The sequence below is a fragment of the Salmo trutta genome, chromosome 1 (assembly GCF_901001165.1).
Source record: "Salmo trutta chromosome 1, fSalTru1.1, whole genome shotgun sequence".
In the NCBI taxonomy this organism is placed as follows: Eukaryota; Metazoa; Chordata; class Actinopteri; order Salmoniformes; family Salmonidae; genus Salmo; species Salmo trutta.
In genome coordinates, this window is record NC_042957.1 from 37077481 (window position 1) to 37182727 (window position 105247).

Below are 105247 nucleotides of genomic sequence, written 5' to 3' on the forward strand. Positions count from 1 at the left end.
TATGTCTTTAATTTCCATTTAAGTCACTAGACATCTATGAGGCAACAAAAAGTACCTCTCTCACAGAGCATCATCTAGTGGTTGTGATTATCCATACTGTCTGGTTCTGGAATGTGTTTCGAGCCCTGGAGACTACTTGGTAAAATTACACATTTGTTGGATGCCAAGAAAGTTGCAATAAACAGAAACTGACCATAGAATCTAGGGTCAACCTGATACTATTTGGATCAATGTCACATATTACAAGCAGGGTTGGGTTTACCAGCAATTCAGTTTTCAATTCAGTGGAATTCACCCCAACCCCTTACCCTGGTTACCAGATTTTCCCCTCTTGTTTTGGTGACGCTGACGTGATTGTGTTTCCAGATCTTTCCGGACTCCCACGAACGTTTCCCCAAGCTGTCCAAACGGCTTCCCTCCATCTTGGTGGAGCCCACTGAGAGCGGTGAAGTGGAGAGTGGCGAGCTCCGCTGGCCCCCCAATGACCTTAGTTACCCTGATGAAGACCCCGGAGAGGCCCAGGCAGCAGGTGAGAACCACTTAAACCCATTTCCAGCCAAGAGAAGTGAGAACCAAAAGGGCATTCCAGGGGACTTAATAATAGAATCTGTTTATTTTTCCCAGAGCCAACTTCAAACAAAAGAGAGGGACTACAGAACTCTTACTTTCTATGCTACTAAAGTTTAGAATTCTTTTTAACTATTCAATAGTATTGTGGGATGTGATTTGGAATAGCGGGTAAAGACTAGGAGCGTGTAGGTTATAGTCTGGGGTGGAGCCTGTAAGCAAAATGTAGCTATACAAATTGAATGTATTTAACTGTGTGTGTGTGTGTGTGTGTGTGTGTGTGTGTGTGTTGGTGGCAGGCGAGGATAATCCAGCAGAGGTACAGCAATGATGGGAGGAGTTTAAAACGGACTCTCACAGTGCTGGCACCATTCCAGCCACACACTGAGTGTCTCCATGATGGACAGAAGCAAGGAGGGGGGGTTGTCAGGCTAAGCCCGTAATCAACTAGAACTGCCAACTTGTTGGTAGACAACACTTGGTGGGGCTGAGCCCTGTACGATTGTCTTAAATAGCTCATAGGTGCCAAACTCCAGTGAGTAGCTTGTTACTGTAGATTCATTTGTTGCTTGTTTTACTTTTTTAGGTTTCACAAACAACATGTACAACAACAACATGTACACCCCATTCTGAGTTTGTTTAGCTGTGATCTTTAGATACAGTATGCAAAATAAAGATATGAACAGTTCTGTATATACAATTTGTATGCATCTGGCTGCATTAGACCAAAGTCTGTAACACAGTACTCTTATGAAAACTATATGTACTGTACACTGTAGATCAGGGGTTGGTACTGGTCAGAACAGACAATTGGAAAATAACAATTTTTCAAGGAACAGAAACAACCAGGAACAAAAGTGTCCTGGAACAGAACCATTATTTTTAAATCTTGTTTTCAAATCTTGAAAACCGGTAAATAATCGTATTTCTTGTTACAAAAATATCTTATGTTGAGCATATACATTACAGTAAAAGTTTTAGAACACCTACTCATTCAAGGGTTTTTTCTATATTTTTACAATTTTCTACATTGTAGAATAATAGTGAAGACATCAAAACTATGAAATAAACATATGGAATCATATGTGCTTCCCTGTGGCTCAGTTGGTAGAGCATTGTGTGCAACACCAGGGTTGTGGGTTCGATTCCCACGGGGGGCCAGTACAAAAAAAAATGCATGAAATGAAAGTATGTATTCACTACTGTAAGTCGCTCTGGATAAGAGCGTCTGTGTAAGGGCTGCGTGAGAGAGAGACCAAGGTGCAGCGGAGTTAGTGTTTCATCATAAAAGGTTTTAATGAATCAACGAACCTATACAAAGAAACCAAAAAAACGACTTGCAACAGTTCTGTAAGGAACACACTAAACAGAAAACAATTACCACAAACCCAAGGAAAAACATGCTCCATATGTGTGACTCCCATCAGCAACATGAGCTTCAGCTGTGCCTGATTGGGAGCCACACACACGGCCCAATACAAAAACATAGAAAAAGAACATAGAACGCCCACCCAATGTAACACCCTGGCCTAACCAAAAATAAAGAACAAAAACCCCTCTCTGTGGCCAGGGCGTTAGTCTGCTAATGACTAAAATGTAAATATAGTCACCAAAAAAGTGTTTAACTTCATTGGGATAGGGGGCAGCATTGGGAAGTTTGGATGAAAAGCGTGCCCAGAGTAAATTGCCTGTTACTCAGGCCCAGAAGCTAGGATATGCATAGATTTGGATAGAAACACAAAAGTTTCCAAAACTGTTAAAATAATGTCTGTGATTATAACATAACTCATATGGCAGGCAAACACCTGAGACAAATCCACCAGGAAGTGGGAAATCTGAGGTTTGTAGTTTTTTTTAAGTGATTGCCTATCCAATATCCTGTGTCTGTGAGGTCAGATTGCACTTCCTAAGGCTTCCAGTAGATGTCAACAGTCTTTAGAAGTTGTTTCAGGCTTGTATTGTGAAAGGGGATCGAATAAGAGCTGTTTCAACAAGTGTCAAGCTGAAAGACATTAGTTTAGTCTCGCACGTGAGCGCGACGATCGTTGTCTTTCCTTTCTAATGACAACGGAATTGTCCGGTGGGAATATTATTGAAGATTATGATAAAACATCCTAAAGATTGATTATATACATCGTTTGACATGTTTCTACTAACGTTAATGGAACTGTTTTGACTTTTCTTCTGGACATTGTGGTCGCGCTTTGTGCATTTGTATTACTTGACTAAACGCGCAAACAAAAAGGAGGTATTTGGACATAAAGATTAACTTTATCGAACAAAACAAACATTTATTGTCAAACATGAAGACCTGGGAGTGCCATCAGATGAAGATCAAAGGTAAGTGATTAATTTTAACGCTATTTCTGACTTTTGTGACACCTCTCCTTTGGTTGGAAAATGGCTATATGGTTTTCTGTGGCTAGGCGCTGACCTAACATAATCGCATGGTGTGCTTTCGCCGTAAAGCCCTTTTTGAAATCGGACACTGTGGCTGGATTAACAAGACGTTTATCTTTAAAATGGTGTGTAATACTTGTATGTTTGAGGAATTTTAATTATGAGATTTCTGTTGTTTGAATTTGGCGCCCTGCAATTCACTGGCTGTTGGCGAGGTGGGACACTAGCGTCCTGAAACGATCCAGAAAGGTTAACAAATCAAAATATATTTGAGATTCTTCAAATAGCCCACCCTTCGCCTTGATGACAACCTTGCACACTCTTGGCATCTCTCAACCAGCTTTATGAGGTAGTCACCTGGAATGCATTTCAATTAACAGGTGTGCTTCTTAAAGTTAATTTGTGGAATTTCTTTCCTTCTTAACCTGTCTGGGCTAGGGGGCAGTATTTTCACGGCCGGATGAAAAAACGTACCCAATTTAAACAGGTTACTAGAATATGCATATTATTTTGGATAGAAAACACTGAAGTTTCTAAAACTGTTTGAATGGGTCTGTGAGTATAACAGAACACATTTTGCAGGCAAAACCTGAGAAATATTCAAGCAGGAAGTGGAAAGTCTGAGAATTGTAGTTCTTTTGATCTCTATCGAAGCTACAGTGTCTGTGGGGGACATTGCACTTCTAAGGCTTCCATTGGCTGTCTAAAGCCTTCAGAAAATGTTTGAGGCTTCTCCTGTCCTGGGCAGAGTATAGGAGCTCAGTTACTGAGTGGTCTGCCTGGCAACAAGGGATTGGATATGCGCGGTCACGCCGTTCCTTCTTTTTCTTCTTGAATGAATATGCTATTGTCCGGTTGGAATATTATCGCAATTCTACGTTAAAAATACCATAAAGATTGATTTTAAACAGTGTTTGACATGCTTCTAAGTACGGTAATTGACATTTTGAGTTTTCGTTCCGCGCTCGCGCGTTATGCCTTTGGATAAGTGATCTGTACGCACGAACAAAATAGGATGGTATTTGTACATAAATATGGATTATTTGGAACAAAAACAACATTTCTTGTGGAAGGAGCAGTCCTGGGAGTGCATTCTGACGAAGATCAGCAAAGGTAAGAGAATATTTCTAATACTAATTCTGAGTTTAGGTTGCCCCGAACTTGGCGGGTGTCTGAATAGCTCACCGTGATGGCTGAGCTATGTACCTCAGAATATTGAAAAAATGTGCTTCTCTCCGTAAAGCTATTTTAAAATCTGACACAGCGGTTGCATCCAAGTCTATATATAATTCTTTAAATAATTGTTATATATTTGGTCAACGTTTATGATGAGTATTTTTGTAAATTGATGTGCACATTCACCGGACGTTTTGGTGGGAATACATTTTCTGAACATCACGCGCCAATGTAAAATGCTGTTTTTGGATATAAATATGAACTTAATCGAACAAAACATACATGTATTGTAGTAACATAATGTCCTAGGAGTGTCATCTGATGAAGATCGTCAAAGGTTAGTGCTTCATTTAGCTGTGTTTTGGGTTTTATTGACACATGTCCTTGCTTGGAAAATGGCTGTGTGATTATTTTTGTCTATGTACTCTCCTAATATAATCTAATGTTTTGCTTTTTGCTGTAAAGCCTTTTTGACATTGGGACAATGTGGTTACATCAAGGAGAAGTGTATTTTTAAATGGTGTAAAATAGTTGTATGTTTTGAGAAAGTTGAATTATGACATGTTGTTTTGAATTTGCCGCCCTGATATTTCACTGGCTGGTGTCCCGCAGGTGGGACGCTAGCCCATTGAATTTAATTGCGTTTGAGAAAATCAGTTGTGTTGTGACAAGGTAGGGGAGGTATACAGAAGATAGCCCTATTTGGTAAAAGACCAAGAGCTCAAGAAGCAGAGAAATGACAGTCCATCATTACTTCAATACTGAAGTCAGTCAATACGGAACATTTCAAGAACTTTGAAAGTTTCTTCAAGTGCAGTCCGCAAAAACCAAGCGCTATCATGAAACTGGCTCTCTCTCATGAGGACCGACACAGGAATGGAAGACCCTGAGTTACCTCTGCTGCAGAGGAGAAGTGCATTAGAGTTACCAGCCTCAGATATTGCAACCCAAATAAATGCTTCAGAGTTCAAGTAACAGACAAATCTCAACATCAACTGTTCAGCGGAGACTGTGTGAATCAGGCCTTCATGGTCGAATTTCCTGCAAAGAACTACTACTAAAGTACACCAATAAGAAGGTACAATGCTTGGGCCAAGAAACACAAACAAAGGACATTAGACTGGTGGAAATCTGTCCTTTGGTCTGCAGTCCAAATTGGAGATTTTTGGTTCCAACTGCGGTGTCTTTGTGAGACGAGGTGTGGGTGAACGGATGATTTCCGCATTGTATATTCCCCACCGTAAAATATGCTGGAGGAGGTGTTATGGTTTGGGGTGCTTTGCTGGTGACACTGGTAGTGATTTATTAGAATTCAGGCACACTTAACCACTTGGCTATCACAGCATTCTGCAGCGATATGCCATCCCATCTGGTTTGCGCTTAGTGTACTATCATTTTGACAATGGACCCAACACACCTCCAGGCTGTGCAAGGGCTATTTTACCCAAGAAGGAGAGTGATGGAGTGCTGCATCAGATGACCTGGCCTCCACAATCTCCTGACCTCAACCAAATTGAGATGGTTTGGGATGAGTTGGACTGCAGAGTGAAGGAAAAGCAGCCAATAAGTGCTCAGCATAGTGGGAACTCCTTCAAGACTGTTGGGAAAAGCATTCCAGGTGAAGCTGGTTCAGAGAATCCCAACAGGGTGCAAAGCTGTCATCAAGGTGGCTATTTTAAGAATCTCAATATAAAATATATTTTGATTTGTTTAACCCTTTTTTGGTTACTACATGAGTCCATAATGTGTTATTTCATAGTTTTGAAGTCTTCATTATTATTGTACAATGTAGAAAATTGTAAAATAAAGAAAAATCCTTGAATGAGTAGCTGTTCTAAAATGTTTTGACCGGTAGTGTAATTCTGTAATTCAGTGAACTTATGATGGTACTGTAGTATAGCCTAAACACACTCTAATTAACATCATGTCATAAGGTTAGCGCTTCAAACCATGCACCCTCCATGTCCACCCCCCTCTCTCTCTCTCTCCTCCCCACCTGTGAAATCTCAGATGCAACATCTCTAACCAATTAAACATATAAACAGTAGCTTACACATTCCATAGCAATCTGCTCTATCCGTGCTGATTGGTAGAGTAAAATAATGAGCTAAATATAAAAACTATGTTGATTTCACAGGTTCAAAAAATTCTACGAAAGGGAATTATATGAACCGTTACTTTTGGGGGTTCTAACCCGGTTCAGAACCTTTATAATGCTAGTTGGAACACTGGAATGGAACAAAAAAAATATGGTTTCTGTTCATACAATTGGAAAATAATTTTGGTTCCAACCCTGTTGTAGATAAACTATTTTATACAGTGAGTTTTGGGAGAGGAGAATTCATCATGAGGAATATGGCTATCTTACATTAAACTGTATAGCTGTCAATTACGGCTTCTGCTCATATGCATGTTATTATCTATAAGCACTTATTACAATGTTTTTTCTTCTTTCAACCATAGGCTTTGAAGGATCATCGTAGTTAATATTTTACATAGTCCTTGATTGAAAAGATGTGCTAACTGAAAAAAACATAAACTTTCAGGTTTTTCTAATTTGTCCTTTCATCTATTGCCCAATTTCAATGCATGTTTGGGTTTGTTTTATTCACTAAACTTTGATAGTTGGAGTCTCTGATACTATAGCTAAATAAAAAAGTCACATCCTTCGACAAACAGGTCTTGCTTACGTCCTTTTGAATATACTGCTCAAAAAAATAAAGGGAACACTTAAACAACACATCCTAGATCTGAATGAAAGAAATAATCTTATTAAATACTTTTTTCTTTACATAGTTGAATGTGCTGACAACAAAATCACACAAAAATAATCAATGGAAAGCCAATTTATCAACCCATGGAGGTCTGGATTTGGAGTCAGCACTCAAATTAAAGTGGAAAACCACACTACAGGCTGATCCAACTTTGATGTAATGTCCTTAAACAAGTCAAAATGAGGCTCAGTAGTGTGTGTGGCCTCCACGTGCCTGTATGACCTCCCTACAACGCCTGGGCATGCTCCTGATGAGGTGGCGGATGGTCTCCTGAGGGATCTCCTCCCAGACCTGGACTAAAGCATCCGCCAACCTCCTGGACAGTCTGTGGTGCAACGTGGCGTTGGTGATGGAGCGAGACATGATGTCCCAGATGTGCTCAATTGGATCCAGGTCTGGGGAACGGGCGAGCCAGTCCATAGCATCAATGCCTTCCTCTTGCAGGAACTGCTGACACACTCCAGCCACATGAGGTCTAGCATTGGTCTTGCATTAGGAGGAACCCAGGGCCAACCGCACCAGCATATGGTCTCACAAGGGGTCTGAGGATCTCATCTCGGTACCTAATGGCAGTCAGGCTACCTCTGGCGAGCAAATGGAGGGCTGTGCGGCCCCCAAAGAAATGCCACCCCACACCATGACTGACCCACCGCCAAACCGGTCATGCTGGAGGATGTTGCAGGCAGCAGAACGTTCTCCACGGCGTCTCCAGATTCTGTCACGTCTGTCACATGTGCTCAGTGTGAACCTGCTTTCATCTGTGAAGCGCACAGGGAGCCAGTGGCGAATTTGCCAATCTTGGTGTTCTCTGGCAAATGCCAAACGTCCTGCATGGTGTTGGGCTGTAAGCACAACCCCCACCTGTGGACGTCGGGCCCTCATACCACCCTCATGGAGTCTGTTTCTGACCGTTTGAGCAGACATAGGCACATTTGTGGCCTGCTGGAGGTCATTTTGCAGGGCTCTGGCAGTGCTCCTCCTGCTCCTCCTTGCACAAAGGCGGAGGTAGCGGTCCTGCTGCTGGGTTGTTGCCCTCCTACGGCCTCCTCCACGTCTCCTGATGTACTGGCCTGTCTCCTGGTAGCGCCTCCATGCTCTGGACACTACGCTGACAGACACAGCAAACCTTCTTGCCACAGCTCGCATTGATGTGCCATCCTGGATGAGCTGCACTACCTGAGCCACTTGTGTGGGTTGTAGACTCCGTCTCATACTACCACTAGAGTGAAAGCACCGCCAGCATTCAAAAGTGACCAAAACATCAGCCAGGAAGCATAGGAACTGAGAAGTGGTCTGTGGTCACCACCTGCAGAACCACTCCTTTATTGGGGGTGTCTTGCTAATTCCTATAATTTCCACCTGTTGTCTATTCCATTTGCACAACAGCATGTGAAATTTATTGTCAATCAGTGTTGCTTCCTAAGTGGAGCAGTTTGATTTCACATTAGTGTGATTGACTTGGAGTTACATTGTGTTGTTTAAGTGTTCCCTTTATTTTTTGAGCAGCGTATATTTGAGATTCTTCAAATAGCCACCCTTTGTCTTGACAATTTTGCACACTCTTAGCATTCTCTCAACCAGCTTCATGAGGTAGTCACCTGGCATGCATTCAGTTAACAGGTGCGCCTTGTTAAAAGCAAGGCTGTTCTTGTTATAGCAAGAACAGCTCAAATAAACAAAGAGAAAAGACAGTCCATCATTACTTTAAGACATGAAGGTCAAGAACTTTGAAAGTTCCTTCAAGTGCAGTCGCAAAACCATCAAGCGCCATGATGAAACTGGCTCTCACGAGGACCGCCACAGGAATGGAAGACCCAGAGTTACCTTTGCTGCAGAGGATAAGTTCATTAGAGTTAGCAGTTCCCCGAAATTGCAGCCAAAATAAATGCTTCAAAGAGTTCAAGTAACAGACACATCTCAACATCAACTGCTCAAAGAAGACTGTTTAAATCAGGCCTTCATTGTTGAATTGCTGCAAAGAAACCACTACTAAAGGACACCAATAATAAGAAGAGACTTGCTTGGGCCAATAAACACGAGCAATGGACATTAGACTGATGGAAAAAAGTTGTTTGGTCTGGAGTCCAATGGAGATTTTTGGTTCTACCGCCATGTCTTTATGAGACGCGGTGTGGGTGAACGGATGTGTATTTCCCACTGTAAAGCATGGAGGGGGAGGTGTTATGGTGTGGGGGAGCTTTGCTGGTGACACTCTCTGTGATTTATTTAGAATTCAAGGCACACAACCAGCCTGGCTACCACAGCATTCTGCAGCGATACACCATCCCATCTGGTTTGGGCTTATTGGGACTATCATGAGTTTTTCAACAGGACAATGACCCAACAAACCTCCAGGCTGTGTAAGGGCTATTTTACCAAGGAGAGTGATGGAGTGCTGCATCAGATGACCTGGCCTCCACAATCCCCCGACCACAACCAAATTGAGATGACAGTGAAGAAAAAGCAGCCAACAGTGCTCAGCATATGTGGAAACTCCTTCAAGACTGTTGGAAGAATATTCCAGCTGAAGCTGGTTGAGAGAATGCCAAGAGTGTGCAAAGCTGTCATCAAGGCAAAGGGTGGCTATTTGAAGAATCTCAAATATATTTTGATTTGTTTAACACTTTTTTTGGTTACGACATGATTCCATATGTGTTATTTCATAGTTTTGATGTCTTCACTATTATTCTACAATGTAGAAAATAGTAAAATTAAGAAAAAAAACAATGAGTAGGTGTTTTAAAACTTTTGACCGGTAGTGTAGGTCAAAATTATTGACACCCCTGTTTTCAATACCTCACCTTGCAAGGATAATGACACAAATCCTTTTTCTAAAATGTTTTATGTGTTTATGAACACTTTGGAGGGTTCTTAGACCATTCCTCCATATAGAATCCTTCCAGATTCTTGATATCATTTGTTTGCGCTTATGGACAGAATTGAAACCCGGGTTTTCAATGGGTTTCAATTCTGGAGACTGAGATGGCCATTGCAAAATGTTGATTTCGTAGCCAATTAACTATTTCTTTGTGGATTTTGATGTGTGCTTGGGGTTATTGTGTTGCTGGAAGATCCACTTGCAGCCAAGTTTCAGCCTCTTGGCAGAGGCAAGCAGGTTTTTGGCTAAAATGTTCTGATACTGGGTAATGTTCAGGACCAACGGAAGCAAAATAGCCCCATAACATAGAAAATCCACCACCATATTGTACAGCAGGTATGGGTTCTTTTCTGCTCATGCATTGTCATTAACGCCAAACCCATTACTGGTTTTGTGTGGCCAAAGAGCTTTATTTTCATGTAACCCAACAAATGCAAACGCCGGAAGTTTGCTAAACAGTATTGGCACGTGGATTGGAACCAGTGCATTGGGTCAGATGACATGAAAATAGAGCTCTTCGGCCACGCATACCAGTGGTGGGTTTGTAGTCGAATTGAGAATCCATGAACCAAAAAATTATATGGGGTGGGGAGGGGGGTGTTGGGGGGTGCCATGTGAGAGTCATTTAAGATACTCTTCAAACCCTGCTGGTCATCTATGAACATCTTGAAGAACAATCTGGCCTTGTACTATTGTAATCTCCACCCGGCACAGCCAGAAGAGGACTGTTCACCCCTCAGAGCCTGGTTCCTCTCTTTCTAAGGAGTTTTTCCTAGCCACCGTACTACTACTAATGCATTGCTTGCTTTTTTTTTAAATAAGAAAATTATTATTTTTTATAAGAAGAACTTTGACTGGCTGAGCGGGAGTTGCCCTCCCGTAGAGCTGGGAGAGCCAAGAGACCAGAGGTGGCGGAACAGGCTGCTCGGGTTGGGATGTAGGGTATGAACATAGTCTGAAGGGGCAGTTTCCCTTGCTGCCCGTAAGCAAGCACCAGGGTCTTGAAGAGGATGTGAGCATGGACTGTAGAGTGTGAGAACTTAGGAAGGTTGAACACCAGGTGGACTACGGCATTCTGGATAAGTTGCAGGGGTTGATGGCACAAGTGGGGAGCCCAGCCACAAAGAGCTGCAGTAGTCTAGATGGCAGATGACAAGTGCCTGAATTAGGACCTGCACTGTGAAGAAAGGTCATACTCTACAGGTGTTGTAGAGCATGAATTTGCAGGAGTGAGTTACTGATTTGTTGTTTGCAGAGAATGACAGGATGTTGTCCAGGGTCACGCCAAGGTTCTTTGCACTCTGGGAGGGCTTAGCCCCATCAGTTCAAACTTGGGCCCCGTCCGATGTTCTTTATAAAAATAGCAAAAAAGTTCAAATGATTGAGTGACAGGTTGGCGCAAAACAAATCTGTATCTCCTCTGCGCTGTGTCAGCACAATGGACAGAGCGCGCTGCGGTGTGTGTGTAGGAGGGTGGCTATGGAAAGCCACTTGGTGGTATCAATCCTTTGGGTTTCCATAAAAAGCTGGAATAAATGCTTCTCATCTCTGTGGTAAGTGAATAATGTGATACGCCTCCCTCTGTACTCTGGTGAGGAGGTCGTGTTGGAGGCCGAACTGTCTCCTTCCTGCTCCTCTGCTGTTCCTATTGGGGGCGCACTGCAAGAGTGTCTGCCCTATTATGGGGTGTGTGAGGTTTTTATCCCGACTAACACTGAGTTGATTATGAGCGAGCTCTCTCCGGAGCCTGGAGAGGAGAGGGTGTGCTCTGACCCTTTCTCTGGGCTTGGAGAGAAAATAACTGCACCGCAAAATGTTCCTGGGTGTGGCACAGAAGTTGTGTCACTGCTGGGGGGTCTACGTCCTGACAATGTTTTGAGATTACTGCTTATGTGTGAGGAACGTGTCTCAAGCATAATGTAAAATGTAGAGACCAGAATCAGTGGGAGGGGTGTCTAGCGAAGATAAGCAATATGCACATCTCTCTCCACTGACTCTCACCAATTCGTTAGCACTATTCGTTTCATTGTGTAAAATGTTTATCAATACCCCGTGAGAAATATATTCGTCAGTGATGTTACTGTTAATCCCAACATAGTCCCACATTAATATTACAATGTTTGGTGAAATATACAGTTGAAGTCGGAAGTTTACATACCATCTATATTGAGGTATATATCACACAACATTAAATATGACGGAGAAACCATATACATGCTCTCCAAACAAAGACAATGAAGAAATTGACAGTAAACGGGTAAATGAATAATTGTTGAGGCAGTTTGTGAGCTCTCCAAACAATGTTTCCACTTGGAGAATGGTATGAATGGACAGTTGAAGTTGGAAGTTTACATACACATAGGTTGGAGTCATTAAAACTCGTTTTTCATCCACTCCACAAATTTCTTGTTAACAAACTATAGTTTTGGCAAGACGGTTAGGACATCTACTTTGTGCATGACACGTAATTTTTCCAACAATTGTTTACAGATAGATTATTTCAGAACGTGGTACCTTCAGGCATTTGGAAATTGCTCCCAAGGATGAACCAGAATTGTGGAGGTCTCCAATTCTTTTTCTGAGGTCTTGGCTGATTTCTTTTCATTTTCCCATGATGTCAAGCAAAGAGGCACTGAGTTTGAAGGTAAGCCTTGAAATACATCCACAGGTACACCTCAAATTGACTCAAATTATGTAAATTAGCTTCTATATCAGAAGCTTCTAAAGCCATGACATCATTTTCTGGAATTTTCCAAGCTGTTTAAAGGCACAGTCAACTTAGTGTATGTAAACTTCTGAACCACCGGAATTGTGATACAGTGAATTATAAGTGAAATAATATGTCTGTAAAAAAAATTGGAAAAATGACTTGTGTCATGCACAAAGTAGATGTCCTAACCGACTTGCCAAAGCTATAGTTTGTTAACAGAAATTTGTGGAGTGGTTGAAAAACAAGTTTTAATGACTCCAACCTATGTGTATGTAAACTCCCGACTTCAACTGTAATATAGAGTTGAAGTCATAAGTTTACATACACCTTAGCCAAATACATTTAAACTCAGATTTTCACAATTCCTGATATTTAATAAAACAATCCCTGTCTTAGGTCAGTTAGGATCACCACTTTATTTTAAGAATGTGAAATGTCAGAATAATAGTAGAGAAAATGATTTATTTCAGCTTTTATTTCTTTCATCACATTCCCAGTGGGTCAGAAGTTTACATACACTCAATTGGTATTTGGTAGCATTGCCTTTAAATTGTTTAATTAACTTGGGTCAAATGTTTTGGGTAGCCTTCCACAAGCTTTCCACAATAAGTTGGGTGAACTTTGGCCCATTCCTCCTGACAGAGCTGGTGTAAATGAGTCAGGTTGTAGGCCTCCTTGCTCCCACACGCTTTTTCAGTTCTTCCCAGAAATCTTCTATAGGATTGAGGTCAGGGCTTTGTAATGGCCACTCCAATACCTTGACTTTGTTGTCCTTAAGCCATTTGCCACAACTTTAAATGTATGCTTGGGGTCATTGTCCATTTGGAAGACCCGTTTGCGACCAAGCTTTAACTTTCTGACTGATGTCTTGAGATGTTGTTTCAATATATCCACATTATTTTCCTCCCTCATGATTCCATCTATTTTGTTAAGTGCACCAGTCCCTCCTGCAGCAAAGCACCACCACAACATGATGCTGCCACCCCCCCGTGCTTCACAGTTGGGATGGTGTTCTTCGGCTTGCAAGGCTCCCCCTTTTCCTCCAAACATAATAATGGTCATTATGGCCAAACAGTTCTATTTTTGTTTCATCAGACCAGAGGACATTTCTCCAAAAAGTACGATCTTTGTCCCCAAGTGCAGTTACAAACGGTAGTCTGGCTTTTTGAATGGCGGTTTGGAGCAGTGGCTTCTTCCTTGCTGAGCAGCCTTTCAGGTTATGTCGATATAGGACTCGTTTTACTGTGGACATAACTTTTGTACCCGTTTCCTCCAGCATCTTCACAAGGTCCTTTTGCTGTTGTTCTGGGATTGATTTGCACTTTTCGCACCAAAGTATGTTCATCTCTAGAGAACGCGTCTCCTTCCTGAGCGGTATGACGGCTGCGTGGTCCCCATGGTGTTTATACTTGCATACTATTGTTTGTACAGATTTTTTTTCTGAGGTCTTGGCTGATTTTTGATTTTCCCATGATGTCAAGCAAAGAGGCACTGAGTTTGAAGGTAGGCACTGAGTTTGAAGGTAGGCCTTGAAATACATACACAGGTACACCTCCAATTGACTCAAATGATGTCAATTAGCCTATCAGAAGCTTCTAAAGCCATGACATTTTCTGGAATTTTCCAAGCTGTTTAAAGGCACAGTCAACTTAGTGTATGTAAACTTCTGACCCACTGGAATTGTGATTAAGTGAAATAATCTGTCTGTAAACAATTGTGTCAAATTACTTGTGTCATGCACAAAGTAGATGTAGTAACCGACTTGCCAAAACTATAGTTTTGCCAAAACTAGAGTGGTTGAAAAATGAGTTTGAATGACTCCAACCTAAGTGTATGTAAACTTCCGACTTCAACTGTACTTCCTTCTTAAATACTTAATTCTCTAGTAAAGTCTTATTCATTTTCCAGTAACCTTTACTAACTTTTTTGGTTGACAAACCATGCATATTTATCTTTATTGAAATCCCTTTGTGGTCGGTTAAAATCAATGGTTCAATTGAGACTGTATCAACCTTGTCAGATTCAGATATCAGCCAGAAATCAATACGGGATTGTATAGATATATCTTTGGTACTCCATGTAAACATAATCTTATCTGGGTTCTTATGTCTCCAAATATCTAGAACACCTAACCTTAGACATATATTCCTTATCTCAAACAGAATTGCTATCCTTAGGAGGCCATCTATCTAGATCATCATGTAATACTGTATTAAAATCTCCACCCTATATTACTTTTGCCAATGGAAATTTAGACAATTTTATTTTCCTCTCGATGTCTCTAAATAAAATACAGTTACTTGACTTGTTATTGGTAGCATAAGTATTTACAACAATGAATTGAATATGGATGACATCTACCAATAGCATAATCCAAATCCCTGCATTATCTGCTTCATGTCTCAGTATATGACTCTTTAAATTGCCTTTTAAATAGCGACACCTGCTGACCGATTGGTACCAAATAAAAGCCAAATATCATTCACCCTTGCCACTTCCAAAACGCAGTATCTGTGGAACAGGCATGAGTTTTTTTAATTAAATAAAAGTCGGCACTCTTACAATACAAAAATAAATATTTCCTTTTCAAAATATGACGGATAACCCTGGCATTAATAGATAATACAGAAATTAACATTTTACTATCACAGTGACTATATGAAGAATATTAAACTTTTATACGTTCACATGAACCGGGTTCTCACAAAATGAAACGTTCGTACTAGTTGCAAATAAAAACAGTCATTTGCACCACACGGGTGGTAGACCTAAAGTATACATATTTTTATACAATTGCAAATAACATTGCGCCATAGACTGGTAAAACGAATAGCCATCAAGCTAACATAAAGTGTCAGTGCACATTTCCCTGCCATAGCTTTAAAAATAAAAGCTTGGCTCACACAAATAATGCTTTTTCCTCAAGAAATAAAACGTTTTATTAGTTGCAAATAAAAATCAGTCCTGCACAACTCACTTGGTAAATCCAGTAGTCATCAAGCTAGGCGTCAGCGCGAATTTCCCTTCCATTAACAAAAGCCTTGGCTCCCGCAAAGTATGCACTTTCCCCCTCTTTCCTTGCTCTCTCCATCATTGATTCCGAGCTTCTTCGTCGAATGCTGTCATGTCCTCCTTGAACCTCAGGTTCTTGTTCTTTAAATAGTAATTTTTCTTTGCACTTTTCCATGTCAGATATCTCGCTGTCCTGGAGATTAATCTCAGGTCGTGGTGGACCGAGGTAAAGGCAGTTTCAGGTTGGATATTCAACGGATATTCGCGCTTTCCAACCACTTGAGCCACAGACTCCAAATAAGTGTCATGATGTTGGAAAGAATGTACACAACATTGCACAGGTCTTATTTTCACGATTTGGACCGTAATTCGCTTTGCAAAGCCAATAAACGTGGAAATGAGAGCAGCATTTTGTATTCCTAGTTGAATTAGCTAGGGAGTGTAAACAAAGTACAAACTTTTTTACCATTTGCTTTTCAATAGCTCCTTGGTCATGTGACCTACTGACTTCAAACAAGGTTCAGAATGTCTCCTGACTGCCCTGCAAATGTCCGTCACTTTTGCTTTGATGTTCTCGTCAGATCTTTCTGCGATTCCATAAATTTTAAAATTCCATCTCCGACTATACCGGTCAGTCTCGTTTTCCTTTGACTCCATTTCAGTGAGTTTCTTCTCCTGCTTTGCAACCTGAGTTTTAAATGTTGCGTTCTGCTGCTTCAGAGTATTTACTTCCTCAGCAATGAAATCAATCGCTTTCTTCAGGTTAACGATGCTGACAGTGTTCTTTTTCCCCAAGTCCATGACGTCATCTGCGCTCTTTGATTTTAGCCGTGAGGATGCGGACAATGTTGTCCTGTAGCTGGCTCAGTGATGGTTCACTTCTCAGCTTCTTTGGAAGTTGCTCCTTGGTTGGGGTATTCGGGTATGAATCACCCCCCCCCCCTTTTTTTACACTGAAACATTTCGATAGCAAGCTTGATCGTTGGAAATCGCCCAAACAAATATTTCAATGACTTGATTAATTACAAAATTATAAAAAATAGCTACATTGTATATCATGCAACTGCAGCCTAAAAGTATAAACTTTATGAGAAAACCCTAGAAATGTTACGCCCTCTCATGCCGCCCTCCTCTTTGTCTATACCAGATAAACAGATATTTCACCGGATGTATAAATGTGAGACATCCGGTTGGCGTTTCCGCTCACTATCAAATATGGTAGGGAGAGGAAGCCTAAGTGGCTGGTAGTGGGAGAAGATTGAGCTAGATGGAATTTGGCCGATGTTCTGCAAATTTTCTCATAAATGAAACATTTCATCTCCATACAGTTTTTTGTTTGCTATAGATTCTAGTTTTGGAAACAGAGTGCACAAAGTTTGGTAGACTTGACTTACCTAATTGTTTATGGAAATTACTTTTTTAGGACGAGTGCACTAGATAGTGGGCGTTTTCCTAATGAACGTCATGCATATTCAGTAAGGCACAAATGGTTTTCATCCTCTTCTTGGTGGTCACAGTAGCTAGCTGTCCCAAGTAGATTTTTTTGCTGGCTAGCAAATTCACACACACACAAAAAAACGTACTTGGCTTAAATAGCTAGAGATCGATTTCTTTGCAAGTTTTCCCACTACAAGTACTATTTTTGTGAATCAACTTTTTTTTAACGATAAGAAACATATGTCGTCAATAAATAACTTGTTTACTGTAAAATGGAAGGGAGGAAAATCCCTTTTCCAGTTTCCAACAGACGTTGAAAGGTATGTAATAAATAATAAGAAGATGCATTTGGAGTAATTATTGCATGGTGAGGCATACATCGTTGACTGTGTAATCAGTTGTGTGCTGTATCCATGACTACCCTTCGAATCAATCACAAGCATGGCTCGCTAACATTAGTTTGCCAATGTGCCCAGCCATATTACAAGGGTATGCTGCACAATCAATAGAAGCCATCGTTTGTGACACTGGGTCATTGCAAAGTAATTTATCGAGTTGTAGAACACCATTAAGTACCTCTTAAATTATGGTAGATGTCTGTAAAACATTATATAGGCAACTACTTATGTTCTGTTCCTCTATGATCAGATTAAGTAAGAATACCACAAAATATAGTCTGCTATAATTATATGCAGCTTCAGAAAATAGACAAAACCCAAAAGGTTGTACATTTATTAAATGTATATTAACATGGTGAACATATAGACACCATGAAAGTAGAGCATTTGATCACAACCTGGAAGAACACATTGTGCATGCATCCCCTCAATAGGAAAATGGTTCAAGACATACATACACCATAAAAGGGGAGTCATCCATTCCGTTTGTCCCAGGGATCATCAACTAGATCCAGGCGCATGCCAATGTTTTCTTGCGCAGATGGTTTGGGGGCAGGAATGTAATTACAAATAATTTGTAGACTGGGCATCTTCCAGTCAATTTGCAAACAAATATTTTATTGAAAGATTTATATTTCAGACCTTGCTTACATGTGTATATGATCAGGTGTCTCTTATGCATGGGAATACATTAATAGATTCTTAAATAAAAATCACTTGGAGCTGATTTCCTGGTGTTTTCCAGTTTTACGTACAACAATAAAAATATATATATTTTAAATTGCCTCTCAACTTTGGGGGCCAAATAAAACCACCCATGTGCCAAATTCGGCCAGCGAGTTGAGGGAACAGTGTTTTGTTTTCACTGTCACTCAGACTGACGTCCACCTGGTAATGGTTCTGTTCAAAACAAAATGATTGTAAAATAATGTTTGTTCCAACACCTGGTTCTAGCTCTTTTGAGGTGTAACAATGCAGTACTGTAGAGAGTATATTCATTCATACAAACGCTGTTCGTCCGTGCTCATCTATGTTCTAGCTGTTTCTAGCTCTTCGAGTAAACAAATAACTTACATCCTGTTCACTGATGTGCGGTCCTGAATGATTAACGTTAGCTAGCTAAACTAGCTAGTTACTCTGCTATTTTTCTGACACGTGCAGAATCGGATTTATTGCGCTACAGTAACGTTAGCTAGCTAACTAGCTGGGAAATAGATAATATTGTATTTACTGAGCTAGCTACTATTTCTCTCTTCTTGCCCATGTGAAATTATATAATGTATTAGGAGAAGAGTAAAGGGTTAGCTATTAATAACTTCACTCAATTATATTTTACCAATAGTTTTAAGTATTGATTCGAAAATGAAAATGACAACTGTTAACTCGTCCTCAGCTAGTTTCTTGCATGTGCGGAGCCCAGCAAATTACCCTTACTGTTCCTCAGCATGTTACCGGAAAATAGCTAGCCAAACAGTTAACGCCACTACAAAACGTTTTAATATATCACTTATAACATTAAACTATATATTTGCAACTAACTTTTCTATCTTGGTGGTGCTATAAAAAGCTCAACAACGAATAGTTACTTAACGTTTGATACATCAAATCAAGTGTTGAAGTCAAACGTCTGCATCTCATTTTGAACCAAATTTGAATATGATGACGGTATTTTTATTGACGTCACTAAGCCATCTGACTGACATCTGATAGACTAATAAACGTGACGTTGAAAATGTATTTTTATTGAACCTTTATTTAACTAGGCAAGTCAGTTAAGAGCAAATTCTTATTTACATTGACGGCCTAGGAACAGTAGGTTAACTGCCTTGTTCAGGGGCAGAACGACAGATGTTTTACCTTGTCAGCTCGGGGATATTCGATCAAGCAACTAGATCCTGCCTCCCCAAAAATCCATGTCGACACTTGATCCTACCTACTTGGCTCACTTTTCATTTTAAATTAACAACAAATCAATACAGGAAGTACATGTGGGAACACAAGTATATATAAATAATATACAAAGGGCAATTGGACCTTAAGGGACATACATACACTTATTATTCTAACAGCTTTTTTGTTAGTAGAGTATATAATTTCCTTAAAATACAGTTCAATTTCTTTTGTAAGGTAAGAAAATGTGGTGTTTTGTTTGTAAATTTACATTTGTGAATATGACATTTGGCCAAAAGAATAATGACATTAATTACATAAAAATGTTTCAGCTTATTTTTATCGTAGGTAAAAAATCCAAGCAGTACATCTCTCCACAATAGTGTAAGATCTTCATAAATGTGTTCAATTATAATTCTACTGATGTCTTGCCACAGTTTTCTTACATGAATACAAACTCCTTCATATAGTGGTTGGCAGGATAATATTTATGAATAATTTTAAAGGAAACATCCTTAACTTTGTTAACAAGTAGGTATGTGTGTGGCAACATCCAAACTTTTTTCCAACAGATATTATCAATAAACCATTCCAATAAGGCATGACATAAGGTATAGATACAAACCTTGTTTCAGCAGGATGTTGTATCACTCTGTTGTTGAATGGACCAAAAGAGAAACAAATCTTTCCTACTGATGAGTCAACAGGCTCAATGGAAGGTAGGTTCTGAGGGTCAGGTCTTGACACGTTCCTGAATAATAAAGCAACACCTGAGGGAATGGCATCTAAACCAATTGCAAAATCTTTAGGTGTTACAAGGACCTTGTAAAGTGATAAGAATTCCTTATACCTAAGTAAAAAACCCTCTGCATTTACCAGTTGGCTCACCAATAGGATATTATTTCAGAACCAATATTCTAAAAACAAAGAAGTATTTTTATACAATATATCCCGATTATTCCATATATAATATCTGTGTGGAGAAAAGTTCTGCTTATAAATTAAGGACCATGACAAGAAAACCTGCCGATGAAAAGCAGAAAGTTTCACTGGAACTTTGTCAATATTATAATTGCAACCAAAATGAAGTTAAGGCCACCAAAAGTAGAGAAGACATGATGAGGAATAAAATTCCACATAGAAGTGGGTCTTCTTAGGAATTGTTTTATCCAATTGATCTTAAAAGTATTATTTAAGATAGTAAAGTCCAGAAAATTCAGCCCACCATTCTCATAAGTGTTCATTACAACAGTTTTCCTTATGTAATGGGTACGGTTTCTCCACAGAAAGTTGAAAAGCATCTGGTCTATCTCCTTGCTTATTTTACCGTCAAGATATAAAGATAGAGCGCCATATGTTAGTCTAGAGATACCTTCAGCCTTGGTTATTAGGACTCTTCCTTTTAAAGATATGTCCTTCTGTAGCCATTGATTTTGTCACAGTATCTAACGAAGGTGGCGCCCCTCCTCGGTCGGGCGGCGCTCGCCGGTCGTCGTCGCCGGCCTATTAGCTGCCACCGATCGTTGTTTCTGTGTCTGTTGGTTTTGTCTGTCTATCCCGCACCTGTTTTGTGTTTGTCATTAGTGGGGGGTTATTTAATGTGTATTTTCAGTTGGGGTTCTCGTGCGGGATTGTTCATTTGTTCACGAAGGACAGTTGTATTGTATCCGATTAAGAAGTCATTATATTGCCGGGCTGCGCCCCGCGCGCTGTTTGTTTTTTCAGTGCGCTTCTTTGTTTTTATTGAGAAAAGTGTTTTCTCCTGGTGGACTTCGCCACACGCCCTGTGCCCAACGGCTATTACGACTGGTATTTCTTATTAAAACTCAGTTGCTCCGGCCCTCTGTCTCCTGCTCCTGATTTCACATATCTACTGGTCCTAGACGCTCGTGACAGAATCCCGCACCTTAAAATGGAATCAGCAGGAGCAGAAGCGCCGTCCATGGCTGAGCAGGTCTCTCAACACGCCAGCCTCCTCCACCGCCTAGGCTCGGCCATGGACCAGGTGTTGGCCCGGTTGGAGAATTGGGAGAGAGGTGCTTCCCCAGCTGGACCCGCTCCGGTCCCTCACCCTGCGCCCCTACACACACCCCCTGAAGCGGGCGCCGGTGGTATCCGGATTACTCCTCCCCGGGAGTTCGATGGGACGGCCGCTGGGTGCAAGGGGTTCTTGCTCCAATTGGAACTCTACCTGGCGACCGTCCGCCCCCCCCTCCGACGAAGAGAGGGTGAGCGTCCTCGTCTCCTGTCTCACGGGTCGAGCCCTAGAATGGGCCAATGCGGTCTGGGATGGCCCAGACTCGGCTCGGGGCGACTACCCTGAGTTCACCCGCCGCTTCCGGGCGGTTTTCGATCATCCCCCGGAGGGCAGGGCGGCGGGTGAGCGGTTATTCCATTTGAGACAGGAGACGAGGAGCGCTCAGGATTTCGCCCTGGAATTCCGGACTCTCGCCGCTGGATCGGGGTGGAACGAGCGGGCCTTGATAGACCACTATAGGTGTAGCCTTCGCGAGGACGTCCGCCGGGAGCTGGCCTGTAGGGACAACGCCTCCACCCTCGACCAACTGGTGGACTTGTCCATTAGACTGGACAACCTGCTGGCTTCCCGGGGACGTTCCAGTCGGGGCCTGTTCGTTCCGCCTCCCAGTCCCCCCGCTCCACAGCCCATGGAGATAGGGGGGGCTGCGTCGAGGAGGACCGGAGGGGGGGGTCTCTCCTGCACCCGATGTGGACGCAGAGGACACACTGTGGACCGGTGCTGGAGTGGTCCCCCCGGGAGTTCGGAGGGCAGGCAGAGCACTCCTTCGAAACCCCAGGTGAGTCCGCACCAGCCACACCCAGAGCCCCCTGTCGACCACATGTACACCTCGGTTTGTTTTCCAGATTTTTCCCCTCACTTCCAGTATAAGGCACTAGTCGATTCAGGTGCAGCTGGGAGTTTTATGGACCTTGGGTTAGCGAAGAGGTTAGGGATTCCCCTGGTTCAGCTGGACCACCCCTTCCCCGTGCACGCCTTAGATAGTCGACCGCTAGGGTCAGGCCAGGTAGGGGAGGTCACAGTGCCACTGGTGATGCAGACGTGGGGGGGTCATGAGGAGCGTATCAGCCTGTTCCTCATTGACTCCCCAGCGTTTCCGGTGGTACTGGGAATCCCCTGGCTGGCTACGCACAACCCTCAGATTTCGTGGAGACAGAGGGCTCTTACGGGGTGGTCGAGGGAGTGCTCAGGTAGGTGCATAGGAGTTTCCATCGGTGCGACTACGGTGGAGAGTCCAGACCAAGTCTCCACCGTGCACATTCCCTCACTGTTGAAAGGGGGGCCGGTGCGGCTACGATGGTCAGCAGAGGCGAACGGAGCCTTCCTTCGTCTGAAGGCTCTGTTTACCAACGCACCTGTCCTGGCGCATCCGGACCCCTCTTTGCCATTCATAGTGGAGGTGGACGCGTCCGAGGCTGGGGTAGGAGCTGTGCTATCGCAGCGCTCGGGCGTTCCTCCGAAGCTCCGCCCATGTGCCTTCTTTTCTAAGAAGCTGAGCCCGGCGGAGCGCAACTATGATGTGGGGGACCGGGAGCTGTTAGCTGTGGTCAGGGCTTTGACGGTGTGGAGACATTGGCTTCAGGGGGCACGTCACCCTTTTCTCATCTGGACCGACCACCGTAACCTGGAGTATATCTGGGCAGCGAGGAGGCTTAATCCCCGTCAGGCAAGGTGGGCCATGTTTTTTACGAGGTTTAACTTCACTCTCTCGTACATTCCAGGTTCCCGGAACCGGAAGGCTGACGCACTGTCGCGTCTCTACGACACCGAGGAGCGGACCATCGATCCTACTCCCATACTTCCCGCCTCCTGTCTGGTGGCGCCGGTGGTATGGGAGGTGGATGCGGACATCGAGCGGGCGGGTCGGTCAGAACCCACTCCACCGCAGTGTCCCGTGGGCCTGAAATACGTTCCGCTTGGTGTTCGCGATCGACTGATCCGATGGTCCCACACTCTACCCTCCTCGGGTCATCCTGGGGTGGAACGGACAGTGCGGGGCCTGAAGGGAAGGTACTGGTGGCCCACCTTGGCTGAGGATGTTCGGCGTTATGTCTCTTCCTGTTCGGTGTGCGCTCAGTGCAAGGCTCCTAGGCACCTGCATCGAGGGAAATTACAGCCCCTCCCTGTTCCGCAACGACCTTGGTCTCACCTCTCGGTGGATTTCCTCACGGATCTCCCGCCGTCCCAGGGGAATACAGCGATCCTGGTCGTTGTGGACAGGTTCTCTAAGTCCTGCCGTCTGCTCCCTTTGCCCGGTCTTCCTACGGCCCTGCAGACCGCGGAGGCCCTGTTCACCCATGTCTTCCGGCACTATGGGGTGCCCGAGGACATCGTTTCTGATCGGGGTCCCCAGTTCACGTCCAGGGTGTGGAGATCGTTTATGGAGAGGCTGGGGGTCTCGGTCAGCCTGACCTCGGGTTTCCACCCCGAGAGTAATGGGCAGGTAGAACGCATCAACCAGGAGGTGGGCAGGTTTCTGCGGTCATATTGCCAGGACCGGCCAGGGGAGTGGGCGCAGTTCGTGCCATGGGCCGAGATGGCCCAGAACTCTCAGCGCCACTCCTCTACCAACCTGTCACCCTTCCAGGTGGTCTTGGGATATCTGCCGGTCCTGGTGCCATGGCAACAGAGCCAGACGGAGGCTCCTGCGGTGGAGGCATGGGTGGAGCGCTCTCAAGAGACCTGGAATGGTGTCCAGGAGTGCCTAAGGAGAGCTGTGGAACGACACAAAGAGAGCGCTGACCGCCACCGCAGTGACGCCCCCGTGTATAATCAGGGGGACAGAGTCTGGCTCTCGACGCGGAACCTGCCCCTCCGCCTGCCCTGCCGGAAGCTGGGTCCGCGGTTTGTGGGGCCGTTCAAAGTCCTGAGGAGGATAAACGAGGTGTGTTACAGGTTACAACTCCCTACATATTACCGCATTAACCCCTCGTTTCATGTGTCTCTCCTCAGGCCGGTGGTAGCTGGTCCACTACAGGACGATGAGGTGCTGGAGGTCCCCCCGCCCCCCCTGGACATCGGGGGGGCCCCGGCGTACACAGTCCGAACCATCCTGGACTCCCGACGTCGGGTAGGGGGCCTGCAGTACCTCGTGGACTGGGAGGGGTACGGTCCGGAGGAGAGGTGCTGGGTTCCGGCGGCGGACATTCTAGATCCACCGATGCTACAAGAATTCCACCGTCGGCGCCTCGCCCTCCGGGCCGTCCCCGAGGCCGGCGTCGGCGCGCGGCTGGAGCCGCGCGTCAGGGGAGGGGTACTGTCACAGTATCTAACGAAGGTGGCGCCCCTCCTCGGTCGGGCGGCGCTCGCCGGTCGTCGTTGCCGGCCTATTAGCTGCCACCGATCGTTGTTTCTGTGTCTGTTGGTTTTGTCTGTCTATCCCGCACCTGTTTTGTGTTTGTCATTAGTGGGGGGTTATTTAATGTGTATTTTCAGTTGGGGTTCTCGTGCGGGATTGTTCATTTGTTCACGAAGGACAGTTGTATTGTATCCGATTAAGAAGTCATTATATTGCCGGGCTGCGCCCCGCGCGCTGTTTGTTTTTTCAGTGCGCTTCTTTGTTTTTATTGAGAAAAGTGTTTTCTCCTGGCGGACTTCGCCACACGCCCTGTGCCCAACGGCTATTACGACTGGTATTTCTTATTAAAACTCAGTTGCTCCGGCCCTCTGTCTCCTGCTCCTGATTTCACATATCTACTGGTCCTAGACGCTCGTGACAGATTTAGCTTCTTCTGTTTTTTTTAATAAGAGGGTTAAAATTTAGTAAGCCTCTAGACTTCTGATCCTTTGTAATGGTTATGCCTAAATATGTAAATTATTATTTTACTGGAATACCATAATATGAAGGTGCCACAAATCTTTGACAGCCATGAGTTCACATTTATTAAAGTTAAGATATAGACCAGACGCTTTGGAAAAGGATTGTATCACATTGATCGATATGGGATTTGGTTAGCGTCTTTCAGAAAAAGTGTAGTATCGTCAGCCAGCTGGCTTATAATAATTTCTTTACCGGCTATGGAAATACCTTGTACAGGACTATTATTTAAAGAATTTCTAAGACGTTGGGTGATTAATAAAAACAGGTACGGAGAGATAGGACAACCTTGCCTAATTCCTCTCTTTAACTCAAATCTAGGTGAGGTGCCATATTTCAATTTGATAGAGCTGTTACCATTTGTATAGAGAGTCTTAAGGCCTTACAGAAAAAATCCCCAAAGCCAAGTCTCTCAAGGGAGTGGAAGAGGAACTGATGCTCTACTGTGTCAAGTGCTTTATAAAAATCTAAAAATAATATGAAGCTATCCTCGGTTATTAGGTCTGAGTAGTCTAGTATGTCTAATACTAGTCTGATATTGTTAGAAATATGTCTGTTCCTCATAAAGCCAGACTGTGTTTCATCAATGATTGCATCCAGGACTTCTTTAATTATTTTTGCAAGTAGTAAGGCTAATATCTTATAGTCATTATTAAGAAGACATTGGACGCCAGTTATTGATGCGCAGCACTTCCTTTTAACCTCTCTGGCGCATGTGGGACGAACTCGTCCCACCTACGTAACAGCCACTGAAATCCAGTGGCGCGATTTTTGAATCGTTAGAAATACTATTACTTCAATTTCTCAAACATATGACTATTTTACAGCTATTTAAAGACAAGAATCTCGTTAATCTAACCCCACTGTCCGATTTCAAAAAGGCTTTACAACGAAAGCAAAACATCAGATTATGTCAGCAGAGTGCCCAGCCAGAAATAATCAGACACCCATTTTTCAAGCTAGCATATCATGTCACATAAACCCAAACCACAGCTAAATGCAGCACTAACCTTTTATGATCTTCATCAGATGACACACCTAGGACATTGTGTTATACAATACATGCATGTCTGTTCAATCAAGTTCATATTTATATCAAAAAACAGCTTTTTACATTAGCATGTGACGTTCAGAAAAAGCATAACCCCCGCAAACTTCCGGGGAATTTACTAACAGTTTGCTAAATTACTCACGATAAACGTTCACAAAAAGCATAACAATTATTTTAAGAATTATAGATACATTACTCCTCTATGCACTCGATATGTCCGATTTTAAAATAGCTTTTCGGATGAAGCACATTTTGCAATAATCTAAGTACATAGCCCGGCATCACAGGACTAGCTATTTAGACACCCACCCAGGTCAGCCTCCACCAAAATCACATTTCCTATAAGAAAAATGTTCTTACCTTGCTTGTTCTTCGTCAGAATACACTGCCAGGACTTCTACTTCAATAACAAATGTTGGTTTGGTCCCAAATAATCCATCGTTATATCCAAACAGCAACGTTTTGTTCGTGAGTTCTAGACACTATCAGAATGCAACATCACGGTCTTGCGCATGGCGCATTGGCGTGACAAAAAATGTCTAAATATTCCATTACCGTACTTCGAAGCATGTCAACCGCTGTTTAAAACCAATTTTTATGCCATTTATCTCATAGAAAAGCGATAATATTCCGACCGGGAATATGCATTGAGTCTAAACAGCCGAATTAAATTTCTCCTCAGGAGCGAATCGTGCACGCGCCTCATTCAAAGGTCCTCTGATCCGCCACTTACCAAAGGCGATAATGTGTTTCAGCCTGAGGCTGCCTCGTCAACCTCCAGGTATTTCCCGGGTTCTGAGAGCCTATCGGAGCCCTGGGAATTGTCACGTTACAGCTAAGATCCTTACTTTTCAATAAACAGATGCAAGACGCACGACTCCTTGTCAGACAGGGTACTTCCTGCATGAAACCTTGTCAGGTTTTTGCCTGCCATAGGAGTTCTGTTATACTCACAGACACCATTCAAACAGTTTTAGAAAATTCAGAGTGTTTTCTATCCAAACCTGAACAATAATATGCATATTCTTCTGAGTTGGTGTAGGAGGCAGTTAAAAATGGGCACATATTTTTTCCAAAATTCTCAATACTGCCCCCTATCCCAAACAGGTTTTAAGGCTTATGTATCAGTGTTATTAACCCCTGACTCATTGTAGGAGGGAGAACATTGTTTTTAATACTCTCTAAAAAGACTTCCTATTGGAAGGGAGCTACTTGTTCAGAAAATAATTTGTAAAATTCTGATGTAATTCCACCTGGTGATTTATTGTTCTTTAGATGTTTGATAGACTCTATAATCTCTTCAACTTTGATGGGTTCATCACACTGTTTAGATTCTATTTCACTGATAGAGTGAACATTATGCAGTGAGTCATAAAACATATCTGTGGATTCCTGACAGTACGTAGAGCTATACAATTTTCTGTAAACATTTCTACAGTATTTAGCGATTCATTTTTGGTCATCTGTAATAACACCATCAATGTTTAACTTATGGATAGTGTTATTTGTACATTGAAATTTCTCAAGTCTAAAGAAATAGAAATAGGGTGAATTTCGTTGTCCCTCCTCAATACATTTTTTCCTAGATCTAATAAAGGCTCCTTCAGCTTTTAATCTATATATATTATCCCGTTTATTTTGTAACTCAATCAGTTTCATCTTCTCCTCCCCTGAGAGGCCGGCTGGGGACCTCTGAGAAAGGGAAGTTATCTTAATAATGATCACCTTTTCCTCCTCAGCTCTTCTGGTCTTAGCAACATTAATACCATATTTTCTAAGTTATTTGGACACCTCAAATTTAAAGAGTTCCCAATTCTTGCAATAAGATTTTTCTTCACAAGCCCTTTCCCAAAAGTGTGAAAGCAGATCTTTAACTCAAACTTAACTATATCATTATTTAATAACGAGCTATTTAGCTTCCAGTAGGATGCTCTACCAAGGTTAGTATCAGGGGTAAATATTTTGATATCAATGTAAATGGCCCTATGGTCTGTGAGGGGAGTAGTACAAATATTTGAGTAACACACTCACTATCGATACATTTGGATATAAGCCAAAAATCTATTCTGGATTGTCTGGAACCTGTTTTGTTACTCCAAGTGAATGATATGTCGGCTCGGAAATCTCTCTCTCCATATAAGATCAAACTTTTCCATAAAAAGTATTAAACCCAAATTCTGATTGGTTGGCCTTTCAAGTAGACAACCAGCCATGCCTACTTGGCCCACTTGCCTCCCGTCGGAAACGACATGATGTGGTCTATGTTAGTAGAACATGTTTACCCATACTTTAAGGAGCCGCTAATGTCGCTAAAGTTCGCTGATTTGATGACGTCGTCAAAATGGGCGGGAATAGTGGCGGAGCTCGTGTAGATTGACAGCACATTATTGTGGCGTTGCAAGCACCTATGTGAGAACGTTCTGGAGGTGAGTCCAAGCAAGTTTTAAAATCAAGTTGGCTAGCTAGATTACAGATTTCTATTAATCTGCAAATGTTCAAACGTAACAGAGCAGATCAACTTGAATCCTTTTTAGGTAGCTAACGTTAATACTGTTGCCAGCTTTTCTATGCATATTCGTTGCTAGCTATTATTACTACAGTACTGATGTCAGCTTTCGCTGTCATTTTATAAGTTCTAGTACTTGTTTGATTGTTCGTTACAGATACCCCATTTTTGGGCGTCTCGAGTTTTCTTTGTGGGCTCCCCCCCCATCGTAAAGTCGGACTACTCTTTCGGCACCGTTGCAGTGCGGCTCGGTCTCCACTACAACATTACTGCTCATCCTCACAACACTTTATTGCGTCTCTGCCTGGGCGACCAGCGGTGTGTTTATGTCTTTGTTTTGCGAAAACGGTGAGTACCCGGACGAAAGGAGCGACGGATGGGAAAGGTATTTTAACCTCACTTATACTTTAATCCCTACTGCTCTGTGTCAGTACGTATTTAATTTATTTCAAACCTGTTTGTATAGTGAATGCGCCTCCTATGTGGACCAAAGATGGCGTCTTTCTCCCCCGCGCACTGCTTCACTGTATGACGCACTCTGCAGCACATTGCTCATTGCACAATTGAGGCCTGGTGTGTTTTTATGTCAAACCCAATTATCGGCTACATTACATGTGTGATGATTTATAGTGATGTGTTAGCTATATTGACAATTAATGTTTTCGTAGCAATGGTGCAATTAACATGTGCTGGTTGTCTTAATTTATTTTTAGTCCACTGTGCTTTTGGATGATTTATATGCAATATGTTTCTGGAATTCTCCTGTGCATTTGCCACATGTTTAGTGTTACATAGGTAGGAAGCTGCAATGGCATACCTGACCACATTACACCACTGTATGTGGACTAGTTATTACTCTGCAAATGTGATCTTGTACATTGTGGTGACTGTCAACCTGCCAAGGGACTTTAATGATTATTGGTCTGATTTGACAATTAGGCCTATTCGTACTTCTCAAGTTTAGAAATGAAGTAATGAGTCTTTCAGTAATAACCAGTATAATGGGATACAACAAATGTAAATGCATGTGCACTGCCATTTAGCAGGTGACATAAGTGACCTTATGCAAGGGTGGGAAGCCCATAGGGCCTAGGGACTCGTGTCTTGTGCCAGTCTGACACGAGAAAGCAATGTCCAATCATACTTTATACTAACATTCATTCTTTCCTGTAATGCCTTCCATCGATTTTAAGTCTTCCCCTCTCTTCTCAGAGCTGTTGCGCAGCTGTTGGAACCTGTGTGCGGGGAACTTAGCCTACAAGCGCGGCACTTGCAGCCTCAGTGGCAAGACCTTTTTCATGTCCGAGCCCGAACCCTCTTCCAGTCGTTTATGTCATCCCCTCTTCGCCAGACAGAGGATACCAAAAATTTTCAGTCCAAGATCTTCCTGTCGTACTGATAAAGCCCGCGGCCAGCCATCATGTCTGTTAACGTCAACCGCAGCGTGTTGGACCAGTTCTACCGCTACAAGATGCCCCGTATAATCGCCAAGGTGAGTACGGGTTGTGGTTGTCTGGAGTCAGTCATCCCCCTCATATTTAGGATTTGGGGGTCAGGATCTGATCCTAGACCTGTGGTTATGGGGAACCTTTACCTTGAACAGTGTGGTGGTCATCATGAGGGGTTGTTCAGTGTCCAGAGCTCAACTAGTGTCGGGGGGCCGAGGGATGTCCCAATGGTCACAGAGCTTCATTCCCTTGTCTCTTCCTCATTGAGCACTGAAATGCATTGAAGTCACTATGGCGGAGACCTAACCAATCCATTTAATTGCTCAAGGGAAGGCCATGTATAGCCTGAGGGGAAACTTGTTCTTGAAACAACACTGAAATAAATGTTCCCTCTGAAAGACTTTACAAGAAATACTTTCCACTCAAAGATGCTTAGATTTAATGTGATTTTTCTCAAATGTTGTACTTAAATGAAAGTGAACCCCCTCTGCCTTTGGGCGTTCGTCTTGCACATGAGGAGCATCTTAGTTGGCACATTGAGTGGAAAGGTATTTACGCTGTTAGAATGTGACCACTGTGAAACAGTTTGAAAGATGTCCCCCCCCCATCCTCCAGGTGGAAGGCAAGGGGAATGGGATAAAGACTGTCATAGTCAACATGACCGACGTTGCCAAGTCTCTGAATAGGCCTCCCACGTGTGAGTATACCCCCTTCCCCAGCTCAGTGCCTGTTGGGCACTGGTCTGACCCACTAAATTGGCATCCATTTCACAAGGTTGTGATTGTGAACAGTTTGGAATATTTGTCAGTACTTGTAAATTGCGCTCTTTCCCTGGCCTCTCCATTGTGCCCAGTCACCTGTAAAGATAGTATGAAAGGGGACTTCACACTCAAATCATAGTTGGATGTTTTCAGGCCTCAAGTAGTCTGACAAGATGAGTCCACATTAGTTGTGTAGATTGGGCTCAAAGTGAATGCCTCAACTCAAAGTGAATCAAATTATATGGCACTTTTGCATTCATTTTGGATTGTGGCATGTAGCCTGATCTACAACACTGATGGCATGGGAGCAGGAATCATCTTGATGTGGTGGACCCCCTTTTGTCTTTAGGAAAGGTGAAGAGCCTATTGGCTATGAATATTAGAAGAACATATAACCCACTCTCCAAAACCTATGATGCGGATAGGAAGGCTTTAAACATAGCTAAACTCAAACGATGTCTTTCTCGTTCTCCCTGTCCAGATCCCACCAAATTTTTTGGTTGTGAGTTGGGTGCTCAGACCCAGTTTGACGCCAAAAACGACCGCTTCATCGTCAATGGGTCCCACGAGGCGAACAAGCTGCAGGACATGCTGGACGGATTCATCCGCAAGTTTGTGCTGTGTCCTGAGTGCGACAATCCCGAAACCGACCTGGTAAATATGCAGGACTGGCTTTGGGACAAGTCTCTGAATGTCCTTGAATGGACCAGCTAGAGCCTGGACCTGAACCTGATCGAACATCTCTGGAGAGACTTAAAAATAGCTGTGTGGTAACGCTCCCCATCCAACTTGACAGAGCTTGAGAGGATCCGCAGAGAAGAATGGGAGAAACTATCCAAATACAGGTGTGCCAAGCTTGTACCGTCATACCAAGAAGACTTGAGGCTGTAATCACTGCCAAAGGTACTTCAACAAAGTACTGAGTAAAGGGTCTGAATATTTATGTAAATGTGATATTCCAGTTTTACATTTTATTTCTAAAAAACTATTTTTGCTTTGTCATTATGGGGTATTGTGTGTAGATTGGAGAAAAATGATTTTATCCAGTTTAGAACTAGCCTGTCACATAACAAAATGTGGAAAAAGTAAAGGGATCTGAATACTTTCCGAATGCACTGTATAATTATGTCTTTAATTTCCCATTTAAGTCACTAGACATCTATGAGGCAACAAAAAGTACCTCTCTCACAGAGCATCATCTAGTGGTTGTGATTATCCATACTGTCTGGTTCTGGAATGTGTTTCGAGCCCTTGGAGACTACTTGGTAAATTACACATTTGTTGGATGCCAAGAAAGTTGCATAAACAGAAAACTGACCATAGAATCTAGGGTCAACCTGATACTATTTGATCAATGTCACATATTACAAGCAGGGTTGGGTTTACCAGCAATTCAGTTTTCAATTCAGTGGAATTCACCCCAACCCTTACCCTGGTTACCAGATTTTCCCCTCTTGTTTTGGTGACGCTGACGTGATTGTGTTTCCAGATCTTTCCGGACTCCCACGAACGTTTCCCCAAGCTGTCCAAACGGCTTCCCTCCATCTTGGTGGAGCCCACTGAGAGCGGTGAAGTGGAGAGTGGCGAGCTCCGCTGGCCCCCCAATGACCTTAGTTACCCTGATGAAGACCCCGGAGAGGCCCAGGCAGCAGGTGAGAACCACTTAAACCCATTTCCAGCCAAGAGAAGTGAGAACCAAAAGGGCATTCCAGGGGACTTAATAATAGAATCTGTTTATTTTTCCCAGAGCAAACTTCAAACAAAAGAGAGGGACTACAGAACTCTTACTTTCTATGCCTACTAAAGTTTAGAATTCTTTTTAACTATTCAATAGTATTGTGGGATGTGATTTGGAATAGCGGTAAAGACTAGGAGCGTGTAGGTTATAGTCTGGGGTGGAGCCTGTAAGCAAAATGTAGCTATACAAATTGAATGTATTTAACTGTGTGTGTGTGTGTGTGTGTGTGTGTGTGTGTGTGTTGGTGGCAGGCGAGGATAATCCAGCAGAGGTACAGCAATGATGGGAGGAGTTTAAAACGGACTCTCACAGTGCTGGCACCATTCCAGCCACACACTGAGTGTCTCCATGATGGACAGAAGCAAGGAGGGGGGTGTTCAGGCTAAGCCCGTAATCAACTAGAACTGCCAACTTGTTGGTAGACAACACTTGGTGGGGCTGAGCCCTGTACGATTGTCTTAAATAGCTCATAGGTGCCAAACTCCAGTGAGTAGCTTGTTACTGTAGATTCATTTGTTGCTTGTTTTACTTTTTTAGGTTTCACAAACAACATGTACAACAACAACATGTACACCCCATTCTGAGTTTGTTTAGCTGTGATCTTTAGATACAGTATGCAAAATAAAGATATGAACAGTTCTGTATATACAATTTGTATGCATCTGGCTGCATTAGACCAAAGTCTGTAACACAGTACTCTTATGAAAACTATATGTACTGTACACTGTAGATCAGGGGTTGGTACTGGTCAGAACAGACAATTGGAAAATAACAATTTTTCAAGGAACAGAAACAACCAGGAACAAAAGTGTCCTGGAACAGAACCATTATTTTTAAATCTTGTTTTCAAATCTTGAAAACCGGTAAATAATCGTATTTCTTTGTTACAAAAATATCTTATGTTGAGCATATACATTACCAGTAAAAAGTTTTAGAACACCTACTCATTCAAGGGTTTTTCTATATTTTTACAATTTTCTACATTGTAGAATAATAGTGAAGACATCAAAACTATGAAATAACACATATGGAATCATATGTGCTTCCCTGTGGCTCAGTTGGTAGAGCATTGTGTGCAACACCAGGGTTGTGGGTTCGATTCCCACGGGGGGCCAGTACAAAAAAAAATGCATGAAATGAAATGTATGTATTCACTACTGTAAGTCGCTCTGGATAAGAGCGTCTGTGTAAGGGCTGTCGTGAGAGAGAGACCAAGGTGCAGCGGAGTTAGTGTTCATCATAAAAGGTTTTAATGAATCAACGAACACTATACAAAAGAAACCAAAAAAACGACTTGCAACAGTTCTGTAAGGAACACACTAAACAGAAAACAATTACCCACAAAACCCAAAGGAAAAACATGCTCCATATGTGTGACTCCCAATCAGCAACAATGAGCTTCAGCTGTGCCTGATTGGGAGCCACACACACGGCCCAATACAAAAACATAGAAAAAGGAACATAGAACGCCCACCCAATGTAACACCCTGGCCTAACCAAAATAAAGAACAAAAACCCCTCTCTGTGGCCAGGGCGTTAGTCTGCTAAATGACTAAAATGTAAAATATAGTCACCAAAAAAGTGTTTAACTTCATTGGGATAGGGGGCAGCATTGGGAAGTTTGGATGAAAAGCGTGCCCAGAGTAAATTGCCTGTTACTCAGGCCCAGAAGCTAGGATATGCATAGATTTGGATAGAAAACACAAAAGTTTCCAAAACTGTTAAAATAATGTCTGTGATTATAACATAACTCATATGGCAGGCAAACACCTGAGACAAATCCAACCAGGAAGTGGGAAATCTGAGGTTTGTAGTTTTTTTTAAGTGATTGCCTATCCAATATCCTGTGTCTGTGAGGTCAGATTGCACTTCCTAAGGCTTCCAGTAGATGTCAACAGTCTTTAGAAGTTGTTTCAGGCTTGTATTGTGAAAGGGGATCGAATAAGAGCTGTTTCAACAAGTGGTCAAGCTGAAAGACATTAGTTTAGTCTCGCACGTGAGCGCGACGATCGTTGTCTTTCCTTTCTAATGACAACGGAATTGTCCGGTGGGAATATTATTGAAGATTTATGATAAAAACATCCTAAAGATTGATTATATACATCGTTTGACATGTTTCTACTAACGTTAATGGAACTGTTTTGACTTTTCTTCTGGACATTGTGGTCGCGCTTTGTGCATTTGTATTACTTGACTAAACGCGCAAACAAAAAGGAGGTATTTGGACATAAAGATTAACTTTATCGAACAAAACAAACATTTATTGTCAAACATGAAGACCTGGGAGTGCCATCAGATGAAGATCAAAGGTAAGTGATTAATTTTAACGCTATTTCTGACTTTTGTGACACCTCTCCTTGGTTGGAAAATGGCTATATGGTTTTCTGTGGCTAGGCGCTGACCTAACATAATCGCATGGTGTGCTTTCGCCGTAAAGCCTTTTTGAAATCGGACACTGTGGCTGGATTAACAAGACGTTTATCTTTAAAATGGTGTGTAATACTTGTATGTTTGAGGAATTTTAATTATGAGATTTCTGTTGTTTGAATTTGGCGCCCTGCAATTTCACTGGCTGTTGGCGAGGTGGGACACTAGCGTCCTGAACGATCCCAGAAAGGTTAACAAATCAAAATATATTTGAGATTCTTCAAATAGCCACCCTTCGCCTTGATGACAACCTTGCACACTCTTGGCATTCTCTCAACCAGCTTTATGAGGTAGTCACCTGGAATGCATTTCAATTAACAGGTGTGCCTTCTTAAAAGTTAATTTGTGGAATTTCTTTCCTTCTTAACCTGTCTGGGCTAGGGGGCAGTATTTTCACGGCCGGATGAAAAACGTACCCAATTTAAACAGGTTACTAGAATATGCATATTATTTTGGATAGAAAACACTGAAGTTTCTAAAACTGTTTGAATGGTGTCTGTGAGTATAACAGAACACATTTTGCAGGCAAAAACCTGAGAAATATTCAAGCAGGAAGTGGAAAGTCTGAGAATTGTAGTTCTTTTGATTCTCTATCGAAGCTACAGTGTCTGTGGGGGACATTGCACTTCCTAAGGCTTCCATTGGCTGTCTAAAGCCTTCAGAAAATGGTTTGAGCATTCTCCTGTCACTGGGCAGAGTATAGGAGCTCAGTTACTGAGTGGTCTGCCTGGCAACAAAGGGATTGGATATGCGCGGTCACGCCGTTCCTTCTTTTTCTTCTTGAATGAATATGCTATTGTCCGGTTGGAATATTATCGCAATTCTACGTTAAAAATACCATAAAGATTGATTTTAAACAGTGTTTGACATGCTTCTAAGTACGGTAATTGAACATTTTGAGTTTTCGTTCCGCGCTCGCGCGTTATGCCTTTGGATAAGTGATCTGTACGCACGAACAAAATAGGAGGTATTTGTACATAAATATGGATTATTTGGAACAAAAACAACATTTCTTGTGGAAGGAGCAGTCCTGGGAGTGCATTCTGACGAAGATCAGCAAAGGTAAGAGAATATTTCTAATACTAATTCTGAGTTTAGGTTGCCCCGAACTTGGCGGGTGTCTGAATAGCTCACCGTGATGGCTGAGCTATGTACTCAGAATATTGAAAAATGTGCTTTCTCCGTAAAGCTATTTTAAAATCTGACACAGCGGTTGCATCCAAGTCTATATATAATTCTTTAAATAATTGTTATATATTTTGTCAACGTTTATGATGAGTATTTTTGTAAATTGATGTGCACATTCACCGGACGTTTTGGTGGGAATACATTTTCTGAACATCACGCGCCAATGTAAAATGCTGTTTTTGGATATAAATATGAACTTAATCGAACAAAACATACATGTATTGTATAACATAATGTCCTAGGAGTGTCATCTGATGAAGATCGTCAAAGGTTAGTGCTTCATTTAGCTGTGTTTTGGGTTTTATTGACACATGTCCTTGCTTGGAAAATGGCTGTGTGATTATTTTTGTCTATGTACTCTCCTAATATAATCTAATGTTTTGCTTTTGCTGTAAAGCCTTTTTGAAATTGGACAATGTGGTTACATCAAGGAGAAGTGTATTTTTAAAATGGTGTAAAATAGTTGTATGTTTGAGAAAGTTGAATTATGACATGTTGTTTTTGAATTTGCCGCCCTGATATTTCACTGGCTGTGTCCCGCAGGTGGGACGCTAGCCCATTGAAGTTAATGCGTTTGAGAAAATCAGTTGTGTTGTGACAAGGTAGGGGAGGTATACAGAAGATAGCCCTATTTGGTAAAAGACCAAGAGCTCAAAGAAGCAGAGAAATGACAGTCCATCATTACTTCAATACATGAAGGTCAGTCAATACGGAACATTTCAAGAACTTTGAAAGTTTCTTCAAGTGCAGTCGCAAAAACCAAGCGCTATCATGAAACTGGCTCTCTCTCATGAGGACCGACACAGGAATGGAAGACCCTGAGTTACCTCTGCTGCAGAGGAGAAGTGCATTAGAGTTACCAGCCTCAGATATTGCAACCCAAATAAATGCTTCAGAGTTCAAGTAACAGACAAATCTCAACATCAACTGTTCAGCGGAGACTGTGTGAATCAGGCCTTCATGGTCGAATTTCTGCAAAGAACTACTACTAAAGTACACCAATAAGAAGGTACATGCTTGGGCCAAGAAACACAAACAAAGGACATTAGACTGGTGGAAATCTGTCCTTTGGTCTGCAGTCCAAATTGGAGATTTTTGGTTCCAACTGCGGTGTCTTTGTGAGACGAGGTGTGGGTGAACGGATGATTTCCGCATTGTATATTCCCCACCGTAAAATATGCTGGAGGAGGTGTTATGGTTTGGGGGTGCTTTGCTGGTGACACTGGTAGTGATTTATTTAGAATTCAAGGCACACTTAACCAACTTGGCTATCACAGCATTCTGCAGCGATATGCCATCCCATCTGGTTTGCGCTTAGTGTGACTATCATTTGACAATGACCCAACACACCTCCAGGCTGTGCAAGGGCTATTTTACCAAGAAGGAGAGTGATGGAGTGCTGCATCAGATGACCTGGCCTCCACAATCTCCTGACCTCAACCAAATTGAGATGGTTTGGGATGAGTTGGACTGCAGAGTGAAGGAAAAGCAGCCAATAAGTGCTCAGCATATGTGGGAACTCCTTCAAGACTGTTGGAAAAGCATTCCAGGTGAAGCTGGTTCAGAGAATCCCAACAGGGTGCAAAGCTGTCATCAAGGTGGCTATTTTAAGAATCTCAAATATAAAATATATTTTGATTTGTTTAACCCTTTTTTTGGTTACTACATGATTCCATATGTGTTATTTCATAGTTTTGAAGTCTTCATTATTATTGTACAATGTAGAAAATTGTAAAAATAAAGAAAAATCCTTGAATGAGTAGCTGTTCTAAAATGTTTTGACCGGTAGTGTAATTCTGTAATTCAGTGAACTTATGATGGTACTGTAGTAATAGCCTAAACACACTCTAATTAACATCATGTCATAAGGTTTAGCGCTTCAAACCATGCACCCTCCATGTCCACCCCCCTCTCTCTCTCTCTCTCCCCACCTGTGAAATCTCAGATGCAACATCTCTAACCAATTAAACATATAAACAAGTAGCTTACACATTCCATAGCAATCTGCTCTATCCGTGCTGATTGGTAGAGTAAAATAATGAGCTAAATATAAAAACTATGTTGATTTCACAGGTTCAAAAAATTCTACGAAAGGGAATTATATGAACCGTTACTTTTTGGGGGTTCTAACCGGTTCAGAACCTTTATAATGCTAGTTGGAACACTGGAATGGAACAAAAAAAATATGGTTTCTGTTCAGAACAATTGGAAAATAATTTTGGTTCCAACCCCTGTTGTAGATAAACTATTTTATACAGTGAGTTTGGGAGAGGAGAATTCATCATGAGGAATATGGCTATCTTACATTAAACTGTATAGCTGTCAATTACGGCTTCTGCTCATATGCATGTTATTATCTATAAGCACTTATTACAATGTTTTTTCTTCTTTCAAACCATAGGCTTTGAAGGATCATCGTAGTTAATATTTTACATAGTCCTTGATTGAAAAGATGTGCTAACTGAAAAAACATAACTTTCAGGTTTTTCTAATTTGTCTTTCATCTATTGCCCAATTTCAATGCATGTTTGGGTTTGTTTTTATTCACTAAACTTTTGATAGTTTGGAGTCTCTGATACTATAGCTAAATAAAAAAGTCACATCCTTCGACAAACAGGTCTTGCTTACGTCCTTTTGAATATACTGCTCAAAAAAATAAAGGGAACACTTAAACAACACATCCTAGATCTGAATGAAAGAAATAATCTTATTAAATACTTTTTTCTTTACATAGTTGAATGTGCTGACAACAAAATCACACAAAAATAATCAATGGAAATCCAATTTATCAACCCATGGAGGTCTGGATTTGGAGTCGCACTCAAAATTAAAGTGGAAAACCACACTACAGGCTGATCCAACTTTGATGTAATGTCCTTAAAACAAGTCAAAATGAGGCTCAGTAGTGTGTGTGGCCTCCACGTGCCTGTATGACCTCCCTACAACGCCTGGGCATGCTCCTGATGAGGTGGCGGATGGTCTCCTGAGGGATCTCCTCCCAGACCTGGACTAAAGCATCCGCCAACTCCTGGACAGTCTGTGGTGCAACGTGGCGTTGGTGGATGGAGCGAGACATGATGTCCCAGATGTGCTCAATTGGATCCAGGTCTGGGGAACGGGCGAGCCAGTCCATAGCATCAATGCCTTCCTCTTGCAGGAACTGCTGACACACTCCAGCCACATGAGGTCTAGCATTGTCTTGCATTAGGAGGAACCCAGGGCCAACCGCACCAGCATATGGTCTCACAAGGGGTCTGAGGATCTCATCTCGGTACCTAATGGCAGTCAGGCTACCTCTGGCGAGCACATGGAGGGCTGTGCGGCCCCCAAAAGAAATGCCACCCCACACCATGACTGACCCACCGCCAAACCGGTCATGCTGGAGGATGTTGCAGGCAGCAGAACGTTCTCCACGGCGTCTCCAGATTCTGTCACGTCTGTCACATGTGCTCAGTGTGAACCTGCTTTCATCTGTGAAGCGCACAGGGAGCCAGTGGCGAATTTGCCAATCTTGGTGTTCTCTGGCAAATGCCAAACGTCCTGCATGGTGTTGGGCTGTAAGCACAACCCCCACCTGTGGACGTCGGGCCCTCATACCACCCTCATGGAGTCTGTTTCTGACCGTTTGAGCAGACATATGCACATTTGTGGCCTGCTGGAGGTCATTTTGCAGGGCTCTGGCAGTGCTCCTCCTGCTCCTCCTTGCACAAAGGCGGAGGTAGCGGTCCTGCTGCTGGGTTGTTGCCCTCCTACGGCCTCCTCCACGTCTCCTGATGTACTGGCCTGTCTCCTGGTAGCGCCTCCATGCTCTGGACACTACGCTGACAGACACAGCAAACCTTCTTGCCACAGCTCGCATTGATGTGCCATCCTGGATGAGCTGCACTACCTGAGCCACTTGTGTGGGTTGTAGACTCCGTCTCATACTACCACTAGAGTGAAAGCACCGCCAGCATTCAAAAGTGACCAAAACATCAGCCAGGAAGCATAGGAACTGAGAAGTGGTCTGTGGTCACCACCTGCAGAACCACTCCTTTATTGGGGGTGTCTTGCTAATTTCCTATAATTTCCACCTGTTGTCTATTCCATTTGCACAACAGCATGTGAAATTTATTGTCAATCAGTGTTGCTTCCTAAGTGGACAGTTTGATTTCACATTAGTGTGATTGACTTGGAGTTACATTGTGTTGTTTAAGTGTTCCCTTTATTTTTTTGAGCAGCGTATATTTGAGATTCTTCAAATAGCCACCCTTTGTCTTGACAATTTTGCACACTCTTAGCATTCTCTCAACCAGCTTCATGAGGTAGTCACCTGGCATGCATTTCAGTTAACAGGTGCGCCTTGTTAAAAGCAAGGCTGTTCTTGTTATAGCAAGAACAGCTCAAATAAACAAAGAGAAAAGACAGTCCATCATTACTTTAAGACATGAAGGTCAAGAACTTTGAAAGTTCCTTCAAGTGCAGTCGCAAAAACCATCAAGCGCCATGATGAAACTGGCTCTCACGAGGACCGCCACAGGAATGGAAGACCCAGAGTTACCTTTGCTGCAGAGGATAAGTTCATTAGAGTTAGCAGTCCCCGGAAATTGCAGCCAAAATAAATGCTTCAAAGAGTTCAAGTAACAGACACATCTCAACATCAACTGCTCAAAGAAGACTGTTTAAATCAGGCCTTCATTGTTGAATTGCTGCAAAGAAACCACTACTAAAGGACACCAATAATAAGAAGAGACTTGCTTGGGCCAATAAACACGAGCAATGGACATTAGACTGATGGAAAAAAGTTGTTTGGTCTGGAGTCCAAATGGGAGATTTTTGGTTCTAACCGCCATGTCTTTATGAGACGCGGTGTGGGTGAACGGATGTGTATTTCCCACTGTAAAGCATGGAGGGGGAGGTGTTATGGTGTGGGGGAGCTTTGCTGGTGACACTCTCTGTGATTTATTTAGAATTCAAGGCACACAACCAGCCTGGCTACCACAGCATTCTGCAGCGATACACCATCCCATCTGGTTTGGGCTTATTGGGACTATCATGAGTTTTTCAACAGGACAATGACCCAACAAACCTCCAGGCTGTGTAAGGGCTATTTTACCAAGGAGAGTGATGGAGTGCTGCATCAGATGACCTGGCCTCCACAATCCCCCGACCACAACCAAATTGAGATGACAGTGAAGAAAAAGCAGCCAACAAGTGCTCAGCATATGTGGAAACTCCTTCAAGACTGTTGGAAGAATATTCCAGCTGAAGCTGGTTGAGAGAATGCCAAGAGTGTGCAAAGCTGTCATCAAGGCAAAGGGTGGCTATTTGAAGAATCTCAAATATATTTTGATTTGTTTAACACTTTTTTTGGTTACGACATGATTCCATATGTGTTATTTCATAGTTTTGATGTCTTCACTATTATTCTACAATGTAGAAAATAGTAAAATTAAGAAAAAAAACAATGAGTAGGTGTTTTAAAACTTTTGACCGGTAGTGTAGGTCAAAATTATTGACACCCCTGTTTTCAATACCTCACCTTGCAAGGATAATGACACAAATCCTTTTTCTAAAATGTTTTATGTGTTTATGAACACTTTGGAGGGTTCTTAGACCATTCCTCCATATAGAATCCTTCCAGATTCTTGATATCATTTGTTTGCGCTTATGGACAGAATTGAAACCCGGGTTTTCAATGGGTTTCAATTCTGGAGACTGAGATGGCCATTGCAAAATGTTGATTTCGTAGCCAATTAACTATTTCTTTGTGGATTTTGATGTGTGCTTGGGGTTATTGTGTTGCTGGAAGATCCACTTGCAGCCAAGTTTCAGCCTCTTGGCAGAGGCAAGCAGGTTTTTGGCTAAAATGTTCTGATACTGGGTAATGTTCAGGACCAACGGAAGCAAAATAGCCCCATAACATAGAAAATCCACCACCATATTGTACAGCAGGTATGGGGTTCTTTTCTGCTCATGCATTGTCATTAACGCCAAACCCATTACTGGTTTTGTGTGGCCAAAGAGCTTTATTTTCATGTAACCCAACAAATGCAAACGCCGGAAGTTTGCTAAACAGTATTGGCACGTGGATTGGAACCAGTGCATTGGTCAGATGACATGAAAATAGAGCTCTTCGGCCACGCATACCAGTGGTGGGTTTGTAGTCGAATTGAGAATCCATGAACCAAAAAATTATATGGGGTGGGGAGGGGGGTGTTGGGGGTGCCATGTGAGAGTCATTTAAGATACTCTTCAAACCCTGCTGGTCATCTATGAACATCTTGAAGAACAATCTGGCCTTGTACTATTGTAATCTCCACCCGGCACAGCCAGAAGAGGACTGTTCACCCCTCAGAGCCTGGTTCCTCTCTTTCTAAGGAGTTTTTCCTAGCCACCGTACTACTACTAATGCATTGCTTGCTTTTTTTTTTAAATAAGAAAATTATTATTTTTTATAAGAAGAACTTTGACTGGGCTGAGCGGGAGTTGCCCTCCCGTAGAGCTGGGAGAGCCAAGAGACCAGAGGTGGCGGAACAGGCTGCTCGGGTTGGGATGTAGGGTATGAACATAGTCTGAAGGGGCAGTTTCCCTTGCTGCCCGTAAGCAAGCACCAGGGTCTTGAAGAGGATGTGAGCATGGACTGTAGAGTGTGAGAACTTAGGAAGGTTGAACACCAGGTGGACTACGGCATTCTGGATAAGTTGCAGGGGGTTGATGGCACAAGTGGGGAGCCCAGCCAACAAAGAGCTGCAGTAGTCTAGATGGCAGATGACAAGTGCCTGAATTAGGACCTGCACTGTGAAGAAAGGTCATACTCTACAGGTGTTGTAGAGCATGAATTTGCAGGAGTGAGTTACTGATTTGTTGTTTGCAGAGAATGACAGGATGTTGTCCAGGGTCACGCCAAGGTTCTTTGCACTCTGGGAGGGCTTAGCCCCATCAGTTCAAACTTGGGCCCCGTCCGATGTTCTTTATAAAAATAGCAAAAAAGTTCAAATGATTGAGTGACAGGTTGGCGCAAAACAAATCTGTATCTCCTCTGCGCTGTGTCAGCACAATGGACAGAGCGCGCTGCGGTGTGTGTGTAGGAGGGTGGCTATGGAAAGCCACTTGGGTGGTATCAATCCTTTGGGTTTCCATAAAAAGCTGGAATAAATGCTTCTCATCTCTGTGGTAAGTGAATAATGTGATACGCCTCCCTCTGTACTCTGGTGAGGAGGTCGTGTTGGAGGCCGAACTGTCTCCTTCCTGCTCCTCTGCTGTTCCTATTGGGGGCGCACTGCAAGAGTGTCTGCCCTATTATGGGGTGTGTGAGGTTTTTATCCCGACTAACACTGAGTTGATTATGAGCGAGCTCTCTCCGGAGCCTGGAGAGGAGAGGGTGTGCTCTGACCCTTTCTCTGGGCTTGGAGAGAAAATAACTGCACCGCAAAATGTTCCTGGGTGTGGCACAGAAGTTGTGTCACTGCTGGGGGGTCTACGTCCTGACAATGTTTTGAGATTACTGCTTATGTGTGAGGAACGTGTCTCAAGCATAATGTAAAATGTAGAGACCAGAATCAGTGGGAGGGGTGTCTAGCGAAGATAAGCAATATGCACATCTCTCTCCACTGACTCTCACCAATTCGTTAGCACTATTCGTTTCATTGTGTAAAATGTTTATCAATACCCCGTGAGAAATATATTCGTCAGTGATGTTACTGTTAATCCCAACATAGTCCCACATTAATATTACAATGTTTGGTGAAATATACAGTTGAAGTCGGAAGTTTACATACCATCTATATTGAGGTATATATCACACAACATTAAATATGACGGAGAAACCATATACATGCTCTCCAAACAAAGACAATGAAGAAATTGACAGTAAACGGGTAAATGAAATAATTGTTGAGCAGTTTGTGAGCTCTCCAAACAATGTTTCCACTTGGAGAATGGTATGAATGGACAGTTGAAGTTGGAAGTTTACATACACATAGGTTGGAGTCATTAAAACTCGTTTTTCATCCACTCCACAAATTTCTTGTTAACAAACTATAGTTTTGGCAAGACGGTTAGGACATCTACTTTGTGCATGACACGTAATTTTTCCAACAATTGTTTACAGATAGATTATTTCAGAACGTGGTACCTTCAGGCATTTGGAAATTGCTCCCAAGGATGAACCAGAATTGTGGAGGTCTCCAATTCTTTTTCTGAGGTCTTGGCTGATTTCTTTTCATTTTCCCATGATGTCAAGCAAAGAGGCACTGAGTTTGAAGGTAAGCCTTGAAATACATCCACAGGTACACCTCAAATTGACTCAAATTATGTAAATTAGCTTCTATATCAGAAGCTTCTAAAGCCATGACATCATTTTCTGGAATTTTCCAAGCTGTTTAAAGGCACAGTCAACTTAGTGTATGTAAACTTCTGAACCACCGGAATTGTGATACAGTGAATTATAAGTGAAATAATATGTCTGTAAAAAAAATTGGAAAAATGACTTGTGTCATGCACAAAGTAGATGTCCTAACCGACTTGCCAAAGCTATAGTTTGTTAACAAGAAATTTGTGGAGTGGTTGAAAAACAAGTTTTAATGACTCCAACCTATGTGTATGTAAACTCCCGACTTCAACTGTAATATAGAGTTGAAGTCATAAGTTTACATACACCTTAGCCAAATACATTTAAACTCAGATTTTCACAATTCCTGATATTTAATAAAACAATCCCTGTCTTAGGTCAGTTAGGATCACCACTTTATTTTAAGAATGTGAAATGTCAGAATAATAGTAGAGAAAATGATTTATTTCAGCTTTTATTTCTTTCATCACATTCCCAGTGGGTCAGAAGTTTACATACACTCAATTGGTATTTGGTAGCATTGCCTTTAAATTGTTTAATTAACTTGGGTCAAATGTTTTGGGTAGCCTTCCACAAGCTTTCCACAATAAGTTGGGTGAACTTTGGCCCATTCCTCCTGACAGAGCTGGTGTAAATGAGTCAGGTTGTAGGCCTCCTTGCTCCCACACGCTTTTTCAGTTCTTCCCAGAAATCTTCTATAGGATTGAGGTCAGGGCTTTGTAATGGCCACTCCAATACCTTGACTTTGTTGTCCTTAAGCCATTTTGCCACAACTTTAAATGTATGCTTGGGGTCATTGTCCATTTGGAAGACCCGTTTGCGACCAAGCTTTAACTTTCTGACTGATGTCTTGAGATGTTGTTTCAATATATCCACATTATTTTCCTCCCTCATGATTCCATCTATTTTGTTAAGTGCACCAGTCCCTCCTGCAGCAAAGCACCACCACAACATGATGCTGCCACCCCCGTGCTTCACAGTTGGGATGGTGTTCTTCGGCTTGCAAGGCTCCCCCTTTTTCCTCCAAACATAATAATGGTCATTATGGCCAAACAGTTCTATTTTTGTTTCATCAGACCAGAGGACATTTCTCCAAAAAGTACGATCTTTGTCCCCAAGTGCAGTTACAAACGGTAGTCTGGCTTTTTGAATGGCGGTTTTGGAGCAGTGGCTTCTTCCTTGCTGAGCAGCCTTTCAGGTTATGTCGATATAGGACTCGTTTTACTGTGGACATAACTTTTGTACCCGTTTCCTCCAGCATCTTCACAAGGTCCTTTTGCTGTTGTTCTGGGATTGATTTGCACTTTTCGCACCAAAGTATGTTCATCTCTAGAGAACGCGTCTCCTTCCTGAGCGGTATGACGGCTGCGTGGTCCCCATGGTGTTTATACTTGCATACTATTGTTTGTACAGATTTTTTTTCTGAGGTCTTGGCTGATTTTTGATTTTCCCATGATGTCAAGCAAAGAGGCACTGAGTTTGAAGGTAGGCACTGAGTTTGAAGGTAGGCCTTGAAATACATACACAGGTACACCTCCAATTGACTCAAATGATGTCAATTAGCCTATCAGAAGCTTCTAAAGCCATGACATTTTCTGGAATTTTCCAAGCTGTTTAAAGGCACAGTCAACTTAGTGTATGTAAACTTCTGACCCACTGGAATTGTGATTAAGTGAAATAATCTGTCTGTAAACAATTGTGTCAAATTACTTGTGTCATGCACAAAGTAGATGTAGTAACCGACTTGCCAAAACTATAGTTTTGCCAAAACTAGAGTGGTTGAAAAATGAGTTTGAATGACTCCAACCTAAGTGTATGTAAACTTCCGACTTCAACTGTACTTCCTTCTTAAATACTTAATTCTCTAGTAAAGTCTTATTCATTTTCCAGTAACCTTTACTAACTTTTTTGGTTGACAAACCATGCATATTTATCTTTATTGAAATCCCTTTGTGGTCGGTTAAAATCAATGGTTCAATTGAGACTGTATCAACCTTGTCAGATTCAGATATCAGCCAGAAATCAATACGGGATTGTATAGATATATCTTTGGTACTCCATGTAAACATAATCTTATCTGGGTTCTTATGTCTCCAAATATCTAGAACACCTAACCTTAGACATATATTCCTTATCTCAAACAGAATTGCTATCCTTAGGAGGCCATCTATCTAGATCATCATGTAATACTGTATTAAAATCTCCACCCTATATTACTTTTGCCAATGGAAATTTAGACAATTTTATTTTCCTCTCGATGTCTCTAAATAAAATACAGTTACTTGACTTGTTATTGGTAGCATAAGTATTTACAACAATGAATTGAATATGGATGACATCTACCAATAGCATAATCCAAATCCCTGCATTATCTGCTTCATGTCTCAGTATATGACTCTTTAAATTGCCTTTTAAAATAGCGACACCTGCTGACCGATTGGTACCAAATAAAAGCCAAATATCATTCACCCTTTGCCACTTCCAAAACGCAGTATCTGTGGAACAGGCATGAGTTTTTTTAATTAAATAAAAGTCGGCACTCTTACAATACAAAAATAAATATTTCCTTTTCAAAATATGACGGATAACCCTGGCATTAATAGATAATACAGAAATTAACATTTTACTATCACAGTGACTATATGAAGAATATTAAACTTTTATACGTTCACATGAACCGGGTTCTCACAAAATGAAACGTTCGTACTAGTTGCAAATAAAAACAGTCATTTGCACCACACGGGTGGTAGACCTAAAGTATACATATTTTTATACAATTGCAAATAACATTGCGCCATAGACTGGTAAAACGAATAGCCATCAAGCTAACATAAAGTGTCAGTGCACATTTCCCTGCCATAGCTTTTAAAAATAAAAGCTTGGCTCACACAAATAATGCTTTTTCCTCAAGAAATAAAACGTTTTATTAGTTGCAAATAAAAATCAGTCCTGCACAACTCACTTGGTAAATCCAGTAGTCATCAAGCTAGGCGTCAGCGCGAATTTCCCTTCCATTAACAAAAGCCTTGGCTCCCGCAAAGTATGCACTTTTCCCCCTCTTTCCTTGCTCTCTCCATCATTGATTCCGAGCTTCTTCGTCGAATGCTGTCATGTCCTCCTTGAACCTCAGGTTCTTGTTCTTTAAATAGTAATTTTTCTTTGCACTTTTCCATGTCAGATATCTCGCTGTCCTGGAGATTAATCTCAGGTCGTGGTGGACCGAGGTAAAGGCAGTTTCAGGTTGGATATTCAACGGATATTCGCGCTTTCCAACCACTTGAGCCACAGACTCCAAATAAGTGTCATGATGTTGGAAAGAATGTACACAACATTGCACAGGTCTTATTTTCACGATTTGGACCGTAATTCGCTTTGCAAAGCCAATAAACGTGGAAATGAGAGCAGCATTTTGTATTCCTAGTTGAATTAGCTAGGGAGTGTAAACAAAGTACAAACTTTTTTACCATTTGCTTTTCAATAGCTCCTTGGTCATGTGACCTACTGACTTCAAACAAGGTTCAGAATGTCTCCTGACTGCCCTGCAAATGTCCGTCACTTTTGCTTTGATGTTCTCGTCAGATCTTTCTGCGATTCCATAAATTTTAAAATTCCATCTCCGACTATACCGGTCAGTCTCGTTTTCCTTTGACTCCATTTCAGTGAGTTTCTTCTCCTGCTTTGCAACCTGAGTTTTAAATGTTGCGTTCTGCTGCTTCAGAGTATTTACTTCCTCAGCAATGAAATCAATCGCTTTCTTCAGGTTAACGATGCTGACAGTGTTCTTTTTCCCCAAGTCCATGACGTCATCTGCGCTCTTTGATTTTAGCCGTGAGGATGCGGACAATGTTGTCCTGTAGCTGGCTCAGTGATGGTTCACTTCTCAGCTTCTTTGGAAGTTGCTCCTTGGTTGGGGTATTCGGGTATGAATCACCCCCCCCCCCTTTTTTTACACTGAAACATTTCGATAGCAAGCTTGATCGTTGGAAATCGCCCAAACAAATATTTCAATGACTTGATTAATTACAAAATTATAAAAAATAGCTACATTGTATATCATGCAACTGCAGCCTAAAAGTATAAACTTTATGAGAAAACCCTAGAAATGTTACGCCCTCTCATGCCGCCCTCCTCTTTGTCTATACCAGATAAACAGATATTTCACCGGATGTATAAATGTGAGACATCCGGTTGGCGTTTCCGCTCACTATCAAATATGGTAGGGAGAGGAAGCCTAAGTGGCTGGTAGTGGGAGAAGATTGAGCTAGATGGAATTTGGCCGATGTTCTGCAAATTTTCTCATAAATGAAACATTTCATCTCCATACAGTTTTTTGTTTGCTATAGATTCTAGTTTTGGAAACAGAGTGCACAAAGTTTGGTAGACTTGACTTACCTAATTGTTTATGGAAATTACTTTTTTAGGACGAGTGCACTAGATAGTGGGCGTTTTCCTAATGAACGTCATGCATATTCAGTAAGGCACAAATGGTTTTCATCCTCTTCTTGGTGGTCACAGTAGCTAGCTGTCCCAAGTAGATTTTTTTGCTGGCTAGCAAATTCACACACACACAAAAAAACGTACTTGGCTTAAATAGCTAGAGATCGATTTCTTTGCAAGTTTTCCCACTACAAGTACTATTTTTGTGAATCAACTTTTTTTTAACGATAAGAAACATATGTCGTCAATAAATAACTTGTTTACTGTAAAATGGAAGGGAGGAAAATCCCTTTTCCAGTTTCCAACAGACGTTGAAAGGTATGTAATAAATAATAAGAAGATGCATTTGGAGTAATTATTGCATGGTGAGGCATACATCGTTGACTGTGTAATCAGTTGTGTGCTGTATCCATGACTACCCTTCGAATCAATCACAAGCATGGCTCGCTAACATTAGTTTGCCAATGTGCCCAGCCATATTACAAGGGTATGCTGCACAATCAATAGAAGCCATCGTTTGTGACACTGGGTCATTGCAAAGTAATTTATCGAGTTGTAGAACACCATTAAGTACCTCTTAAATTATGGTAGATGTCTGTAAAACATTATATAGGCAACTACTTATGTTCTGTTCCTCTATGATCAGATTAAGTAAGAATACCACAAAATATAGTCTGCTATAATTATATGCAGCTTCAGAAAATAGACAAAACCCAAAAGGTTGTACATTTATTAAATGTATATTAACATGGTGAACATATAGACACCATGAAAGTAGAGCATTTGATCACAACCTGGAAGAACACATTGTGCATGCATCCCCTCAATAGGAAAATGGTTCAAGACATACATACACCATAAAAGGGGAGTCATCCATTCCGTTTGTCCCAGGGATCATCAACTAGATCCAGGCGCATGCCAATGTTTTCTTGCGCAGATGGTTTGGGGGCAGGAATGTAATTACAAATAATTTGTAGACTGGGCATCTTCCAGTCAATTTGCAAACAAATATTTTATTGAAAGATTTATATTTCAGACCTTGCTTACATGTGTATATGATCAGGTGTCTCTTATGCATGGGAATACATTAATAGATTCTTAAATAAAAATCACTTGGAGCTGATTTCCTGGTGTTTTCCAGTTTTACGTACAACAATAAAAATATATATATTTTAAATTGCCTCTCAACTTTGGGGGCCAAATAAAACCACCCATGTGCCAAATTCGGCCAGCGAGTTGAGGGAACAGTGTTTTGTTTTCACTGTCACTCAGACTGACGTCCACCTGGTAATGGTTCTGTTCAAAACAAAATGATTGTAAAATAATGTTTGTTCCAACACCTGGTTCTAGCTCTTTTGAGGTGTAACAATGCAGTACTGTAGAGAGTATATTCATTCATACAAACGCTGTTCGTCCGTGCTCATCTATGTTCTAGCTGTTTCTAGCTCTTCGAGTAAACAAATAACTTACATCCTGTTCACTGATGTGCGGTCCTGAATGATTAACGTTAGCTAGCTAAACTAGCTAGTTACTCTGCTATTTTTCTGACACGTGCAGAATCGGATTTATTGCGCTACAGTAACGTTAGCTAGCTAACTAGCTGGGAAATAGATAATATTGTATTTACTGAGCTAGCTACTATTTCTCTCTTCTTGCCCATGTGAAATTATATAATGTATTAGGAGAAGAGTAAAGGGTTAGCTATTAATAACTCCACTCAATTATATTTTACCAATAGTTTTAAGTATTGATTCGAAAATGAAAATGACAACTGTTAACTCGTCCTCAGCTAGTTTCTTGCATGTGCGGAGCCCAGCAAATTACCCTTACTGTTCCTCAGCATGTTACCGGAAAATAGCTAGCCAAACAGTTAACGCCACTACAAAACGTTTTAATATATCACTTATAACATTAAACTATATATTTGCAACTAACTTTTCTATCTTGGTGGTGCTATAAAAAGCTCAACAACGAATAGTTACTTAACGTTTGATACATCAAATCAAGTGTTGAAGTCAAACGTCTGCATCTCATTTTGAACCAAATTTGAATATGATGACGGTATTTTTATTGACGTCACTAAGCCATCTGACTGACATCTGATAGACTAATAAACGTGACGTTGAAAATGTATTTTTATTGAACCTTTATTTAACTAGGCAAGTCAGTTAAGAGCAAATTCTTATTTACATTGACGGCCTAGGAACAGTAGGTTAACTGCCTTGTTCAGGGGCAGAACGACAGATGTTTTACCTTGTCAGCTCGGGGATATTCGATCAAGCAACTAGATCCTGCCTCCCCAAAAATCCATGTCGACACTTGATCCTACCTACTTGGCTCACTTTTCATTTTAAATTAACAACAAATCAATACAGGAAGTACATGTGGGAACACAAGTATATATAAATAATATACAAAGGGCAATTGGACCTTAAGGGACATACATACACTTATTATTCTAACAGCTTTTTTGTTAGTAGAGTATATAATTTCCTTAAAATACAGTTCAATTTCTTTTTGTAAGGTAAGAAAATGTGGTGTTTTGTTTGTAAATTTACATTTGTGAATATGACATTTGGCCAAAAGAATAATGACATTAATTACATAAAAATGTTTCAGCTTATTTTTATCGTAGGTAAAAAATCCAAGCAGTACATCTCTCCACAATAGTGTAAGATCTTCATAAATGTGTTCAATTATAATTCTACTGATGTCTTGCCACAGTTTTCTTACATGAATACAAACTCCTTCATATAGTGGTTGGCAGGATAATATTTATGAATAATTTTAAAGGAAACATCCTTAACTTTGTTAACAAGTAGGTATGTGTGTGGCAACATCCAAACTTTTTTCCAACAGATATTATCAATAAACCATTCCAATAAGGCATGACATAAGGTATAGATACAAACCTTGTTTCAGCAGGATGTTGTATCACTCTGTTGTTGAATGGACCAAAAGAGAAACAAATCTTTCCTACTGATGAGTCAACAGGCTCAATGGAAGGTAGGTTCTGAGGGTCAGGTCTTGACACGTTCCTGAATAATAAAGCAACACCTGAGGGAATGGCATCTAAACCAATTGCAAAATCTTTAGGTGTTACAAGGACCTTGTAAAGTGATAAGAATTCCTTATACCTAAGTAAAAAACCCTCTGCATTTACCAGTTGGCTCACCAATAGGATATTATTTCAGAACCAATATTCTAAAAACAAAGAAGTATTTTTATACAATATATCCCGATTATTCCATATATAATATCTGTGTGGAGAAAAGTTCTGCTTATAAATTAAGGACCATGACAAGAAAACCTGCCGATGAAAAGCAGAAAGTTTCACTGGAACTTTGTCAATATTATAATTGCAACCAAAATGAAGTTAAGGCCACCAAAAGTAGAGAAGACATGATGAGGAATAAAATTCCACATAGAAGTGGGTCTTCTTAGGAATTGTTTTATCCAATTGATCTTAAAAGTATTATTTAAGATAGTAAAGTCCAGAAAATTCAGCCCACCATTCTCATAAGTGTTCATTACAACAGTTTTCCTTATGTAATGGGTACGGTTTCTCCACAGAAAGTTGAAAAGCATCTGGTCTATCTCCTTGCTTATTTTACCGTCAAGATATAAAGATAGAGCGCCATATGTTAGTCTAGAGATACCTTCAGCCTTGGTTATTAGGACTCTTCCTTTTAAAGATATGTCCTTCTGTAGCCATTGATTTTGTCACAGTATCTAACGAAGGTGGCGCCCCTCCTCGGTCGGGCGGCGCTCGCCGGTCGTCGTCGCCGGCCTATTAGCTGCCACCGATCGTTGTTTCTGTGTCTGTTGGTTTTGTCTGTCTATCCCGCACCTGTTTTGTGTTTGTCATTAGTGGGGGGTTATTTAATGTGTATTTTCAGTTGGGGTTCTCGTGCGGGATTGTTCATTTGTTCACGAAGGACAGTTGTATTGTATCCGATTAAGAAGTCATTATATTGCCGGGCTGCGCCCCGCGCGCTGTTTGTTTTTTCAGTGCGCTTCTTTGTTTTTATTGAGAAAAGTGTTTTCTCCTGGTGGACTTCGCCACACGCCCTGTGCCCAACGGCTATTACGACTGGTATTTCTTATTAAAACTCAGTTGCTCCGGCCCTCTGTCTCCTGCTCCTGATTTCACATATCTACTGGTCCTAGACGCTCGTGACAGAATCCCGCACCTTAAAATGGAATCAGCAGGAGCAGAAGCGCCGTCCATGGCTGAGCAGGTCTCTCAACACGCCAGCCTCCTCCACCGCCTAGGCTCGGCCATGGACCAGGTGTTGGCCCGGTTGGAGAATTGGGAGAGAGGTGCTTCCCCAGCTGGACCCGCTCCGGTCCCTCACCCTGCGCCCCTACACACACCCCCTGAAGCGGGCGCCGGTGGTATCCGGATTACTCCTCCCCGGGAGTTCGATGGGACGGCCGCTGGGTGCAAGGGGTTCTTGCTCCAATTGGAACTCTACCTGGCGACCGTCCGCCCCCCCCTCCGACGAAGAGAGGGTGAGCGTCCTCGTCTCCTGTCTCACGGGTCGAGCCCTAGAATGGGCCAATGCGGTCTGGGATGGCCCAGACTCGGCTCGGGGCGACTACCCTGAGTTCACCCGCCGCTTCCGGGCGGTTTTCGATCATCCCCCGGAGGGCAGGGCGGCGGGTGAGCGGTTATTCCATTTGAGACAGGAGACGAGGAGCGCTCAGGATTTCGCCCTGGAATTCCGGACTCTCGCCGCTGGATCGGGGTGGAACGAGCGGGCCTTGATAGACCACTATAGGTGTAGCCTTCGCGAGGACGTCCGCCGGGAGCTGGCCTGTAGGGACAACGCCTCCACCCTCGACCAACTGGTGGACTTGTCCATTAGACTGGACAACCTGCTGGCTTCCCGGGGACGTTCCAGTCGGGGCCTGTTCGTTCCGCCTCCCAGTCCCCCCGCTCCACAGCCCATGGAGATAGGGGGGGCTGCGTCGAGGAGGACCGGAGGGGGGGGTCTCTCCTGCACCCGATGTGGACGCAGAGGACACACTGTGGACCGGTGCTGGAGTGGTCCCCCCGGGAGTTCGGAGGGCAGGCAGAGCACTCCTTCGAAACCCCAGGTGAGTCCGCACCAGCCACACCCAGAGCCCCCTGTCGACCACATGTACACCTCGGTTTGTTTTCCAGATTTTTCCCCTCACTTCCAGTATAAGGCACTAGTCGATTCAGGTGCAGCTGGGAGTTTTATGGACCTTGGGTTAGCGAAGAGGTTAGGGATTCCCCTGGTTCAGCTGGACCACCCCTTCCCCGTGCACGCCTTAGATAGTCGACCGCTAGGGTCAGGCCAGGTAGGGGAGGTCACAGTGCCACTGGTGATGCAGACGTGGGGGGGTCATGAGGAGCGTATCAGCCTGTTCCTCATTGACTCCCCAGCGTTTCCGGTGGTACTGGGAATCCCCTGGCTGGCTACGCACAACCCTCAGATTTCGTGGAGACAGAGGGCTCTTACGGGGTGGTCGAGGGAGTGCTCAGGTAGGTGCATAGGAGTTTCCATCGGTGCGACTACGGTGGAGAGTCCAGACCAAGTCTCCACCGTGCACATTCCCTCACTGTTGAAAGGGGGGCCGGTGCGGCTACGATGGTCAGCAGAGGCGAACGGAGCCTTCCTTCGTCTGAAGGCTCTGTTTACCAACGCACCTGTCCTGGCGCATCCGGACCCCTCTTTGCCATTCATAGTGGAGGTGGACGCGTCCGAGGCTGGGGTAGGAGCTGTGCTATCGCAGCGCTCGGGCGTTCCTCCGAAGCTCCGCCCATGTGCCTTCTTTTCTAAGAAGCTGAGCCCGGCGGAGCGCAACTATGATGTGGGGGACCGGGAGCTGTTAGCTGTGGTCAGGGCTTTGACGGTGTGGAGACATTGGCTTCAGGGGGCACGTCACCCTTTTCTCATCTGGACCGACCACCGTAACCTGGAGTATATCTGGGCAGCGAGGAGGCTTAATCCCCGTCAGGCAAGGTGGGCCATGTTTTTTACGAGGTTTAACTTCACTCTCTCGTACATTCCAGGTTCCCGGAACCGGAAGGCTGACGCACTGTCGCGTCTCTACGACACCGAGGAGCGGACCATCGATCCTACTCCCATACTTCCCGCCTCCTGTCTGGTGGCGCCGGTGGTATGGGAGGTGGATGCGGACATCGAGCGGGCGGGTCGGTCAGAACCCACTCCACCGCAGTGTCCCGTGGGCCTGAAATACGTTCCGCTTGGTGTTCGCGATCGACTGATCCGATGGTCCCACACTCTACCCTCCTCGGGTCATCCTGGGGTGGAACGGACAGTGCGGGGCCTGAAGGGAAGGTACTGGTGGCCCACCTTGGCTGAGGATGTTCGGCGTTATGTCTCTTCCTGTTCGGTGTGCGCTCAGTGCAAGGCTCCTAGGCACCTGCATCGAGGGAAATTACAGCCCCTCCCTGTTCCGCAACGACCTTGGTCTCACCTCTCGGTGGATTTCCTCACGGATCTCCCGCCGTCCCAGGGGAATACAGCGATCCTGGTCGTTGTGGACAGGTTCTCTAAGTCCTGCCGTCTGCTCCCTTTGCCCGGTCTTCCTACGGCCCTGCAGACCGCGGAGGCCCTGTTCACCCATGTCTTCCGGCACTATGGGGTGCCCGAGGACATCGTTTCTGATCGGGGTCCCCAGTTCACGTCCAGGGTGTGGAGATCGTTTATGGAGAGGCTGGGGGTCTCGGTCAGCCTGACCTCGGGTTTCCACCCCGAGAGTAATGGGCAGGTAGAACGCATCAACCAGGAGGTGGGCAGGTTTCTGCGGTCATATTGCCAGGACCGGCCAGGGGAGTGGGCGCAGTTCGTGCCATGGGCCGAGATGGCCCAGAACTCTCAGCGCCACTCCTCTACCAACCTGTCACCCTTCCAGGTGGTCTTGGGATATCTGCCGGTCCTGGTGCCATGGCAACAGAGCCAGACGGAGGCTCCTGCGGTGGAGGCATGGGTGGAGCGCTCTCAAGAGACCTGGAATGGTGTCCAGGAGTGCCTAAGGAGAGCTGTGGAACGACACAAAGAGAGCGCTGACCGCCACCGCAGTGACGCCCCCGTGTATAATCAGGGGGACAGAGTCTGGCTCTCGACGCGGAACCTGCCCCTCCGCCTGCCCTGCCGGAAGCTGGGTCCGCGGTTTGTGGGGCCGTTCAAAGTCCTGAGGAGGATAAACGAGGTGTGTTACAGGTTACAACTCCCTACATATTACCGCATTAACCCCTCGTTTCATGTGTCTCTCCTCAGGCCGGTGGTAGCTGGTCCACTACAGGACGATGAGGTGCTGGAGGTCCCCCCGCCCCCCCTGGACATCGGGGGGGCCCCGGCGTACACAGTCCGAACCATCCTGGACTCCCGACGTCGGGTAGGGGGCCTGCAGTACCTCGTGGACTGGGAGGGGTACGGTCCGGAGGAGAGGTGCTGGGTTCCGGCGGCGGACATTCTAGATCCACCGATGCTACAAGAATTCCACCGTCGGCGCCTCGCCCTCCGGGCCGTCCCCGAGGCCGGCGTCGGCGCGCGGCTGGAGCCGCGCGTCAGGGGAGGGGTACTGTCACAGTATCTAACGAAGGTGGCGCCCCTCCTCGGTCGGGCGGCGCTCGCCGGTCGTCGTTGCCGGCCTATTAGCTGCCACCGATCGTTGTTTCTGTGTCTGTTGGTTTTGTCTGTCTATCCCGCACCTGTTTTGTGTTTGTCATTAGTGGGGGGTTATTTAATGTGTATTTTCAGTTGGGGTTCTCGTGCGGGATTGTTCATTTGTTCACGAAGGACAGTTGTATTGTATCCGATTAAGAAGTCATTATATTGCCGGGCTGCGCCCCGCGCGCTGTTTGTTTTTTCAGTGCGCTTCTTTGTTTTTATTGAGAAAAGTGTTTTCTCCTGGCGGACTTCGCCACACGCCCTGTGCCCAACGGCTATTACGACTGGTATTTCTTATTAAAACTCAGTTGCTCCGGCCCTCTGTCTCCTGCTCCTGATTTCACATATCTACTGGTCCTAGACGCTCGTGACAGATTTAGCTTCTTCTGTTTTTTTTAATAAGAGGGTTAAAATTTAGTAAGCCTCTAGACTTCTGATCCTTTGTAATGGTTATGCCTAAATATGTAAATTATTATTTTACTGGAATACCATAATATGAAGGTGCCACAAATCTTTGACAGCCATGAGTTCACATTTATTAAAGTTAAGATATAGACCAGACGCTTTGGAAAAGGATTGTATCACATTGATCGATATGGGATTTGGTTAGCGTCTTTCAGAAAAAGTGTAGTATCGTCAGCCAGCTGGCTTATAATAATTTCTTTACCGGCTATGGAAATACCTTGTACAGGACTATTATTTAAAGAATTTCTAAGACGTTGGGTGATTAATAAAAACAGGTACGGAGAGATAGGACAACCTTGCCTAATTCCTCTCTTTAACTCAAATCTAGGTGAGGTGCCATATTTCAATTTGATAGAGCTGTTACCATTTGTATAGAGAGTCTTAAGGCCTTACAGAAAAAATCCCCAAAGCCAAGTCTCTCAAGGGAGTGGAAGAGGAACTGATGCTCTACTGTGTCAAGTGCTTTATAAAAATCTAAAAATAATATGAAGCTATCCTCGGTTATTAGGTCTGAGTAGTCTAGTATGTCTAATACTAGTCTGATATTGTTAGAAATATGTCTGTTCCTCATAAAGCCAGACTGTGTTTCATCAATGATTGCATCCAGGACTTCTTTAATTATTTTTGCAAGTAGTAAGGCTAATATCTTATAGTCATTATTAAGAAGACATTGGACGCCAGTTATTGATGCGCAGCACTTCCTTTTAACCTCTCTGGCGCATGTGGGACGAACTCGTCCCACCTACGTAACAGCCACTGAAATCCAGTGGCGCGATTTTTGAATCGTTAGAAATACTATTACTTCAATTTCTCAAACATATGACTATTTTACAGCTATTTAAAGACAAGAATCTCGTTAATCTAACCCCACTGTCCGATTTCAAAAAGGCTTTACAACGAAAGCAAAACATCAGATTATGTCAGCAGAGTGCCCAGCCAGAAATAATCAGACACCCATTTTTCAAGCTAGCATATCATGTCACATAAACCCAAACCACAGCTAAATGCAGCACTAACCTTTTATGATCTTCATCAGATGACACACCTAGGACATTGTGTTATACAATACATGCATGTCTGTTCAATCAAGTTCATATTTATATCAAAAAACAGCTTTTTACATTAGCATGTGACGTTCAGAAAAAGCATAACCCCCGCAAACTTCCGGGGAATTTACTAACAGTTTGCTAAATTACTCACGATAAACGTTCACAAAAAGCATAACAATTATTTTAAGAATTATAGATACATTACTCCTCTATGCACTCGATATGTCCGATTTTAAAATAGCTTTTCGGATGAAGCACATTTTGCAATAATCTAAGTACATAGCCCGGCATCACAGGACTAGCTATTTAGACACCCACCCAGGTCAGCCTCCACCAAAATCACATTTCCTATAAGAAAAATGTTCTTACCTTGCTTGTTCTTCGTCAGAATACACTGCCAGGACTTCTACTTCAATAACAAATGTTGGTTTGGTCCCAAATAATCCATCGTTATATCCAAACAGCAACGTTTTGTTCGTGAGTTCTAGACACTATCAGAATGCAACATCACGGTCTTGCGCATGGCGCATTGGCGTGACAAAAAATGTCTAAATATTCCATTACCGTACTTCGAAGCATGTCAACCGCTGTTTAAAACCAATTTTTATGCCATTTATCTCATAGAAAAGCGATAATATTCCGACCGGGAATATGCATTGAGTCTAAACAGCCGAATTAAATTTCTCCTCAGGAGCGAATCGTGCACGCGCCTCATTCAAAGGTCCTCTGATCCGCCACTTACCAAAGGCGATAATGTGTTTCAGCCTGAGGCTGCCTCGTCAACCTCCAGGTATTTCCCGGGTTCTGAGAGCCTATCGGAGCCCTGGGAATTGTCACGTTACAGCTAAGATCCTTACTTTTCAATAAACAGATGCAAGACGCACGACTCCTTGTCAGACAGGGTACTTCCTGCATGAAACCTTGTCAGGTTTTTGCCTGCCATAGGAGTTCTGTTATACTCACAGACACCATTCAAACAGTTTTAGAAAATTCAGAGTGTTTTCTATCCAAACCTGAACAATAATATGCATATTCTTCTGAGTTGGTGTAGGAGGCAGTTAAAAATGGGCACATATTTTTTCCAAAATTCTCAATACTGCCCCCTATCCCAAACAGGTTTTAAGGCTTATGTATCAGTGTTATTAACCCCTGACTCATTGTAGGAGGGAGAACATTGTTTTTAATACTCTCTAAAAAGACTTCCTATTGGAAGGGAGCTACTTGTTCAGAAAATAATTTGTAAAATTCTGATGTAATTCCACCTGGTGATTTATTGTTCTTTAGATGTTTGATAGACTCTATAATCTCTTCAACTTTGATGGGTTCATCACACTGTTTAGATTCTATTTCACTGATAGAGTGAACATTATGCAGTGAGTCATAAAACATATCTGTGGATTCCTGACAGTACGTAGAGCTATACAATTTTCTGTAAACATTTCTACAGTATTTAGCGATTCATTTTTGGTCATCTGTAATAACACCATCAATGTTTAACTTATGGATAGTGTTATTTGTACATTGAAATTTCTCAAGTCTAAAGAAATAGAAATAGGGTGAATTTCGTTGTCCCTCCTCAATACATTTTTTCCTAGATCTAATAAAGGCTCCTTCAGCTTTTAATCTATATATATTATCCCGTTTATTTTGTAACTCAATCAGTTTCATCTTCTCCTCCCCTGAGAGGCCGGCTGGGGACCTCTGAGAAAGGGAAGTTATCTTAATAATGATCACCTTTTCCTCCTCAGCTCTTCTGGTCTTAGCAACATTAATACCATATTTTCTAAGTTATTTGGACACCTCAAATTTAAAGAGTTCCCAATTCTTGCAATAAGATTTTTCTTCACAAGCCCTTTCCCAAAAGTGTGAAAGCAGATCTTTAACTCAAACTTAACTATATCATTATTTAATAACGAGCTATTTAGCTTCCAGTAGGATGCTCTACCAAGGTTAGTATCAGGGGTAAATATTTTGATATCAATGTAAATGGCCCTATGGTCTGTGAGGGGAGTAGTACAAATATTTGAGTAACACACTCACTATCGATACATTTGGATATAAGCCAAAAATCTATTCTGGATTGTCTGGAACCTGTTTTGTTACTCCAAGTGAATGATATGTCGGCTCGGAAATCTCTCTCTCCATATAAGATCAAACTTTTCCATAAAAAGTATTAAACCCAAATTCTGATTGGTTGGCCTTTCAAGTAGACAACCAGCCATGCCTACTTGGCCCACTTGCCTCCCGTCGGAAACGACATGATGTGGTCTATGTTAGTAGAACATGTTTACCCATACTTTAAGGAGCCGCTAATGTCGCTAAAGTTCGCTGATTTGATGACGTCGTCAAAATGGGCGGGAATAGTGGCGGAGCTCGTGTAGATTGACAGCACATTATTGTGGCGTTGCAAGCACCTATGTGAGAACGTTCTGGAGGTGAGTCCAAGCAAGTTTTAAAATCAAGTTGGCTAGCTAGATTACAGATTTCTATTAATCTGCAAATGTTCAAACGTAACAGAGCAGATCAACTTGAATCCTTTTTAGGTAGCTAACGTTAATACTGTTGCCAGCTTTTCTATGCATATTCGTTGCTAGCTATTATTACTACAGTACTGATGTCAGCTTTCGCTGTCATTTTATAAGTTCTAGTACTTGTTTGATTGTTCGTTACAGATACCCCATTTTTGGGCGTCTCGAGTTTTCTTTGTGGGCTCCCCCCCCATCGTAAAGTCGGACTACTCTTTCGGCACCGTTGCAGTGCGGCTCGGTCTCCACTACAACATTACTGCTCATCCTCACAACACTTTATTGCGTCTCTGCCTGGGCGACCAGCGGTGTGTTTATGTCTTTGTTTTGCGAAAACGGTGAGTACCCGGACGAAAGGAGCGACGGATGGGAAAGGTATTTTAACCTCACTTATACTTTAATCCCTACTGCTCTGTGTCAGTACGTATTTAATTTATTTCAAACCTGTTTGTATAGTGAATGCGCCTCCTATGTGGACCAAAGATGGCGTCTTTCTCCCCCGCGCACTGCTTCACTGTATGACGCACTCTGCAGCACATTGCTCATTGCACAATTGAGGCCTGGTGTGTTTTTATGTCAAACCCAATTATCGGCTACATTACATGTGTGATGATTTATAGTGATGTGTTAGCTATATTGACAATTAATGTTTTCGTAGCAATGGTGCAATTAACATGTGCTGGTTGTCTTAATTTATTTTTAGTCCACTGTGCTTTTGGATGATTTATATGCAATATGTTTCTGGAATTCTCCTGTGCATTTGCCACATGTTTAGTGTTACATAGGTAGGAAGCTGCAATGGCATACCTGACCACATTACACCACTGTATGTGGACTAGTTATTACTCTGCAAATGTGATCTTGTACATTGTGGTGACTGTCAACCTGCCAAGGGACTTTAATGATTATTGGTCTGATTTGACAATTAGGCCTATTCGTACTTCTCAAGTTTAGAAATGAAGTAATGAGTCTTTCAGTAATAACCAGTATAATGGGATACAACAAATGTAAATGCATGTGCACTGCCATTTAGCAGGTGACATAAGTGACCTTATGCAAGGGTGGGAAGCCCATAGGGCCTAGGGACTCGTGTCTTGTGCCAGTCTGACACGAGAAAGCAATGTCCAATCATACTTTATACTAACATTCATTCTTTCCTGTAATGCCTTCCATCGATTTTAAGTCTTCCCCTCTCTTCTCAGAGCTGTTGCGCAGCTGTTGGAACCTGTGTGCGGGGAACTTAGCCTACAAGCGCGGCACTTGCAGCCTCAGTGGCAAGACCTTTTTCATGTCCGAGCCCGAACCCTCTTCCAGTCGTTTATGTCATCCCCTCTTCGCCAGACAGAGGATACCAAAAATTTTCAGTCCAAGATCTTCCTGTCGTACTGATAAAGCCCGCGGCCAGCCATCATGTCTGTTAACGTCAACCGCAGCGTGTTGGACCAGTTCTACCGCTACAAGATGCCCCGTATAATCGCCAAGGTGAGTACGGGTTGTGGTTGTCTGGAGTCAGTCATCCCCCTCATATTTAGGATTTGGGGGTCAGGATCTGATCCTAGACCTGTGGTTATGGGGAACCTTTACCTTGAACAGTGTGGTGGTCATCATGAGGGGTTGTTCAGTGTCCAGAGCTCAACTAGTGTCGGGGGGCCGAGGGATGTCCCAATGGTCACAGAGCTTCATTCCCTTGTCTCTTCCTCATTGAGCACTGAAATGCATTGAAGTCACTATGGCGGAGACCTAACCAATCCATTTAATTGCTCAAGGGAAGGCCATGTATAGCCTGAGGGGAAACTTGTTCTTGAAACAACACTGAAATAAATGTTCCCTCTGAAAGACTTTACAAGAAATACTTTCCACTCAAAGATGCTTAGATTTAATGTGATTTTTCTCAAATGTTGTACTTAAATGAAAGTGAACCCCCTCTGCCTTTGGGCGTTCGTCTTGCACATGAGGAGCATCTTAGTTGGCACATTGAGTGGAAAGGTATTTACGCTGTTAGAATGTGACCACTGTGAAACAGTTTGAAAGATGTCCCCCCCCCATCCTCCAGGTGGAAGGCAAGGGGAATGGGATAAAGACTGTCATAGTCAACATGACCGACGTTGCCAAGTCTCTGAATAGGCCTCCCACGTGTGAGTATACCCCCTTCCCCAGCTCAGTGCCTGTTGGGCACTGGTCTGACCCACTAAATTGGCATCCATTTCACAAGGTTGTGATTGTGAACAGTTTGGAATATTTGTCAGTACTTGTAAATTGCGCTCTTTCCCTGGCCTCTCCATTGTGCCCAGTCACCTGTAAAGATAGTATGAAAGGGGACTTCACACTCAAATCATAGTTGGATGTTTTCAGGCCTCAAGTAGTCTGACAAGATGAGTCCACATTAGTTGTGTAGATTGGGCTCAAAGTGAATGCCTCAACTCAAAGTGAATCAAATTATATGGCACTTTTGCATTCATTTTGGATTGTGGCATGTAGCCTGATCTACAACACTGATGGCATGGGAGCAGGAATCATCTTGATGTGGTGGACCCCCTTTTGTCTTTAGGAAAGGTGAAGAGCCTATTGGCTATGAATATTAGAAGAACATATAACCCACTCTCCAAAACCTATGATGCGGATAGGAAGGCTTTAAACATAGCTAAACTCAAACGATGTCTTTCTCGTTCTCCCTGTCCAGATCCCACCAAATTTTTTGGTTGTGAGTTGGGTGCTCAGACCCAGTTTGACGCCAAAAACGACCGCTTCATCGTCAATGGGTCCCACGAGGCGAACAAGCTGCAGGACATGCTGGACGGATTCATCCGCAAGTTTGTGCTGTGTCCTGAGTGCGACAATCCCGAAACCGACCTGGTAAATAGTCCGGAAAGCTTTTCCTTTCCCCTGTCCACCTTTTGTCAGATTCTGGAAAAGGTCTAATTGAAAACCGACCCACCCTCTGCTATCACTTGAAAGGGGTGGGAATGCCAGCTCTTCACTATCAATCCATTTTGGCTTTTGACAATACTTATTTCCTATATCCAACCAGTACTGACCGGCCTCCTTCGTTTTTAAATAATAAATCCACTGTTTGTAGCAGCAGGGTCACATGGTTGAGGTTCCATTTGGCATTAGCTCAGTTTTTCATTGAAACAGCCTTGTCTCCTGGGCTTGGCATCCTCTGGCCTGTTAGCCTGTGTTGTCTATACAGTGAGGAAGGGAGGGGTGAACTCGCTACCCCTATACCCCACCCTCTGTTTATGCCATGTTTTCATTGACTGGGCAGGTTTCTATTCTAATAATGTCAGCACTGTCGTCGATCCGTGCAGCCAGGGGGATTCTGTTTTTCGCCGATTTAATATCTATGCGGCAGTGCCGTTACAAATGACTGGATGGAATGAAATGTGCACAGTGACTCATTCCACAGCTTTCATTGGATAACTGGGGCCGGCCCAAACTGTGTTTAGTTAAGTGTTATGTCTAGGGATGCACAATATATCAGTAAGCACATCGGAATCGCTCGATATTAGCTAAAAATGCCGGCATCAGCCCGATTGTCTAGTTTAACGCTGATGTGCAAAACCGATGTCAAAGCTGACGTACATACCTATAACTTAGGTAGATGACGTAATGACGCCACGTACAATATAGCGCTACATGTGCAACACAGCATTCCTAACCTAGTCCACAATGTGCTGTGTGGATCGAAAAGTCATTTGAAAGAGTAAGAGAATTTCAGCGAGACAAAGGCGAAATCCATTAATACCAAGATAATGGAATTCATTGCCCTTAACAAACAACCGTTCTGTCGTGGATGTTTAGTTTTCGCCGACTGGTCGAACACCTGTACACATTTGGCCCAGCGACGTCAGCCCCATGAGTGTTAGACTCAACAGCACAGTGGGTCGACAAGGATTTCGTACTGAGGAAATCCGTATCGCATGCTCATTAATGTGCTGGTTCTCATACTGCTGCTGTCATTTCAATGGCATTGGAGAATATGTTTGAAGCATGAACACTCCTAGCTCCATTCAAACAACTGACTGGAGAAATAAGCTCAACTGCGTTTGCAGCAGACGTGATACCGTGTCATGGCATTGAAACGCCTGCTCAACAAAAATGCCAACACAGACCGTCGGGTTAACTTGGAAAAGTACTCTACTAGAGGCTGTGAACAAGCGAGTCGGTGGCATTTTCTCTGAGCCTCTACTGTGTTGCCACCATGCTTGATGCTAGGTACAACGACCGCTACTTCGATGCAGACAAGAAACAGGGTTTATGTGAAATGTTAGACACAGCTGGACAAGATGGAAACGGACACAGTGACAGTGCGCACCGAGGAAAAAGAGAGACAGAGCTGAAACTTCACTGCTTGACATGTATGAGGAAATCCTGGTTGACACTGAACAACAAAACAGCACAGTAAGTGAAATAAATAGGTTTTGGTGTTTTTCTGGTAATGGGGACTTACGTAAATGCCAACTTTTTAGTGTGTGTTCAAGTAAACTCAGCAAAAAAAGAAACGTCCCTTTTTCAGGACCCTGTCTTTCAAAGATAATAGTAAAAATCCAAATAACTTCCCAGTTTATCATTGTTTAGGGTTTAAACGCAGTTTCCCATGCTTGTTCAATAAACAATTAATGAACATGCACCTGTGGAACGGTCGTTAAGACCCTAACAGCTTATAGACTGTAGGCAATAAAAATCAGTTATGAAAACTTAGGACACTAAAGAGGCCTTTCTACTGACTCTGAAAAACACCAAAAGAAAGATGCCTAGGGTCGCTGCTCATCTGTGTGAATGTGCCTTAGGCATTCTGCAAGGAGGCATGAGGACTGCAGATGTGGCCAGGGCAATAAACTGCAATGTCCGTACTGTGAGACGCCTGAGACAGCGCTACAGGGAGACCGGATGGACAGCTGATCGTCCTCACAATGTCAGACCATGTGTAACAACACCTGCACAGGATCTGTACATCACGCCTGCGGGACAGGTACAGGATGACAACAACTGCCCAAGTTACACCAGGAACGCACCATCCCTCCAGTGCACAGACTGTCCTCAATAGGCTGGGAGAGGCTGGACTGAAGGCTTGTAGGCCTGTTGTAAGGCAGGTCCTCACCAGACATCACTGGCAACGTCGCCTATGGGCACAAACCCACCATCGCTGGACCAGACAGGACTGCCAAAAAGTGCTCGTCTCACTAGGGGTGATGGTCAGATTTGCGTTTATCATCGAAGGAATGAGCATTACGCCAAGGCCTGTACTCTGGAGCGGGACCAATTTGGAGGTAGAGGGTCTGTCATCGTCTGGGGCGGTGTGTCGCAGCATCATCGGACTGAGCTTGTTGTCATTGCCTGCAATCTCAACGCTGTGCGTTACAGGGAAGACATCCTCCCTCATGTGGTACCCTTCCTGCAGGCTCATCCTGACATGACCCTCCAGCATGACAATGCCACCAGCCATACTGCTTGTTCTGTGCGTGATTTCCTGCAAGACAGGAATGTCAGTGTTCTGCCATGGCCAGCGACGAGCCCGGATCTCAATCCCATTGAGCACATCTGGGACCTGTTGGATCGGCGGGTGAGGGCTAGGGCCATTCCTGCCAGAAATGTCCGGGAACTTGCTTGGTGGAGGAGTGGGGTAACATCTCACAGCAAGAACTGGCAAATCTGGTGCAGTCCATGAGAAGGAGATGCACTGCAGTACTTAATGCAGATGGTGGCCACAAATTTTGATTTTGACCCCCCCCCCTTCCCTTTGTTCAGGGACACATTATTCCATTTCTGTTAGTCACATGTCTGTGGAACTTGTTCAGTTTGTTTCAGTTCTTGAATCTTATGTTCATACAAATATTTACTCATGTTTAGTTTGCTGAAAATAAACACAGTTGACAGTGAGGTTTTATTTAACTACTAGAATGCTTAAGGCTGCTAAAATTAAATGTCAATTATCGGTGTCACTTGTTTTGACAAGGAAAATATCAGTTGTCGGCCTAATGTCATATGGGTGCATCCGTAGTTATTTCATTGACGTTGTCAAAGAGCTGAATAGAAATATGTTTTGCTGTCGAGTAGGGCTGTGACTGTCATGGAATTTGGATTAAAGTAATTAACTAGTCAAATGACCACGTTCTCCATAGTAACCTTTTCGGGGGGGAAAATTATATATTTGATGCGCATTTTCCTTGCTCCTGACTGCATCTCCTGCTATAGATATAGCAGGAAGTGAACACGTCAATATTTGTTGATTCAACTGACATTACAAAATATACATTCCATTGTATGGGCCACGTCATTTGAATGAAGATTTTACATTACCATGGAAATGCAGGCAGCTGTTGCAAGTGCCCTTGAGTTTACCAGTCATATTGCCAGGGTTAGAGGTAGGGCTGGATGATATGGCCAAAAAATCATTTTCTTTCATAATTATGGACGATTCACGATATCGTGATGTTTTCTCTAAATAAGCTTTGTTGTAAAATGTGAAGGTCAATTACACTGCATTTCTAACAGTCAGCAATAATGGAATGAATTTAAGGCTTGTGAGGTTTTAGCCTACCGAGGCTAAATGTCTTCCACAACCATAATACCCACAAATGGGGCTGGGTGATATGGAAAAAATATATTTATGACTTTGGTGGTATTAAAATAATATATTGTAATAATTAATGTTCTGAGTAGTTCATGACCCTAAGGTGGCACCACGTAAATTAAGTGATTTTTCAAAGGAGCCTTCTCCACTTATACCACATGTCAAACTCATTCCACGGAGGGCAGAGTGGCTGCACGGTTTTGCTCCTCCCTTGTACTTGATTGCTGAATTAAGGTCACTAATTAGTAAAGAACTCCCCTCACCTGGTTGTCTTAACCTGCAGACACTAGGCCCTCCTTAGAATGCGTTTGACACCCCTGATTTTATACTGTTTAGTCCCCCCCCCCCCCCCCAAAAAAAATATTTGCGCCTTCTGTTTGTTTCTAAAACAAATGTACACTGTAAAATTGAGCACACAGCCATGCAATCTCCGTAGACAAACATTGGCAGTAGAATGGCCTGTACTGAAGAGCTCAGTGCCTTTCAGTGTGGCACTGTCCTAGGATGCCACCTTTCCATCAAGTGAATTTGTTAATTTCTTCCCTGCTAGAGCTTCCCCAGTCTACTGTAAGTGCTGTTATTGTGAAGTTGAAACATCTAGGAGCAACAATGGCTCAGCCGTGAAGTGGAAGGCCACACAAGCTCACAGAACAGGATTGACGAGTGCGTAGCGCTTCAATCATTTGCTCTTGGTTGCGACACTCACTACTGAGTTCCGAACATCTTCTGGATGCAAAATACGAACAAGAACTGTTCATCTGGAGCTTCATGAAATGGGTTTCCATGGTTGAGCAGCCGCTTAAGATCACGATGCGCAATGCCAAGCATTGGCTGGAGTGGCGTGAAACTCGGCGCCATTGGACTGGAGCAGTGGAAATGCGTTCTCTGGAGTGATGAATCACACTCGCCATCTGGCAGTCCGACGTACGGATCTGGATTTGGTGGATGCAAGAAGAACACTACCTGCCCAAAAGCATACTGTCAATTTTTGGTGGAGGAGGAATAATGGTCTGGGGCTGTTTTTCATGGTTCTGGCTAGGTCCCTTAGTTCGAATTAAGGGGAATCTTAACGCTACAGCATACACTGACATTCTAGAAGATTCTGTGCTTCCAACTTTGTGGCAACAGTAATGTTCCAATATCTAGTGGAAAGCCTTCCCTGAAGAGTGGAGGCTGTCATGGCAGCAAAGGTGGGCAACTCCATATTAATGCCAGTGATTTTTGGAATGAGATGTTCGACGAGCAGGTGTCCGTCATTTTGGTTATGTGTATTACTAGTAAGGACTAACATGGTATATTATAAAAAAAATATTGTGCCTTGAGTCTTTGAACAAAATAACTTGAATGAGTAGGTGTCCAAACTGGTACTGTATGTAAATAAGGTGTTAGGATTAGAAATGTTTGCGAATTAAATAAAACAGTTTTTGCTTTGTTATTGTATGTAGATTGAGAACTTTATTTAACACATTTTAGAATAATGTGGAAAAAGTCAAGGTGTCTGAATATTTTCCAAACGCACTGTACATTACCTTATCAGTCAGAGGGTCCTTGTCCTGCTCCTTCATTCATCAGCAACAAAGCATTGTGGTAGATGCATGTTGGGTGTGTGTCATGATGAGCAACTAGATGCTGTGCTTGACACATTTTATGAAATTGCTTATTCCAGTTACTAATAAGCACGAACCCATTATGAAAATAACTGAACTGTTAAATCCCCTTGGATTGATGAATTGAAAAATGGTATGGTTTAGAGGGATAAGGCAAATTATGGCAAACAAGTACTGCAAATTTAAGAAATGTTACTATGCTAAATAAAAAATAAACTATACTATGAAACAAACGATATAAAGAATGATAGTAAAAAGCTTTGGAGCACCTTAAATGACATTGAGGGGGAAAAAGCCAACTTGGCGCTATCATTCATTGAATCCAGGTGGCTCATTTATCACACAACTCTGATGTTGCCAACTACTTTTAAGATGTTTTCATTGGCACGATAAGCAAACTTAGGGATGACATGCCAGCAACATACTTGGCTGTGGTGTCAGCAATTTATTTATCTGACCAAATTATGAAAGACAATTGTACTTATAAATTCTGAAGTGGAAGAGGTGAAAAAATTGTCTTTCAACAATGACAAGCCACTGGGGTCTGACAATCTGGATGGAAAATTACTGAGGATAATAGCTAATGATATTGCCACTCCTATTTGCCACATCTTCAATCTAAGCCTACTAGAAAGTGTGTGCCCTCAGACCTGGAGGGAAGCTAAAGTCATTCAGCTACCCAAGAATAGTAAAGCTCCCTTAACTGGTACCAACCCTTAGTAAACTTCCAGAAAGAATTGTGTTTGACTAGATACAATGCTATTTCATAGTTAACAAATTGACAACAGACTTTCCGCACTCATAGGGAAGGACTCTCAACAAGCACGGCACTTACAAAAATGACTGACTGGCTAAAAGAAATTGATAAAATGATTGTGGGGGCTGTCTTGTTAGACTTCAGTGCAGCTTTTGACATTATCGATCATAGCCTGCTGCTGGAATAACGTATGTGTTAGGGCATTCCACCGCCTACACAGAGGGTGTTCTTTAATGGCAGCATCTCAAACATAATCCAGGTAAAATCAGAAGTTCTCCAGGGTAGCTGTTTAGGCCCCTTGCTTTTTACAATCTTTACTAACGATATGCCACTGGCTTGGAGTAAGGCCACTGTGTCTGTGTGTGGATGACTCAACACTATACACATCAGCTACTACAGAGACTGAAATGACTGCAACACTTAACAAAGAGCTGCAGTTAGTTTCGGAATGGGTAGCAAGCAATAAGTTGGTCCTAAATATTTCCAAAAGCATTGTGACAAATCATTCACTAAACCCTAAACCTCAACTACATCTTGTAATGAATGATGTGGAAATTGAGCAAGTTGAGATGACTAAACTGCATGGAGTAACTCTGGATTGTAAACTGTCATGGTCAAAACATATTGTTACAACAGTAGCAAAGCTGGGGAGAAGTCTGTCCATAATAAAGTACTGCTCTGTATGCTTAACACAATCAACAAGGCAGGTCCTACAGGCCCTGGTTTTGTCTCACCTGGACTACTGTTCAGTCGTGTGGTCAGGTGCGACAGAGGGACTTGGGAAAATTGCAGTTGGCTCAGAACAGGGTAGCACGGCTGTCCCTTGGATGTACACAGAGCTAGCATTAATGGCATGCATGTCAAGTCTCTCATGGCACAAAGTGGAAGAGTGATTTGACGTCTTCATTACTTGTTTTTGTAAGGGGTGTTGACAAGCTGAATATACCCAGATGTTTGTTTAAACTACTAGCACACAGCTCGGACACCCATGCATACCCCACAAGACATGCCACCGGAGGTCTCTTCACAATCCCCAAGTCCAGAACAGACAATGGGAGGTGCACAGTACTACATAGAGCCATGACTACATGGAACTCTATTCCACATCAGGTAACTGAAGTCACAACCGGTCTAACTAAATGTCATGACAGGTTATGACAGCGTCATGTGTTTTGACACTGGGTGTCATGTAGTGTTACCAACTTTTGTTTAAAGTAAATAAGATGAACTTGTATGCCTATGCTTAAAAAAATGTATATTTTACTCTGCTCTTCAAGTGCGCACAACCCCCGCCAGGCAGTGTTGTAGCTCAAGGTGGGATAGGCAATTTTATATAATTCATCGATTTTTGCCTTTGTGCTTTAATTTACCAGCTATGAAACAAAACGGCAGAAATACTTTAAACAGCTACTGCAGCATTTATTTTACCATAAATATGATCATACTGGACTTTTTTTTTATTGACAAATACGAGTGAAATGCGGAGCCCTGACCACCCGCCAATGTGGCTGGTGAAATGGACCTCTTACCAGCCAGAATCTACCTGCATGTGGCGGGTGTTCATTTTGGGCCCTGATTATGATCATGTAATGATAATGATCATGTTCTTGATATGCCACACCTGTCAGGTGGATGAGTTATTGTGACAAAGGAGAATTGCTCACTAACAGGGATGTGAACAAATTTGAGAAGTAAGCTTTTTGTGTATAGAACATTTCTGGGATCTTCCTATTTCAGCTCATGAAATATGGGACCTACACCTTTTTTAATATTTTTGTTACATGTAGTTTAAGCCAAGGCTCGGTTGAGTCTACTTTTTAGTCCTGGGCTGTGCTTAATCTAGGTCCATGCAGCTGGCACGTAATGATGCACCATTATGTTTAGGAGATGAAATTAAACATAATTTATGGTCACAAAGGCATTTTTATAGCTGCAAGAACGCAATTAGCTACTCAAAATGGAAATCATGCGTACTTGTTTTTATAATTTTGGGGCTGCACACGTCTGCCTACTTTTGCGACGCAACTACACAGGATTGCCATTTTGCATATCTTATTGTAGTTACTCCTTTGCCTACTGCAAAGGGTATAACTTAGGCTTTGGCCCTAAGGCTGTACTGAAAATGTTATTGTAATTTTTATGTATCACGTTCCTCCAGCACATCAACGCCAAGAAACAAACCATTGGGAACTCCTGCAAGGCCTGCGGCTACAGGGGCATGCTGGACACACGACACAAGCTCTGCACGTTCATCCTCAGGAATCCACCAGGTGCGCCAGACCAGCAACAAACAGGGTTTATGCATGCTCTGGGAATGCCTGAGAAAAGCAGGGAATTGTAAAGTATGTATGCAACTGGACAGAAGCCTTTTATTTCTTTCAGGAAAACTGCTTTGTCAGACATGCATTCCAGCATGGACATTCTGAAAATTCCATTCATTTAATATACTAATGTTTTCTTGCAAAGTCAGGAAATTTCAGAATATACTGTACAGGTTTGTTCAGTCTGAGGTTGTTCAATGTGGCCTTGGTTTAAAGACAACCCCGGACACACTATAGCCTTCATTTTAATGCACACGTGAACACAGCCATTCTTTTTATGTTGCTATACACAAGCAACTTATAAAGGCATTAGGTGAGTCACGTTAAGTGGTGTATTAAGGGTGTCAATGTGCAGGGTGAATTTACATGAGTCATTGTCATAGTCAAAGATGAGCAGCACTGAGCATTGGAGTATTCTGAGGGCAGCATCTGCTCTCCCAGTGGTTTTTAACACTGCCAGAAATCATTTGAATGCTCCATGGGTTTATTGAATTAACTACACTAAAAAAACACTGCTTCTCCTGCTGGGTAAATGTCTGAGAAACACAAGGAATGGAGGAAAGATTGTAATAATAGCTTCTATCCTGACTGCCGTCATCTCTCTGTCTGCAAACAGAGGACACTGGGTCTGCCAAGAAGAAGGAGAAGAAGAGCAAGAAGAAGGACAAGGAGAACAGCTCCAGTGATGGCGAAGCCGCAAACCACAATGACATAGACGCCCCCGATGCTGTGGTGAGTACAAGCACTTCATCTCCCAGTGCCAGCCAGACCTCTGTCAAATACTTTGTTGTAAACTTCAGGTGCGCTCGATTTTGCTTGACCGGCGTGAAGGTTGCGCTTGACAGACCTTGACCTGGAGACTTGTCTTGCAAGGCCTAGTTGCCTAACCGTTGACATTGTTGTGACTTTACTTTCATTAATCGGACTATTTATTTAAACCACTATGTTTAATTGTTACCCGATTTTAAATGAATCATGTCACAATTAACTTGTTATGATTTGGGGCACCACGGATGAAGTTGTTTTAAAGCGTTACCATCTCCCGAATTAAACTCTTAAGGTCTTTACCTATTACATACATTTACCTAAGGGGTGGGAGAGGGTCTGCTTATTGTCAGACATTGCCAGGCTGATCTGACCCATTGTGATCCTTACAGGACAGTCATGACTACATTATGGTTCATGATTTTTATTCCCATCCCTCTGCCTTTGTTCACTCTCCTTCACAGATCTGATATAACTGGATAGGTGAAAGCTTTATGGCACGATCTAGGTAGAGCTGTTTATTACACTTAACCAATTGTCTCGGAGCCATGAAGGGGAGTGAACGAGAGTAGATGGGAGGGGACAACTGTCTGGAATGAAACCCAACCCCAGTCTCCATTCTATCCCATTGGTCTTGTTTCTCTGTAGCATACAGCCTCATTGGAATAGTTTCCACTGTGTAACACTGATCTGTCTTATTTTCAATAGCGCTGTATAACTCAAATCTAATGGATATGCTCTAGGACCGAGATGACGATGACGAGGACTGGGCGGAGGAGACGACTGAGGAGGCCCAGCAGCGCAGGATGGAGGAGATCAGCACGCACGCTAAGAACCTGACCCTCAGCGAGGACCTGGAGAAGCCCTTGGAGGAGAGGGTCAACCTCTTCTACAACTTTGTCAAGGTCAGACTCCAAACCCTGTCCAGGAATGACCCCTTTTCTGTTTTGCCATAACACACTTGCTTATTGCTCAGTTAAGTGTGAAGACTCGAGCCCTGCACAGAAACAACCCGCACCTCCCTAGTTCATACTCGCTTCATACAGATTCTGTTTACAAAGGTCACAGTGGTTACAATTGGCTCAGTCACCCCACCGTCTGTAACCATTCCCCAGGTCGTTACTGTAAATGAATGTGTTCTCAGTCAACTTACCTGGTAAAAAAAAAAAAGTGGTGACCTTAGGGTTGTCACCTCAATTCTCTAAACTAAAGCCTATTTTGCCTGGGTCCTGTTGCCTTGCTTATTGATCGCTTGCATAAATGAATTAAGTAATTCATAGATGTATCTAAATGGGTTTGCTAGACTACACACGGAAATTAATACACACTAAGCAGAGCTCAAATACAGTGTGGTATGTAATTACGTTGCTGCTGCTTTTTGAGCAGGTCTCTTCATTTAAAATTACACACTGTCACCATATCTTTTCATTATGGCTGTCGAAATGCTGGCTATTAAAATCAGATCAAATAACAGGATTAGAAATCCAAGGTTTAAAAACAAAGTTGACAAGTTTTAAAAGAAGTCCGCAAGCTGCAATTTCTCATTGAAGATCTAGGTAACTTTTCTGGCCTCTCTGGACAAAAACCTAATTATAAGTGTACCATATTACGTATTGGATAAAAAAAATATAAAGTGGGCTGATGGTGAAGTAGATATACTTGGTATTCCTTTCACAAAATATATAGATGAGTGCTCCACAAAGAATTTCAATAGAAAACTAGTAAAAATGGACTAGATCCTGCAACATGGAGAGGTAAATACATTTTTCCATAAAGAGACGGGTATCTGATTTAACTCCTTAGTCATATCAGTTTACTCATTAATGGGTCTGCGGTCAAACGACCACCCCTCATCACTGTCAAACGCTCCCTAAAACACTTCAGCGAGCAGGCCTTTCTAATTGACCTGGCCCGAGTATCCTGGAAGGATATTGACCTCATTCCGTCAGTAGAGGATGCCTGGTTATTCTTTAAAAGTGCCTTCCTCACCATCTTAAATAAGCATGCCCCATAATTTTTTTTTTATTATCCAGGAACAGATATAGCCCTTGGTTCTCTCCAGACCTGACTGCCCTTGACCAGCACAAAAACATCTTGTGGCGTTCTGCATTAGCAATCGAACAGCCCCTGTGATATGCAACTTTTCAGGGAAGTTAGGCACAAATATACACAGGCAGTTAGGAAAGCTAAGGCTAGCTTTTTCAAGCAGAAATTTGCATCCTGTAGCACAAACTCAAAGTTCTGGGACACTGTAAAGTCCATGGAGAATAAGAGCACCTCCTCCCAGCTGCCCACTGCACTGAGGCTAGGAAACACTGATAAATCCACTATAATTGAGAATTTCAGTAAGCATTATTTTTCAACAGATGCTTTCCACCTGGCTACCCCTTCCCCGGTCAACAGCCCTGCGCTCCCCACAGCAACTCGCCCAAACCTCCCCCACTTCTCCTTCACCCAAATCCAGATAGCTGATGTTCTGAGAGTTGCAAAATCTGGACCCCTACAAATCAGCCGGGCTAGACAATCTAGACCCTATCTTTCTAAAATTATCTGCCGCAATTGTTGCAACCCCTATTACTAGCCTGTTCAACCTCTTTCGTATCGTCTGAGATTCCCATAGATGGGAAAGTTGCTGCGGTCATCCCCCTCTTCAAAGGGGGAGACACTCTAGACCCAAACTGTTACAGACATATATCTATCCTACCCTGCCTTTCTGAGGTCTTTGAAAGCCAAGTTAACAAACAGATCACAGACCATTTCAAATCCCACCGTACCTTTTCCGCTGTGCAATCTGGTTTCAGAGCTGGTCATGGGTGGACCTCAGCCTCGCTCAAGGTCCTAAACGATATCATAACCGCCATCGATAAGAGACTTTACTGTGCAGCCATATTCATCGACCTGGCTAAGACTTTCGACTCTGTCAATCACAACATTCTTATTGGCAGACTCGACAGCCTTGGTTTCTCAAATGATTGCCTTGCCTGGTTCACCAACTACTTCTCTGCTAGAGTTCAGTATGTCAAATTGGAGGGCCTGTTGTCCGGACCTCTGGGTTGCCACAGGGTTCAATTCTCGGGCCGACTCTTCTCTATATGCATCAATGATGTCTCTCTTGCTGCTGGTGATTCTCTGATCCAGCTCTACTCAGACGACACCATTCTGTATACCTCTGGCCCTTCTTTGGACACTGTTAACTAACCTCCAGATGAGCTTCAATGCCATACAACACTCCTTCCGTGGCCTCCAACTGCTCTTACATGCAAGTAAAACTAAATGCATGCTCTTCAACCGATCGCTGCCCGTCCAGCATCGCTACTCTGGATGGTTCTGACTTAGAATATGTAGACAACTACAAATACCTAGGTGTCTGGTTAGACTGTAAACTCTCCTTCCAGACTCACATTAAACACCTCCAATCCAAAATTAAATCTAGAATCGGCTTCCTATTTCGCAACAAAGCATCCTTCACTCATGCTGCCAAACATACCCTTGTAAAACTGACCATCCTACCGATCCTTGACTTTGGCGACGTCATTTACAAAATAGCCTCCAACACTCTACTCAATAAACTGGATGCAGTCTATCACAGTGCCATCCGTTTTGTCACCAAAGCCCCATACACTACCCACCACTGCGACCTGTACACGCTCGTTGGCTGGCCCTTGCTTCATACTCGTCGCCAAACCCACTGGCTCCAGGTCATCTATAAGTCTCTGCTAGGTAAACCTTCTCAGCTCACTGGTCACCATAGCAGCACCCACCCGTAGCACGTGCTCCAGCAGGTATATCTCACTGGTCACCCCCAAAGCCAATTCATCCTTTGGCCACCTTTCCTTCCAGTTCTCTGCTGCCAAGGACTGGAATGAACTGTAAAATCTTACCTCCCTCACTAGCTTTAAGCACCAGCTGTCAGAGCAGCTCACAGATCACTGCACCTGTACATTGCTCATCTGTAAATAGCCCATCCAACTACCTCATCCCCATACTGTATTTTATTTATTTATTTATTTATTTATATATCTTGCTCCTTTGCACCCCAGTATCTCTGTGCATATTCATCTTCTGCACATTCTACCATTCCAGTGTTTTAATTGCTATATTGTAGTTACTTTGCCACATGGCCTATTTATTGCTTTACCTCTTATCCTACCTCATTTGCACATGCTGTATATAGATTTTTCTACTGTATTATTGATTGTATGTTTGTTTATTCCATGTGTAACTCTGTTGTTTGTGTCGAACTGCTTTGCTTTATCTTTGCCAAGTTGCAGTTGCAAATGAGAACTTGTTCTCAACTAGCCTACCTGGTTAAATACAAAAATGTACTTTTGGCGGTGCCTACTGCAGATTCGTTTTTCAAATCATATGGGCAAGAACTTGATCTGGGATGTTAAACCAGACCATATAAAGCATGCATACACCTCTGTAAAAGCTTTACTTATACAAATGTTTTACTTGAACCCGAAATGGTTCTCAAGTAGATAACTAAGAAAAGCTTATTCCTTGTTTTGAAAATGGCCTTTTTGCCTTTGTGCAGATTGCCATGTCACATTTTCGATTAATTGAAAATGAAACCTTTTTCAACCAAGCAATGCAGAGCTGGTTAGAATTTCAATTTCATACCCCACAATTTTTTAAAATAAATATTACATTTTATGGTTGAACGCAAATGTACTGGTTGACTATAGTATTTTTGTTTTTCTACTGAACAAAAATATAATCGCAATATGCAACAATTTTAGACTTTACAGAGTTACAGTTCATAGAAGGAAATCAGTCAATTAAAATACATTCATTAGGCGCTAATCTATGGATTTCATATAACTGGGAAGGGGCGCAGCCATGGGTATGCCTGGGAGGGCATAGACCCACCCAATCAGAATTAGGTTTTCCCCCCACAAAAGGGCTTTATTACAGACAGAAATACTCCTAAGCCCCCCCCCCCCCCAAATTTGAAAGAAATTAGCTTTTTGTGCATATGGAATATTTCTGGGATCTTTCATTTCACCTCATAAATTGGGAAGAACACTTTACATGTTTTAATTTCAGTTCAGTGTAAATTATATTGTAAATTGGAATTTACAACCAATTGATTACAGCAGTGGTTCCCAAACTTTTTATAGTCCCGTACCCCTTCAAACGTTCAACCTCCAGCTGCGTAACACCTTTAGCACCAGGGTCAGCGCACTCTCAAATGTTTTTATTATTATATTTTGCCATTGTAAGCCTGCACACTATACGATATGTTTAAGAAATGTAACAATGAGTGTGTTTTTGTCACAACCCGGCATGTGAGAAGTGACAAAGCTTTTATAGGACCAGGGCACTAATAATCTATAATTTTGCTCTTTATTTAGCCATCTTACATATAAAACCTTATTGGTTCATCAAAAATTGTGAATAACTCAACCCAGATTAATGAGGAAGGTGTGCTTGAAAGGATGCACATAACTCTGCAATGTTGGATTCTATTGGAGCGAGTCTCTGTCTTAATATGGGCTATGTGGGACGCAAGCGTCCCACCCCTGGTACACCCTATCAACAACAGGTGAAATATCAAGAGCGCCAAATTTGAAAACAATTAAATGTCATAATTCAAATTTCTCAAACATACAACTATCTTACACCCTTTGAAAGATAAACATCTCCTTACTCTAACCACGTTGTCCGATTTCAAAAAGGCTTTACGGCGAAAGCATAAAGTTAGATTATGTTAGGACAGTACATTGAAAATAGCTGTGTAATGTTTTGTCAATGCAAAGACACGCGTCACCAAAAGCAGAAAACCAGCTAAAATTATGCACTAACCTTTGACAATCTCCATCAGATGACACTCCTAGGACATTATGTTAGACAATACATGCATTTTTTGTTCTATCAAGTTCATATTTATATCCAAAAACAGCGTTTTACTATGGCGTTGGTGTTGAGGAAATCTTTTCCCTCCAATACCGCCAGTCAATCAGCACAACAAATTAAATAATTACTATTCGAAAACATTGGTAAAATATTATATTGTCATTCAAAGAATTATAGATTTACATCTCTTGAACGCAACCGGATTGCCAGATTTAAAAATAACCTTACTGGGAAATCACACTTTGCAATAATCTGAGCACTGCGCCCAGAAAAATACGCTTTGCGATACAGACTAACCGCAATGTTGGAGAGCTCTAAAATCGAAAATACTATGTAAATAATCCATTACCTTTGATTCTCTTCATCGGATGTCACTTCCAGGAATCCCAGGTCCATAACAAATGTAGTTTTGTTCGAAACAGCTCATAATTTATGTCCAAAAAGCTCCGTGTCGTTAGCACATGAACTATGCCCGCCGGACTTGTCTTCATGAAAGAGGGGGAAAAAAATATTTACGTTCGTTCAAACATGTCAAACGTTGTATAGCATAAATCATTAGTGCCTTTTTCAACCAGAACATGAATAATATTCAAGGCGGACGATTGCATTCTCTTTTAAAACGTATTGGAACGAGAGTACCCAACATGAACTCGCGCGCCAGAGTCTTATCGGCCACCACCGTTCCAAGGCTCTTGTTCGGTCAGATCTCACAGTAGAAGATTCAAACCACTTTGTAAAGACTGGTGACATCTAGTGGAAGCCATAGGATGTGCTCAACGATTAATAAGCCCCTGTGTGTTTCAATGGCATAGGCTTAAAGGTAATTCAACACATCAGGTATCCACTTCCTGTCAGAATTTGTCTCAGGGTTTTGACTGCCATATGAGTTCTGTTATACTTACAGACACCATTCAAACAGTTTTAGAAAATTCAGTGTTTTCTATCCAAACCTGAACAATAATATGCATATTCTAGCTTCTGAGTTGGTGTAGGAGGCAGTTAAAAATGGGCACATATTTTTTCCAAAATTCTCAATACTGCCCCCTAGCCCCAACAGGTTAAATAATTTTCCACACAGTCTGTGCCTGTATTTAGTTTATGCCAGTGAGGGCCAAGAATCCACTCACATAGGTATGTGGTTGCAAAGGGCATCAGTGTCTTAACAGCACGATTTGCCAAGGCTAGAAACTCTGAGCGCAGCCTTATCCAGAAATTTGGCAGTGGCTTCTGATTTTAAATGAAATTTTCACGGAACCGCTTGTTGCAATTTCGATGAGGCTCTCTTGTTCAGATATCGGTAAGTGGACTGGAGGCAGGGCATGAAAGGGATAACGAATCCAGTTTGTGTCGTCCCTTTCGGGAAAGTACCTGCGTAATTGCGCACCCAGCTCACTCAGGTGCTTCGCTATATCACATTTGACATTGTCTGTAAGCTTGAGTTCATTTGCACACAAATCATATAATGATGGAAAGACCTGTGTGTTGTCCTTGTTAATGCAGACAGAAAAGAGCTCCAACTTCTTAATCATAGCCTCGATTTTGTCCCGCACATTGAATCTAGTTTTGGAGAGTCCCTGTAATCCTAGAAGTGCGGTGGTTATCAAGTGGCGTCGGGAGCAACTGCTTGCACATGCATTACCTCTCCACTATGTCTTCCTGTCTTTGCTTTTGCGCCATCAGTACAGATACCGACATCTTGACCACCAAAGGCCATTTGATGTCACAAAGCTGTCCAGTACTTTTCAAAATAATCTCTCACATTGTCCTGGTTTGCAGAAGAGGATGTCTTCCTTAATTGATCCCCCCCATAAACGTAACGGACATATAGCAGGAGCTGTGCCAGGCCCACCACGTCTGACTCATCCAGCTATAACTCATATAATTCACTGGCTTGTATGCAAAGCAGTAATTGTTTCAAAGCATCTCCTGCCATGTCACTGATGCGTCGAAACAGTATTTGATGAAGGCGGTGTCTGTATAGTGTTTTGGGCCTTTTCCCCCAGCGTTGTCCCAGCCATATCCGCTGCAGCAGGAAGAATGAAGTCCTCCACAATAGTATGGGGCTTGCCTGTCCTAGCCACTCGGTAGCTCACCATATAAGACGCTTCTAGCCCCTTCTTATTAATGGTATCTGTTGCTTTTATACATGTCGTACTACTCGAACAATGTCTTTATTTTCTCTCAAACTCCTGTGGCTTATTTGTCTTATTGTCCTGTTTCTAAAATGTCTGCACAAGTGTAATGGTTAATGTGATTGGATGTTAATTATTTTACTAGGCTACCTGTATTTGACATTGTTATTTTGCTGAACACTAGATGGTTTTATTTTTGTCAGTGAAATGGGGCATTACCCCAGAAATGGAGGCGACAGGTGGCAGCGGGAGGAGGTAGGGAACTGGTCTGTCTGCCAAATATAAAGGATCAAAACTAGCGGAGGAACAAAAATGGCATAAATAGGAAAGTATACCCGTTTGTAATTTGAGGACCAGGATGTTGACAGCAGTGCAAAATAGCTGGGAAGAGATTTTTATGTACCCATTCCATGGTGTTATGAATTGATACATAAAATGATGCAAGATTCAAGACTTCGTGGGGAGGGGGGTTCACAGGTTGGTTGGGAGCAGCTCGTGGGGTAACTGTGGGGAGGTCGCTGGTTCGGGTCCCCGATTTGAGTTGGCGGGAGATATGTTGATGTGCCCTTGGGCGGGGCGCTTGACCCTGGTTGCTCTGGATGAGTGTGTCTGTTAGATGACTGAATGTAATGTAAAACCATTATTTTTATTTTTTTTAGTCTATAAAGAAAGTTTATGTACAGTACCAGTCAAAAGTTTTGACACCAGCTTTGCACACTCTTGGTACTCTCTCAACCAGCTTCACTTGGAATGCTTGAAGGAGTTCCCACATGCTGAGCACTTATGGGCTCTTTTCCTTCCCTTTGTGGTCCAACTTAACCCAAACAATCTCAATTGGGTTGAGGTAGGGTGATTGTGGAGGCCAGGTCATCTGATGCAGCACTCCATCACTCTCCTTCTTGGTCAAATAGCCCTTACACAGCTTGGAGGTGTGTTGGGTCAGTGTCCTATTGAAAAACAAATGATAGCCCCACTAAGCCCAAACCAGATGGCATGGCGTATCGCTGCAGAATGCTGTGGTAGCCATGCTTGTTAAGTGTGCCTTGAATTCTAAATAAATCACTGACAGTGTCACCACCAAAGCACCATCACACCACCTCCATGCTTTACGGTGGGAACCACATGCGGAGATCATCCGTTCACCTACTCTGCGTCTCACGAAAACACGGCGGTTGGAACCACCAGCTTTCTACCGGTCTAACTTTTTATTTAACCAGGCAAGTCAGTTAAAAACCAATGGTTATTTACAATGACGGCCTACCCCGGCCAGACTCTAACCCGGACGATGCTGGGCCAATTGTGCGCTGCCCTATGGGACTCCCAATCACGACAGGTTGTGATTCAGCCTGGAATCGAACCAGGGTCTGTATTGACCCCTCAAGCATTGAAATGCAGTGCCTTAAGCCTCTGCACCACCGGGGAGCCTAAAAAAATGTAAATTGCTCGTATCTTGGCCTAAGCAAGTCTCTTATTGGTGTCCTTTTTAGTAGTGGTTTCTTTACAGCAATTCGACCATGAAGGTCTGATTCAGTGTCCTCTGAACAGTTGATGTTGAGATGTGTGTTACTTGAACTCTGAAGCATTTATTTGGGCTGCAATATCTGAGGCTGGTAACTCGGTCTTCCCTGTGGCGGTCCTCATGAGAGCCATATTCATCTTAGCGCTTGATGGTTTTTGCGACTGCACTTGAAGACACTTTCAAAGTTCTTGAAATGTTCTGCATTGACTAACCTTCATGTCTTAAAGTAATGATTGAGTATTGTTTCCCTTTGCTTATTTGAGCTGTTCTTGCCATTTCTGGACTTGGTCTTTTACCAAGTAAGGCTAGCTTCTGTAACCCCCCCCCCAACTTGTCACAACACAACTGATTGGCTCAGACGCATTAAGAGGAAAAGAAATTCCACAAATTTACTTTTAACAAGCCACACCTGTTAATTGAAATGCATTCCAGGTGACTACCTCATGAAGCTGGTTGAGAGAATGCAAAGCTGTCAAGGCAAAAGGGTGGCTACTTTTGAAGAATGTAAAATAAAATATATTTTGGTTTGTTTAACACTGTTTTGGTTACTACATGATTCCATATGTTATTTCACAGTTTTGATGTCTTCACTATTATTCTACAATGTAGAAAATAGTAAAAATAAACCTGGAATGAGTAGGTGTCCAAACTTTTGACTGGTACTGTGTATATATCAGTTGTATAAGGATCAATAAAAAAAAATAGTGAATGGAAAGCTGACTCAAGATGTCCTCAACTGTTTGTGAGATGTCTCTGAGTGGCTCACTCTGTCACTCTCTCGACAGCAAAAGAAGGAGGACGGTGCCGTCGACTTCTCGGACAAAGAGATCCTGGCCGAGGCTGAGCGTCTGGACGTGAAGGACACGGCCCCGCTGATCCTGACTGAGCTTTTGATGGACGAGAACATCCGCGACCAGATCAAGAAGTACAAACGTCACTTCCTCAGAGTGAGTCTCCGATTAGCATGCTAGTAGATACTTAGTCATTGCGCAAATGCTAAACTCAGCAAAAAAATAAAAGTGTTTATTTTCAGCAACTTAACCTCTCTGGCGCATGTGGGACGAACTCGTCCCACCTACGTAACAGCCACTGAAATCCAGTGGCGCGATTTTTGAATCGTTAGAAATACTATTACTTCAATTTCTCAAACATATGACTATTTTACAGCTATTTAAAGACAAGAATCTCGTTAATCTAACCCCACTGTCCGATTTCAAAAAGGCTTTACAACGAAAGCAAAACATTAGATTATGTCAGCAGAGTGCCCAGCCAGAAATAATCACACCCATTTTTCAAGCTAGCATATCATGTCACATAAACCCAAACCACAGCTAAATGCAGCACTAACCTTTTATGATCTTCATCAGATGACACACCTAGGACATTGTGTTATACAATACATGCATGTCTGTTCAATCAAGTTCATATTTATATCAAAAAACAGCTTTTTACATTAGCATGTGACGTTCAGAAAAAGCATAACCCCCGCAAACTTCCGGGGAATTTACTAACAGTTTGCTAAATTACTCACGATAAACGTTCACAAAAAGCATAACAATTATTTTAAGAATTATAGATACATTACTCCTCTATGCACTCGATATGTCCGATTTTAAAATAGCTTTTCGGATGAAGCACATTTTGCAATAATCTAAGTACATAGCCCGGCATCACAGGGCTAGCTATTTAGATACCCACCCAGGTCAGCCTCCACCAAAATCACATTTCCTATAAGAAAAATGTTCTTACCTTGCTTGTTCTTCGTCAGAATACACTGCCAGGACTTCTACTTCAATAACAAATGTTGGTTTGGTCCCAAATAATCCATCGTTATATCCAAACAGCGACGTTTTGTTCGTGAGTTCTAGACACTATCAGAATGCTTCATCACGGTGTCGCGCATGGCGCATTGGCGTGACAAAAATGTCTAAATATTCCATTACCGTACTTCGAAGCATGTCAACCGCTGTTTAAAACCAATTTTTATGCCATTTATCTCGTAGATAAGTGATAATATTCCGACCGGGAATATGCATTGAGCCTAAACAGCCGAATTAAATTTCTCCTCAGGAGCGAATCGTGCACGCGCCTCATTCAAAGGTCCTCTGAGCCGCCACTTGCCAAAGCCGATAATGTGTTTCAGCCTGAGGCTCCCTCGTCAACCTTCAGTTATTTCCCGGGTTCTGAGAGCCTATTGGAGCCCTGGGAATTGTCACGTTACAGCTAAGATCCTTACTTTTCAATAAACAGATGCAAGACGCACGACTCCTTGTCAGACAGGGTACTTCCTGCTTGAAACCTTGTCAGGTTTTTGCCTGCCATAGGAGTTCTGTTATACTCACAGACACCATTCAAACAGTTTTAGAAAATTCGGAGTGTTTTCTATCCAAACCTGAACAATAATATGCATATTCTAGCTTCTGAGTTGGTGTAGGAGGCAGTTAAAAAAGGGCACATATTTTTTTCCAAAATTCTCAATACTGCCCCCTATCCCAAACAGGTTAACATGTGTAAATATATGTATGAACATAAGATTCATCAACTGAGACGAAAACTGAACAAGTTCCACAGATGTGACTAACAGAAATTGAATAATGTGTCCCTGAACAAAGAGGGGGGGTCAAGTCAAAAGTATCAGTCAGTATCTAGTGTAGCCAGGTTTATTTTTAGTGTAGCCACCAGCTGCATTAAGTACTGCAGTGCATCTCATGGTTCACAGTGTCCTCTGTTGTCATTTCTTTTGCCAGTTCTTGCTGTGAGATGTTACCCCACTTTTCTACCAAGGCACCTGCAAGTCCCTGGACATTTCTGGGGGGGGAATGGCCCTAGCCCTCACACTCCGATCCAACTGGTCCCAGATGTGCTCAATGGGATTGAGACTCGGGCTCTTCGCTGGTCGTGGCAGGACACTGACATTCCTGTCTTGCAGGAAATCACGCACAGAACTAGCAGTATGGCTGGTGGCATTGTCATGCTGGAGGGTCATGTCAGGATGAGCCTGCAGGAAGGGTACCACATGAGGGAGGAGGATGTCTTCCCTGTAACACACAGCGTTGAGATTGCTTGCAATGACAAGCTCAGTCCGATGATGCTGTGACACACCGCCCCAGACCATGACGGACCCTCCACCTCCAAATCGATCCCGCTCCAGAGTACAGGCCTCGATGTAACGCTCATTCCTTTGACGATAAATGCAAATCCGACCATTACACCTGGTGAGACACAACCTCGACTCGTCAGTGAAGTGCACTTTTTGCCAGTCCTGTCTGGTCCAGCAATGGTGGGTTTGTGCCCATAGGCAACGTTGTTGCCGGTGATGTCTGGTGAGGACCTGCCTTACAACAGGCCTACAAGCTCTCAGTCCAGCCTCTCTCAGCCTATTGCGGAAAGTCTGAGCACTGATGGAGGCATTGTGCGTTCCTGGTGTAACTTGGGCAGTTGTTGTTGCCATCCTGTCCCTGTCCCGCAGGTGTGATGTACCGATCCTGTGCAGGTGTTGTTACACGTGGTCTGCCACTGCTAGGATGATCAGCTGCCCGTCCTGTCACCCTGTAATGCTGTCTTCGGCGTCTCACAGTACGGACATTGCAGTTTATTGCCCTGGCCACATCTGCAGTCCTCATGCCTCCTTGCAGCATGCCTAAGGCACGTTCATGCAGATGAGCAGGGACCCTGGGCATCTTTCTTTTGGTATTTTTCAGAGTCAGTAGAAAGGCCTCTTTAGTGTCCTAAGTTTTCAAAACTGTGACCTTAATTGCTGACCGTCTAATGCTGTTAGTGTCTTAACTGGATTTCAGCCGTAAGAAGTTAACGGGATCGATATGACAACAGCCAGTGACAGTGCAGAGCGCCAAATTAAAAACAGCAAAAATCTCATAATTAAAATGTCTCAAACATACAAGTATTATACACCATTTTAAAGATAGGATTCTCATTAATCCAACCACAGTCTCCAATTTCAAAAAGGCCTTACAGCGAAAGCACACCAAACGATTGTTAGGTCAGCACCTAGTCACAAAAAAACATACAGCCATTTTCCAACCAAAGAGAGGAGTCGCAGAAATGGAGAAAATTAATCACTAACCTTTGATCTTCATCAGATGGCACTCATAGGACTTCATGTTACACAATACATGTATGTTTTGTTCGATGAAGTTAATATTTATATCCAAAAATCTCAGTTTACATTGGTGCGTTATGTTCAGTAATGTTTTGCCTCCAAAACCACCGGTGACTTTGCAGAGAGCCACATCAATTTACAGAAATACTTATCATAAACTTTGATAAAATATACAAGTGTTATGCACAGAATTAGATACACTTCTCCTTAATGCAACCTCTGTCTACGGCGAAAGCGAACTTTGCAATAATCTGAGTACAGCGCTCAAACATCAAAACAATCCATACAGATACCTGCAATTTTGGAGTCAACAGAAGTCACAAATACCATTATAAATATTCACTTTGATGATCTTCATCGGAATGCACTCCCAGGAATCAAAGTTCCACATTAAATGTTTGTTTTGTTCGATAAAGTCCATCCTTTGTCCAAGCGTTCCGTCGAGTAATCCAAACGCACTGCTCACGCAGTTAGTTCAGACGAATAGTCAAAGTTATTACAGTTCGTAGAAACATGTCAAACATTGATTCTATACAATGTTTAGGATGTTTTTATCATAAATCTTCCATAATATTCCAACCGGACGATTCCTTTTGTCTTCAGAAATGAAAAGGAACACAGCTAACTCTCACGGGAGTGCGCGCCACTGAGCTCATGTCATTTTCTCAGTCATCTGATTCCAATGGCTCTTATTCTCTCCCCATTCACAGTAGAAGCATGAAACAACGTTCTAAAGACTGTTGACATCTAGTGGAAGCCTTAGGAAGTGCAAAATGACCCCACAGACACTGTATCCTGGATAGGCAATCACTTGAAAAACTACAAACCTCAGATTTCCACACTTCCTGGTTGGATTTTTTTCTCAGGTTTTTGCTTGCCATATGAGTTCTGTTATACTCAGACATCATTTAAACAGTTTTAGAAACTTCAGTGTTTTCTATCCAAATCTACTAATAATATGCATATCTTAGCTTCTGGGACTGAGTAGCAGGCAGTTTACTCTGGGCACCTTCTTCATCCAAGCTACTCAATACTGCCACCCATCCATAAGAAGTTAACGACCGTTCCACAGGTGCATGTTCATTAATTGTTTATGGTTCATTGAACAAGCATGGGAAACGGTGTTTAAACCCTTTTACAATGAACATCTGTGAAATGATTTGGATTTTTACGAATTATCTTTGAAAGACTGTCCTGAAATAGGGCTGTTTATTTTTTTTGCTGAGTTTATTTGGCATTTGCTCGCTTAACTTCCTTTAGTGGGCACAGACGTTAAAATGGTATCCATAAGTTTGTCTGACTCTGTAGACTAAGTGCTCATTGCCGAAATCGTTAGATATCTTTTTCATTTCCATGGAAATAATACTGCGTGTGCTTCTCTGCCCATGCCTGTAGCCTGCACAGGCTATTTAATATGCACATTTGATCTCGCATGCACACACCACTAGAGTTGAGGAAGGTTACTGAACTTGAAGCAGAATTATACTTTGAGAGTTCATGAATAGTGCTACAGGTACTTATATACAATAGGTAACGCATACAAAACAAAGATAACCGTTTGAAATATTTTGCGGGACTAAATTATTTTAATTCTGAAGTTGTTTACGCCTGCTGCGTGAGAAATCCAGACCGCTCCGCAAGCTCTGTCGGGGCTGCAGGTCTTGCAGCTCTCGAGTGAGAGGGTCAGGGCTGCTACTCTAGTTGTTAGGGAAAGGGGGGGATACCTAGTCAGTTGTACATTTCAGTTGAATGCAGTCAGTTGTGTCTTCCGCATTTAACCCAACCCTTCTGAATCAGAGCGGTGCGGGGGGCTGCCATTTTCGACATTCGCGTCTTTGGTGCCCGAGGAACAGTGCCTTGCTCAGGGGAAGAACGACAGATTTTTACCTTGTCAGCTCTGGAATTTGATCCAGCAACCTTTCGGTTACTGGCCCAACACTCTAACTACTAGGCCACCTGTTAATATAATAACATATGCTATTTAGCAGATGTTTTTATCCAAAGCGACTGACAGTCAGACGTGCATTTATTAATTTTTTTACGTATGGGTGGTCCTGGGAATCGAACCCACAATCTTGTCATTGCAAGAGCCATGCGCTTCCAACTGAGCCACAGAGGACCTCTGTTAACGCAAACTGGGCGTTGGGTCAGTGCTGTCACACTACTTGTGTCATTTGGTCTGATATTTAACTGAAATTTGCAATAGGTCAGTGCCGTCATATCAGTTGTTGGGTATGAGGTCAGTGCCCTGATGCCATTTGATGGACATCAGCTTAATATTGTCTATAGTTGGTGTTTGAACTGTGAGTTCCATAACGCATAAGACATGAAGCAGTGTCACAACACTAGTAATCTTAACACTAGCAATTGTTGGGACATAACCTCAACAAAATTGATTGTGGCAATAGAAACGGCTATAATCCTGCTGTTGGGTTTTGCTCAAACTCCATCCGCACCGTCAATTTAAAACATTTCTCTGGTGTCCAGTTTACCCACAACAACAAGAAGGCCCAGAAGTACCTGCTGGGTGGCTTTGAGTGTCTGGTGAAGCTGCACCAGTCCCAGCTTTTACCCCGCGTGCCCCTTGTCCTCAAAGACCTGTATGACGCCGACCTACTGGAGGAAGACGTCATCCTGGCCTGGGCTGAGAAGGTAATGGGGATAACCGTCAACAGGGATGATGGGATATTGTTTTTCTTCTTTACAACTTTGAATTTACCCAGGTCAGCGTCATGAAGGTCACTTATTTTGCAAGAGACCTGTCCAAGATATTTTACATATTAAGAGGAGACTCTGTAACCTACATTAGAACCTGTGAAATGACTCATTTTTCATCCTACCTCTAACACATCAATCCTGTGTGTCAGGTGTCCAAGAAATACGTGTCCAAGGAGCTGGCCAAAGAGATCCACGCCAAGGCAGCGCCATTCGTCAAGTGGCTGAAGGAAGCGGAAGAGGAGAGCGAGGGCAGCGGGGCGGACGAGGAGGAAGATGAAGATAATGTGGAGGTAATGACTTATCACTGCCTCTGATTTTACCTATATACATTCATTCCCGTCACGTGCATATAGACATAGGTTTGGTATTATGGCACTGACATGAAAATGGCCACTGTCGCAAGGTTTCCTCTTTACCATGGACCTATTCAGATACAGTGCCTTCAGAAACTATTCAGACCCCTTGACATTTCTATTGTTACAGCATGAATTTAAAATTGATTACATTTTAGATTTTGTCACTGGCCTACTCACAATACCCCATGTCAAAGTGGAATAATGTTTTACATTTTTACAAATTTAATAAAAAATGAAAAGCTTGAATGTCTTTCAATAAGTATTCAACCCCTTTATGGTAATCCTGAATAAGTTCAGAAGGAAAAGTGCGCTTAACTTCTATGTCCCACTCTATTCAACAGCCAGTGGAATCGCGTGGCGCGAAATACAAATACCTCAAATGCAATCATTTCAATATTTCAAACATACGACTATTTTACACCATTTGAAAGATAAGACTCTCGTTAATCTAACCACATTGTCCGATTTTCAAAAAGGCTTTACAGCGAAAGCAAAACATTAGATTATGTTAGGAGAGTACATAGACACAAATAACCACACAGCCATTTTTCAAGCAAGCATATATGTCACAAAAACCCAAAACACAGCTAAATGCAGCACTAACCTTTGATCTTCATCAGATGACACTCCTAGGACATTGTTATACAATACATGCATCTTTTGTTCAATCGAGTTCATATTTATATCAAAAAACAGCTTTTTACATTGGCGTGTGATGTTCAGAAATTGTATTCCCACCGAAAACTTCCGGTGAATTTACTAAATTACTCATGATAAACGTTGACAAAATACATAACAATTATTTTAAGAATTATAGATACAGAACTCCTTTATGCAATCGCTATGTCAGATTTTAAAATAGCTTTTCGGCGAAAGCACATTTTGCAATATTCTGAGTACATAGCTCAGCCATCACGGCTAGCTAATTTGACACCCGCCAAGTTCGAGGAAACCTAAACTCAGAATTACTATTAGAAAAATTGGATTACCTTTGCTGTTCTTCGTCAGAATGCACTCCCAGGACTGCTACTTCCACAACAAATGTTTTTGTTCCAAATAATCCATAGTTATGTGCAAATACCCCGTTTTTGTTTGTGTGTTCAGGTGACTAAAGGGTAACGCGCGAGCGCATTTCGAGACAAAAAAATTCAAAATGTTCCTTTACCGTACTTAGAAGCATGTCAAACGCTGTTTAAAATCAAATTTTCTCGTAAAATAGTGATAATATTCCAACCGGACGATGCTATATACATTCAAAAAGGAAGAGAAAAAATGGCGGTCTCGTGAACGCGCATTTCCAATCTCTTAGCCACCAGGCAGTCCACTGACAAACTGTGCTCCTGTACTCTGCCCGGAGACAGGAGACGCGTCAATCCGCTTTCTGAATGCTTTAGAGAGCCAATGGAAGCTTTAGAAAGTGCTACATAACCCCACGGGCACTGTAGTTTTGATAGAGAAGCAAAGGGAGAACTAATTTTCTCAGGTTTTTGCCTGCCATATGAGTTCTGTTATACACAGACACCATTCAAACAGTTTTAGAAACGTCAGTGTTTTCTATCCAAATCTACTAATAATATGCATATTCTCGTTTCTGGGAAAGAGTAGTAACCAGTTTAAATCGGGTACGTTTTTTATCCGGCCGTGAAAGTACTGCCCCCTAGCCCAGACAGGTTAACAAGTCACATGGACTTGCAATAATAGTGTTTAACATGATTTTTGAATGACGACCTCATCTGTACCCCTCATACAATTATAAGGTCCTTCAGTCGAGCAGTGAATTTCAAACACAGATTCAACCACAAAGACCAGGGAAGTTTTCCAATGTCTCGCAAAGAGCACCTATTGGTAGATGGGTAAAAAAAAAAAAAAAAAAGCAGACACTGAATATCCCTTTGAGCATGGTGATGTTATTAATTACACTTTGTGTGGTGTATCAATACACCCAGTCACTACAAAGATACAGGCGTCCTTCCTAACTCAGTTGACGGAGAGGAGGGGAAACCGCTCAGGGATTTCAAAATGAGGCCAATGGTGACTTTACAACAGATACAGAGTTTAATGGCTGTGATGGGAGAACTGAGGCTGGATCAACATTGTACATTGTAGTTACTCCACAATACTAACCTAATTGACAGTGAAAAGATTGCCTGTACAGAATAAAAAAAGCAAACATTCATTGTTTGGAAAAAGGCACTAAAGTAATACTCGTTTTAAAAAATTGGCAAAGCGATAAACTTTTTGAGCTGAATACGGTGTTATGTTTGACTCGAGTGTACAGAATACTTATGCATCCTACTGAAGTGCCTGGTGAGAAATGAGTGGCACTGCAGTGTCTTTAATTTCACCCAATTAACCCCCCCTTCTTTCCTCCCAGGTGGTCTACTCAGCCTCTGCCCGAGAGCTGAAAGTGGAGACTGTGAAACCAGAGAAGCCTGCAGAGGAAGAGGACGACTTTGACATCGACGCCATCTAAAAACAAAACTTAACAAGCCTCCACCGACATGAGTTTTGCAAGCACTCTGACGATTATGATGAAAATAATAACAGCATGCCTTTGGTCCTGGTCGACCCTCACCCCACCTGCTGCTTTGGCTACCTTCCAGCTTTGCGAGATGAATCTATTTACTTTGCTCTAGATGAAGTGATGAGATGTTGTGTTTGTATATGGATGAAGAGTTGTTATTTTTTGGTTAATACTAGAGACTAAATACAAATGCTGCATTAGTTTTCTCCCTGAAATATTTTCCTCTCCAATCATTAAATAATGTTTGCCTTATTTAATTGTGTTTCTATAGTAAAACAGTTTCAGGTGTTTTCATGGTTTAATAATATTTCCAAAAACAAACACTCCCAAGGCAGATCAGATACTGGCGCACTGAATATAGGGACGAAACGGAAGCTGACAATGAATTGGACTGGTGCGGTTTACTCCAATGCCTGTAGGTATTACACCAATATGATTGTTGTTCATAGTGGAGTAAATTGGCTACTATTTTCGCCTACAGTTCAGATCGTAATGTTATGATCTCCAGTAAAGTTGAGGCTAGTAGTCTGTCTACGTAGGAATGTCCTAACAGGTTAATGTGAGAATAGAGATGACGAGCTAAAATGACAATGGTGTAAAATGTGCAACAAGCAACTCCTGTATGGATTTCCAACTGACTTTGGGGTCATTTGGGATTTGGCTGCAGGTTCAAAATCCACTAGACAGCAGTGAGTTCACATAATCTGTGATTAACAGGGAACAACATCAGAATGTACGGTTGCCATTGAAAGTCTACACCCACTTGGAACTTTTTTCACATTTTGTTACGAAGTGGGATTGAAATAGATTTAAGTGTAATTTTTGTCATTGATTTACACCAAATACTGGGAGTTTTTCAGGATGAAAATAAACTAGATGTAGATAAGCACAGGCAAAGTCCTAGAGGAAAACCTGCGTCCGTCTGCTTTACACCAGACACTGGGAGAGGAATTCACCTTTCAGCAGGACAATAACCTACAACACAAAGCCAAATCTACACAGGAGTTGATTACCAAGAAGACAGTGAATCTTCCTGTGGTCTAGTTATAGTTTTTACTTAAATCTGCTTAAATCTATGGCAAGACTTAAATTGCTGTCTAGCCGTGAACCCCAACATCTTGACAGAGCTTGACGAATTTTGAAAAGAATGGGCAAATATTGCACAATACAGTTGTGCAAAGCTCCCAAGAAGACAGCTGTAATTGCTGCCAAAGGTGTTTCTAACATGTATTGACTTGGGGGTGAATACTTGTCAAATATTAGTGTCTTGTTTTTCAACTTTACATTTATTTATTTTTGTGTAGATGGTTAACAAAAAAATTACAAATGAATTTTAATCCCACTTTAACACAATGTGTAGACTTTCTATAGGCTCTGTGCACTCGGAAAGTATTCAGTCCCCTTCCCTTTTACCACATTTTGTTACGTTACAACTTTATTTTACAATGGATTCAATTTGTTTTCCTCATCAATCTACACACAATACCCCATAATGAGAAAACGAAAACAGGTTTTTAAACATTTGCAAATGTATTACAAATAATCAAAAATACCTTATTTACATAAGTATTCAGACCCTTTGCTATGAGACTTGAAATTGAGCTCAGCTGCATTCTGTTTCTATTGATCATCCTTGAGATGTTTCTACGATTTGATTGGCGTCTGCCTGTGGTAAATTCAATTGATTGGACATGATTTGGAAAGGCACACACCTGTTTAAGGTCCCACAGTTGACCGTGCATGTCAGAGCAAAAACCAAGCCATGAGGTCGAAGGAATTGTCCGTAAAGATCCTAGACAGGATTGTGTAGAGGCACAGATCTGGGGAAGGGTACCAAGAAATTGCTGCAGCATTGAAGGTCCCCAAAAACAGTGGCCTCCATCATTCTTAAATGGAAGAAGTCTGGAACCAACACGACTCCTAGAGCTGGTCGCCTGGCCAAACTGAGCAATCTGGGGAGAAGGACCTTGGTTAAGGGAGGTGACCAAGAACCCGCTGGTCACTCTGACAGAGTTCCTCTGTGGAAATGAGAGGTTCTCCCAGAAGGACCATCTCTGCAACACTTCACCAATCAGGCCTCTATGGTAGAGTGGCCAGACGGCTTGGAGTTTGCCGAAAGGCACCTAAAGGACTCACACACCATGAGAAACAAGATCCTCTGGTCTGATGAAACCAAGATTGAACTCTTCGGCCTGAATGCCAAGCATCACGTCTGGAGGAAACCTGGCACTATCCCTACGGTGAAGCATGGTGGTGACAACATGCTGTGGGGATGTTTTTCAGCGGCAGGGACTGGGAGACGAGTCAGGATCGAGGGGAAGATGAACGGAGCAAAGTACAGAGAGATCTTTGGTGAAAACCTGCTCCAGAGCTTTCAGGACCTGACTGGGGGCGACGACTCCAATGTAAGACATTTCCTGATAAGACCAAGATCATTTTCTTGTGATGTTGTAAGATCAACCTTTTTAGCATTAGGTACAGTACTTTGTTCCTACATTGTCTGGACTTGAGTTAGTGTTTTCTTTTATGAGAACAAGGGGATTATGAGTGAGTGACCAGACCAATTTAGCAGGCTGAGAATGACATATTTAGGACTAAGTTTAATACTATGGAATCAGCAGTTTTCAACTATATTCAGAAGATCGCGCGATTGAATTGATTTCATGAAGCGCATACAAGTAGTCATATTCCCACGTAAAACAGTAGAGGGAGCTATTACTTAGTTTCAACTTGAATCCAGCAACAACAAACAAGCAAAGATGTAAATGAATAGCAGGGCAGTACTCAACTCATGTAGTATATTCAACATAGGAAAATAGACATTACACAATCCTACGAAAATAAGAATGAAAAGTCAAAATAATTAAATCAATGCCTGAGTGCAAATGGAGAACTGAATGTCAAAACCAATGTCACCGTCAGACTGTTGAATAATACTGTAGCTGTCATTTAAGTTCTTAATAAACACCTTAAGTGTATTCCATATAAGGGGTTATGCATACTTAAACTCCGTAGAAGTATTTAGTACCAGTATTATTAGGCATGCCTTAGCCATGCACTTACAGAGATTGTGGACATCAACAATCCTTTTTATTAAATGTTTTTATGTATTTTTTTAGGGGGTAGATCAACTTTAATATTGAAGATGTATACACTGCTCAAAAAAATAAAGGGAACACTTAAACAACACAATGTAACTCCAAGTCAATCACACTTCTGTGAAATCAAACTGTCCACTTAGGAAGCAACACTGATTGACAATAAATTTCACATGCTGTTGTGTAAATGGAATAGACAACAGGTGGAAATTATAGGCAATTAGCAAGACACCCCCAATAAAGGAGTGGTTCTGCAGGTGGGGACCACAGACCACTTCTCAGTTCCTATGCTTCCTGGCTGATGTTTTGGTCACTTTTGAATGCTGGCGGAGCTTTCACTCTAGTGGTAGCATGAGACGGAGTCTACAACCCACACAAGTGGCTCAGGTAGTGCAGCTCATCCAGGATGGTACATCAATGCGAGCTGTGGCAAGAAGGTTTGCTGTGTCTGTCAGCGTAGTGTCCAGAGCATGGAGGCGCTACCAGGAGACAGGCCAGTACATCAGCAGACGTGGAGGAGGCCGTAGGAGGGCAACAACCCAGCAGCAGGACCGCTACCTCCGCCTTTGTGCAAGGAGGAGCAGGAGAAAAACTGCCAGAGCCCTGCAAAATGACCTCCAGCCGGCCACAAATGTGCATGTGTCTGCTCAAACGGTCAGAAACAGACTCCATGAGGGTGGTATGAGGCCCCGACGTCCACAGGTGGGGGTTGTGCTTACAGCCCAACACCGTGCAGGACGTTTGGCATTTGCCAGAGAACACCAAGATTGGCAAATTCGCCACTGGCGCCCTGTGCTCTTCACAGATGAAAGCAGGTTCACACTGAGCACGTGACAGACGTGACAGAGTCTGGAGACGCCGTGGAGAACGTTCTGCTCCCTGCAACATCCTCCAGCATAACCGGTTTGGCGGTGGGTCAGTCATGGTGTGGGGTGGCATTTCTTTGGGGGCCGCACAGCCCTCCATGTGCTCGCCAGAGGTAGCCTGACTGACCTAAGACAGGGAATTTTTACTAGGAATAACTGTCAGGAATTGTGAAAAACTGAGTTTAAATGTATTTGGCTAAGGTGTATGTAAACTTCTGACTTCAACTGTGTGTGTGTGTGTATATATACTGCTCAAAATAAAGGGAACACTTAAACAACACATCCTAGATGTGAATGAAAGAAATAATCTTATTAAATACTTTTTTCTTTACATAGTTGAATGTGCTGACAACAAAATCGCACAAAAATAATCAATGGAAATCCAATTTATCAACCCATGGAGGTCTGGATTTGGAGTCACACTCAAAATTAAAGTGGAAAACCACACTACAGGCTGATCCAACTTTGATGTAATGTCCTTAAAACAAGTCAAAATGAGGCTCAGCAGTGTGTGTGGCCTCCACGTGCCTGTATGGCCTCCCTACAACGCCTGGTCATGCTCCTGATGAGGTGGCGGATGGTCTCCTGAGGGATCTCCTCCCAGACCTGGACTAAAGCATCTGCCAACTCCTGGACAGTCTGTGGTGCAACGTGGCGTTGGTGGATGGAGCGAGACATGATGTCCCAGATGTGCTCAATTGGATTCAGGTCTGGGGAACGGGCGGGCCAGTTCATAGCATCAATGCCTTCCTCTTGCAGGAACTGCTGACACACTCCAGCCACATGAGGTCTAGCATTGTCTTGCATTAGGAGGAACCCAGGGCCAACCGCACCAGCATATGGCCTCACAAGGGGTCTGAGGATCTCATCTCGGTACCTAATGGCAGTTGGTGTCACTGATTCAGGTTTGTAGGCCTCCTTGTTGGCACACACTTTTTCAGTTCTGCCCACAAATTTTCTATAGGATTGAGGTCAGGGATTTGTGATGGCCACACCAATACCTTGACTTTGTTGTCCTTAAGCCATTTTGCCACAACTTTGGAAGCATGCTTGGGGTCATTGTCCATTTGGAAGACCCATTTGCTACCAAGCTTTAACTTCCTGACTGATGTCTTGAGATGTTGCTTCAATATATGCACATAACTTTCCTTCCTCATGAAGTCATCTATTTTGTGAAGTGCACCAGACCCTCCTGCAGCAAAGCACCCCCACAACATGATGATGCCACCCCTGTGCTTCACGGTTGGGATAGTGTTCTTCGGCTTGCAAGCATCCCCCTTTTCCTCCAAACATAACGATGGTCATAATGGCAAACAGTTCTTTTTTTGTTTTATCAGACCAGAGGACATTTCTCCAAAAAGTACGATCTTTGTCCCCATGTGCAGTTGCAAACCGTAGTCTGGCTTTTTTATGGAGGATTTGGAGCAGTGGCTTCTTCCTTGCAGAGCGGCCTTTTAGGTTATGTCGATATTGGACTTGTTTTACTGTGGATATAGATACATTTGTACCTGTTTCCTCCAGCATCTTCACAAGGTCCTTTTGCTGCTGTTCTGGGATTGATTTGCACTTTTCACACAAGTACATTCATCTCTAGGAGACAGAATGTGTCTCCTTCCTGAGCGGTATGACGGCTGCGTGGTCCCATGGTGTTTATACTTGTGGACTATTGTTTGTACAGGTTTTTTTTCTGAGGTCTTGGCTGATTTCTTTTGATTTTCCCATGATGTCAAGCAAAGAGGCACTGAGTTTGAAGGTAGGCCTTTAAATACATCCACAGGTACACCTCCAATTGACTCAAATGATGTCAATTAGCCTATCAGAAGCTTCTAAAGCCATGACATCATTTTTTGGAATTTTCCAAGCTGTTTAAAGGCACAGTCAACTTAGTGTATGTAAACTTCTGACCAACTGAAATTGTGATTAAATGAAATCTGTCTGTAAACAATTGTGTCAAATTACTTGTGTCATGCACAAAGTAGATGTCCTAACCGACTTGCCAAAACTATAGTTTGTTAACAAGAAATTTGTGGAGTGGTTGAAAAATGAGTTTTAATGACTCCAACCTAAGTGTATGTAAACTTCCGACTTTTCAACTGTGTATGTGTATGTGTGTGTGTGTGTGTGTGTGTGTGTGTGTGTGTATATATATATATATATATATATATGTGTATATGTATGTTAGTACTAGTCAAAAGTTTGAACACAGCTACTCATTCCAGGGTTTTTATTTTATTTTGACTATTTTCTACATAGTAGAATAATAGTGAAGACAAACTATGAAATGACATAAATGAGATCATGTAGTAACCAAAAGTATTGAACAAATCAAAATAGATTTTAGATTCTTCGAAGTAGCCACGCTTTGCCTTGATGACAGCTCTGCACACACTTCGCATTCTCTCAACCAGCTTCATAAGGTAGTCACCTGGAATGCATTTAAATGAGTTAATTTGTGGACTTTCTTTCCTTCTTAATGTGTTTAAGCCAATCAGTTGTGTTGTGGCATACAGAAGACAGCCCTATTTGGTAAAAGACCCAAGTCCAAATTATGGCAAGAACAGCTTAAATAGGCAAAAAGAAACAGTCCATCATTACTTTAAGACATGGAAGTCAGTCAAGCCAGAAAATTTGTGCAGTTGCAAAAACCATCAAGCGCTATGATGAAACTGGCTCTCATGAGGATCGCCACAGGCAAGGAAGAGCCAGAGTTACCTCTGCTGCAAAGGATAAGTTAAATTAGAGTTACAAGCCTCAGAAATTGCAGCCCAAATAAATGCTTCACAGAGTTCAAGTAACAGACATCTCAACATCAACTGTTCAGAGAAGACTGTGTGAATCAGGCCTTCATGGTCTAATTGCTACAAAGAAACCACTACTAAAGGACACCAATAAGAAGAGACTTGCTTGGGCCAAGAAACACGAGCAATGGACATTTGACCAGTCTTTTGGTCTGATGAGTCCAAATTTGAGATTTTTGGTTCCAACTGCCGTGTCTTTGTGAGATGCAGAGTAGGTGAACGGATGATGTCAGCATGTGTTGTTCCCACTGTGAAGCATGGAGGAGGAGGTGTGGGGGTGCCTTGCTGGTGTCACTGTCTGTGATTTATTTAGAATTCAAGGCGCACTTAACCAGCATGGCTACCACAGCATTCTGCAGCGATGTGCACTCCCACCTCCTGCGCTTAGTGGGACTATAATTTGTTTTTCAACAGGACAATAACCCAAAACACACCTCCAGGCTGTGTAAGGGATATTTGACCAAGGAGAGTAATGGAGTGCTGCATCAGATGACCTGGCCTCCACAATCACCTGATTTAACTACATGATTCCATGTGTTATTTCATAGTTCTGATGTCTTCACTATTATTTTACAATGTAGAAAATAGTCAAAATAAAGATCAACACCTTGAATGAGTAGGTATGCCCAAACTTTTGACTGGTACTGTATATATATATATATATATATATATATATATATATATATATATATATTTTTTTTTTATTACTTTCTACCCTACCACCCCTACCCAAATTGGAGTAAACTAGTGAACATCAACGCTTAGTCTCTACTTCCAGCTTATACATACCATATACTGTCAAACTAAGTTGAATAATACTGTAGCTGTCCTTTAAGTTGTTAATAAACACCTTAAGTATATTCCATATAAGGTGTATGCTTACTTAAACTCAGTAAATGTATTTAGTACCAGTATTGTTAGATATTCCTTAACCATGCACTTAGAGATTTTGGACATCAACAATACTTAATCTAAATGAATGTTCTTCATTGTCTATAATACACTTTGTAGATAGAAATCCCTTTCCAGTTGTAGATTTCAATAAATTCACTTGAATAACAAATCCTGTTGGTGGCAAGATGGCGCTGAAAGATATGGCAGCTCTTCTTCTAGGTCTTAAGCAACTTTGCAGTATTTTGTTTTTTTGTGTGTTGTTTCTTACATTATTAGCCTAAAAGTTTTTGTTTTATTACATACAGCCGGAAACAACGTTTGGATATCAGAGTGGCGGTAACTGACCAGCATTACGACCAGGAATACGACTCATGGTGTGATTGTGATAACATACAGAAACTCAAGTCCTTCTGTTCACCCGACCTAGAATACCTCACAATCAAATGCCGACTGTATTACTTCCCAAGAGAATTCTCTTCAGTTATAGTCACAGTCATTTATATTCCCTCTCAAGCCGACACCATGATAGCCCTCAAGGAAGTACACGCTCTCGGTAGCCAATGGGTAGCCGATGTTAGCAAGACCTTTAAAAAGGTCAACATTCACAAAGCCGCGGGGCCAGACGGATTACCAGGACGTGTACTCAAAGCATACACGGACCAACTGGCAAATATCTTCAGCGACATTTCCAACCTCTCCCTGACCGAGTCTGTAATACCTGCATGTTTCAACCAGACCACCATAGTCCCTGTGCCCAAGGAAGCGAAGGTAACCTGCCTAAATGATTACCGCACTCACGTCGATAGCCATGAAGTGTAATGATTACCGCACTCACATCGATAGCCATGAAGTGTTTTGAAAGGCTGGTCATGGCTCACATCAACAGCATCCTCTCGGATACCCTAGACCCACTCCAATTCGCATACCGCCCCAACGGATCCACCGATGACGCAATCTCAATCGCACTCCACACTGCCCTTTCCCACCTGTACAAAAAGAACACCTATGTGAAAATGTTGTTCATTGACTACAGCTCAGCGTTCAACACCATAGTGCCCATGAAGCTCATCACTAGGCTAAGGACTCTGGGACTAAACACCTCCCTCTGCAACTGGATCTTGGACTTCCTGATGGGCCGCTCCCAGGTGGTAAGGGTAGGCAACAACACGTGTGCCATGCTGGGGTTTCTCCTCAACACTGGGGCCCCTCAGGGGTGTGTACTTAGTCCTCTCCTGTACTCCCTGTTCACCCACGACTGCATGGCCAAACACGACTCCAACACCATCAGTTAAGTTTGCTGACGACATAACAGTGGTAGGCCTAATCACCGACAACGATGTGACAGTCTATATTGAGGAGGTTAGAGAACTGGCAGTGTGGTGCCAGGACAACAACCTCTCCCTCAATGTGAGCAACACAAAGGAGTTGATTGTGGATTACAGGAAAAGGCGGGCCTAACAGGCCTCCATTAACATCGACGGGGCTGTAGTGGAGCGGGTCGAGAGTTTCAAGTTCCTTGGTGTCCACATCACGGTCCAAACAAACCAAGACAGTTGTTAAGAGGGCACGACAAAACATTTTACCCCCTCAGGAGACTGAAAAGATTTGGCATGGGTCCCCAGATCCTCAAAAAGTCCTTAACAGCTTCTACCCCCAAGCCATAATACTGCTGAACAATTAATTGAATGGGCACCAGACTATTTACATTGACACTGCTGCTACTCGCTGTTTTATCTTTGCATAGTCACTTCACCCCTACTTACACCCCTAAATGACCTCAACTAACCTGTAGACACTAACTCTGTACCGGTACCCCCTGAATATAGCCTCGTTATTGTTATGTTATTGTGTTACTTTAGTTTATTTGGTCAATATTTTTCTTAACTCTTCTTGATCTGCACTGTTATGGGCTTTGTAAGTAAGCATTTCACGGTAAGGTCTACACTTGTTGTATTCGGCGCATGTGACAAATACAGTTTGATTTGATTTGGACTTCATGCAAACTGGAAACCACATATCCTGAGGCCGCATTTATTGTACATGGGGATTTAACAAAGCAAATTTGAGGAAAACGCTACTGAAGTTCTATCAACACTTTGACTGTAGTACTCGCTCTGGTTAAACACTCGGCCACTGCTACTCCCACTTTCGAAATGCATAAAAAAGGCCCTCCGCCCTCCCTTCGGCAAATCAGATCACAACTCCATTTGTCTCTCTTCCTATAGGCCGAAACTCAAACGGGAAGTACCTGTGCTAAGGTATATTCAACGCTGGTCTGACCATTCGGAATCCATGCTTCAAGATTGTTTTGATCACGCAGACTGGGATATGTTCCGGGTAGCCTCTGAGTATAACCTTGACATGTACACGGACACTGTGACTGAGTTCATTAAGAAGTGTATAGAGGATGTTGTTCCCACTGTGACTATGAAAACCTACCCAAACCAGAAACCGTGGATAGATGGCAGCATTTGTGCAAAACTGAAACTGTAAACCACCGCATTTAACCATGGCAAGGTGCCTGGGAATATGGTTGAATCCAAACAGTGTAGTTATTCCCTCTGTAAGGCAATCAAACAGGCAAACCGTCAGTGCAGAGAAAAAGTGGAGTCGCAATTCAACGGCTCAGACGAGACGTATGTGGCAGGGTCTACAGACAATCATGGATTACAAAGGGAAAACCAGCCACGTCGCGAACACCGTCTTGCTCCCGGACAAGTGCCACCAATGCGGCCAAGGACTGTGGGCTCTTGTTCTCCGTAGCTGACGTGAGTAAGACCTTTAAGCATGTTAACCCTCGCAAGGCTGCCTCCTAAGATGGCATCCATAGCCGCGTCCTCAGTGCATACGCAGACCAGCTGGCTGGAGTGTTTACGGACATATTCAATCTCTCCCTATCCCAGTCTGCTGTCCTCACTCGCTTCAAGATGTCCACCATTGTTCCTGTACCCAAGAAAGCAAAGGTAACTGAAAAAATGAATAATCGCCCCGTAGCACTCACTTTTGTCATCATGAAGTGCTTTGAGAGGCTAAGGATAAGGATCATATCACCTCTACCTTACCTGACACCCTAGACCGCCCCAATAGATCAACAGACGATGCAATCGCCATCGCACTGCACACTGCCCTATCTCACCTGGACAAGAGTAATACCTACGTAAGAATGTGGTTCATTGACTATAGCTCAGCCTTCAACACCATAGTACCCTCCAAGCTCATAATTAAACTCGGGGGCCCTGGGTCTCAACCCAGCCCTGTGCAACTGTATCCTGGACTTCCTGATGGGCCGCCCCCAGGTGGTGAAGGTTGGAAACAACACCTCCAATTCACTGATCCTTAACACAGGGGCCCCACAAGGGTGCGTGCTCAGCCCCCTCCTGTACTCCCTGTTCACCCATGACTGAGTGGCCACACACGCCTCCAACTCAATCATCAAGTTTGCAGACGAAACAACAGTAGTAGGCCTGATTACCAACAACGATGAGACAGCCTACAGGGATGAGGTGAGGGCCCTGGCAGAGTGGTGCCAAGAAAATAACCTCTCCCTCAATAAATGAAGGTGCTGAGTCGTGGACTTCAGGAAACAGCAGTGGGAGCACGCCCCTATCCACATCAATGGGACTGCAGTGGAGAAGGTGGAACGCTTCAAGTTCCTCTGTGTATATGTCACTGATCATCTGAAATGGTCCACCCACACAGGCAGTGTGTTGAAGGCAGTGCTTCTTCAACCTCAGGAGGCTGAAGAAATTTGGCTTGGCCCAAGATCCTCACAAACTTTTACAGGTGCACAATTGAGAGCATCCTGTTGGGCTGTATCACCGCCTGGTATGGCAACTGCACTGCCCACCACCTCAGAGCTCTCCAGAGGGTGGTGCGGTCTGCCCAACGCATCACCGGGGGCAAATTACCTGCCCTCCAAGAGACCTACAGCACCTGATGTCACAAGAAGGCCAAAAAGATCGTCAAGGACATCAACCACCCGAGCCACGGCCTGCTCACCCCGCTATCATCCAGAAGGCGAGGGCAGTACAGGTGCATCAAAGCTGGGACAGAGAGACCGAAAAATAGTAATCTCAAGGCCAGACGACTGTTAAATAGCCATCACTTGCCGGCTACCATCCGGTTACTCAACCCAACATCTTAGAGGCTGCTGCCCTCTATACATATACATGGAATCACTGGCCACTTTAATAATGGAACATTAGTCACTTTAATAATGTTTGCACACTGCTTTACTCATCTCATATGTATTCTATTCTACTGTATTTTAGTCAATGACACTCCGACATTGCTTGTCCTAATATTTATATATTTCTTAATTCAATTTTTTTACTTTTAGATTTGTGTGTATTGTTTTGAATTATTGTCCGATACTACTCCACTGTTGGAGCTAGGAACACATATTTCGCCACATACGCAATAACATCTGCTAAAAATGTGTATGTGACCAATAAAGTCTGATTTGATTTGGAATAAAATTTACACTGAACAAAAATATAAACGCAACAGGTAAAGTGTTGGTCCCATGTTTCATGAGCTAAAAGAAAAAATCCCAGAAGTGTTCCATATGCACAAAAAGCTTATTTCTCTCAAATTTTGTGAACAAATTTGTTTACATCCCTATTAGTGAACATTTCTCCTTTGCCAGAATAATCCATCCACCTGACAGGTGTTGCATATCAAGAAGCTGATTAAACAGCATGATCATTACTCAGTTGCACCTTGTGCTGGGGACTATAAAAAGCCACTTTAAAATGTGCAGTTTTGTCACAATGCCACAGATGTCTCAAGTTTTGAGGGAATGTGAATTTGGCATGCAGACTACAGGAATTTCCAACAGAGCTGTTGCCAGATAATTGAATGTTAATTTCTCTACCATAAGCTGCCTTCAACGTTAGGGAATTTGGCAGTACGTTCAACCGGACTCACAACTGCAGACCACATGTAACAAAGCCAGCTCAGGACCTCCACATCCGGCTTCTTCACCTGTGGGATTGTCTGAGGGGAGGGACGGCGGGTGCTGAGAAGTATGTCTGTAATAAAGCACTTTTGTGGGGAAAACTCATTCTGATTGGCTGGGCCTGGCTCCCCAGTGGGTGGGCCTGCCCTCCCAGGTCCACCAATGGCTGCACCCCTGCCCAGTCATGTGAAATTCATAGATTAGGGCCTAATGAATTTATTTCACTTGACTGAGTTCCTTCTATGAACTGTAACTCAGTAAAATCATTGAAATTGTTTCATGTTGCGTTTTTATATTTTTGTTCAGTATAACTTGGATCGGACTAATCTTAGGAGTTTTTTATATTATACAACGTAACCCTGAATGTTCTAGTTCCATGAGCTGCAGGACCAGAGTCAGTGTGATTGATTGAGTCACTATGATGCAACGTGATGAGTGTGTTTTGCTGTCAGATGTTCCTGAAACTGTGGGAAGTGTTTTTTGGATGTTTAAAGAGTAAGCTGTGTGTGTTCGTGAGTGTGTGTACGGGTCTGTGTGATCACCCTGGACTCGTGCAAAGACACTTTTTTGCTATTGAGGTGAGGTCAGTGTGACGTGAGTGAGCTCCCAGGCTCCTCTCTGCTGGTTGCGTACTCTCCCTGCGACAGCCAGGGCAAAACTGCACGTTGTTGCCCCAGAGTCCATC

At 42.8% G+C, this 105247-nt stretch overlaps 1 protein-coding gene, 2 long non-coding RNA genes and 1 pseudogene across 4 annotated transcripts; all 4 read left to right on the plus strand.

Annotated features, from left to right (window-relative positions):
- Nucleotides 1-365: 365 nt before the first annotated feature.
- On the plus strand, nt 366-1267 carry LOC115202371 (uncharacterized). Its single transcript, XR_003879965.1, has 2 exons — nt 366-529; nt 867-1267. It is a non-coding gene; the product is annotated as an uncharacterized LOC115202371 (long non-coding RNA).
- A 27208-nt stretch (nt 1268-28475) lies between these two features.
- On the plus strand, nt 28476-31492 carry LOC115195381 (eukaryotic translation initiation factor 5-like; annotated as a pseudogene).
- Nucleotides 31493-32351: 859 nt separating this feature from the next.
- Nucleotides 32352-33540, plus strand: LOC115202431 (uncharacterized). The gene is made up of 2 exons (XR_003879976.1): nt 32352-32515; nt 32853-33540. It is a non-coding gene; the product is annotated as an uncharacterized LOC115202431 (long non-coding RNA).
- Nucleotides 33541-60510: 26970 nt separating this feature from the next.
- Nucleotides 60511-92198, plus strand: LOC115195387 (eukaryotic translation initiation factor 5). 2 transcript variants are annotated; one of them, XM_029755196.1, is made up of 12 exons: nt 60511-60604; nt 60842-61069; nt 61897-62176; nt 62748-62829; nt 63375-63547; nt 71791-71902; nt 72570-72685; nt 73462-73623; nt 83014-83175; nt 88836-89000; nt 89216-89356; nt 91797-92198. In XM_029755196.1, the coding sequence occupies exons 3-12, from the start codon at nt 62105-62107 to the stop codon at nt 91893-91895; spliced, it is 1284 nt and encodes a 427-aa protein (XP_029611056.1). In that variant the 5' UTR covers nt 60511-60604; nt 60842-61069; nt 61897-62104; the 3' UTR covers nt 91896-92198. The 2 variants fall into 2 exon arrangements, with proteins under 2 accessions (XP_029611056.1, XP_029611065.1); XM_029755205.1 differs by having other exon boundaries at nt 60842-61032.
- Nucleotides 92199-105247: the final 13049 nt, after the last annotated feature.

What these genes read in the sequence shown, in the direction of transcription:
- LOC115195387 (XM_029755196.1), top strand. Translation starts at nt 62,105, where the DNA reads ATGTCTGTTAACGTCAACCGCAGCGTGTTGGACCAGTTCTACCGCTAC. An exon ending in TGCCCCGTATAATCGCCAAG is followed by an intron (nt 62,177 to 62,747) that starts GTGAGTACGGGT and finishes CCCATCCTCCAG; the next exon opens with GTGGAAGGCAAGGGGAATGG. An exon ending in ACAAACGTCACTTCCTCAGA is followed by an intron (nt 83,176 to 88,835) that starts GTGAGTCTCCGA and finishes TCTGGTGTCCAG; the next exon opens with TTTACCCACAACAACAAGAA.